This window comes from Tursiops truncatus, chromosome 7, assembly GCF_011762595.2.
Source record: "Tursiops truncatus isolate mTurTru1 chromosome 7, mTurTru1.mat.Y, whole genome shotgun sequence".
Taxonomy (NCBI): domain Eukaryota; kingdom Metazoa; phylum Chordata; class Mammalia; order Artiodactyla; family Delphinidae; genus Tursiops; species Tursiops truncatus.
This window is the reverse complement of record NC_047040.1, coordinates 11,735,840-11,880,018: the sequence shown is the minus strand read 5'-3', so window position 1 is coordinate 11,880,018 and position 144,179 is coordinate 11,735,840. Positions and strand designations below refer to the sequence as shown.

Here is a 144,179-nt window from a genome sequence, read left to right as displayed (position 1 = left end):
TTGCTCTGTAACAAAGTACCACTAACTGAGAAGCTTAAAACAATATCCATTTATTACCTCAGCAGTTCTGCAGGTCAGAAGTCCAGACACAGTGTGGCTGAATTCCCTTTTTGGGCTCTCATAGGCTGAAGTCAAGATTTTGGCTGGGGCTGCAGTGAGGCTTTGGTCCTCTTCCAAGCTGGCTTGAGGGCAGAATTCAGCTTCCTGCAACCATAAGACTGAGGTCCCACCTTCTGACTGGCTGGTGCCCAGAGTCACTCTCAGCTCCTGGAGACCCGCACAGCTCCCTGCCATGTGGCCAGTCCTTGCCAGATTTCAGCTTCAAGGTCAGCAAGAGAATCTCTTTCTCATAGAATCCCTCACCCCAGGAAGGGCTCAGCTCTCTTTTAAGAGCTTGGCTGATTAGATCAGACAAACCTAGGATAATCCTCTCTTTTGATGAATTCAAAGTCAACTGATTAGTAACCTGATCCTGGCAGCAATATCCCATCATATTCATAATCTCACCCATACTCAAGGGGAGGGGATTATACAGGACGTGTATACCAGGGTGTGATGGTAAATTTTATGTGTCAACTTGACAGTGCCAAGGGGTACCCAGATAGCTGGTGAAACATTATCTGTGGTGTATCTGTGAGAGTGTTTCCAGAAGAGATTAGCACCCGAATGGTAGACTGAGTGAAGATCACCCTCATGGGTGCGAGCAGGCATTATCCAACCTGTAGAGGGCCTGAATAGAACGAAAAGGCTGAGGAAGGGTGAGTTTGCTCTCTCTTGAGCTGGAACATGGGCGCTCCTTGTTTTCCAGCCTTCAGGTTTGGACTAGAAGTGCACCACCGGATTTCCTGGGCCTCCAACTCGCAAACAGCAGATTGTATGACTTCTCAGTTTCCTAATCACGTGAACCAATGTCTCATAATAAATCTCTTTGTGTGTGTGTGTGTGTGTGTGTGTGTGTGTGTGTGTATACAGAGGTACTTGTACACTTTGTACAAAGGCACAAAATACAAAGGTACTTTTGCCATAAGCATTTTTGCCACAAGCGTTTTCATCACAAACATTTTCACCACATAACTAACTGGCTGTAAGACAATTATGTCATAAAAGATAAAATAACAACAACAAAAAAAGAGGGACATTAAAAAGGACATAATGAAACATGAAAAATAAATAACAAAGTTAAGAAGACTTTACATTTTCACTGCAAAACTAATTGGCCATAAGGCAATTTTGCCAAAAAAAATAAAACCACGAAGAATTCTAAAAGGGATATGCAAAAGGACATAAACATGAAGCATGAGAAATGAATAACATTTTATTGCAAAATATAAAATACATGAATACATTTAAATGCATGTAGATTCATGGCAGTAGTACACAAATAACTAATTTTATCTCGTGGTTGTACCTAAACATTTGTCTTCCAGGTCTTTCATTCATAGTATTTTATACTTTTTTTTTTTTTTTGCTTGTTGATTTGTCTCCTCATTTAGCATCACACTTCTCTTTTTTGCCAAAATTTCTTCCTTCATCAAGAGAGGTATCAGTTTCTAGATACTAGGCTGCATATCTGTACACGAAGCTTTGTATTGTCTTGTAAAAGCCTCTGCACTGTTTTTTGTTCTTGGCACACTGTCCCATGTTCATTGATAGACGTTCCAAAGTTCTATGGGAAATGTGCGCCTTCAACTCTGGGCCTTCAAATCACCAAAGGATTTGTAAATTGATAAGTTATCATTTTCTAATGGTATATAATCTGACTTTACAGTCTCTTATTTCACATTTCCAGTAAGTTTTATCACTGTATTTTCTATCAAGTCCATATACATCATTGCTATCATCCACTATTTTAAGACTGTCATGTCCACTCATCACTGTATAGACCGTTATGAGGGCTAAGATGTATGTGATATAAAAATGGGAGTATCGTGTCAATGGAGAAAGGAAACCAAACTGTCAACCAGTTATTTTATCTTGCATGGCAATATTGTTTTACAACCAATTAATTACGCAATGTAGATGCCTGTGGCAAAGATGCTTATGGCAAAAATACTGGACACAATATATATTATATATATATGTATATATATCTCACATATATATTATTTATATATATATATATATATATATATATATATGTGTGTGTGTGTGTGTGTGTGTGTGTCCTATCGATTCTATTTCTCCAGAGAACACTGACTAATACATAGAGGGTGGGAATCTTAAGGGCCATCTTAGAATTCTGACTACTATAGATAGTTATTTTTAAATCCTGGAATTTGATGAAATCACAATGTTGAGTGTAGAGAGAAAAAAAAATTAGTTCCTCCTATTTATACCCTTAGAGCTGCCTGTCTCTCTCCTTTTTCTGTCCCTGTTCTCCAGGCTTCCCTCTAGTTCTGAGAGCTGCCTGAACCCTTGCTGCTTACAGTAACCGGAGAAGATTTCTGTTACTTGCAACTGAAGAACGCCAACTGATTCACCCTTGGATGAGTCTTATTCATACCAAGGCTTGAGAACCACTGACTCAGACTAACAGAGCCGACAGAGTAAGACTGAGATGCAAATAAATGATAATGGATCTTTTGTACCCAAATTTTGAAATAAAACGTATCTACATTTCACGGGGAATCTCCTCTAAATGATTTCTTGATAATTTGCTCAATGCAAAGAGCTGAGCCTCTGGTATAGAACGTGGAAACATGGCAGAACCGCCTTCTGAAGTTGGCTTTACAAGACTAGCTTCTTTTACTTGTGAACCAGTGACAACTAATGTCCCCATTGTTCTTGCTTGGGCGTGGTGGATGGAGAAGCCAGAGGAAAATGTAACCAAGACAGAATGTGACAAATGTAGAAAGACTGGTATAACCAGTGGCCCCCATCTCATCCCCTACCTTCTCAAAACCTTGCTTTCCAAAAAGCAGCCAAGTAGAGTAACAAAAGCACAGGCTTTCGCAGAAGACAAAGCTGGGTTTAAACTCTAACACTTGCATTCACCAGCTGTGCAAATTTGAGCTCATTACCTGACTTTTCTGCATCTCCTTTTCTTCATCTATCAAATGTAGTAACACTGCCTTTCTCCCAGGTTATTGAAAGGATTAAATGAGATTAGGGATATAAAAGCATTTCTATTGTGTGCTAAATAACGGTGACTATTTGCTGCCGCTGTCTGCCTGTTATTCTCTCTGAAATAGGAACCGGAAAGATGACCTCCTTTGACTCTCACCATTGCCAAACACATACAGATCAGAAACCTTACGAGAGAAAAGCTGTAAGCAGCGTGAAGCTGCAGCACGGCTTGCTCATACTCCCTGACCTATTCATGACTCGCTAATATTATCCGGCCCTCATCCCTCATCTCAACTCCGCTTTGGATTGGATAGAAAGTGGAAAAACAAAGAAAAGAAAAAAAAGTCCTGGACAACTGAGCTATGCTATGTAAATGCATACCAAGGCAGTGAGATAAGAATCGTGAAGTCCAGAGAAAGTAAAAGCAAATTAAAGCATTAAAAATCTTTCATTAAGTGAATGCAAATTCAGAATGATTGCACAACTCATATGCCTTTTCTCCAGTTACCAAGTTCCCCTCCATCAATTCAGAGAAACACTAGCTAGGATGAGCATGCCATGGTATCTGTTCCCTTGGACAGTTTTTACTACACAAATACACTGGCATGACAGCTTAAAAAATGTTATGTGGATAAACCTTGCAGATGTTTTCCCACATTTACCTATACTATAACTAACCCTTTCATCTGATATATCTAAAAGCTTTCCTTCTATTAACTTCTTCATATTAACATTTAAGACTTGTAACAAATCCAATTTTTAATTATTCTCAATAAATCTCACAGTCCTATTAATGAAGCTAATCAGAGGACTCCACCATTACGTGGCTTATTTTCATGTTCCTTGACTCCAAGGATTATCGTCATCCTCAAAGTAAAGATAAGGATGAGTCAAATGTTCCCTTTCAGAGCTCCTCTTATTCATCTGTGCTTTAAATAAATTGGCTGCCACCCAACTATAAAAGATGAAGTCGAAGTATATATGAAATTCATCCTATCATTTTCTTGGGTGTAGACACCCCAGCACCCAAATCTCCCACATCAGCAGATTCAAAGACAGCACGAGCCACACAGCAGGACTGGAAGTCTAGGACGATATGACTGAAAGTTCTCTTGACCTAATAATCCCTGGTTAGCATGTTCTGACCCTCTTCCAAGTTTCACCTTAGCTAAATCATGATATATTTATAAGACAGAATGAAACAATAGCATGCCTCACTAAAGCAGGAAGGGAGGGATTTCGGCCATCAGAAATGCAAATGAGCACTGGGGAAAATGATTAAAACAAAATTTGACCCATTAATTCCTAACCTTTACTTCTCATTTTAATTTGTAAGCGCTTACTGGGAGAAGGAAAAGTAAACAACTATAGGAAATGATCAACACCATTTCGTAAGTTCTCTATATTCTGTACATGAGATTAACAAATAAACATAATAGACGTTTGGGGGCCAGATCAACTGGTTTGTGAGTCAGTAAGGTTCTGGATTCTATCTGCCATTTTGTCAGCTGCTAACTCCATCAGCCCATCCCACAAATTACTGAGTTAATGCATTCAGCGGTACCCAAGAGCCCCTGTGGGACGGCTAATTGTGCTTAGCAGGCAATACCTAATTTAACTCAGAAATGAGAGAAAAACTTTAGAGGTTAGAAAATTATTGCATATATATCCTCTTTGATTCCCAGTGTTTGTACAGCTATTTATTTCTGCCTCTCTCCTGCCTTTTCACGCCTTTTCATTTTTTTTCTTCTTTTTTTTCTTCCATATTTATGGTAAGACATCAGTCACCTCATGGGTATTATTAAAAACCCAAGAGCTTACTCACTCTCAGCTCATATGAAGGATAATTTTTCTATTGTTTCATCACATTTCCTGGGGCTTACTTAAGATGTAATGATCCACTACGTTCACCACTGTGTAGAATTCATTCAGTTGCTTTGCCTTTGGATCAAATGCAGAAATTGACTCCAGTTGTCCACAGAGGGTGTTCCTAATTCAAAACCAACAGGAAGCCCGGTGAAGTCACGGAGAAGAGGGAGTGGTTAAGGAAGGGGATTAGATACCATGAAATATGGCCCTTTTCATGGTAAGAGAACTCTAGCAACCACAAACCGATAAGGAAAGCCTTGGGGCTGCCTTTCCAAAGGGATGCCAACAAGGAAAGCTGATTCTGAGTTCAGAGGAAGGAGCTGCCTGCCAGGGAACAGAGAGGCCACGTGGAACAGCAGAGGAGCAGTGCGAGGTGGCTGAAGCATTGAAGCCCCTGAGTCGGGACTCTAGCGTTTAGTCCTGGATTCTCTACACCAGCCGGGCAGTCCTGTACCATTCAGTTCATCTCCCTGAGTCTTGGTTGCCTCATCTGTACAATGTAGATTATACAAATTTACTCCAGGGAGTTGTTCTCAGGCTCAAATGGAGTTACGTAGTGGCAGCCCTTTGTAAAGTGGAATGTGGTTCGTAAATATTAATGTTAGCTCTTATTATTGTTTGCTGGACTTGTGGCCCAACCTTATGCTCTTTACCTGGAAACACTGGGCAGGTCTTTCCTTCAGTGTAGCGTGATTTAGAGGGTTTCAAGGAAAATTACAGAAAAGGAGCCGTTATCCCTGAGTAATAGGAAAAAGTAATCATATCTTCAGACTACTTGGAGAGAGTGTACCCTCCAGCACATTGCAAAGCATGAAACGTTTCTTTTCTGGTGTTCCATGCTCCTTCTCTGTGTTCCATCCTATTCAGTCCTCCTCTGGGAAATATTTTCCTTTTACGTCTTTCCCTGCTGTATTTATTCTCCTGGACTCAAAACCTGAGCCCAGAAAAGAACACTAACAAACTCATTGTATTGGTTACATTAGCTTTTTGAAAACTAAAGGTTTTAACGCAGAACATATGACTTACTTATCTGGAAGTCTTGATAAGGTTTGGATGATCGGGGGACTGGATAGTGTCATGAAACACTCAGGTTCTTTCTATCTCTCTCTGTTCTGCTAAACACCATGTCAGCTCCATCCTAAGGTTGTTTGCCCTATGGTTATAGGATGATTACATGAATCAATTAGGGCTCTGTGCTTCTATGTTCATGTCCACAGAGGGACAAGTGAATGGGGACAGGGAGGGAGGAAGAGAAAGATTCTTTCCCCAGGCATTGAACCAAAGCCTTGTTTCTCTCTGTTCGGAAGGAACTCTGTCATTTACCCCTGAGCTGTAAAACACAGAATGCTGTGCTTGAGTTCCTAAACCAATTGCCCATCTAGCTTGGCTTCATTCTTCAACCTGTGTCTCTCCAAGGTGACCTCCGGTGGCTGCCAGCTGCATCCTCTCCTTTTAGCCACTCCAGCAGAAAATGGTTAACTCCAGCTGAGACATTTTAGGGGAGGCAGTCAGTGATTGGCTTAAACTGGTCCACGTACCAATCTCCGAACCAATCACTGTAGCTGTGCCAAAGGGATAGTCTGAGGCATGTGCCTCGCTCCCATGGTGAGGAGACGACAGGCCACTGTGACCACCAGCCCCACCAGGTTCATGTGGAACGTGCAGGGTTAGCACTAACAGGAAAACAGAGGGCTGTTATCAGAAGGGCACTGGAGCAGCCTGCGGGACAGCTAGAGGACACAGTCACCACAGCCTTACACACTCTCTGGGTCTTAATCTTTACTTGTTTCTTCCTGAAAGGTAATTTAAATATGTTCAGTCTCCTACCTGGAATATAAAATCATGGTAATTCCCATCCACCCAAATCAGACTGATATGCAAAAATCACCTAATTACATTAAGAGTCCAGCAGAGTGAATATCACAAAATGTTTAATAATAAACATCATAAAGCAGACCAAGAATGTGGTCTGCTGTGATGAAAGTGTTTACTAACCTCAAGTGAAGTTCACCCTAATTAGATGGTAATCACACTGGTCCAGTTCACAGTGTTCATACATAAGAAACAGGCGCAGCCAGCATTTGATCTGAGCTCCGATATTACTGGCTGCATTCTCCTTTTATTTATTTATTTATTTTTAAATTAATTTATTATTATTTTTTTTTTGGCTGCGTTGGGTCTTCGTTGCTGTGCGCTGGCTTTTTCTAGTTGCGGCAAGCAAGGGCTACTCTTGGTTGCGGTGTGTGGGTTTCTCATTGCGGTGGCTTCTCTTGTTGCGGAGCACGGGCTCTAGGGCGCAGCCTCAGTAGTTGTGGCACATGGGCTTCAGTAGTTGTGGCACGCAGGCTCAGTAGTTGTGGTGCACCAGCTTAGTTGCTTCGCGGCATGTGGGATCTTCCCGGACCAGGGCTCGAACCCGTGTCCCCTGAATTGACAGGCAGATTCTTAACCACTGTGCCACCAGGGAAGCCCTGCATTCTCCTTTTAGACACACGTGTCCTCAAAGGAGGAAACTTTTTACCTAATATTTTTGTATGTGTTTTGCTCCTTTATGATTAGCTTTGAAGGACAAAAAATTCACCAAATCATATCATACAAGCTGGGATGTGTTCCAGCGTGCCTAAGTGTCTTTTAACTAATTCTCCAGTAAAATTCTGCTTTCAGCACTCAAACAAGTGAGCAGAGCTGGTGAGGCAGAACAATATTGATGTTATTGACAGGTTTTATTGCTATCTGTTATCCAGCTGTGTGTTTCACTGATAGTTTATCACAGGGCAATTAAAGACGTTGCTCCTTAGACGCATAGCTAGATTGTTTGTTTCAAAGTCATTTTGCTAACTAGAAAATACTATTGATATGCACAACTCTTTGTAAAAATTCTCATCCAAAGACGAACTTCACACTAGCATCTCAGAGGAACTTCCCCAATCAGAAATATGTTTAGACACAAAAATGTACAGAATACTTCATCTGTAGTATCTTCACCTGGTCACATATAGCAGTTACATTACTCTCATTAAAAAAAGGAACTGCTCACTGAAATAGAGACACAGACATAAAGAACAGATGTATGGATACTGGGGGGGGAGGGGGGGTGGGATGAATTGGGAGATTGGGATTGACATATATACACTACTATGTATGAAACAGATAACTAACGAGAACCTATTGTATAGCACAGGGAACTCTACTCAATGCTCTGTGGTGACCTAAATGGGAAGTAAATTAAAAGAACGGGGGATATATGTATACATATGGCTGATTCACTTTGCTGTACAACAGAAACTAACACAACATTGTAAAGCAACTATACTCCAGTAAGAGTTCATTTAAAAAATAAAAAAGAACTGCTCAGTATGCAACAGTGACTCACGAATAAAAAATAGACTTCACAAAATGGTTGCAAAAATAAGCAAAATGCAAACAATTTTTTTAAAACCCACTTACCTTAAAAGTGAAAAATTAGGCCCCAGAACCATAAAATTCAAAACATTTTGATTAATAAGACTATTTGTTGTACTTACAAAAAAATAAGCACCGGCTCTTTTTTTTGGCAAATGAATATTACAATATAACTCTCCCTGAAAAACACTGGCCCTGAGCCCAAAGGAAAGCAAGAAGCAAATGACAACCTATTTGTTGGGCTGCAATGAGCTGCCTTTTCTGTAATTGCCTCTGCCCCGGGGATGTCTGACCTTGCTTATCTGAGCATGAGCTCGCCGCTGAGTTTAGTCTGGCCTCTCAGTATCTGCCATGCTGGCTGGTAAATTAAGCAGGCTTCTCCACGCAGGTGGCCTGGCTTGTATATGCACCGCCTTTGTAGCCCCGGTGACAAACGCTTGGTGTTATCGTGGGTGTTACACACCAAAATCCACAGAGGCATGGGAAAAGTCCATTGGTTTTCAGTCACAAGGGAAAAGAGGCACATTTACCCCAGGCTCTTTTCTCTCGGTTTATTTCTGTGGCCCTTCTACTTTATACTAGACTATCTAGGGGTCGAGGTGGAGGGGTGGTGATTACAATTCTTTATTTGGAGAAGGAAAGGATTTGACAGCGAAGCAAATATATCTAGTTCTCATTCCATATGTATTTGTGCTTTCATGTGATCTTACAAAAAGAGACAGAGATTAGCAAACAACCTCACTAAAAGCCGTGCCTCGTGAATGGAAAGAAAGATCTAGATTTGAAGGGTAGCTTAGGAACAGTGTCTCTTTGAGAGTAGAGACTGTGTCTTTCTTCTCATTCTATCTCCAGTGCCTAGAACATGCCTGGCACCTAAGTATTTGCCTAGGGGTGATCAAACAGTTTTTCTCAGAACCATTTGATTCATAACAGGAGCTCAATTAGTGTATGTCTCCATCAAGCCTCTTACTCCTACCTTTGCAATCTTTGGAAGAAGGAAGTTCTGATCTGCATAATCCCTGGTGAACACAGCCTGTGTGCAGCCTTGATGCGACCCAGGAATCATCATAGTGTAGAACCTGCCTTGTGAGGCTTTGAGAAGGAAGCGCCACGTGGGCTGGGCCGCACGCCTCAGCAGCGAATGGTATTTCAGGAGGGGAAACACGCAGACGTGAAAAAAAATCACAGGGGACGACTCCAGAGGTTCTGAAAAGCCAAAAAAATCATTCTTTTGTGGTCTGCTCCCCCCGGTTAGCTCAGATGTCGGATTGGTTGTGTGAGATGATTTACACGTGCCGGGAAATAACACTATAACCCAATTCCCAGGTTCAGTCTGTTTCTCCCTGCTGGGCACAGGGACTTCACCCCCACCACGTGCCCCCTAGGAGCCTGTCCTCAGCCGAACCTGCTGATAATCCTTTGAGGAACCTCAGCTTAGTCAGTCCTCACACTATGCTTCTCCTGAGAAAACTAGACACTAAATCTTAGGTGTCTGAGATCTGAGATAATTAGACTTAGAGGGACATAGCATAGAGGTTCAAAACCTGTCACATATGCCTTGATGTTTCAAAGTGAACAATCAGAGGTCTTGAAGCCTTTTTGTTTTTTAAGTGATTGCTTAGGAAAATTGAAGTTCAAACCGTAAGTCGAGGGCCTTACACAGTCTTAAGTCATCAGATACTCAGTAAATAAAAGACTCTTGGGCTTCCCTGGTGGCGGAGTGGTTGAGAGTCCGCCTTGCCGATGCAGGGGACACGGGTTCGTGCCCCGGTCCGGGAGGATCCCACATGCCGCTGAGCGGCCGGGCCCGTGAGCCATGACCGCTGAGCCTGCGCGTCCAGAGTCTGTGCTCCGCAACAGGAGAGGCCACAGCAGTGAGAGGTCCGCGTACCGCAAAAAAAAAAAAAAGGCTAAAAAAAAAAAAGACTCTTAAAAACCTTTCCCTTAATAACTACATGGGCACCAGACAGGGAAAATGGATGCCAGCCGGGCACCACAGCCAGATCCTGGAAACCCCTGTGGCTGGAGAGCTCCAGGGAATCTTAGGGGGTCCTCTGGGGACTGGGAGGCAGTATTTAACAACCAGTATGGAAATATCAGGTTAAATCATGAGAAATTACTGGTATTTAACCATTTGGAAACTGCAAAACTGGCGATTTCGTAGAGTGCAGCCTAATGCCTCACTATTTTAATAACTGGCACAGCCGTTGTCAGTGCATATGCAGGGATTCTGTCTCCCCCCAAACAGGCAAAGTGTGACACTTTGGTTGTGTTTACCCAGCACAAGTAGATATGCTCTGGGCAACTAGATATTTTAAATCCCAAGTAGAAGTTGCTAAGGCTGGGGGTTCCATCAACAGCATATCTTTCCCCACACCCCATTCAGAACCATGAAAACTAGCATTTATTGAGCTTACACCCCCTTCCCGATGTCATCCTAAGACCTTAATGTGAATAAACTCCTTTAATTCTCACATAACCCTAGAGGCTGGGTTCTATTGTCATCCTCATTTTACAAATGCAGAAACTGAGATGGAGAAATCAATCACTTTTCCAAAGTCCCAGGTGGAGAGCAGACGAGGCCGCCCATGCCCCCAGCCCATCTGCCTCCAGAGTCTACGCACCTCAGTCTCATACTCAAGCTGCCTTGAGGTGACAGAGGACCACAGAGACATTTGGAGACCAAAATGCCAGCCTTATGGCTGATCAAAGCTAGACTGGAGCATGTGGTTTATTTGGTACCACTGCGAAGGCCTGTGAACACCAACCCCTGAAAGAGATAAATCTGCCCCCTCGGTGGCTGGCACAGATCAAAACTGCAGGTCTCCCTTACAGCTCTACAGGACAGAGAGGAAGATACGAATTGTGCAGACAGGCTGGAAGGAAAAGCAAGAGGCCCAGGAAAGGCTAAGCAGAGCAGGCTGAGTTCCTCTTCCAAAGCCACCAGGCAGAGAAACCCACCTCCTCCTGGGCAGAGCTGTGGCCAGGGGCTGTGAACCCGGGGACCCTGGAGAGAATTCCGGGGGACTATGAAATTGGAAAGGGGAAAAACGACTTCTTTATTGTCATCGACCTCTCTCTGACCTACTAACCTCTAGCTGAAATTTAGCATTTCCTTCTGTTACGAAAGGAAGCAATAAGCCAGACTCATATGAGCAGCACATGTGACCCTGGCAAATGCTTTCATAGCTCGTTACTACTGTGGAGAGATCTGGAATCTCACTCGTGGTCACCGGTACTTGAGACTCACGCAAGTTCAGACCTGCTGCTCGATCTTGTTACTTAGTGCATTAAGAAACTCATATACATTTTTACCACAACTTTTTTTTTTTTTTTGGTATTTTGAAAATGGCCTTTAGCTATAATTAATTTCTTCTATACTCCTAAATACCGTATTGTATATGTTTAAAAACATTATTTTTAAAGGGGTCTCATAGGCTTTGTCAGACTTCCAAAGAGACCCCCCCCCAATATAAGAATCTCTGCTCTGATTGAAGTCCCTCCATGTAGAAATTTAAGGCAATAGAAATGGAGCTGCCACCCTAAGAGATGTTAATAAGCCATAAATAAGTAAATAATCTTGTTTCTCTAGGTCTGATGTCTCCTTCTTCCTTTCCATGAATCCGGTCACATCTCTCCACCAGAACCTTCAAAAATCAAGCCTGTATAACAGAAGTCTCTGAGACTAGACGGATAGGTTGGAGACTTTTTTTCTTTCTAGCCTTTCTCTAATCACAAACTGCTTAAACTGTGCAAAAGTGTTACATGCATCTTTTTATTTTCAGTTTATGTATTTATGCCCTGCTTTGCTCCAAAAATATTTTTAGGGATTATTAGAATGCACGTCTTTTAGGACCATCAAGGCAATCTTACCAATTATAGTGATTGACAATTCTGTAACTCCCAGCAGCCTTGCCCTAGACCTTCCGTTCAAGTGCTGCTTTCAGTACAGGTACAAGTGCAAGTTCTTCCCAGAGCAACAGTTAAGAAATGGCAGGCACCAACAATGAGGGGATGCTTCACCTCCACTGGACAAAAAATAGATTTAGAAATTCTTGTTCCAGATACCACTTTTATTTGAACTGCATATTTACATAAGTAAAGCTCATTCCCCCCAAGCTCAGAATTTGTGTCTCACCCCACAGATGGCCTACCTCATTGTAGAAGTCTTGGTGGGATCAGACTCAGCTTTACCCTGAGTGTCCATGACCAAGCAGAGTTCCCACTTTGTTCCTATCACCATAATTTCTCATGTCCAACTAGCACACTGAAATTAAGAGAGAGAGAAAATAATTGATGATTTAATGCTGACCTTGTCTTAAAGTCTTTATCTGTATTTGATTGGGCTTCTACTAGCCTCTTTTTGGAAATTTCATTTTCCTATTTTTGATGTAATTAATGGACCAAATATTTGCTCCCAAGATTCAAGTCTTTGCCGCTTTTTCAATCATATCATGACATCCAATTCTAAATCATCCAAATCATATCATGATATCCAATAACATCTAAATCATTTACATAGCATTTTGAAAGACTTTAGAATTTGATTATCTCTCTCCCAACGCTTTGAGAAGAAAAGAATATGTAAATGGGTTTCCTTCCCTATCTCTGCCAAATATAAACAGTGAGTACGTGACCAGAAGCAAGCTAGCTGTTGTACTAGCCTATCGTGGGACACGCCCAGACTGCACCAAGCCTAGCCCAGGCACACTCTGGAAGGATCGCTCTTTGTCTGGTCAGCCTCCTGGGAGGATTTGAATCTCCTAAGAACTTAGTTGATTCCACCTGGTACAGATATGTCTGTAAAAAGTCTGAACAGACTCTTCAGCTCAAGACTTTATAAAGAGTCCATTGAAAGTGATGAAACCCACACTATGAAATAAGAAGCTAGAGATGACTAATTAATATAAGCATGTGTGCACACACACCAGCAGGACCACAGCGACTGCCACCACACCCAGAAAACAAACAGAAAACGACAGATACTGTTCTGTAAAGTTCTGGTGTTCACTTCTAAGCCTTTCTCACTAAGGAACTAGTGAAAACTCGTACCCAGGTAGGGCTAAGGGGCCCGTCCCTGGTCTATGCCGTCTGCATCCTTTCCTGCTGTCGTAGTCCCAATTCTGTCACCTGAAGACCGATTTCCAGGGGTTCTAGGAGTGTTTCTCTGTAGCAAGGCATTTCATATGGCTGCAAATGATTCTCAGTCTGCCACTGCTTTAAGTGGCAATTTTAAGTGTTCAGTCTTTATCAAGCAGAGCCCTACTGCAATTGCTCTCATTCTCTGTCCTCTTGAAATGCAGCACCTGTCTCACAGTGCATGGTGGTTGGGCTTGTTTGCAGACACACTGTAGCTCTGTCTTCTGCACCTTGAATGATCTCACCCCTGAGGCTCTGTCCAGCCTCCTCCAAGGGACTGAAACATTTGGGAGGGTTTTTAAAGCAACTGATTTTAACTTATAGATTGGATCCAAACTGAAAGAGATTTCCAGACATACAGAATTCTTGATCATCCCCAGTCGACCCATTATACAGGCTCCCAGGAGCCCAGGCTCAAGGCTTTAGAGTTTACCCCCTTTGTTCCCACAGATTCTCCGGCAACACCAGGGGTTCTCATCCACAGGGTCAGGACACCATGTACTTTAGGTATTAGGTGTACTGGAAATAATTTATTCCTGACATTGGAAAATAATTGCTTAATAAGAGCCAATTCCAAGTTATTCCCTAACAATGACAATTCTACTCACCCTTTCTTTTGTGGGAGAGAGAGCTGTACATGTCAGCACTGGGAATAAAATATAGACTAAGGCCTATTTTATCTATGCCCCAGGCTCTTAATTCTTGTGATGATAAAAACTTATTGTCGATAATTCCTCACTCCACCCTCCTCCCGTTCTGGTGTTCCAGTAAAATCTGAGTACATCCAGGGAGTCTGTAGCACATGGAAATGTCATCTTATCATAGAAGTAGAGTAAGAAAGAGGGGGAGGAAAAAGTTTAAAATGCCTGAGCTACTGTTGATCAATTTTACAATCAACCTGCAAAATATAAACCTAGAAATATCCATTCTAAGTACGACCATAAGGAGGCTTCCGGGAAGATGGCGGAAGAGTAAGACGCGGAGATCACCTTCCTCCCCACAGAAATACCACACCAGAAATACATCTACACGTGGAACAACTCCTACAGAACACCTACTGAACGCTGACAGAAGACCTCAGACCTCCCAAAAGGCAACAAACTCCCCACGTACCTGGGTAGGGCAAAAGGAAAAAGAATAAACAGAGACAAAAGGATAGGGATGGGACCTGCACCAGTGGGAGGCAGCTGTGAAGGAGGAAAGGTGTCCACACACTTGGAGCCCCTTCGCAGGCGGAGACTGCGGGTGGCGGAGGGGGAAGCTTCGCAGCCACGGAGGAGAGCACAGCAACAGGGGTGCGGAGGGCAAAGCGGCGAGATTCCCGCACAGAGGATCAGGACCGACCGGCACTCACCAGCCCGAGAGGCTTGTCTGCTCACCCGCGGGGGCGGGCGGGGCTGGGAGCTGAGGCTTGGGCTTCGGGCGGAGCGCAGGGAGAGGACTGGGGTTGGCGGCGTGAACACAGCCTGCAGGGGGTTAGTGCGCCACGGCTAGCCTAGCCGGGAGGGACTCCGGGAAAAGGGCTGGACCTGCCGAAGAGGCAATAGACCATTGTTTCCTGGTGCGCGAGGAGAAGGGATTAAGAGCGCTGCTTAAAGGAGCTCCAGAGACGGGTGCGAGCCGCGGCTGAAAGCGTGGACCCCAGAGACGGGCATAAGACGCTACGGCTGCTGCTGCCGCCACCAAGAAGCCTGTGTGCGAGCACAGGTCACTCTCCACACCCCACTTCCGGGGAGGCTGTGCGTCCCGCCACTGGCAGGGTCCCGAGATCCAGGGACAACTTCCGGGGGAGAACGCACGGCGCGCCTCAGGCTGGTGCAACGTCACGCCGGCCTCTGCCGCCGCAGGCCCGCCCCGCACTCCATGCCCCTCCCTCCCCCCAGCCTGAGTGAGCCGGAGCCCCGAATCAGCGGCTCCTTTAACCTCGTCCTGTCTGAGCGAAGAACAGACGCCCTCCGGCGACCTGCACGCAGAGGGGGGCCAAATCCAAAGCTGAGCCCCCGGGAGCTGTGCGAACTAAGAAAAGAAAGGGAAATCTCTCCCAGCAGCCTCAGGAGCAGCGGATTAAAGCTCCACAATCAACTTGATGTACCTGCATCTGTGGAATACATGAATAGACAACGAATCATCCCAAATTAAGGAGGTGGACTTTGAGAGCAAGATTTATGATTTTTTTCCCCTTTTCTTCTTTTTGGGAGTGTGTATGTGTGTGCTTCTGTATGAGATTTTGTCTGTGTAGTTTTGCTTCCACCATTTGTCCTAGGGTTCTATCCGTCCGTTTTGTTGCTGTTAATTTTTTTCTCCTAATAATTATTTTTTTATTTTAATAACTTTATTATATTTTATCTTACTTTATTTTACTTTACCTTCTTTCTTTCTTTTTTTTCTTCCTTCCCTCCTTCCTTCCTTCCTTCCTCCCTCCCTCCCTCCCTCCTTTCTTCCTTTCTTTCTTTCTACTTCTACTAATTCTTTCTTTCTACTTTTTCTCCCTTTTATTCTGGGCCGTGTGGACGAAAGGCTCTTGGTGCTGCAGCTAGGAGTCAGTGCTGTGCCTCTGAGGTGGGAGAGCCAACTTCAGGACACTGGTCAACAAGAGACCTCCCAGCTCCACATAATATCAAATGGCGAAAATCTCCCAGAGATCTCCATCTCAACACCAGCACCCAGCTTCACTCAACGACCAGCAAGCTACAGTGCTGGACATCCTATGCCAAACAACTAGCAAGACAGGAACACAACCCCACCCTTTAGCAGACAGGCTGCCTAAAATCATAATAAGTCCACAGACACCCCCAAAACACACCACCAGAGGTGGACCTGCCCACCAGAAATATAAGATCCAGCCTCATCCACCAGAACACAGGCACTAGTCCCCTCCACCAGGAAGCCTACACAACCCACTGAACCAACCTTAGCCACTGGGGACAGACAGCAAAAACAAGCGGAACTACGAACCTGCAGCCTGCAAAAAGGAAACCCCAAACATAGTAAGATAAGCAAAATGAGAAGACAGAAAAACACATAGCACATGAAGGAGCAAGATAAAAACCCACCAGACCTAACAAACGAAAAGGAAATAATTAAAATAATTCAGAATAATAACAGTAAAGATGATCCAAAATCTTGGAAATAGAATAGACAAAATGCAAGAAACATTTAACAAGGACCTAGAAGAACTAAAGATGAAACAAACAATGACGAACAACACAATAAATGAAATTAAAAATACTCTAGATGGGATCAATAGCAGAATAACTGAGGCAGAAGAATGGATAAGTGACCTGGAAGATAAAATAGTGGAAATAACTACTGCAGAGCAGAATAAAGAAAAAAGAATGAAAAGAACTTAGGACAGTCTCAGAGACCTCTGGGACAACATTAAATACACCAACATTCAAATTATAGGGGTTCCAGAAGAAGAGAAAAAGAAAGGGACTGAGAAAAGATTTGAAGAGATTATAGTTGAAAACTTCCCTAATATGGGAAAGGAAATAGTTAATCTAGTCCAGGAAGCACAGAGAGTCCCATACAGGATAAATCCAAGGAGAACTATGCCAAGACACATATTAATCAAACTGTCAAAAATTAAATACAAAGAAAACATATTAGAAGCAGCAAGGGAAAATAACACACAAGGGAATCCCCATAAGGTTAACAGCTGATCTTTCAGCAGAAACTCTGCAAGCCAGAAGGGACTGGCAGGACATATTTAAAGTGATGAAGGAGAAAAACCTGCAACCAAGATTACTCTACCCAGCAAGGATCTCATTCAGATTTGATGGAGAAATTAAAACCTTTACAGACAAGCAAAAGCTGAGAGAGTTCAGCACCACCAAACCAGCTTTTACAACAACTGCTAAAGGAACTTCTCTAGGCAAGAAACACAAGAGAAGGAAAAGACCTACAATAACGAACCCAAAACAATTAAGAAACTGGGAATAGGAACATACATATCGATAATTACCTTAAATGTAAATGGACTAAATGCTCCCACCAAAAGACACAGATTGGCTGAATGGATACAAAAACAAGACCCATATATATGCCGTCTACAAGAGACCCACTTCAGACCTAGAGACACATACAGACTGAAAGTAAGGGGATGGAAAAAGATATTCCATGCAAATGGAAACCAAAAGAAAGCTGGAGGAGCAATTCTCATATCAGACAAAATAGATTTTAAAATAAAGACTATTAGAAGAGACAAAGAAAGACACTACATAATGATCAAGGGATCGATCCAAGAAGAAGATATAACAATTGTAAATATTTATGCACCCAACATAGGGGCACCTCAATACATAAGGCAAATACTAACAGCCATAAAAGGGGAAATCGACAGTAACACATTCATAGTAGGGGACATTAACACCCCACTTTCACCAATGGACAGATCATCCAGAATGAAAATAAATAAGGAAACACAAGCTTTAAATGATATATTAAACAAGATGGACTTAATTGATATTTATAGGACATTTCATCCAAAAGCAACAGAATACACATTTTTCTCAAGTGCTCATGGAACATTCTCCAGGATAGATCATATCTTGGGTCACAAATCAAGCCTTGGTAAATTTAAGAAAATTAAAATTGTATCAAGTATCTTTTCCGACCACAAAGCTATGAGACTAGATATCAATTACAGGAAAAGATCTGTAAAAAATACAAACACATGGAGGCTAAACAATACACTACTTAATAAAGAAGTGATCACTGACGATATCAAAGAGGAAATCAAAAAATACCTAGAAACAAATGACAATGGAGATATGATGACCCAAAATCTATGGGATGCAGCAAAAGCAGTTCTAAGAGGGGAGTTTATAGCAATACAATCCTACCTTAAGAAACAGGAAACATCTCGAATAAACAACCTAACCTTGCACCTAAAGCAATCAGAGAAAGAAGAACAAAAAAACCCCAAAGTTAGCAGAAGGAAAGAAATCATAAAAATCAGATCAGAAATAAATGAAATAGAAATGAAGGAAACGATAGCAAAGATCAATAAAACTAAAAGCTGGTTCTTTGAGAAGATAAACAAAATTGATAAACCATTAGCCAGACTCATCAAGAAAAAAAGAGAGAAGACTCAAATCAATAGAATTAGAAATGAAAAAGGAGAAGTAACAATGGACACTGCAGAAATACAAAAGATCATGAGAGATTATTACAAGCAACTCCATGCCAATAAAATGTACTACCTGGAAGAAATGGAAAGATTCTTAGAAATGCACAACCTGCCAAGACTGAATTGGGAAGAAATAGAAAATATGAACAGACCAATCACAAGCACTGAAATTGAAACTGTGATTAAAAATCTTCCAACAAAGAAAAGCCCAGGACCAGATGGCTTCACAGGCAAATTCTATCAAACATTTAGAGAAGAGCTAACACCTATCCTTCTCAAACTCTTCCAAAATATAGCAGAGAGAGGAACATTTCCAAACTCATTCTATGAGGCCACCATCACCCTGATACCAAAACCAGACAAGGATGTCACAAAGAAAGAAAACTACAGGCCAATATCACTGATGAACGTAGATGCAAAAATCCTCAACAAAATACTAGCAAACAGAATCCAACAGCACATTAAACAGATCATACACCATGATCAAGTGGGGTTTATTCTGGGAATGCAAGTATTCTTCAATATACACAAATCAATCAACGTGATACACCATATTAACAAATTGAAGGAGAAAAACCATATGATCATCTCAATAGATGCAGAGAAAGCTTTTGACAAAATTCAACACCAATTTATGATAAAAACCCTGCAGAAAGTAGGCATAGAGGGAACTTTCCTCAACATAATAAAGGCCATATATGACAAACCCACAGTCAACATCATCCTCAATGGTGAAAAATTGAAAGCATTTCCACTAAGATCAGGAACAAGACAAGGTTGCCCACTCTCACCACTCTTATTCAACATAGTTTTGGAAGTTTTAGCCACAGCAATCAGAGAAAAAAAGGAAATAAAAGGAATCCAAATCAGAAAAGAAGTAAAACTGTCACTGTTTGCAGATGACATGATACTATACATAGAGAATCATAAGGTGCTACCAGAAAACTACTAGAGCTAATCAATGAATTTGGTAAAGTAGCAGGATACAAAATTAATGCACAGAAATCTCTGGCATTCCTATACACTAATGATGAAAAATCTGAAAGAGAAATCAAGAAAACACTCCCATTTACCATTGCAACAAAAAGAATAAAATATCTAGGAATAAACCTAATTAAGGAGACATAAGACCTGTATGCAGAAAATTATAAGACACTGATGAAATAAATTAAAGATGATACAAATAGATGGAGAGATATACCATGTTCTTGGATTGGAAGAATCAACATTGTGAAAATGACTCTACTACCCAAAGCAATCTACAGATTCAATGCAATCCCTATCAAACTACCACTGGCATTTTTCACAGAACTAGAACAAAAAATTTCACAATTTGTATGGAAACACAAAAGACCCCGAATAGCCAAAGCAATCTTGAGAACGAAAAACAGAGCTGGAGGAATCAGGCTCCCTGACTTCAGACTATACTACAAAGCTTCAGTAATCAAGACAGTATGGTACTGGCACAAAAACAGAAAGATAGATCAATGGAACAGGATAGAAAGCCCAGAGATAAACCCATGCACATACGGTCACCTTATTTTTGATAAAAGAGGCAGGAATGTACAGTGGAGAAAGGACAGCCTCTTCAATAAGTGGCTCTGGGAAAACTGGACAGGTACATGTAAAAGTATGAGATTAGATCACTCCCTAACAGCATACACAAAAATAAGCTCAAAATGGATTAAAGACCTACATGTAAGGCCAGAAACTATCAAACTCTTAGAGAAGAACATAGGCAGAACACTCTATGACAAAATCATAGCAAGGTCCTTTTTGACCCACCTCCTAGAGAAATGGAAATAAAAGCAAAAATAAACAAATGGGACCTAATGAAATTTCAAAGCTTTTGCACAGCAAAGGAAACCATAAACAAGACCAACAGACAACCCTCAGAATGGGAGAAAATATTTGCAAATGAAGCAACCGACAAAGGATTAATCTCCAAAATTTATAAGCAGCTCATGCAGCTCAATAACAAAAAAACAAACAACCCAATCAAAAATGGGCAGAAGACCTAAATAGACATTTCTCCAAAGAAGATATACAGACTGCCAACAAACACATGAAAGAATGCTCAACATCATTAATCATTAGAGAAATGCAAATCAAAACTACAATGAGATATCATCTCACACCAGTCAGAATGGCCATCGTCAAAAAAATCTAGAAACAATAAATGCTGGAGAGGGTGTGGAGAAAAGGGAACACTCTTGCACTGTTGGTGGGAATGTAAATTGATACAGCCACTGTGGAGAACAGTATGGAGGTTCCTTATAAAACTACAAGTAGAACTACCATATGACCCAGCAATCCCACTACTGGGCATATACCCTGAGAAAACCATAATTCAAAAAGAGTCGTACCAAAATGTTCATTGCAGCTCTATTTACAATAGCCTGGAGATGGAAACAACCTAAGTATCCATCATCAGATGAATGCATAAAGAAGATGTGGCACATATATGCAATGGAATATTACTCAGCCATAAAGAGAAACGAAATTGAGCTATTTGTAATGAGGTGGATAGACCTAGAGTCTGTCATACAGAGTGAAGTAAGTCAGAAAGAGAAAGACAGATACCGTATGCTAACACATATATATGGAATTTACGAAAAAAAATGTCATGAAGAACCTAGGGGTAAGACAGGAATAAAGACACAGACCTACTAGAGAATGGACTTGAGGATATGGGGAGGGGGAAGGGTAAGCTGTGACAAAGCGAGAGAGAGGCATGGACATATATATACACTACCAAACGTAAGGTAGATAGCTAGTGGGAAGCAGCTGCATAGCACAGGGAGATCAGCTCGGTGCTTTGTGACCGCCTGGAGGGGTGGGATAGGGAGGGTGGGAGGGAGGGAGATGCAAGAGGGAAGAGAAATGGGAACATATGTATATGTATAACTGATTCACTTTGTTATAAAGCAGAAACAAACACACCATTGTAAAGCAATTATACTCCAATAAAGATGTAAAAAAAAAAAAGTATGACCATAAGAAATTGCCAATATTTGACCATTTCTGACCCACAAAAGCAGCAATTTCGTATGGTTCAATTTAATATTACTCACACTGCATTAAAACAACCTGGGGAAGAGACCAACAAAAATCATCCAATCCTACCCAATAGGTCTGCATCAGGGGAAGGAGGCTGCCCACAATGTTTTTATATTGTTTTGTTTTATTCCATTTTTAACCTAGAGGACTTCAACAATACAAAGTGCTATAAATGTTTCCTTGTCTTTACCATTGTTTGGGTATATACATCTGAGAATAGCAATGGAATTTCTTCCTCAGCTCTGGACACTTCATCACTGTAAAAAAAAAAAAAAAAATGCACCAACAGAATTTAAGAATGGTTGGACTGGGCTTCCCTGGTGGTGCAGTGGTTGAGAATCAGCCTGCCGATGCAGGGGACACAGGTTTGAGCCCTGATCTGGGAAGATCCCACATGCCGCGGAGCAACTAGGCCCGTGATCTACAACTACTGAGCCTGCGCGTCTGGAGCCTGTGCTCCGCAACAAGAGAGGCCACAATAGTGAGAGGCCCGCGCACTGTGATGAAGAGTGGCCCCGCTTGCCACAACTAGAGAAAGCCCTCGCACAGAAATGAAGACCCAACACAGCCAAAAATAAATAAATAAACAAACCAATGAACAGACACAAAATAAATTAAAAAATCAACTTGCTGCTTAAGTGTTGTATTTAAAAAAATAAAAAAAAAAAAAGAATGGTTGGACTAAGTCCTCTCAAAATGGAAAGCTATTATTTTAAAGTTTCTGAGGAAGCAACTAACAGAGAGGAATAAATGATCCCTTCACTTGAACTTTTCTGAGTTTCTCCATCAGTACAGGGTACTATTATAGCTGCCACTATAATTTTGACCCCAAAATACAAAGAAAAATGAGATAGTGTGCATGAAGGGTTTGGAAGAATGATTCTATTCTTTTCCTATTTTTGTCATGTTTTCATTTCTCAGGTTAATCTGATGGTTGTTGTTACAAGGAGGGTATTCATCAAATACATTATAAATAAGCATTACCATGCTCAAAATCCTTCAATGTGGGAAGTTTTATTTCCTTACTATATTTACCTGTGTATATGGAACGAGGTCATCCTCCATTGCCAAATTCCTAACAATTGCTATTTCCAAACAAAGGTGTGACTAAGTAGTTTAAACACTGGCAGCCTCTCTCTTCCTCTTGTTAATACTAAACTTCCACAGACACAGAATTGCTCAGCTCCTCAGGTCTTGCCTTTTAGTTAAAAATTAAAATCTACACATTGTGGAAATACCTTAAACATTTTATCAAGTGAAGACCAATGAGGATCAGAACATGTATTAGGAGATATCTTTACCTGTTGATGTTTCCAAAGGATTTCAGTCCTCTAGGAGGAAGGAAAAAAAATATGGAGTGGAAAAAAATGTTTAATTCCTTGATTACTAAACAGTAACCATGCAGTTTATCTTTTCAACAGAACAGTGTTGTTTGTATGAGTTTGCTTGGCTGCTATAACAAAATACTTCAGACTGGGTGGCTTAAACAGCAGACATTTATTTCTGGAGACACAGTTCTGGAGGCTGGAAAGTCCAAGATCAAGGTGCCACCTGATTCAGTTCTTGATGCGGGATCTCTTCCTGGCTTGCAGATAGCTTCCCTCTTATGTCCTCCCATGATGGAGAAAGAGAAAGGGAGAGAGAAAAAGAGGGAGAGAGAGAGGGCTCTTGGTGTGTCTTCCTCTTCTTATAAGGGCACTAATGCCATCATGAGGCCCCTACCCTCATGACCTCATCTGAATCTAATTACCTCCAAAAGACCCCACCTCCAAATGCCCCACTTGGAAGGTTAAGGCTTCAATGTATGAACTTGGTGGGTTTGGGGTGGGGAGGACAATTCAGTCCACAGCACTAGTTAACAGCAACCAAAAAGTCTTAAAAGCAATCTTAAAAATCTTAAAATTCATCTTAGAAAGCAGCTTTCTAGATATCTGAATTTAACTAATAAAATACCAAGATGGCCATTCTAAAATGAATGTCTTCAATATTCCAGACAAATCTCACATCTTTAGTAAACTATGGCTACACACCAAGAAGTTTATATTACCTTTTCCTTTCAGTATTTATATTTCCTTACTTTATACTTACCCTTGGTCTTTTTTTTTTTTTTTAACAATTTGGCTTAGTGTGCTAAAAATAGCCTGTGTGCACTGCTTTTCCTCTTAGCTTCATTGTTACAAACTGATTTCTAATTGTCTTTGAGACTGGGAAAAATCTCTTGTGAATGCAGTAAGCGTATCTGATTGAAACTCACCAGCAGATTAACACAACCTCGGATTTGGGGGGCACAGTTCTTCCTACCCCTTCAGCCCTGACACTCTACCCCTCCTATATCGTACACCCTTTGGGGATTTATTTCTGCCCGTGTAGAATCTGGGTATTAAATGCTCTGAGTTGCTATAGTTAGAGAGACTCTATTTTTAGTTACAAACTGTTTCCCTGAGATACGTACAGCTGCTCATTAACACTGGGAGCCTTTTTCACAAAGCTTGTGTTCTGACCTTCCGTTTCAATGCCCAATAGGCTTATGAGGGAAAATACAAACACCGGTTATATTTAGTTTTCTCCTCAGCCATGTCAAACCCTAAACTGAGAGGAAGTCATAAATACACTACAAGGAAAGGGCTCTCGTTTCCTTTAAGTAGCATTTTAGTGCCCCGCAGTATTGTGGTATAAAGGGTAGAGAGGAGCCTGTATGAAAATAAGAGATTAAGTAAATTAAAATTTAACCTTTTAGGGCTTCCCTGGTGGCGCAGTTGTTGAGAGTACGCCTGCCGATGCAGGGGACACGGGTTCGTACCCCGGTCCGGGAAGATCCCACATGCTGCGGAGCGGCTGGGCCCATGAGCCATGGCCTCTGAGCCTGCGCGTCCGGAGCCTGTGCTCCGCAGCGGGAGGGGCCACAGCAGTGAGAGGCCCGCGTACCGAAAAAAAAAAAGTCCAAAATACCAAATTACTTCTTCAGAATGTCCCCAGAAGTCTCCACTACTTCTCAGTTTAATCTGCTTTTCTTTGAGCAGTCAACAGTTCAGAACAAAACAAAGCAAAAAGTTGGTTCTTATTTGATTTTTCAAACTTCAAACATATTTTTGGAGAGTAGTGTCAAATAATTAACATTGCTGAGTTTTGATCCAGGCTTCCATCAACAACAAATATTCCACGGAAGTATTTTCTAGTATTTTTTACTGCAAATATACCATCATCAGTTCCATGATGGGTAAAATAGACTACTAGAGTTTAGTCTTGGAAACAAGTAAATTATAAAAGTGCTTCCATAGACAACGTGTTCCAAATTCCAAATAAGTGAGTTACAGCTACGTATGGAATGACTTGGTAGCAAGTTGAAACCTGTGTCGTTAAGCATTTTCCCACACCTAGCACATCATCCTTTCTCTGTTTTATTGCTTTGTTTTGTTTTGTTTTGTTTTTCTAAGATGTGGCTTGGAAAGGAGTCAGACAGCTCTCCAACACAGATAAAAGTGCAGGAACCCAGCATCCGAAAATGAATGACAGCAGGAGAGAGGTCTACCTGCTGAGACATTACCACGTTTCATTTCAGCAAATGTTTGACCAAGAAATAATCATCAGTCCTCTTCTAGGAACACCTGTAACCTCAGGTTTATTTTTTTTCCTTTACATTTCTTCTCATTCTGGTTTTTAATGAGGGACTTATCATATGGCAGGAATGTGTTTTGTTTTTATGATCAGCATCACGGCTTCATGGGAAAACTAAATGGAATCTCCCAAACGTTAAACACACACAGCAGACACTGTCCCCATCAGTTTTAGATAGCACATGAAGCAGGGGCTCACACACATCCCTACTGTGGTCCCTCTAGAACTGTGCTGTGCAATATAAAATCCGTTAGACATGTGACTGCTTAAAGTAAAGTGAATTGACAATAAGTAAAATGAAACTTCAGTTCCTTGGTCTTGGTAATCACATGTGGTTTGTGGCTGCCATATTGGACAGTGCAGATATAGAGCATTTCCTTCACTGGAGAAAGTTTTTTTGCACAATGCTGCAGCAGAATACAGATTTTTCATGGAAGAACATGGAGATCTACACTACACCCAGATGATGAACTTTTGGAGAGGACTTTTGCTTCTCTGGACCAGTGTCCAAATAAAGACTTCTCTGTTTTACCACACGACCATTTGCTGCTTCCCAGTGGGCAGCACGAGAGAGTCACCACTCTGCTGTTCTGACGTAGTGGCCTGTTGCCTCAGAAATAGCTAACGTTGCAGATTCAGACCTCTGATCCTCTTACACAAGTCAGCAGGCCATGGGCTGCCAAGGAGTCAACCTTTGTTCTAAACCACTTTGTTAGCAAGCAAACTGAGCAAGGACAACAACCTAGTTATCATGTTCTCCCCAAATGCAACAGAGATTGTGAGTACATAGCCAAGGTCATGATACAGTTCTGGAAATAAAGCTTCCTTAGTTTCCTGGGTGGCACTGACTACACACATAAAAATGACTCTTGACATTTTCAAGAACCCCATCCCATGCACCACCTGCTCAGGAAGGGAAGGCAGATAACCGAAAACTATTTCAGCCTTAGGATGGAGCAAGCCTTCTGCATCTCAGTTCAGGCACGGAAAATATTCTCCTGACCTACGCGACCCCCTGCCCCGACCCCTTTATTACTTGGACACTAATTTCCACCTTCTAAAATGCACCTATTAAATTTGGTAGCCCAAGCGTTTTAATAATGTGAGTTGAGTTGGCTTTGACTTAACTGCCATGAGCTTATTTAATGAAAAAAACCTGCTAAGAAGATCAAAGTGCCTTCTTTTAATTCCTTTCTATCCTTTGAGGAAACCAATGTTTATCTCTGTAAAGTTCAAGTCTGCATAACTAAAAGTAAGCCAAATCTGACATCCAGATATTGAAACCTGCAGAGGCCATCTCTCCGCCTCCTCTCTCAGTCTTGGATTCCCGTTCCCCTGCTTAGACTACAGTTTGGAAGTGGCTGAATGAATTCACAAGTACTACTGTTTGCACTTTCACACACAGTTTAAAGGCAGAAGTATCAGGTTTCACAGCGCTGTGAGGAAGTTGGCAACCACTTCAAAGCAATGGTGGAGCATCTATTACTTTATTAAGCAAGGGCAATAATGATCTACAAAGTGCCAACTTGCTCACGTTTTCCTTCTCTCTGCATCTCATTGCAAATACCACAGTCTCTCTCTTCCTGCTTAAACACCAGTTAGTACATTTCCTTTAAAATTACACATCTGACAGCAGTGACAAACAAAGTTCTAAAACCACATAGCTAAATGACTTATACAGCTATGAGAGCTACAGAGGGGTAGAAAAATTCTGCTGTAAAATAATTTGCCTCTAGTCACTTTGCAGCTGTGGGCACTTTATTCTCCCCCACTCCCTTCATTTTTGAGCTCTGTATATTTCTACAGATATTGTGAGACCCAAAAATAATTACAAACAATTAGTCCCTACAGTAACTCAACAGATACTTAGCTGTGTGTTTCCAATTAGTCCAATGCTTGGTAATCAAAATGGAACAGTGTAAGTGCAAATATTCTGTACTGTATCCAAAGAATACACAATCGAGTCTTGGAGGTAAGTCTAACCCCTATTAAGCAACAATGACAAATTACTGTACACGTTAATTAAATGTGAATTTGGGAAAATAAATTATCTTTTCTGGTCCCTTTCTACTTTAATGGCATGGGAATTCTAGGCCAGTGTAACCAGAATGCTCCATTATGTCTTACAGGCTGTAAGTCTTGTGGATGTTAAGACCTGAGGTGACAATTGAACTGCCATTCCTGAAACTTGACCTTGTCACTTTTAACAAGGCTGGTTCTTACCAAGTGATCCCTCACACTTAGGATCTGTTTGTCAGCAGCTAGTGAAACTCTAGCCAGCTGATATATACACTCACCTCTCTCCTCTCTGATGGTCCCCACTGGGGTAGATGAATGGAGGTGAATGACTTTCAAAGACATGGTAACCAAATCTGCCTTTTTAATGTTATCTATTAGCACTTGGTCCTGTCACAGTCTTCTGTAAGCTCTTATAAATGAATCAATTATATGGATTCCAGACAGGAAATCTGACTATTGGTCTTCCCATTTATATGTAAAATAGAAATGGTTTGGGGATTACTACTCCCACCAGAAAAAATCCAACCTTGCAGAACGGCAATGACATCTACCCAGAGAAGCCGAGAATATCATGACTATAGCTAGCCCGTCGTCTGAGTATTTCAGAACTCAGGCCTGAGGCCAAAGACTGAGAAGAATAGCTGGGTATGGCCGAGCATAAAGGAATAGAAGTAGAATGGGTTACTTTGCATCCCCAGATCTCTTGTGCACGTGATGTAGCTACTGCCTGACTTCTCTCCTTTATTAAACACAATGTCAAAGTTAATTACCTCTTTGACCACAACAATAATGTTCATCTAACAATAAAATACGAGCTAACTTTTTGCTCTTTTCCCTGTGTTGTTCTTGAGTCAAACTGTCACCATCACAGCTAATTGGTTCAATTCCAAAAAATATAGAAGCAGAGAACAAGTTTCCATATGCAAAGGGCCAGAGGAAAGAATTCAGAAATTAGAAAGAAATCCATATTCACAACTGTGAAGAGTGACTTGTTAAGGTGTAACACTGCTTTTTCAGGAAGTTGTTTGTCCAAATGGACAATGGCTTTCGAAACAATCAGCTTAGAAGGTGATTTACGCCAAAGACACGATTCTCTTCTACATACTTCTGAACCCTGACTTTGGAGCTACCTTCAGCTCCAATGTATGAGTCACCTCTGAAAATCCAGCCCATTACTTTGAAATCACACTTCAGTTGAGGCTCAAATGATATTACCTGATTTGATCATTCACTTTGTGAACCCAGTGTCTCAATTCATTCAGGCTGTTTATTATAACAAAATACCAGAGACTGGGTGGTTTATAAACAACAAACATTTATTTCTTACAGTTCTGGAGGCTGGGAAGTCTAAGGCACCAGCAGACTGCGTATGTAGCAGGAATCTACTTCCTAATTCTTAGTCCGCCATGTTCTCACGGTCTTCACGTGGTAGAAGGAGTGACGGAGCTCTGAAGTCTCTTTTATAAGGACACTAATCCCATTATTAACCCCATGAAAGCCCTCATGACCTAATCACCTCCCAAAGGCCCCACCTCCTAATACTGTCACCTTGGGCATTAGGATTTCACATATAAATGCAGGGGGAGGGAGAGGACAAACATTCAGTCTATAGCACCCAGCTTGACCATGAACTACTGTTGGCTTGTCTCAAAATATTATATATGTTTTCCAATAATGGAAAGGATGCCCCCGGTGAGAAAGTTCAAAAGCACACGTCACAGTCTCTGAAGCTCATTTCCAAAGGGGCATTCCACAATGGTTGGAGGAAAAGTATTGTTATTGGAATAAGTTTACTGTTTCCCAAGATAACTTATAAGTTATCGTGTAAACGTCTAAAGGCTGTTTCATGTTATAGTTACCTCCCAGCGTCATGGCTTTGAAGAGTCTTCCCCATAACTGATGTGCCCTGCAGAGTACATTTCTCTACCACCATCACCCCTGCCCCATAAGTTTCATTTCTTTCTTCTTAAAACCCATACCCAAGGTCAAGTCCTATGTTTTCCAGGAAACTTTTCCTGACCAACCAGCTTACCCTCAGTCAACTCAGCCAAGATTGCTTAGACATCCCTTTAGTTATTTTTCTCTTTTTCTGCTTGAGATACCTCATTTTCCTATGTGTGGTTATCTTTTCGTACATGGTTTCGTATCTACCTCACCAATTAAATTATAAGCTATCTGAAGGCAAAGATCTCTCCTGAGCGTCACTGTATTTGCCGTATCCCCCAATACTATGCCTAGTATGTCATAGGCACTCAATAAATATTAATTAGGTAATTGCAAGATGACTCTTTTTCCATCCCACCTCTATCTAATATTTTATCCTTAAATTTTTTTGACTATGTAAAGCATAAAAGTAAAATGCATAGGCCATTAGATATATCCTTAACTTTGTGCAAATGATAAAACTCCTCACCCTTGCTTTTCATCAACACGTAGGTACTAAGCACCTCCTATATGAAAGCCACAATCCTAAGTGTTGAGACTACAACTGTGTAAGAATAGAGCTCACATTTCCAGTGAGGGAAGAGGGAGATAGCTGATTAATAATAATAGTAACAAATAAAAGCTAATATATATTATATCAGATGGCGACAGTTGCTGGAGAAAAAGAAATAAAGCATGGAAAAAGAGTAGGGAATACTGGGGGTATGCCGGCAGAAGGTACGATCTAAAATACGATGATCAGGGCTTCCCTGGTGGCGCAGTGGATGAGAGTCCGCCTGCCGATGCAGGGGACACGGGTTTCGTGCCCCGGTCCGGGAAGATCCCACATGCCGCGGAGCGGCTGGGCCCGTGAGCCATGGCCACTGAGCCTGCGTGTCCGGAGCCTGTGCTCCGCAACGGGACAGGCCACAACAGTGAGAGGCCTGTGTACCGCAAAAAATAAATAAATAAATAAATAAAATAAAATAAAATATGATGATCAGGGAGGACTTCAGCAGGAAGGTGATATTTGAGGAAAGATCCGAAGAATATGGGATACCAAACTTTGTAACATGTAGAGAGCACTTGGGATATTCAAAGAAACAAGGATCCGTATAGGTAGCTGTAGAAGTCTTGGCATTTCAGTGGATGATCTGAGCCTGATATTCCCTGTCTGGAGCCCCCAGATAATTTCATAGCCTTCTGTGCTTACTTACACCTAAATATTAATCGCAATGTGCCATTAATCTTTCACTAAATGTCTCCCTCAAGAGACTATGAGTGATTTGAAGACAAGGATTATCTCATTTATCAATACAAACCTCATAGCATTTAACACAATTCCTCGCCAACTGTGAGAAATCAATAAATGTTTGTTGAATACTGAATAAATCTTCATTCAGCTAAGCAATTCATCTCATCTAAATGCAAAGCATAGCCTATCCTAATTTGAGTTAAATGGTGTTTTTGTGGATATATTTGTTTTTACTGTAAACACTTGACAAACTTCTTTTGAAATGAAGAATTAAGTCTCTTACAAAAAGTCAAATAAAGCTGACCCCATCACCTCTTTTGGCACTTCTGTCTGGACTGTGGAGAACTTGCCAAATATGGATTTAAAAGAGGTTAGCACATTTGCTACTGTTCAATAAAGGAGGAACAGCCAGTACAAGAAGAGACGGTGCAGGTTCCCAAAGTAAAATTTTAAACTAGCACACACAGTACTAATTTGGCCCTAGAGTTATTAACATGAGGAAAGAGTAAAGTTCAAGTCTTCCAAACACTCAAGGGTAAATGAGATGACTATACAGTTTCCTTGGCGTCATCATGGTTGTATAGAGATGTAACATTCTTGCCTGCTTTTAAGTTGGGGGAGGGAACATGAGGAATGCCAGTTTCTTCTTCACCATGATCTACACCTCATGGAAGAGAAGTTTTCTTTCCCTTTTAACTCATTTTCTGTTCCCCCTCTTATTGAGTGTTAGAGCCCTCAAGGCAGAGAAATCCAGCACTCTGTCATCTAGCCATCTGTCGGAAAGGGCTCTTTACCTGAGAAAGGCTGTCTATTGAGTAGCCCTGAAGGCTGATATCACTCTCCTGTGGATGAGCTCCCTAGCAACAAAGCATCATGAGGAAGTTTACTCCAATCAAATAAAATCTATTATAATTCTAGTTGATACAACAGGCCAAATAAAGTCATTTGGTATCACTCAATACACAAATGTGAGCATTCCACTGCATCTCTCAAAGCACTTAGAGAGAACACAGATGACTCAGGGGTCCTGCCATATGCTCCTTGGCCCTGAGCTGGTGTGGCAGTTGCATTGAAATCTGCTGCTGGCTTCTGGCCAGCCAAGAGCCTATTTACTGCTACTGTTCTAGTCTGAATTTTTGGCCAGCTCCAGCTGTTGCTCTTAATGGTAACTCTCTGCCATCCCCAGAGGTAACAGTGTGCCTATAAAAAGCTGCTATAGCCACTCTCAGAGCTCAGGTTCTGTCTCCCTTCCACTTCTAACCCTCTTGACTCATCTGATTTCTCTCTCATTAATCAGACTCTCTTTCTCTGCATGCATCCTTCAGATTGACATACTACCTGGATGGTTTTATCTGATTTTTTTTTTTTTTTTTTTTAGTTTCTGCCCCAGTTGCTGCCTCTGGGGCTATTCTTTCAGTGACTGAGCATTAGCCTCCAAGGCCATTGCTAACCCTTTTCAGTACCACACCACAATTATCCCAAGCTACTGCTCACCTAGGAGAGGATGTGGATGGGCTACCGTACATGACCACACATCGAAAAGTTAATATAAAACAAATGCAATAAAAGGAATGTATTCAATACCTGTGAAACAACATAAATCTGACAGTCTATGATCTTAAGGCACACTTTTACCCTAGAAATAGTGTAAAGGGAATCAACATGGTGCTCCTAGATGCTCTGGGCTCTGCACATCAGCAAGAAAAAGATGTGGTGTCTAGATGAGTGGGCAAAAGGTGAATGGAGACTTGATTTTGCCAATTTTTATTATAAAGTTTTTTTTTTTTTTTTTTTTGCGATACGCAAGCATGTGGGATCTTCCTGGACCGGGGCACGAACCCGTGTCCCCTGCATCGGCAGGCAGACTCTCAATCACTGCGCCACCTGGGAAGCCCAGATTTTTTTTTTTTTTCTGAAAAAGCTAATCATGAACTACCTCAGGAAGCTTCCTAAGTCTTCTGTGTGTCTGTGAACAAAAAAGATCTGCCTTTAGGGCGCAGTGAGTATTATGGAGTAGCCTAGAGGTCCCCTCTAAACTAGTAAGAAGAGATCCCTGAAGCTTAGATTTCAAAGAAGGCTGGAACTGGGTTGAAATTATCGTTCTTTATCTTACAGGTGAAAAACCAAGGCCTTGGGAAGTTAAATAGTGAACCTAATACCCTCTGCTGGAGCTTTTCACTGAGTCTGTTCAGAACTCTGTCCCTAATGCTTTGAGCTTCTACATGGTTTAAGTCTCATCTCTCTCTAAACTCTACCTAATGATGTTGAATATCCCTTCCATAAGAGAAGAAACACCGTGAGTTAAGAAATAAGTACATTACATATAGTTTTCCCCAATTTACTCAAAGAAATGAACTCTGAGGTCTCCCTCTGACTCAACATTCCCAGATGGTGCTGTACGTACATTGGCCTCGGTCTCCCCCAATCAACTGTAAGCCCCATAGAGGCAGAGATGGTCCTGATAAGTAATGGTTTTCCTAGGATTTAGAACATGATTCATTATTAGCACTCAATATGCAGTTATTGAATAGATAACACATCCTCCTAGCGTTACCTGTAAGGTGGTCAACACTTAGACATATTGACTTAACTGTGCCCTGTCACCTCTAATTAGTAAGCTACCTGGGTTAAATTATTTCAAGAAGGTCATGGTTTGGTTATCCTATTAGCTGATTATCTATGTTCTTTCCATAGAGATTATTATCACCTATAATCTCTACTAGTCTTCTTGAAGTTGGGCACCATAACCGAAAAACAATTTACATCAAGGGCTGTAAAATTGTGCTGTTAGACTTGATAGTTATACTTTAAGAAATCAAATTTTAGGAAATAACTCCCAAGGTAAGTGATGTATAAATGTACCCCAAAGTGTTCAAAGCAGTATAATTTATAAAAGAAAAAAGTTGTCCCTGACTAAAGAGTGAAGTAAATTAGAGTACATTCATAATAAATAGAACCATTCAATGACTATCTACTAAGTGCCTACCATGTCCAGGCACTATCCTTGATGCCTGATTGACATTGATTAGCAAAACAGACAAAGATCTCTGCCATAATGGAGTTTGAATCATTAAAAAATTATGTTCTTAAGAGCTTTTAATTGCATAGAGACATGCTTAACATGATACTAAGTAAAAAAAATAAGATACAAAATTATATATTCAATGAGATCTTTATATATTCCCTATATCCACAGGTAACTATTTTAAAAGTCAAAATCTTAGTAGAAGTTGTCTCTGAGTGTTGAAATTGTAAGTTACTATTATTTTTCTTTATGCTTTTCTATATTTTGATATTTTAAAAATTATTTTCAATAAGCTGCTTTTATAGTCAGATAAACAATGGATCAGCTAGAACAGTGAGTAACACAGCCATCTGAGCCGCAGGAATCTGGAACTCTTGTTCTAAAAACTCCTACTCTGTGTTCCTTATAAGTAATATCACTTTTTTAAAGTATAAGTTTCCCAGTCTACAAAGCCCTTTTCATCATTCCTTTATCTGGCAGCTGAGAAGAGCAAGCAATAACCAGCCATGTTCAGTGTTAAATGTGTTTGGGGCTGATAAGTTAACTAGTTGATGGGTCAATGTAAGCTGCATTTTGAGATATTACATATTCTAATACCCATGGAATTATTTATATAATGCTACTTGTATACAAAGTAGATCGAGCATCTGTGAGCATGATACACACACACACACACACACACACACACACACACACACACCCTAAAGGGTTACAAAACTATGATAGACAGGTGCTGAAGATTTTCTAAAACACTCCTAATGTCATTGAATGTTCTTATTATCGATACAGTTAACATTTAAACTAAACATTGTTTCATTTTCACCCTTTTGTGAGACTTTGACCAAATAGATATTTAAACACTAGGAAAAAAAAATAGTTGGGCTTCCCTGGTGGCGTAGTGGTTAGGAATCTGCCTGTCAATGCAGGCAACACGGGTTCGAGCCCTGGTCTGGGAAGATCCCACATGCCGCGGAGCAACTAAGCCCGTGAACCACAACTACTGAGCTTGCGCATCTGGAGCCTGTGCTCTGGAACGGGAGAGGCCGCGATAGTGAGAGGCCCGCGCACCGCGATGAAGAGTGGCCCCCCACTCACCGCAACTGGAGAAAGTCCTGTGCAAAGAAATGAAGACCCAACACAGCAAAAATAAATAAATAAAAAATACTTTATCAAACCACGTGTTGTAATTTTTGTTTTAGAATCTAAGGTTACCTAAACAAAGGAGCAACATATAAATTTTCATGGAGTAACATAAATTAGGAGTCTTACATTTATCATCCCAAATAGATTGTCAAATGTGTGCACACACAGCCAATTGCTCTACTGTCATTTTCCTGTATATCTGCTCAGCTTAAACACACACACACACACACACACACACACACACAAATGAAGTTGAGAAACTAAGTTAAGCAGGAGAAAGGTGACTTGAAGGCATAAGAAGTTAGGTGAGGGGCTTCCCTGGTGGCGCAGTGGTTGGGAGTCCGCCTGCCGATGCAGGGGACGCGGGTTCGTGCCCCGGTCCGGGAGGATCCCCCATGCCGCGGAGCGGCTGGGCCCGTGAGCCATGGCCGCTGAGCCTGCGGGTCCGGAGCCTGTGCTCTGCAACGGGAGAGGCCACAACAGTGAGAGGCCCGCGTACCACAAAAAAAAAAAAAAAAAAAAGAAGTTAGGTGAAAGTGAGTAATAGGGACAACAATATACAGGATCAGAAATTGTAGCATCTCAGCCCTGGTGAGTGGGTAAGGAAGTAGGTACGGGACACAGGGAGAGTGGGTGTTGGATCTTTCTGAAGTATATGGAACTGGTCAGTTAACACCTTTGAAAGAAAAAAAAAAAAGCCTCAAATACTTGGTTAATGCCCCAAGCAGAATAAGTTCAAGATTATCTGTCTAACCAAAAGATCCGCTTCCAGGGTAAAGCTCGTGATGACATCGTGATGACATGAAAGAATGGCAGGTTCGACTTATTGCAGTCGGTCCAAGTATGATAGTTGTTGTTCAATGGGTAGGAATAATGTACGCTGCCCTCTAAACAAGGTGGATGGCAGAAAGGGGTCACTATGGGAGGATAGGAAAGTAACACAAAACACGGTTCCAATTTTGTTTCAAATTGGTAGCTAAAAGAAAAGCAATCCCTTTCACCCTGGAAGTCCAAAGAGTTTCCCAACTATGACATGTGAACAAGGCAGGCTTAGAGAAACATTGTAAGGGTCAGAGAGTCTGTAAAGCAGCGCCGCCGAGGGCTTGATTCCGAGGACACAGGTGGCACGAGGGGAAGCAGCAGTCCCTGGGGAGTATATATAGATTCCGGTCCCTAAATAGCTTGACCTTGTACCACGCAAGGAGCACAGTGAGAAGAGGAAGGACGGGGACAGGGACTCAGATTATTTTTTCCTGTTATGTTCATCTTTCCTATTTGTTTTATTGGGCTTATTTCTTAATATAATGGCAATACAGATTAATATATGTTTATTGTGGAAAATACATAGAGGCAGACTAATACAAAAATAGAAGTAAATACCACCTGTAATCTCATCCCTCAGAGAAACTCGTCTTGAACATTCTGACATAAATCCATCCAGCTGTCATTTTGTTTTCAATGTATATAAAGTTGTCTGTTTTTTTAAAATTGGGAATCATTGTGAATATACTGCTTTGTAACCTGCCTCTTAAATTTTAAATAATATCTCAATCATTTGGCAATATCATTAAATATTCTTCTAAAACGTGGTTTTTAATGGCTGCATGCAATGCTGTCATGTGGATACCCTCTCATTTAGCCGATTTGACCACACTTTCAACTGATTCTGACCCACACACAGCATGTGATGCACCTCATCATACACAGGGCTGTAACAAATCTCGTTTTTGTTTTTCTTCTAGATATCTTTCTTGAGGTGAAATGGGGTGAATGGCTATGCATTTTTTCAGGTATTTGATGTCGAATTGTCCTCTAGAAAAAGCCTGTTGCTCTATATTTCATCAGCAGCATATGAGTGTGCCCGTTCCCCCTGCATCCTCAGTCATGTTAAATATCACAATATTATAGTGAAGAGGATCTGTTGAGTTTATATTTAAATGTAAGTGCTATATTGTAGTTTCAACTGCAATTTTTAAAATTATCGGTGAGGTTTCCTTGTACTTATTCACGTCTTGTGTTTTAACATAAAAGTAAAACGAAAATGCAATTGTCTCTTGCACACATTCTTTTACACAAAAGCAGATGGAGACACTTACCTCCACTCATTCCCAGCGCCTGCGGTACTATTTTCCTCACTGTCGTTTTTCCCACCTAAGTGTCAGTAAAATGGTTAATAAAAAGAAGAGAGGGGAGAATAGCAAAAGAGGGTGTCAAAAAGTTTGGAAGAAGGAAGTGGCTTATGTTTCGACTTCAGTGTCCCTGTCATCAAGGAGCCAGTGAATATTTGCCAGAGAATATCGGAAACCCTCAGAAGTTGGTATTAAGAAGAGTTCAGTCTTCACATCCCCTCTTCTAAGCCCAGGCCTGAGAGCTGCTTCTCCTAGGGAAGAAGGTAGGTGGTTACCTAGAGGTGGACATAGAACCAGTCCTTGTGTCCGAGCAAGTGCCCAGGCAAAGATGCTTAACTGGGTTCTGTCCAGCTTAGCATTGTCAATCCCAAAGTGTCTCAGTCTGAACAAAAAATATGTGGTCACTGTATTGGACTGAATTGTGTCACCCAAAAGATATCCACTTGCCATCTCAGAATGTGACCTTATTTGGAATGATCTTTGCAGATGTAGTGAAGGTAAGGATCTCAAAGTGAGACCATCCCGAGTGAGGGTGGCCTTTAATACAATGAGGAGAGCCCTGTATGAGACAGAAAGGGGAAGACAGAGACACAGGGGAGAAAGTCATGGGACAACTGAGGCAGGAAATGGAGATCACGCTGCCACAAGCCTAGGAACGTCAAGGACTTCCAAGAGCCACCAGAAGTGAGGAGAGAGGAGTGGATGGCTTCTCCCTCAGCACCTCCAAAAGGACCCCACCCTGCCAACATCTTGATTCAGGACTTCTGGCCTCCAGAACTGTGAGAAAGTAAATTTCTGTTGTTTTAAGCCACCTGGTTTGTGGTACTTTGCGACAAACAGCCCTAGGCAAGTAATATTGTCACCCTGATTTGGAGAGGCCATCGGGGGGGTCGAGATAGAAATGCAACCTCCTGTCTATGGGAAGGTAAAGTGAAAAGTGCATGTTGAAAGGTCGGGCACTTCCATGAGCCTCCATTTTTTTTTTTTTTTTTTAATTGGAGTATAATCCCTTTACAATGTTTTGTTAGTTTCTGCTGTACAAAGAAGTGAATCAGCTATGTGTGTACATATATCCCCTCCCTCTTGAACCTCCCTCCGGCCCCCCCATCCCACCCATCTAGGTCACCACAGAGCACCGAGCTGAGCTCCCTGTGCTCTACAGCAGGTTCCCACTGCCTCTCTGCTTTACATATGGTAGCGTAGATACGTCAATCCCAACCTGCCATCATCCCACCCCCCTTCCCCCACTCAGCTCCAGAGCTCAGTTTCCAGGTTTATGCACCAAGCTGTTCCCAGCACAGGCAGGAGACGGGAAGAGATTTCTCTGGAGAAGCCACTCCGCTGGCTAGTGCCCCACTGGAACCCTCTTCTGTGAGGCCCGCAAGTCAACCAGCTCTGCCCGTGCAGAAACAGCTTCCAGTCATATTTCCGTGCCACCCTCTTAACTATAAATGGAAACCAAATCATCATAAATGGAAGAAAATTCAGAGAATTAAGAGCCTGGCATGCAGAGATTTGCAAGTTAGTGGAGCGCCACATTCTCTAGGAAACTGGCCCTCCTTCCCACAGCCCCAGATGCCTCTATCTTGCCCTGGATTCCTGCAGTATGACCACCTAGTCCTGTGGCATTTACGAGGGCTTTTATATCTATTTTCCTCTTTCAGACGCTGAGTTCCATATTTTATACATCCTCGTCTTCCCCACAGCACTGACTCCAGTCAAGGGTCTCCATAAATATGACTAAAGATGGGACTCACGTTGCCATGCATTCCCCCCCACACACACACATATTCAGCCTAACCTTGCTGCATCAACCAGCAAACCCATGTTCTAAGAGTCCCAATGGCTGGACACATCATTCACAAGTGCACCCATGGATTGAGTGCTTCCAGATGCCAGGCACTCTGCTAAGAGTTTGACTCAAGGTTATATCATTCAATCTTTGCAGAACCCTGGAAGCTAAGAACTGCCATTGTCCCCCATGTTACAGGCAAAGAAACCAAGGCTCCCAAAAGTTTCTCAATTCATCCAGGATCACACAGACTAGATTTGGGCTTAGGCAATTTAACTTCATATCCTGGGCCCTTCAATCTTTTTTTTTTTTAGAATTTTTTTGATGTGGACCATTTTTAACAGGTTTATTGAATTTGTTACAATATTGCTTCCATTTTATGTTTTGTTTTTTTTGGTCACAAGGCATGTGGGATCTTAGCTCCCCAACCAGGGATCGAACCCACACCCCCTGCATTGGAAGGCAGGTTCTTAACCACTGGACTGCCGGGGAAGTCCCTGGGCCCTTCAGTCTTAAGCCAGGTTCTTCCATTATATGGGTCATTCGATCTGGCCATAAGACTCATTCGCCCCTTCTCCATTGATAGCCTCCCTAGCACCAGACGTCACAGGCACTCACAAGTTAAATCTAAAGGCTATGCCAAGAAGACAGAGAGGGAATTCATTGGCCAGTGTCATAGATGGGGCTCCCAACTGTGGAGTGGGAAGCAGTCAAGCCCACAGGATCCTTCCAGGCCCCACTGAGGTCCTGAGGGATCCCAGCCAATAGGGCTTCCAGTCGGTGCTCCTGTGCAGTGATGAGACTTGCTTTTGGAAGGCTGAAGAGCACAGGAGGAGAAAGGAATAATCCTTCTTCTCTGCACAAACTCAGGCAAACATGGCCTCCTCCAGAGAGTAGTGCAGATTTAATACAAATCTTGGCAAGAGCCGCTACGGGTAAAAATCTACTCTGGTTCCCACACCCCAATTTGGGTAGAGATTAAGCCTTTTGGGAAGTAGATAAACTTCTTTTGGCCTCTAGGATCCCACAGCATATTGAAACAGTGGTTGTACCCAGCAGCCCTCTAGGATTACTTATGCTTAAAATTATGCTTAAAAAAATGGGAGTTCACGTACACCCATGAGGAAGCTCAGTGACCTTGCAGTCTGTGGTCAGCTGAATAACGGCCCCACCAAAGATACCGAGGAAGTAATCCTTGGAACCTGTGGATGTTACCTTATACGGCAAAAGAGACTTTGCAGGCGTGATTAAATTAAGGCTCTCGCAATGAGGAGATTACCCTGAATTATCCAGGTGAGCTCTGAATGAGATCGCTCAGTCAAAAATCCAATGGAACACAGCCCTGCTGACATCTTGAGTTTGGTCCAGTGAAACTCAGTCCAGGCTTCTTTCCTCCAGAACCATAACAGAGTAAATGCGTGTTGTGTTAGGCCACCGAATTTGTGGTCATTTGTTAAAGCAGCCACCGGAAACTAGTACACAGACTCACGCCTACGAGTGAATAATCAGTGTATTTTGCATTCATCTAGTCTCCCCATTTTCCTTGTTACTAAAGAAGTAGCAAACATAATCATCAGATGCTTTGTGAACAAAGAATGGCAACAGCTGGTCTAGCAAATGCCGCTGCTAACTGCTAGCAGACTGGCTTCTCGTTTCTTCTGATTTGGAGGAAGGGTAAGTACGGGGCAGGCTTCAATAGGATCTATGTGTCCCAAAGTCCATTAAGATCATCTGCTGTTTCTCAACAAGTACCAAGGTAAAACACTGCAAATTCCCAGCTATCAGCATGATGCCGCAGCCCCAGACAACTGCCTCCCTGAAACCCCATCCCACATAGGTGTAGAGAGGCTGAGATCACAGTGTGATCATGGTGCCTGCAGATCAAGGGCAAGGTATAAAGTTCTTCTCTCTTGTCCTCAATAGGAAGGAACAACGCTAGGGGACAAAATGGACTTAGCCACTGTAACTCAATTCCTATTGTTTGGGCCAAGTTGACATTTTGAATAAGAGCTTTGAGGAAATTGTTCAAGACATTTGATAGACAGTTTTGGCCACATTCCAGGCACTTCCAGTCTTCTGCAGCATTGGGTGGTAGACAGTAGACTGCTCTTAGAATTAGACAAACTCACCTTGGACACTTCGCATCTGGGCCTCAGTGTCCTCATTTGTAAAATGCAAGGATTGGGTTAGATCGGGGTTTGCACGCCAGAATCCCTTTATTTTTTATTTTATTTATTTATTTATTTATTTTTTGCGGTACGCGGGCCTCTCAGTGTTGTGGCCTCTCCCATTGCGGAGCACAGGCTCCGGACTCGCAGGCTCAGCGGCCATGGCTCATGGGCCCAGCTGCTCCGCAGCATGTGGGATCTTCCCGGACCGGGGCACAAACCCGTGTCCCTGCATCGGCAGGCAGACTCTCAACCACTGCGCCACCAGGGAAGCCCCAGAATCTCTTATCTACTGATTTCATTGGTCTGCGTTGTCAAAATAGTTTAAATATCATTGCTCAGTATGTAACTGAGAGATAGTCTTTTTTAGAATCTATATGCAATAAAAATTATTTTTCCTTTTACAGATAAAACTATGTAGAATGAGCAGCATTCTTTTTAAATTCTCAGTAGAGATGACTATTTTTTGAAGGGAGTACTTCGAGAGAGCAATCAAAATAATGCCAGCTAGAACTATAACTATCTTATTTGTGATAGTGAAGTCCTATGCTAACTAACCAAGTATTTAACTGAATATCACATTTCAAAGCCCCTAATTCAACCTTAGATATAAACATGTGTCTGAATTGCTAGATGCTTTGCCGAACTTTAATGCATGATATAAACTTGTAGAAGCTATCACAACGTACACTTTAAGCGCCTTCTGAAATAAAACTATGAAGTCTCTAACATCAAGACACTCGGTAGAAAGTGCTGATCATTACTTGTGAAAGAAATTAACATATGCGGTACTATAGATGCCATAGGTGAGAAAGTGCTTATCGGTGAATATTTTCCACAGTCACGAACTTAAGAAAATGCATTTGCAGTTCAGCAGGCTGTTAGCTCTGTGTTATTTACTGTGCAAGGGCTTCCTCTTTTTCTTTCACTTTTGTACAGGAAAGTGTTTATCTTGCTGGTAGGCAGAGCTGGAAGGTTAGAAAGACCCTCCGCACAGATGAGCATTTGCTGGAAGATGTGGAGATTAAAGGGATTCTGTAGGTCTGCCCAAGGTGGCAGTTCCTGCCTGCTCCCTTCACACGGTTGCTCTTTCTTCTGTATTACATCACTGCCCTGCCTTGACTGCTCTAAATTAACTGCTAGGAATCAAATTTTCGATGACCATTGTAGAGAGATATTCATCTTCTCTCCTAGCACAGCAGCATGGCTATGGGCTTTGAAAAAGGATCCCAGCTCTACCAGCAACCAGTGGTGTGTCCTCAACCTCCATGAGTCTTGGCTGGGACTGAAACCAAGTAGGACCCTATGGGGATCTCCTGGGTATAAATCCTTTTCATGTCCCCTGTTTCTTTCTTTCTTTTTTTTAAAATAAATTTATTTATTTATTTATTTATTTATTTATTGGCTGCATTGGGTCTTCGTTGCCGTTGTCGTTCCTCGTTGCGAGGGTTTTCTCTAGGTGCAGCGAGAGGGAGCTACTCTTCATTGTGGTTCGCGTGCTTCTCATTGCAGTGGCTTCTCTTGTTGTGGAGCATGGGCTCTAGGCACACGGGCTTCAGTAGTTGTGGCTCTCAGGCTCTAGAGTGCAGGATCAGTAGATGTGGTGCATAGGCTTAGTTGCTCCAGGGCATGTGGGACCTTCCTGGATCACGGCTTGAAACTGTGTCCCCTGCATTGGCAGGCGGATTATTAACCGTTGTGCCACCAGGGAAGTCCCATTTCTGGTTTGTGGGAAACCCCTATGCCCAGTCAGGCTGTGATGTGGGTCTCTGAGTGAGGTTAGATTTGGCTCAAAGGGGAAGGTACCCCACTCCCCATCCCCTGGAGGGTTAGGGATTCCAGCATAGCTCTCGCCATAAAACGCCTCCAACAAATCATCTCCTAATTCCCATGTTCTTGACCCTTTTATATTCCTTCATCTAGGTGAGAGTCACTTGGATAAGAGAGATAACTGGTTCTAGAAGATATCTTTTGAAACGTGCATACGGATGGATGATAGGTAAATTTGGTATCTGACATTTATTGCATCTTTTTAAAAAATTAAGATTAATTCATAAACCATAAAATTCACTCATTTAAAGACTATAATTCAGTGGATTTTAGCATATTCATGAGGTTGTGCAAACATCACCACTATCTAATTCCAGAACATTACCATCACCCACCAAGAGAAACCCCATACCCAGTAGCAGTTACGCCCCATTCTCCACTTCCCACAGCCCTGGCAACTACTAATCTACTTTCTGTCTCCATAAATTTGCCTATTCTGGATATTTCATATACACAGAATTAAACAATATGTGGCTTCTTTCACTTAGCATAATGTTTTTAAGCTTCATCCATATTGTAGCACACATCACTATTTCATGGCTTCTTATGGCTAAAAAACAGCATTGCTTAGATATACCACATTTTGTCTATCCATTCATCAACTGATGGACATTTAGGTTGTTTTCATTTGTTGGCTATTATGACCGATATGTACAAGTTTTTGTGTGGACATGTCTTCGGTTCTCTTGGGTTTATACTTAAGAGTGGAATTGCTGGGTGACATGGTAACCCCATGTTTACCCTTTTGAGAAACTGCCAGCCTATTTTTCAAATTGCTACACCGTTTTGCAATCCTAAATGTACGAGGGCCTGATTTCTCTTCATTCTTGTCAATATTTGTGGTTGTCCATCTGTTTTATTATAGCCGCACTAGAGGCTGTGAAATGGTTATCTCATTGTGATTTTGATTTGCATATCTCCCATGACTAATGATGTTGACCATCTTTTCATATGCTTATTGACCATTTGTATATCTTCTTGGGTGAAATGTCTATTCAAATCCTTTACCTATTTTTTAATTGGGTAATTTGTCTTTTTATTGTTGACTTGTAAGAGTTCTTTACTCTCAATATCAGACTCTTATCAGATATATGATTTGCAAATATTTTCTCCCATACGGTGGGCTGTCTTTTCACTTCCTTTTTTTTTTTTTTTTTTGCGGTATGTGGGCCTCTCACTGTTGTGGCCTCTCCCGTTGCGGAGCACAGGCTTCAGACGCGCAGGCTCCATACGTGCAGGTTCAGCGGCCATGGCTCACAGGCCTAGCCAGCATGTGGGATCTTCCCGGACTGGGGTACGAACCCATGTCCTCTGCATTGGCAGGCGGACTCTCAACGACTGCACCACCAGGGAAGCCCTTCACTTTCTTATTAGTGTTCTTTGAGGCATAAAGGATTTTAATTTTGACGTGGTCCAATTTATCTATTTTTTTCTGTTGTTGACTTGTGCTTTAGGTGTCATAGCTAAGAAATCTTTGCCTAATCCAAGGAAGATTTACACCTTTGTTTTCTCTTAAGAGTTTTGTTATTTTATCTGTTACATTAATTTGGTCCATTTTGTATTAATTTTTTATATGGTGTGAGCATTTGTTGTATCTTGACATTAAATTAAAACCTCCAACTCAGCATCCTGTTACATAAGTAAATCAATTATATTTTTATAAATAGAGGTGGCTAAAAACATCTAAGCCATTAAAGAAAAGTATTTTAAGCACTTTAAAATATTTATGTGTTATAAAAATTAAAGTAGTTATTGGTGTATACATTATAAATCATCCTTATGTATTAAAAGAGATCCCCTAAGGTCCTTATTAGGCAACAGATTATTGACTTTATTTGACTTGCTATTTTTACTTAAAAGCAATGCAAGCAGCATTTCTTTAAAAGTCATAATGCATACCTTTTAATGCATTTGAGTTATTCTAACACTCGATAACTAACTTCTTTAAGGAAAAAATCATTACAAATTAACATATTACTCTTATGGCTATAACCTATCAATACCTTAGGCACACGTTAACAAAATATTATCACTCAAAATTGTTCTTGCCAAAGTGTAGGTGCCTGACAAAGAGAAATAACCTTGTAACATTCTGATTTCTTCTTAAATGAGGTCTTGGATAAGATGAAATGTTAACAAATAGAACTGTTGGTAGACTGCCACTGGAACTCACAGCATTCAGAAATTTATGAAAACATAAGTAGAATACATATCTAATTCAGTGGATGTGAGAGGAGAAATGGGGAAGGAAACTAGAGACAGAGACATATTTTTTTAAGAAAAACCTTATGACAGAGGCACCCGAAAAACAATAAAGGACGTAATTTTGGTGTTAGACTTCCTATGCCTGCAACTCAGTTCCACTACTGACCAGTTGTGTGAACTTTAGTGAGTTAACCTTTGTAAAGCCTCAGTTTCTTCCTCTGTAAAATGGGTTTCATGACAGTATCTGTCTCGTAGGATTGCTATGAAGATTGAATTAGTGAATGCAGGTAAGGCACTTAACTCAGTTCCTTGTTTATAGAGAGAACCCAATAAATGTTAGTTTTATTATTTATTATTGTTTTTAAAAATTTTGTACAGCTCCCCAAATTTCTGAAAATTCTTGGCTTCCAGAATTAAATTCCTTTTCCTTGGAGTTGCCATATGGTACATAACTTCAGAATAGGACCCCAAGCAAAACATTTCTGTATACAGGTGAGTTTAGTTGTCCTTTAGTCTTTGGCCATGAATTTGAGGGAACTAATTCCCCACTGGGTGAAAACAAGCTTGGAAGGAACATGAAGTAATTATTACACAATAAACATGAGGAAAGGCCACCTAAGTAAGAAAAGGGGAGACAAAATAGCCTAAAATGAATCCTATAAATGATAACTAAAGTTGCCAGAGAATCAATAGGAAAACGCAAGGTGCCTTAGTTCTAGCTTAACTCTGACAGTGGGTAAAACAGACCACTAAACCTCTCTGGGCTTCACTTTTCTCACTCGGCAAATGAGGTTTTGGATTTTATCTGATGATTGTTAAAGTTCACTCCAGATTAAACAATCCAGTGGTTACACTTCCAAAATAATTGTGACCATTCATTTATTTTCAGTTTAATCCAAGACTATGTCAGAAAGCATCATTGGAGGGATTCACTCTTATAGTGAGAGCACATATAATCATAGTAACACAAATTTTTCATTTCTTTTTCAAGTTATCTATCTAATATTTTGAATAGGTAATAGATTCATTTAACTCAGACAACAAAAAGTGCATAAAGGTATACTATAAAAAGCCTTCCTTACCCATTTGGTTCCAATCCTTCCCCTCCAACACACACGCATGTGCACACACACCAGTAACAATGATTTCACTTTCTTATTATCCTTCTGGATATTGTTTATAAATTTATATATGTAAGGCAACACAAACATATGTTTTTTTCTCCTCTTCTACATACCAATAATACATAACACTCTTTTTGACAGGCACCGAACATTTCATCGTGTATATGCATCATAATTTACGTAACTAGTCCCACTGATGACTATACAGTTTTCCAGTCCTTTCTATTTTGTTAAGGAACCTTTTTTCAATCAAAAAAAAAAATGAGTATTAAATGTTATCAAATGCCTTTTCCACATATATGGGGACAAATGACCTTCATAGTTTCAGCTACTGATTTGCTAAATTATTTTCAACTTCCTATCTGAAAATCGTCCTTTTGTCCCTAAAGTAAACCCTTCATTGGGATGAGTTATTTTTTAATGTGCTGTTGGAGTCTGTCTGCCAATATTTTATTCAGGCTTTTTGTCTTGATAGCTGTGTCATACTATTCATGGCTTTCTTTTTGTGCTATTTTTGTTGCGTTATGAGGACAATACTATCCTGGCTTCATAAAACTCATTTTGAAGCATTCCCCTTTTCTGCTCTGAAACAGCCATTGGACTTATCTGTTCTTGAAAGATTTGGTAGAACCTCTCTGAGAAACCATCTGGGCCCGGGGCTTTCCAAGGTTTCGCTTTCACAACCTTCTCTATTTCGTTTGCATTATGTGTCTAGTTTATATTTCAGTTTTGTTTTGCTTTTTCAGCCTCAGGAACATAAAGTTAGATTTATCAGACTCTTCAGTTCATGGCACCTTATCATCACTGGTTTCACAAGGCCCCTCTTATTTATTCTTTCCAAGTATCTCTTCCTTTTCATCCCCACATTCCCTCCCCTTCCGTTCCCCCTCATAGGAGACCATTCTAACATGTTTTATGTATTTCTTTTTTTTTTACTATAATACTGTTTATCAAAGTATTAGATTTTATACATTTACACTTTTTTATCACTTCATATATATTATTATATTATACACTCAGAATTGTCAATCTTTTATCTTAGGACACACATTTTTCTTTTACCATTTTTTTTTTAGTACTCTTATTTTTATCTATTTATTTAACTTTTTTTTTTACATTAGGTCCTTGTTGGTTATCTATTTTAAATACAGCAGTGTGTACATGTCAATCCCAAACTCCCAATCTATTCCTCGCCCCTAACCCTTCCCCCCTTCCCCCCCACAACCATAAGTTCATTGTCTAAGTCTGTGAGTCTGTTTCTCTTTTGTAAATAGATTCTTTTTTTTATAGATTCCACATATAAGCGATATCATATGATATTTGTCTTTCTCTGTCTGACTTACTTCACTTAGTATGACAATCTCTTATGTATTTCTTTATAAAAAAATATATCCTTGCAAACTGTGCATTGTTTTTCTGTGTGCATGGATTCTTTGATTTACATAAAAGCTATTGTGCTACAGTCATCCCACCGGATCCACAGGGTATTGGTTTCAGGACCCCCATGGATACCAAGATCCGATGACACTCAAGTCCTTTGCATAAAGTGGCACAGTGCAGTCAGCCTTGCACATCCATGGATTCAGAACCCATGGATACAGAGGACTGACTTCTGTTTCATTCCATTTGTTACCTTTTTTCTCAAGCACTGTGTTTAAGACCCATCCATGTCACTGTGCAAACATGGAACCCACCGCTTCTAACTGGTGCAGTAAACTCCAAGGTGCGCACCCACTTAATCGTACATCACTACTCTTCCAGTGATGGACACCCAGGACCCCTGCGCCACAAGAGGCTCAGCAATTAATATCCTTGTACCTAGCCCCTTAGGAACCTATGTGAGAATTCATCTGGTGGACTTCCTAATCATAGGGTAAATGTCTACGTAATCTAACCAAAATGGCTGAACAACATACACTCTACGTGTATAAGGATTTCTATGCCATGAGCCCCACTGATTAGTTTTCTAACTGTTGTCAGTCCAATAGGTGTATACCATACACCATTGTTATTTTAACTTTGATTTTTCTTTCTCTTCAAATACTGGTTAGCTTTTGAGGTGTCCTTATCAGCACCCTGCCTGTTCATATCCTTTGCTCGCTTTCTAATTGGACTTGCTGTATCTTTCTTTTTGGTTTTCAAAAGTTTCTTGATTAATCTAGATATTAGTCTTTGGCTTAGCCATCGCAAATACCTTCTCTCATTCTGTCATTGATTTAGTCATGACAAACATCATGTTTAGTCAAACATCATCACTTTGGTCCTGATGATGTTTGTTAAACAGAAATCCTTAATTCTGATGTAATTAAATATCTCAGATTTTTCGTTTATGCTCTCACTTTTGTTATATAATTTTAACAATCTTTCTCTGTTCTAGGTAACAAAAATATTCTTCTGTATTTTTTTTCTATTAAATTTTTCTTTGAAATTTAATTATCTAATGAAATCCATTTAATATTCACCTTTATTTGAGATGCTTGGGATGGATCTACATGTATGTTTCTCCAAGATTTTTCTAAAAACACCTTCACTGGATGTGTAGTGGTGAGGGTTAACTTTATGTTTCAATTTGGCTGACCATGCTGCTCAGATATGTGGTCAGACATTATTCTGGATATTTTTGTGAGGGTGTTTTGGCACGAGATTAACATTTAAATTGGTGGATTTGAGAAAGCAGACTACCCTCCACCTTGTGGGTGGGCCTCATCCAATCAGGTGAAGGCTCAAGTGGAACTAAAGATGGACCTCTGCTGAGCGAGAGGGAATTCTGCAGTAAATAGTCCTCAGGCTTAAACTGCAGCACAGGAAGCTCTTCTGTGATCTCCAGTTTACCAGCTCGCCCTGCAGAGTTTGGATATGCCAGCCTCTGTAATCATGTGTTATGACTGTTAAATTAACGTTTGTGAACTAGAGCCCCAGGGTGCTGGACGGTGAACCACAATTCAACAAAAGACCAGGAGACATTGAAATAGAGATGTTTATTACTCATAGGTCCTGGAGGAAGTACACAGCAGACCTCACAGGGCCACATAGAGAGGTCAAGGCAGGGTAAAATACTCTGTAATTTTGGTTTTGTATTCCTCTTTGACTCAAGTGTTACCTAAGAAACTTTTTAAAAAAAATTTCCAGGTGAGTAGTCCTTTTATTGTTTGGGTTTTTTCTTCGAATTTTTTTTTTCCATTACAATCAGGACATGATTTTTGTACAGATGTTACTTTTCAGACTTCCCTTAGCTTTCTCTGTGTCCTAATATATAGTTATTTTTCGGTGAACATTCCATGGCCACTTGGGGGAAAATGTATGCTTTGCATTCATGGGACAGTGTATAATATATATCAATTGACTTTCTCTTGTTAATTTTGTTATTTATATCTTCTACTGCCTTTATTACTTTATATTCACTTGATGTACCATGGACTAAAAGAATGCAGAAAAGTCTCTTCCTATAAAGTATATCTGCCTGTTTTTCTTTGTGCATGTTGATACTCTCTTCTTAGGCTTATGTAGACTCCAAACTGTTAGATCCTTATTCCTAATTGCCCTCTTTGTCATGTTAAACTGTGATATGGTTGTAGTTATAAAGGCAACCAGTAGATCACAATTATTATAGTTGCTTCCTCCCCATTATTCAATTTTATGTTTATACTTTTACTTTAAATATACTATTACTTCTACCATTTGCTTTATCAGCTATAAATTATAAATTTTGTATCTTCACCTGAAAGATCAGGAAATCAGTGATGTACATGACCTCCATTTCATTATACTATCACTATCACCTTGACATCATCAGGGTTGATAACTTTCACATTCAGTTCCATAACAACATATTGGTATCAATCTAAATGGAATCTAATATGATGCCGGTCCTTTCACTGTGCTTTCGATTCTGATTCCCAGCCCGCCCCCACAGGTCTTAGCCCTCAGAAGAGAGGAGGCCTTTGTCCCTGTCCTGGGAGGCTCCACTGCCAGGAGGACTGAAAGGAATGCAGCCAATTGGGAAACTAGGAACTCTGGGTTTGGAGTCCTAAGCAGGAATCTTGGTCCAAAACACAGAGTCGAAGAGCCTGGGAGACTTCAGCATCCAGCAGCAGAGAGAAGGCAAAGCGGTACCAAGCAAGGAGGACTTGTGTGAACACAGCTGATGTGCCTTCCTGAGGACTCAAGGAAAATCTGGGCAGAGACTTTGCAGGCGACATAAATCCTACTAGAATAGACGGAGACACTGGATCACGAAGATTTGGATTTAAGTGGTAAAGTGGTCACATGTAACCCCCCGAGGCTAGATAGGCCTGGGAACATTTAGCCCACATCTGACATTGAAATGTGACTCAGTAGGAAAATACATTTTGCTTGGTAGATAAATAGCAAGGTCTGCTTAAACAGAAATGGGGGATCATAGAGGTTTATATGAAGCTCTTACTCTAATAGATACAGATGTGTACATTTGCCTTGAAAGAAGAATCGAAGGTAGAACTGGATAAAAGAAGGAAATATGCCCTCCTACAGCTACTTACAAGCTTTCTCAGAATAGAATAGCTCATATTGTCATTCTCACCTTTTTACTCTCTGCTGTAATACACACAGAGACACACACACACACACACACACACAGTAGCCTTCTGGTATTTTCCTTCAGCACACTCCAGGATTTCACATTCCACCTCCAACTGTCCAAATCCTCCTCCCTCCCTCCCTTGAGTCTTCAGGGGCCGAGGTCCCGAAACGCAAAACCACCTTGTTACAATCCTTTCTTGTTGCCCTCACCCAGAGGCCACGTCTTCCTTCTCTGAATTCCCGTGATAGTTTATCTGTACCTCTCATGGAGCTTATCTCTTTCTGGCTTGTATCATAGTTGTTTACGTGTATGAGACATCATGGTCAAGAGGAAAGGACCACTGCTGGCTTGAGAGTCAGACCTGTCTGAGGATGGATACCAGGTCCTTTGCTCACAAAGTGGGTGGCCTTGGGAAAATACCAACGCTCGGGAGCCTCCTTTTTTTTTGGCAAAATATAAAAGTAATACTCTCTCTCTCATAATTGTTTTGAAGATTGGAGATAGTATACATAAAACACAGTGCTTGGTAAAACACCAAAAAGGTCAATGATTATTTCATTATTTATGATGTTACTTTTGTATTTCTTATGTCCCCTACTAGAGTATCTATTTATCCATTCATTCAACAGATATTTATTGAAAACAGACTAGCATGTCAGGCACTGGGGGCCACATGGAGAAAAAGAGAGTTTGGGAGTGGGTAAAGGCAGAAAGTAAACAAACAAACAAATAAACACAGAGATAGTTTCAGATGAAGATTAGTTCTGTGAAAAAACTAAAAAAATATATGCAAGAGAGCGATAGAGGTTTTGGGAGACAAAGGGTTCTCTGGGAAGGGAGCGTTTGGGCTAAAACCAGGATAAGAGGGAAGCACCTATGAGAAGTGCTAAAGCCAGAGCATTTCAGGAGGAGGGGACGGATCGGTGTGGAGGCTCTGGGTGAGAATGAGCTGACAGCAGGGTGACCCAAGGAAGACATGGTAGGGGGTGCATGTGAAGAGATGGCAGGGGCCGGTCCCCTAGGGTCATTGCTGGCTCTGATGAAGGGCAAGGAGTTTTTATTTTTCTTCATTATATCCATTTTTATTTTTGCACTATTGATACACTTTGTGAAGTTTTAAAAAAAATTTGGGGGGTATAGTTGATTTATTATAATGTTGTGCCCATTTCAGGTGTACAGCAAAGTGAATCTGTTATACATCTATATTTGTTCACTCTTTTTTAGCCTCTTTTCCCATATTACAAAGTACATGAAAAGATGCTCAACATCACTAATTGTCAGAGCAACGCAAATCAAAACTACAATGAGGTATCACCTCACACCCATCAGAACGGCCATCATCAAAAAATCTACAAACAATAAATGCTGGAGGGCTTCCCTGGTGGCGCAGTGGTTGAGAGTCCGCCTGCCGATGCAGCGGACACGGGTTCGTGCCCCGGTCCGGGAAGATCCCACATGCCGCGGAGCGGCTGGGCCCGTGAGCCATGGCCGCTGAGCCTGCGCGTCCGGAGCCTGTGCTCCGCAAGGGGAGAGGCCGCAAGAGTGAGAGGCCCGCGTACCGGAAAAAAAAAAGTGCTGGAGAGGGTGTGGAGAAACCCTCCTATGCTGTTGATGGGAAAAAGCATGGATTTTATTCTCATTGTGGTTGGGCGCCTCCTTGAAGGCATGGACCACTGGCTTGTACTCAGTGTTATATCTGCCAGTGTGTTTGCCTCCTGGAGAGACGTTACCCCACCGTCATCCCGCAGACTGTTGTGGCAGAGATAAAGGGAGGGAAGGTTGATGGAAGGGGAGAAAGAGGAGAGAGCTGGAAGGAGGGAAGGAGATCAGAGTACAGACTTCCATACAGACGACTCTGATGGTTCTCCCCTTTGTCGGGGGCTCAAGGAGAGACCGAGGCTGGCCTTGGTGGGTGGAGAAATCTTCATCCTCCTGTGAACATTTGGTGTCACACTGGTCCCCTTCCTCGGGTCGTCCCAGATGATGGTGGGGGCTGGGGAGGTGGGAGGTCGGTGAGAAGCACAGCTCATCGCTGCCTCTGGCTCCCAATGCTGGCAGTTCTGTCTCTCAGGTGACAGATAACAACTGTCAGATGGTCTCCCTGTGAAGCAATAAGCTTCCCCGAAACAAAGTGGCCGGCCAAGCTCCAGAAAACTGCAGTCTGGACAAAACACACAAGCCAGGAAAAAATTAGAAGTTCATGAGGAACTGAACAAAGGACCTCGGGGAAATGCAAGGGGTTAAACGTCAGCACACAATGTTCCCGACGCCCTTGAACGTACAAGGAGAAAACTCATCTCACATCCCTGGTCAAGGGAAAAGAAACCATGGGAGAAACAAGTCAGTGTTTTGGTAGAAGAACTAAAAATAATGCCATGAGAGGTTGGCCCAGCCCAGCAGTGAAGGGGAAGAGAGATGATAGGCAGTAGGTGAAGGCTAGAAACGAGACAGGGGGAGGGAGCCAGGGCCCGGCCCTTTCGTCTTCCAGAGGGTGCTCCTTTCACAGCCTCAGTGACAGGTCCCCCTGGACACCCTCCTCTGTAAGAACACTGTGGTGAGGAGAATCTAGACGATAAATGAAGCAGAAACAACAGTCTTATCTTAAGTATTTTTCTTCATTAATTTTGGTCTTAAATATAAAAAGAAGTGAGCTCAACCCCAGGGGCCAAGTGGTGCAGGGGTATTTGCTACGAGACAAGCATCTCCAAAAGGCTTACGGATCAGAACAAAATAGCAGTGTTTGAATGAACAAGAAGTGTGAGAGTGGGAGGCTCAGGGACCATATTTGAACCCAACTTAAAGGTGAGCACACCTGGATGGGATGACCGCTTCTAACCTCAGCTCAGATCTTAAAGAAAGTAATGTAATAGTTGGAATGAAAGGCAGAGCTAGCTAATACGTTCATCATTCATAATGTCCAGTTTCCTCATTGGTGCCAGTTTTGTGCTCAGAACGCTGCGTGAGTTCATTTCCGACAAGGGACGCCATGATTGCAATATTCCATCTATGGTTTCATCATAAACCTCCTTGCACCACAGGACTTTTTCACCAGAAAGGTAGGCTGCAGACTTCAAGCAAGGAAGACTCCTTGTGTCTAAGGCCTTTTAAACTTCACAGTTATAAAAAGGTAGACCCCACTGTTCTGGCATGAAGGAAGAGATTTTGTCCAAAAGTTGTAAAAATGTTTAGAATTAAAATTATTCTACAAGGTTTACAATGTATGGGGTACCAGTTATGGGTGAAGCACTATTTCAAGTGCTCTGCATATGGTGAGAATGCCTTGAATGCTCTCCAAACCTCTGCAAAGTAAATGTCATCATCCCTACGTTACAGGTGGTAAAACTATGCCTCCTAGAAGTTGACAATTTTCCCACGGTCTCCCAGTTAGTCAATGGGATTTCCAGGTTGGCCTAGGACTGTCTGGTTCCAACACTACAGCCCTTTTCTAGAACAAAAACTCATCACTCCACAACCACATAGAAAAAATTAAATGGCAGATTTCAACTGCATGGTCGTCTTTGGTGAAAATCTTTGATAATCGATTATGTTTTCATTGGAGGCTCAACATCTTAATGGAACACACTCAGTGGGCATAGTCTTCTTACCTGAAATACTATAGTGTAGTTCCCTAGAGAAGATATTTTGAGTTTATAATTTCCAAAGAGAAACACTCTTTTTAAATTTTTGGTTGAGGGTTTCTTTGTGTCATGAAGATCAACTCCACTGCTGGGGCAGAGAAGAGTAAAAATAGATTTCCCATTAGAAACAAAAAGTAGGAGTTGTTTGTCAGCCCGAAGGAAATTCTTTCATTCTTTTCCTGCTTTCGTTCTTTTTCTGCCAACAACTAAGCAACGCTCATCAGAGGGTGGGTCAGAGCCAACTTCATGTACAGGTAGAGTAGGTGGTTACCTATAAGAGATGCCTTCAGAGAGGTGAGGACGGGGGTCTTAATCCCAGGCCAGTCTTGAGAGCGACAGCCAACCAGGAACCCCATCTCCCAAAAACAAAGGAGAAAAAGTTTAGCTTTGATGAATGCATCCAGAATTAAAATTTTTCAGAAAATCTAGAAATAAGCTTTCTTCATTGCAAACATGCAAGTTTCGTGTCATTGTCAAAGTAAAGTTTTATTTTAAATACATAAAGGGACAAGGGACAAGTTCACCATTTTCCTTTGCAAGACTCAGTGCCTATAAAGCACTAAATCTGCTCTAAGTAAACTAAACATCTCCTACTAAACTTCTCTCCATATGGATACCTAAAACCCCACTATTAGCAATTAGTGTTGTCTCCACTCCAGAGAGACCCTGGGTCCCAAGAAAACATTTGGCAAAGGGGGTATACCCAACCTCAACCCACGTTTAGAGCTGAGGGGAGAAAGAAGCCGGGACAAACTTTACTGACCTACTATTTTGCCCTAGGCCAGTCCCTAATTCTATAAAATTTGCTAGGGCGTCATAAACATTATGAAATTCTGTGATTCTAAGAAACCATCTCTCTGTTTTGAATCTTTAAAGAATTCACTGGAAGTCACAGTCCCCCCTCCCCAGGAATAAAAAATACACACAGCTATACACGGGAAAAACAGTACATTCAATTTTAGAGTGTTGACAAATTTCTGAACCCCAGGGTAAGATCAGATAATTCTCCTATTTTATAAACAAAGAAGGAGCGAGCCAGAGAGAAGTGCTTTGCTCAAAGTCACTCAGTTAGTGGCAAAGCAAAGATGAGAGCTGAATTATTCCACAGTCACTAGAAGAAACATCCCCATCAGATTCCCATCTGTCAAACATTTCAGCAAACACAAATAGTAAGGTTACTCTATTCAGGAAGAAGTTTGTTTAGCTCAGCCAAACTTATTTTCTTTTTCAACAGATGAAGTAAACCAGATTCAGAGCTCTACTTTTTTTTTTTTTACATATGGGGCATGGGACCCTGATAACTGGAATAGTTGGTGTGTGGTAGTGATGAAAGGGGGATGTAAAATTAAAGGAACAATTTGAATTTAAACCAGAAACATCCCGCTGATGTAAAAAAACAAGTTAGCTATTTTAGATGCATCATTAACTTTTCCTCCTTGAATTTTATGATGGGATGGGGAAGGAGGGGGGCTGTGGTGTGTGTGTGTGTATATGAGTGGTATGATACGGGGTGTGTGTGTGTGTGTGTGTGTGTGTGTGTATTTGGCTGCCATCTTCTGTGAAAAGCAAATGGGAAGCTCTATTTAGTCGAGCTTCAAGAGGTTAATGAGAGACAGCTAAGGAGCACTTGCATCCCAACTTAACCAGAAGCCCCCAAAAGCAAAGCGTAGAGAAGAAAGTTAGACTGGGGAGGTGGGAGTGGGAGAGGGTACGGGTTGTGTCCAGCAATGGAACTGCGCCTTGAGAACTTTCCCCGTAGCTGCATAATTAAACATCTAATAATAGCAAAGGGAATATGTGGAAGCCAAAAACTTATTTTTAAATAGATTTATCATTCATCTATTAGCACCTGAAGGCTGAATAAAGGGAAGTCAGCAATTTAAAATAAACAAAACAAACAAAATAAATACAAAACAAAAAAGAGAATTTTCCACGTGGCATTTCTGACAACCCAGTGTCACAAAAGTATATCAGGATTTCAATGAACATGGATTTTTTATTTTTCCAGTTTCCATGTCTTTGAACCGTTAAACTCTGGAAGTAAAGGTTTGAAGTTCGAGAGAACTGAGTTGGAACCTTAACACTACACTTACCCACTGAGTGACTTAGACAGGTTCCCTTCTAGACCTTAGATTATTTTACTCTCTAAAATGGGGTTAGATGTAATAGCTACAAACCTTTGGGACGAAGGCACATGAGCTGATCCGTGACCAGCGACAGGCGTGTGGCGAAATGCTTGATAAACGTGAGCCGTGCGTGTTACTCGGGTTTTCGCTCTACCTGATCCAGGAGGCGTTCTCAATTCACGGGCAGGAGACTGGGGACCCAAGATTCTTGACTTTACGTGAGAATGAGTTGTACCATTGATAGGTAAAGATTCCGGCCAGCAGTAACCCTTTGAGACTGTCTGATGCTTTCTGGTCTCTTTGAAAGCTGGGTATGGGAGCCTTTCCACCTGGCCGCTCTGATTCCCTCATTCCAGCTTTCTGGTCCTTACAGCTGTCCCATTTCAACACTGTCCCTGTCTCCTACTCGCCACCGTGCTGACTCTCCAGGTCGACCTCAGCAACCCTCCAGGACAGGACTTCCCAATCTGCGCACACACTTCTCACACTGCATGCTGGGCCATGAGAGCACCTCAAACCTCGCCAGGAGAGGGGGCATTAAAGCCCTTTTAGAATCTGTTTTAATCAATCTGGTATAGATACAGTTTTAAAATAAAGTCACATTAAATGCGGGTGGAACAGAAATCCAGTTTTCTTACCCATAAAACAAGGGGTCCAGACACACAGATCTGAGATCACTTCCAGAACCTATACAGGAGTGCCAAGAACTGGGTCCTTGTGCCACATCATAGCATATAATAGTTCTCAAGTAATACCACGGGTGTGGTGAATGAATAAGTAGTGGGATTTTATAATTTAAAAATACCAAGGAATTGTGTTCCTATCCAATGACAATTTATAACAATGCTTTTTTTTTTAATCTAATAATCCTCAAATATGTTATCTTCGTCTCATAGGTTATCAGGTATTATCTTCCTGACCTGAATTCATGCTCTTGGCACTGTTTTCGTTCTTAGCACTGCAGCTGATGACGAGTTGGAGAAAGAGACTGGAAGAGGATGCCTGTTTACTGTCTCTCCTATTGGTCGAGGTCCTGCCTGCTGTTCTGAAGACTGACCACAGTCTACTTTGAACTTCTTTTGGAGTCTCTTAGGGAAACCCAACTTCTTTGAAAACAATAACTTTTAACTAATGATTTCTCCTTTTTTTTTGGCTGTTAATCTAGAAAAACTGAGGCAACAAAAGGAAAAAGTATCATCCGAGGTTTATTCTGCTTCAGCTCTGCGTGCCTAACGGTAAAAGTAGTTTAGTGTTAAAGAAGTCCTTTTAGCACTTCAAGGATCAGCTCCATAGGGATTCAGAGACAGTAATAAACTCCGTCCAACAGCGCTGTAATTGTGGCAAGAGCACTCCAGAAAGCCCCTTGAGCAGATGCAGGAGAATTTCAGAAGCCCAGGGCAAGGGTCTTTGCCTCATCCTAATTCTCTCTCTTAAAAAACATCTATTGGGCTTCCCTGGTGGCGCAGTGGTTGAGAGTCCGCCTGCCGATGCAGGGGACACGGGTTCGTGCCCCAGTCCGGGAAGATCCCACATGCCGCGGAGCGGCTGGGCCCATGAGCCATGGCTGCTGAGCCTGCGCGTCCGGAGCCTGTGCTCCGCAATGGGAGAGGCCACAACGGTGAGAGGCCCGCATACTACACACACTCAAAAAAAACCAGAAAAAACCAAACATCTATTATACGGCTGGGCAAACATTTTTATAAAGGATCAGATAGGAAGTGTAGTACTTTGGGGGCCATTTGTTTTTGTCACAATTACTCAGCACTGCTGTTGTAGTGCCATAGGCAATATATAAATGAATGAGCAGAGCTATGTTCCAATAAAACTTTATTTACAAAAACAGGCAGCCGGACTGGATTTGGCTCACAGGCCATAGCTGGCTGACCCCCGACTGACTGATCACGGAGTGTTGAGCTGTATGGTAATACCAGCACGTGGGGATTCACTAAGATTCTCACCCAGCCTCTCCCCACCCTTTTTTTCTTTGGCTGCACCGTGCGGCATGTGGGATCTTAGTTCCCCCACCAGGGATCGAAACTGTGCCCCCTGCATTGGGAGTGCTGGTTCCTAACCACTGGACTGCCAGGGAAGTCCCAGACCCCCCTTTTTTAAAACAATATTTTGTTTTCTTTTTCATTATGAAAATGAGACATGATCATTATAAAAACTTACAGAAAAATAGAAAAGATAAAATAAAAATGATGCAAGAGGGAGGAGATATGGGGATGTATGTATATGTATAGCTGATTCACTTTGTTATACAGCAGAAACTAACACACCACTGTAAAGCAGTTATACTCCAATAAGGATGTTAAAAAAAAAGCATCCATCAAACATACCACTTTTTAATATTTTGAGATATTTTGTTTTGTTTGGGATTTTGTTTGGTAGAATCAAGATAATGCTGTATTTACAGTAAGTGCAAATTTACCTAATTCTCGCATTTATGCTAATTCCTATGTAAGTTTAGACTAATTTTACTAATTTCTACTTTATAGATTAGTTTTTCAGGAGCCATGAGCAACTCTAGTGATATCACTTCTCTCACATTTACAGTTAGAGGTTGTGGTGCTTGAGATTTGGAGCAACTTACACAGAGAAGGGAGTGGAAAGGATACTGCCTACTGACTGCCAGTAACACGTTCCAGTAAGGTCAGTGTGTAGAACAGCCCCGCAGAGAAGGAGTGTGTGTGTGTGTGTGTGTGTGTGTGTGTGTGTGCACGCGCACGCACACGCGGGCGCGTGTGTGTTTTGGGGAAACAACTTGTTACTAATATCGTTTCCTGAGGCCCCTGTTAAAATCTCTATGTCATAATAAGCCTGTCAGGAAATTCTGTAGAGGTAGTGTACAGTCCAAGGTTTGAGAAGCACTGTGGGTTCACGGGGTTCAGGACATGCCACCCCCAAATACAGCCCTTTGGCATACTGAATATTTTAAGCTGAAGGAGTTTGAGAAGACAGCAGCAACAGGAAGGTCACTCTGACCTTCTCTCGCTGTCCGCCCCTGAGACAGGTCATAAAACCCTCATGTGAGAGGTGCCCTCCCTACACTCAGGAAAGGAGCATCCTTATCTCCAAAGACAAAGCGACGCCGAGAAGAATGCAAACAGACAGGACTTGCTAATTTTCCCCCAGTTCAGTATGCTAACCTCACACTCCTTAACCTATCATATTCCTCCACGAGGGTCCGCGCTCCATCAAACCCAGCACAAAAATACTCGGCTAGCTGTTCCTTCAGGTCCTTAGGAAGGCTCCGTGTCATGTAAAAACGCATATGTATAAATTTATATGCTTTTCTCTTGTTAATTTGTCTTTGTCAGTTTAATGTTCAGACCCAGCCAGGGACCTTAAGAGAGTCAAGGAAAAACTTTCCCTCCCCTGCAGGGTATATGAGAGAGGGGATTCCTATATTGAGGAAGCTTTGACCATTCTCTCACTTCAGGTCAGGACTCTCTCTAGCTCAGATGACCCCACTTTTTCTCCTATTGTCCATCTTGGTCATTTATCTAATCATCAGTTTCCACACCAGGGAAGGTAAGGAGTTCTGATTTAATGAGTTTACAGGAGGCAATATATAGAAGCTGATGCCTAAAAATACAGGTGCTTGGATATCTTTGTGGCTTTCACATCTCACCTACTGTCCTGCTATGTTCCTAAAATAAAGTTCTCTCTATTGTGTTGCTGAAGAGGGGTGAACTTCTTGAGGGAACAAATGGGGAATCACAAAAAGACTTTGGACAGGAATGAACTAAGCTAGACACAAAGATAAAGAACGGAAATAAGTGTAATAAGGGTCTGTTACTGGGTAGGGTAAAAATGATAAGTTGGAGAGAGGTTTCCTCTCTGGCTCATGTGAGATCATATTTACTCAGCAAGTTAGTAATACAGGGAAGCTGTAGTGATAGTGTTTTTAATGTAGAGAATTTAATTTTTTAAAGAATTTGGAAACCAGAGACTTGCAGTGGCATTGATGGGAATACAAGCTTAGCCATCAAGCAGTCCACGGGTGAGAGGCTGCTGCATCCCATAGTATCCCTTGACCATAGTCATGCCCCTTCTCTCTTCTGCTTGCCTGTCTGGGGAATACAGAAATGATAGATGATAGTATCTACCTCTGGGTTGCTGAAAGGATAAAATGAGATAACCGCTGTACATCCTGGTGACTCATCTAGAATAAATGCAGAATAAATGCTGCTCTTGTTTATTATAGAATCAGTGAGGTAATTACAAATTCTCCTTGCCTGTTCGTTCTTGCAGGCATTTTATTGACATTTTACTTGCCATAGTTTGTTTCTGTATATGTGTAAAGATAATAAGACAATTATGCTATAAATTGCACCATTAATTCACTCCAACTAGACTTCCCTCAAATTTATACTAATTAGTGATGTTTACTTGTAATTTCAATAGACGTTAGAGTGATGTTTGCTTTGCAATACCACTGGCAGGGAAAAAATCAGTTTTGTTTTTTTAAAGAATAAATGGAGAAAGCTAATATAAAGTGAAGATGAAATAATGACTTCAAGCATTTATTCAATCATGTTGCATGCTACTTCTTAACAATAAAAATTTCATTTACTATGCGTGCCAGGTAGAAGGAAGACGGGCCTGGTGCACCAAATAAGGATAAGGAAAGACAGAAAACTCCGTCTTGTCACTCTCGTGGAGCGCCATGCTCGTTAAAAGTAAATAAATTAAAAAAATTAATCTCGAATCTGTTTCCAAAATGTTCAGTAATTTGAGTCTACCCTAACAAACATAGGCCACGTCAATCATCTATTTAAACTGTTTAAGCAAGAAAGCTCAATTTGGGAGGAATGGGGGAGTTGCCTGTTTGTTTATTGGCAACGGGGTTTATTATTTTCAAAAATCATTGGTGTTCTATCCATTCCAGCGGTGAAACGATCCAAAAGGCTCCCCTTGCACAGAAATCTGAATTTTCCAAACGTGCCAACCACAAGAGTCACCTGTTTAGACATACTTTCCCAGACAGCTCGAGGAAATCAGCATGTCGAGTAAGTGGCTCTAGTCATCAGACAAGTTTGGGCAACACTTCCCTGCAGCGGTTCTCAGCCCTGACCTGTACTGGAGTCTCCTGGAGAAGATAAAAAGCAGCGGCAGCAACAACAGATGCCCAGCCCCCTTCCCAGACAAAGTAAATCAGCCTCTCTGGAGTTGGCCTGGCCACGGATGAAAAATTTTCAAAAGCTACCCAGACGATGCTAACCATCTCAGACCCCGTCCAGAGGTCCCCTCCAAGGCAACCTGCATCACAAGAGCTTCGTCGAAGGTTGACAAGGCTCTTCTAGTGCCTCTCAACAGAACACATACCTTTCCACCCCAGGGAGGATAGATGTTTGCTCCCCTCTCTCTCTTCCCGTCACACCACCACCACCAAAAGCAACTCACAATCTTGTCAGAGGTCTTTTTCTTTATATTCTTGGCCATTGGAAGCCAAGTGAAGAGGGACAGGATGAGGTAAACCTATCCATTCCAAAATCATTCATTAAAGTATGTTAAATAGTGTCACACTGCTCTTACCCAATCAAATGCCCCGGAAAACTTGAATTGGCAGTTTCTGTTTCATGTCCCATAATCAAAAACATGAAGGATCACTAGCGTTCGCGTCCGTGAATTCATTTAGACAGTTTTCTTTAATTAACGATGAAGACACTACAGTTCTAAGTACCAGACAGAATCGGGGAGGGGGGGGGGGGACTGAAAATAAGCATAACACTATAAAGAAAACTTGGGAAAAGTGAATCTAAATAAAAATATATACCTGGCCTGGTATCCATTACATATATACATAATACATATGTTATACACATATATACAATAAATGATTTGGTAGCGATACAGACCATGCATTGGTCCTTCTGAACACAGATGAAGTAGCACCGTAAGCAGCACCACCATCTTAAGATGATAAACCAAACTGCACATACATGAAACGAAAAAATATATATGTATTTAATTTGGCCCACCCTGTAGCCAAGACGTGTAAGGAAAGAACCTTGTAAGAAAAATGGTTCCGGGAACTACATTCTTAAGCCAATAGCGAAGTTCTAAAAAGAAAAAAAAAAAAAAGCACTAAAGATGTCTATACAAATACAGACAAGTTTTCCTGTGTACTGAATCTGTCCTATCGTGTGGCATATTGGTTAACACTGGAGAAATTAACAACAAAAACAAAGGGAGAGATTTAAACGCCAGGTGAATAGCCAAAGTCTATAATACCAGATCCCTTGGTGTATACATCACAGATGCCAGCATCAATGAACTAGGAAAGGAAGACCACTCTCCAGCTATGCCCTATGTTTTTCTAATCGTATTAGCTAATTCTAAGCTCTTGATTACTGATAAATTTCATTAAGAGTAGGTTAAACACCTCCAACATCATTCCACCACTTCCCAGTACCTAATCTAATGCTCTGGTTACAAGTAGGGAAGGAATCCAGTATGCCATCTGACCCACACCTTCTCTATCCATCCTTAGGAGACTGATTTACAGAGCTATAGAAGGACCCCCATGATCTTCTCTGACTTGGCTTTGGAAATGACCAGCGGCACCAAGTGTTTAACCCCTTGATGTCTACTGACCACAAGGCTCTCTTTGCCCTCCATGACTAAGCTCACAGAGTGGAGGTCGTTGTCTTACATCTGGCAAGGTCATATTTCCTCACATCCCTAGAAGTGTATGCTTCTTCCTTTCCAATTTCTCAGCAGTCTATATAAATGCAGCATTCATACTGCAACTAACATACATGAGGTCCTAGGAACACTTACTCCCCTGTCAAGTCCTTGCAAAGGAGCAGGTTTCTATCTGGTCTCTATCCATTCTCCTTCCCATGCCTTCCAGAGGGTCCTGTCTCTCCCCAGTCAAGGTCTTAATTACTGCAGTGTTTCTGGTTTCCATGCCTCCTTGTGTGACGGACTGACCTACAGAGCCCTGACAAAGCAGTTGGAACGTTGCACATGAATCTCATTTTTCGTGGTTCTGTTATCAGTGGATGATGAGCTCCCCTCCCCCATTTTGAAACCATCTGCAGTGAGTAAAAATGAAAGTTTTCAACTACACGGCGTATGGCATTCAGGATGCAAGATTGAACAAAACAGGGCCTCAGTATTGTCAAATACTGTTTCTTATAGTTTAGTAAAGCTGTTTAATACTTTAAATGTCTCAGATTTAAAAGACAGCTAGGAGGCAAGCGTCAGCGCAAGAAAAGTTAAAAATCTCTACTTCTGGCTAGATGATTTTTTAGAAAATCCATTTTTGCAGTCAACGTAGATTAGTCAAGAGAGTCCCTGACCTTTGAAAGTTAGCGAGAAACAGCCACAGATGTAACATCGGCCCTGAATTGTCATTATTGACTCAGGTGGTTGATCATTAATGGATTCTCTTCACTTTTAGCTGGTTCTAGGACTTTTATTTTCTTTTGCTCAGAATAAAGATATCATCAAAGTCATGGAACATATTTGTTCTTTCCACAAAGGAGAATTTTAAAACTCTGCCTAAGTCTCTAAGAAAGAACACTGTAAAAGGTTGGTCTCATGAAGAAAAGCCACTAACTTACAGGTTAACCAGAGGCCACCAGAAGTCCCATTCATGTAAGCCTTTGGCTGGCCTACAAATACTTTGAAATGGATAAAAGCCAAGTCTCCTGAATAGGAGCTGAACACAAGGACTTAGCAGCTAAAGGTCAACCCCTCATGTAGACAGAGCAAGAGTTTTTGCCTCAAATACCAGCAACTTCCAGTTTTTTAAATGGGCGAAGTTTGATACCACCGGAAAACCCAGCTCAGGGACCACTAGAAGCAGCTTAAATAAGAACGCCTACCTTGATACTGTTTGACTCAACAAAACGTCAGTGAAACAGAAACCAAGAGATGGCTTTTTCCAGTCCGGTTCATTTCTTGTTCTCACCCAGAAAATGTGTTAACCCCACAGGCAGAGGTATCTTGGTAATACATATGCAAAGTTTAGGTTCCTTGAGAAATAATAACTACCTTTACAGGAAAATGGGTGGGACTGACTTTGTTCATTGATTTCTCCTTAATTACTTACGTCTTCAACGGAAGAGAGTGGACAGCTTGTCTCCTTCCTACACAAGCAAGAGTATGAGTCAAAATACTTGAAAAATGAAAGTTAGACTAAGAAAGTCTTTTTTATAAAGAGTAAAAAAAAACAACAAAAAACTTTCATATCAAATTTTTAAAATCGGTAGTGTTCTCTCCTAACAGGAAGTGATGTCATTCGGTAAGTTCCTTGAAAACAATGGATTCTTATGACTACAGACCTATTTATCTTAGAAATTGATGAGCATGCAAACGATTAGAATCTGCAACAATGAACATTGTACAAGAGTCTGTGAGGTACATGCCATCCGTCTGAGTTAACAGTAACACAGGCCTCAGCAGGGTGAGGGGTTCCATTGATCTCCACTCCCTTTTGAGTAGAGCAGGGGGTACCTGACCCATTGATGAGCAGCCACTGCAATGGCCCCCAACCCTGGCCCCTTCCTGGCAGCCCCTCTCCCCCCCAGGGGGATCAACCCTTCAGTGAAAGAAAATGTTGCTCCTCTCAATAGCAGGGCCGGGACCTCCTGAGGGAGAGTTTACATGGACTCCGGGGGAGTCTGATACTAGCCTTAATTCACCGAACCTTTAGGAAGTTTCCTGGTCAAAGATTCAAAACTCTGTAGGCAATTTCTTGAAGTACGTCCATTGCCATTTCTTTTTCACAGGGAAAAATTCCAAGATGTGTGTACTTTCCAAACAAGAAAAGGATTAACATTTTCACTGCTGGCTAGATGTTTCCATAGCAGGTCATTATGCTTTGATGTGCTCTCTGTGCCCTGGGTTTATTAACTAATCACGCATAGGCCAGTAGCCACCAGGGCAAATGGACCAAATTACATTCAGTTAAACAATGTAACACTGGACATTCTCAGAAAACATGAGATAAGAGTCTTAAGGAAAGTGACATGTAGCCCTGGTCATGATAAAAAAAACACGTTCTGGAATTTTAATTTCTGGTTAGAAATGAAAGAAAAGTATTCACTTGTCTTACATCTTTCTAGAGACAGTGCAGGAAATGAAAGATCCTAACGTGTGCAACAGAAAAAAAAAAATGGTGGCAATGGAACAGGAAGCTTACAGAAGTGGGGGAGGGGAGAAGAAAAGATCAACAGTCTCTAGTTTATTATGAATAGAAAGAAATTTCCAGAATTTACAAACACCCACATTGTTCATTCCAAAGAGAGCTTTTGATTCGAAGGGATCACCCATGTCGCCTCCTCTTTACAGTATATACAATGGAAGACACTGAATGCCTTTTCTTGTAATTTTGCTTCCATTCAATTGCCAATTTTAAGCTGACACTTGAAAATACCCAGTAGAATATACCCTTCTTCAGTTTAATTAACATGGCCTATTGCCTTACAGAAAAAAAAAAATACGAAATTAAGATCAGCTCTTGAAAGGATCTCAGCTCAACATCAGGGCTATATTACAAGAGATAGTATCAGCAAATAGAACTATACAATTGAGAACCATCTATGGCACTATGATTCTTATTATATTACTTTTCTGAATTACAATCTTAAAACAAGGATCGTACCCTATTCTACTCTTGTTAGCCTTGTTTTAAGCATTTGCTCCACTCTTTACAACAGAACATTGTATACCTCAGTTCCACATCCCAAAAAAAGATGTGCTGTAAGAAAAGTTACATTTTAATTAAAAAAATTACACTTATAAATCAAAAACCTATGTTAAATATTTAATACTCTCTCCACCCAAAGCAAACAGTTCCGTATGAAATAATTTACAATGATGCTCTGTCGTACACGGTTTCAGCAGCAGATGAAATGTGTCTTGTAAATGCAATGAGCGTAAACCCATTCTCTTGTGGCACGGTGGGGGGCACATCAGCTCATGTGGCCAGCTAAGTCCTTAAGGTCGAAGATGAAGTTTATGCAGACTCATTGTTCTGGTGTCACAGTGCTTTTTTCTTGGCACGATATAGAACGTGCAGTTCAGTCAACAAACTCCTGAGGATTGTGTAAAGTAAACAAACTGAAATGGGTGCATCGTACCATCTACTGAGGAGGAAGATGTGAGGTCCTGGTTGTGAATCATGAAATATTTAGAGTCTGGGTACCCATGAGTTAAAGGAGGATTTGCTGAGGTCATTTAGGTCTTCATTCTGAAAAGGAAAACGAAAGAATTCGTCACCATGGGCATCTCAAAACGCACGTTTGATAGCTTTTTAGGGTTCTTCTTTTAAAAGGGGCAGCACCTTTTAAAAGGGGCAGCTTCAGATAAACTGAAGCTCCAGGCATAAGCAGTACTGAGGACTTCAGTACAATCAACAAACTGTACTTAACTTTCTTTCAAAATGCAAGAGTCTAAAGCAATCACAAACTCAAAATAGTCAATATTAAGTCAGTAAACCAATCGATGTGATTTGGAGGTTTCAGAAGTTTAGCAATACGAAACACTTTGATGTTCTTATGATCAAAACAAAAATGCCCACTGCAGCATTTGTGTAAAACAACTACAAAATATGCTAAGCAGGTTACAGTCAGGCCAGGCTTAATCTTCTTTTGGTTAAAAGTCAACTACAGACTTTAGAATTTGAAGTTGCAGGGTTTAACATTACAAAATCTGAAATCGGTTTTTAACCTGACATCGGTTTTTAACCTGACATCGGTTGACAGGAGAATTTTAGATGCAAAAGGAGATCCAAGCAAAAGAGACCTAGTTAACCATTAACTAAAGAAAGGGGTTCCGATTTAGGTCTAACAGAAATAAGTTATTCTGGCAGAAATACAACATTTCTTCTATGCAATTTAAAAAGTCAAACCTCAAGGGGTGCTTCCCATTCCCCTCCAGAGAGGAGACACCTTTTCAACCTCAAAAGCCTCTTTTGTTCTCAAGTCTTAACATTAGATAATCCTTCTGAGGTCCCCATTTTTCATGCATCCAAAAGGTATCTATAAACATCAATATTCATAGAATGTCCTGAGCAGTAGATGGCACAGAGTAGCTAATCAACATACCTGTTGAATGAGTAAATGGTTGCATTAAGTACTGTGGAGGATACAAAGGTGAATTCTGCTATAGGCTCTGCTTTCTAGAAATTCTAGCAAGGAAGGTAAGCTTCACTTACAGACAGACGGAATGCAAAGTAGAAACAGGGTGAATACCATGATAGAGGCACATAAGCAAAAAGCTCTGGAGGTATGGAGGTGGGAAGGACACTTCTAGCTAGGAGAGGAATGGAAGCACCTCGTTGACACACTCGGCTTGGTTTGGCAGAAATGGAATAGTTTGGGGATGTGGAAACAGGGATGGTGTTTCAGTGTTGCATCTCCAGAGCCCAGCACAAGGGCTGGTACCTAGCAGGAACTCACTAAATATGAGCATAACGAATGAAAGGGACAAGGCACACTTCCCACTGGGGGCGCAGGACAAAACGAGACCCCGTGGGATGAGAGCCCAGCCCTGGACAGGCCAAGGGAGGAATGTGATTTTGTCGGAGGAACCTTGAAGGACAGGCCGAGACGTCTTTAAATAAGTGAAGGGACCACAAGGACATGCTTTGTGATATGATCAACACGCAAGCAGTAACGATCCAGGTCAGCCACAAGGACAGCGATAGTCTAGAAAATCCACACGAGGTAAATGTTGACCAACGTCACTTTTTCTTTTCTCTGCCTCTCCTCTTTGGAGGAGAGTATGGCTGGGACCAGCCAGCATTCACCATGTACAGAATGGCTTTCAGGGAGGTTGAAATTTGCCAGATGAGGACTCAGTTTTACCAGGAGATTTCTGTTCATTTCACAGTCTTAACTCCGCCCCTAAATGACAGAGAAAGTCTATTTTTCTACTTACAAATAAAGCCTTGACATGGAGACACCAAGGTAAAAAAAACAAACAAAAAAAAGCACTCCAGGCTTATCTCTTTAATTGCCAGAGAAACAGGATTTACTGTGAAAGCTACAAGGGAAAGAAAACCTGGCCTTTCAAAACTGTACTTTCAAGTTTCTCCTGAATTCATACTGCAATCTACCAAAATGTTCCTACCGGGATATCTACATACAGCTTAACACAGCTTCATACATCCTGGCCTGAAATTAAGTAGGAAGGCCATAGTTTATTACAAAGGCTTGAGACAAACAAACCAACCACCAATTTATGTAAAATGGGGGAAAAGTTAAGGGTGCACAATGTGCTTTTCATCTTACATCTGGCTCTCATCCAGAACAGCTGAATGAACAGCTTAGCACAGGAACAAACTATATCCAGTTGTGTCATCACATGTGCCAACCTGCATGGATGCAGAAAGGCAGAAATGGGGGGCCCTTCGAGGAGAGAAAAAAAAAAAATGGCTTCGCCAGATGCTGAAATCTATTGCTTTGGGCCACTCAGAAGCCATCCTTGTAATTTTCCACAAGTAGTATGTTCAAAGAGCAGGAAATAAAAGGATATAACAATTCCTTCATATATCTTCCACTCCAAAATCTCGGCATACTACTTTTCAAAGCCTTTATCGTAAATCCTGATCAACGTATGTCTCAGCCACTAACGCTACCTACCGGCACCATCAACTTAGGAGTCTAGCAAAAAGTTAAAGTGGGAAAGTGGTAGGCAAGGCTGACATAGAGGAAATGGGAACAGAAGCTACAAACAGACGATAGAGGCCTGGAAAAATTTAAAGAGAGAGTCTGAAGTTCACAACTGTTTATCTTTGTGCAAGGGTGTGTGTATGTGTATGTGTGTGTCTGTACATAAAGTTTAGCTACTGAGTAAACGACAAAGATTTTTAACAGACATCCTCAGTGAGGACTCTTCCTTCCTGCAGCCACCTTGGTGTCTGCATACTTATTCCAATCATGTAGCCATTGTTCGAAGCATTTTTGGAATGCCTTCCTCAAGTCCCATTTCTTTCTTGCAACTGCCTTCTCAGCCTTGGGCGTATTCTTCTGAATGGTCTCTATAGCAGCCAGTTTGGCCATCCGAGGGCACATTTGATCTTTGGAGACAGCCAAAAAGCTTTGAGAGCCAAATACGGTGAGTAAAAGAGCTGATTAAGCTGGATAATGGTTCGCAGCGAGGTATTATCGAAAGCCAAAGAACTCCAAACACTGAAGTTCCAAAACCATAGCTGTTTACCATTGCTGTAATGAGTTTGGTCGGAAAGGAACTCTCCTAACACTACACACAGACCTTAGCAGATGCCTCCTGGGACTTCAGTTCATCTGTCTATATGCCCGCCTCCACACACTTGAAATGAAGAAGGGCTGCGCTTGAATGAAACAACTTACTTGAAGAAGGGCAACCGTGTATATTTGTTTGCATGCAATATAATCGCTATTCATACATCTTTGTAACTTGGGAATATGTAAAAAAAAAAAAAAGCAATACTAGCCTCCCACAGTCATTAAATGCAATAAACATCTGTTGAGTGACAAATTAAAAAAATATACAACGATAAAGGCTGTAACGCACGTGCTGAAAAAGAAGACATGGGTAATGTGTGTTGAATGCACGTTATATCTACAACTCCAATCGACTCACAACCAACCATATGAGGCAAATATTGCTACGATGTTTTACAAAAACTCATCTGTAGCTCTCATAAACTGGAAACGGAAAAAGCAAAACATATCCTTGGAGAAGAGCTGTGCAAATATCAAATGGTGATGTTCCTGTTATACATTCTCTCTAGTTACATCACTGGGGAATAACTTCTGAACCCAGAAATACGATGCACCTGTCACAAGATTTAGTAGCAGGAAATTACATTTTGACAAAATTTCATCACCACATCAGCATCTACGGTCCGCATGTGTCTTCTCACAGGATAAAACCCACCTAATCCTGTTGCCAGTAATGAAAAATGTAATTTTTAAAGCATTATCAAATAAGTCAACACTTGGGCAATGCTGCTTGAGACCTATGGATTATTGCACTATTGTATCCAGCAGGAATTTACATCTTCTGGACTCGACCCACTTAAACTATGCCGGCTAGAGCTGAAAAACAAAGCTTCCGCTTCCCTTCACACTATCTCAGCCTACTGATTTGTCTCCACTGAGTAAGCTGCTGAAAACAGCATAAGGTTATGATATAAGTACAAGAGAAGGATCCACACCCTTTCAGCAATGCATTTTTAGCCAAACCCATTGGCTAAAAGTTTTTATCTTGTATTTAAATGCCTTGAAACTTCCTGTCAATTTGTTGAGCTAAGCCCAACATAGTTAAAATACCTGGTTAGAACGTTACTAGCGGTTTCTGCTTTTACTAAGGAGATGGGAGTATAATATTGTAAGTTGTTGGCTGTTGTAGGAAAATGTAGCCAGAAAGAAACTCTTCCTTATCCAACTATGCTTGAAAAAAAAAGTAACTATAGTAATGACTTTTCTTCAATGGAGATCATTGTTTGAGATCTTATATTGTAGATTCAACTAGAAAAATTCATATAAATAAATTCCTCCACTTGAAGAAATGTGTCAAAACTGCACATTTCTCTTTCTCTTAACATAAACAGCTGTGACTTAAAAATAAAAATCTTGAGCGTAATATAGAAAATTTATGAGACAGTAAATGTAAAGGAGTAAACATATAATTCATTATGAACATTATAATTCCTGTCACCCAAGGAACACCACTATTCAGCTATGGTTCTGATTTCATTATTTACTTAAAGGATTTGAACTTTTAATATTCCATATTTAATGTCAAAAATATGTTAAGTTGCGAGGAAATAATGTTTTAATCACATTTAGATCTTTCCCATTCTGAAAAATCTGTGATGAGAACATAGAATGTTAACCAACGTTTTAAACCTTCTTGGTATTCTACCCTTTCCCATCCTCCCAATTCACTGTGTATGGGGAGAAGTATGACAATTTGAAAGCAGAAAGAAACCCCTCTGGCTTCCTGGGTTTGGTTTCCAAAAGCCTAAGTCCTTAAGGGAGCGGCACAGGCAAAGTATTCAGAAGAGCCAGGAGGGTGGGGGGAGACTACTCTCGGAGGAGAAAAAGGTTACCTTTGGCTGGGATCAGAGGGAGAAAAAAGGTGGAAGGGATGTGAGAGCAGAGAGGTGGGTAGGGAGCTCTGCACCTTGCAGGATGCTGAACACAGCACCTGTGACATCTTCCCATATCCTGTCTTCCCAGGTCTGTTGATTTCTCAGTTCGCACAGTTATATTCAACTGTGTACCCCTAACCATGAACACAGTTCATTTCCTCAGCTACCTCATTGATGCTACTGTAGTTAATTCACGGTACCGCTAACTTAGAGCTGATCAAGTCTTCCAGAATGCTTACCTATAACACCGTATAACATACTGCGAAAGTACCCTGTTTTTAAGCGTACCTGAAATCTGAAAAACAGGCCCAGTATTTTTTTTTAAATCATCAGTATCAAATACATTTATAGTCCTGGTAGTGTGTAGGTGTTCCTTATTTTACCATTCACCATGCAATCTCCGATAGATAAACGAAAGCATGGATGCATCTGACGGAATGTGAAACCCCTTACGAAAGGAATTTCCTGACTTAGAGCTTGGGTTCTACCATGTGGGTTTGATGGCAGCATCTAGGGAGGAAGCAGCATTACCAGCCCAGCTCTGTTAGCTACGGTAATCACCCAAAGAAAAGAAAGTTAAATCCAGAGAGCTTGAAATTTGGGCCAAGGGGAACATTTCTCTGCTCTTCACAAGGTACGGCTGGGAGGTATGGGGGCAAGCTGAGACTTTGGGAAAGGACAGATCTAAGTAGTGAAAAAGGCTTCTGTTTTAAAGCCTTCAGACCATAATCACCAAAAAGAAAAAAATCAAGTTAGGATTGAACTAAAGAAGTCAAGTTAGAGATAAGACCCAAGATGTTTGCTACTTTATGTTGAAAGGAGAAAGCCGTTTTTAGCTAAAGGAAGGAAACCAACATCTTAGGCCAGAATTGAGCTGGAAAAGACTTGGTTTCATGGTCTTAAATGGCAAAGGGTAACCGATCGGCCAAGCCAGAGCTTTTTAATGGAGCTGCTTAAATAGCAGTTTTGCCTGGTGCGAGTCACATGGGGGAGGGCTGGTGAAAATAACAAGGTTGCTGGCCAGCCCTTGCAGAGCGCAGAGTTGCCAAGGAAGGCTATTCGGGGAGAGTTGCCAACATGTGAGAGGCCATCTCGCTCCAGTTCCCCTTTTGTCCCAGGGAAAGACCTTCTGGCAGGGCTGGTGACTTCAGGAGACCACCAGTGAAGACAGGCACACATATTACGCAAAGGAAAGAAGACAGGGAGGGCGACCGTCACGCCTGTGGGCTCCCGATGTGGTCCAGCGGGGGGGGCGGGCTGTCAGCGCCGTGGATTTCTCCTTCCCCAACAGCAAAGGGCAGAGGGAGGAGGGTCTGGAAACTTTTCCAGAGTTAGGGATTTATGGAGAAGATAGATTTAAACAGCAACAACATATGGTTCTCAACAATGAAAAGTATTCCGTCAACGATCTATTAAGGAAATCTGAATAAACATTTAGAAATCTTTTAAGCCAAAGAATATACACTTCAGTTATTGCCCATTCTTTTCAGTAAAGACAGAGCATGCTGATAAGGCAAAAGGTAATTAAAAGATAAAGCAAGTGGGGGTCAATACCATAACGGTCTCCCCCCAAAATGTAAATCCAAATGTCTCAGATCTCTCTTCTGCCCAAATTCTAACAAGTCCCCACATACATGATCGTCAAGGTAGAGGAACTCAGAAAAGCAATCCCCCTAACATTTCACGTCAGACCACATGTGCTGGGAGACGGGAAGCTTTCATTTTAACAGAGCTCAACCAAAATAAACCTGTTGCTTGAAGGCATGAAAATAACAGGACACCATCTTCCCTACCTGAGGAGACAAGTCATAAAAGTCACTCCTTCTCCTGCCTTCGTGGGAGCTAATTCTGCAGTTATTCCTGCCTCCCAGGAAGTACCATCCCAGCTCTGAGGTTTATATTGTAATTTCACATTGGTTTTTTTCTTTTTTTTGCGATGTTCAGAAATACAGGACATAGGTTTTGTCTGTCTGGCTCTGATATCAAACTACTAGACTTAAATGAAAATCACGGCTTCGTTTACAACATGGTGTTTGCAATACCGTTTCCGCAATTAGGCAAAAGGAGAAGCAAGCAGACCTAGTCCCCTTGCCTTTACTTTTTCTGTTAAATACTTCATAGAGGTCGCATTCTTTGCCCACTCCCCGGAGTCATCTCATAAATTGAAGGAAGCAAGTGCCTGACTTTACCTTCTAGTAATTGTCCGGCTGCTCAATTGACTCTCATCTACCATCATCAGCTTTTCTGTAACAGCCCAGGAACCAGAGCACAGAACAAGTGTTCTCACAGACAGCCCTACCGTCTGCAGAGGGCAGAGGCAAGGATCATTAACGCCACTGACATCACTTTTGGCAGCTGGAGAAAAGGGAAAACCCGTGTTTAATTTATTTCCTAGTTACTGCAAGTTTTAGTCGGAGTCCCCGATAATACAGGTTGTGGTTGACTTTATGGAAGAGGCTGGTAATGCAAGAAAAATGTACTGAACTGAACAAGCATCTTTCAAAGGAACCAAGAGGTACCTCAGCCATGTGGCCCTGATCTCCTTCCTGTAGGTGTTTTGGTCATTAAACTGGCCTAACACAGGACAGGGCCATTCCCAGCTGTTCATAAGAAGGTCAAGCTCAGAAGGAAACTTTCCCTACTACACACCTCTAATTAACATCTCCTTAAACGCATCAGCATAAATCACAAACAAAAAGGTTTTAGCCTTTGTCTGTCTTCTTGCTTTGAGTATACCAAGGGGGAATGTTGGGCAGAATTTCATCTGGGTTTCTGTGAAGTTAAGCGAGCTGTTCCCCCCCTTTTTTTTCTTAAGCAGTCTAAATCATGAAAGAATGCTCTCTGAAACCAACTGAAACAGATCATAAATATATAAGTATATGTCAGCGTATTTCAAATGTATTCAACCCACAATTCTCATTCATTTTACCTTAAGAATTCTTGTTAAAGACATGCAAGGCATAAAGATCTCTGGGCTACGAGAGCAATAATTAAACAAAAGTCAATGTGAGGGAGGATGAAAAACTGGACCATCCACCTTAGACTACAGAAGGCCAGAGGTTCTAAAATAATTGGCTTACTTTAAAGATGAGCATCGTGTTGCTTACAATAAAGTAACAGAATAAATGTGTTTCCCTTGGGTTGCCACTACCTGAGTGATACGTGAGTAACCTGTAAGCAATTTTGAATTCTAAAATGTAATTTAGGAAACCCCGTCCAGGCAGGTTATTTTGAGAATGAAGATAGAGCCATTACATAGCTGCTAATGCTTTTTAAAGACTGATCAATTTTAACTCAGGGCTTATTTCCAAGTTTTTAAAAAAGACTGACAATGTACATTATCTCTACTCTCGTTACCCTTCTCTCTGTCATTTTGGGAAAGTTACCAACCCTCCTAAATCGCAATCTTTTCACCTGTAACATGGGGCTAACGGTGCCCATTCCAGAGGGTTATCACTGAGGTACAATGAGATAATACATGAAAAGGTCTCGTCATTGTGTTTCACACATAATAAGCCCTCAGTCATTAAATCTTACTGGAACCACTGTCATGAACAACTAGAAATCCTTGGATCTCATGTCCTCTCCGGATACCTGAATGCACACCAGCCCAAAACGCCCTGGCGGGAAGAGGAAGCAATAAAGAATCCACAGACCAGACGGCAGCCAAGGACCAAAGGCAGAGCCAAGGTTAGGATGTATCTTGGGAAGAGAGACAAAGTTATTTCAGAAAGGAGGTGGGTACGGGGGCAAGGCCAGAACAAAACGTAAAAGTAGTAGCAGTAAAGCTAAAAATATGACCCTGTGACACGATTTTAGACAAAGACCTGCTTACTTACAAAGGGCACAGCTCCAGTTAAATACCGGGACGGAGAGCGTTAGCAGATCTTTGAGCAGGTCTTCAGTGAATGCCATCCACAGAAATGTCACGGAAAGGCCACTTCTTCTGTTGCTTTCTCGGAAGAAATTAGAAGCTTGAAGTACCCCCACCCTTTCTAAAGTCGGCTAATGAAAGACTTATAATGCTACAGGAAAGAATTTACAAAGAATTCTCATGAATAGGCTTAAATGGATGTTCAATGAGGTTCTTATGCACGATTTCCAGGTGCCAAAGCATGTTTCTAATTGTCGGGGAAGGAATTGGGCGGCTTTTGTTTCCGAATTCTTTTCCCCAATCTCTCATCTGAAGGAACCGAACAGGAGAGGGGCACAGCCAGCCGATGCTGCCTGAGTAATTTGACGAAAAACTGAAATTGCTACCAGATGCACACATCTAATCGTTGGCAGCTGGAAAAGGAGGGGAAGAAATCGGAAAGATAATCTGAAATAATTGATCATGTACACATCGCTCGCATCTCAAAGGTCTTTGAAGCAGACAATGGTGCAGATTTCTAACTAACTGCAAACACTTCTTTTTTGTCTCAGATAAGAAGGCAAATTCTTCCAGTTGACGAAGAGGGGCAGACGTTTCGCCCACTGACCCCAAGCTCCTGGTCCTTTGCTTTCACCTTTCAAGTCTCGCTTCCACTGTGCCCTGTTCCTCCCTCTTTTCTCCATTATCTGACATCTCGGCCTTGTCCTTTTTGACTTGGAAAATGGCATTTGCTAAAAAGTTTCCTACCAGCATGCTGAATTAAGCGCATCGTGTTAGCGCAGTACTGAGCTAGCTGGCTGGATGAACCAGAAGCAGTCTGAGGACAGCTGGGCCAAAATCCTAATGAAGAGGTGGTGACAACTCTTAACTAAGGAACCCTTATGAAGAATACTGATCAGTGACTGAGGGGATCACAGTCCCAAGCGAGGTAAATGGGGTCTGTGAAGGCGACCCCCAGGCCCACTGGAGTGTCAGGCAGGAGTCATCGGGACTGAAGTGTGCTCGTGGGGCTAAACCCACGTCTCATAAAAGAGACCCTCTGGCCTCCAAGCATTCCACAAAGTCTCTAGAGCAATAGTTCTCAATTTGAGGGGGTAGGAATAATTTCTCCTTTCGATGGACACTTATCAGTGCCTGGTAACACTTTCGGTTGTCACATCTGGGGTTGGGGTAAGGTGAGAGAGATGCTATTGGCATTCAGTAGGTAGAGGCCAGGGATACTACCAAACGTCCTACAGTGCACAGGGTGGCCGCCTACAACAAAGAATTACCTGGCCCAGAAGGTCAGTAGTGCTGAGGCTGAGAAACCATGTTCCAGAGCTATTGCCTGTAGCTGAGAAAACGGAGGAAGCCATGCACACACTCGTCAGCTGTTTCTGGAGTTCACATCCATCACTTCCCGAGTGCTCTTCTAGGGAAGAGTTGGAGGGAAGAAGTGTTCCTGTTCCGAGGCTTGCTTTATTGCTGACCGTCACACCATGACCTCAGAGTCCCAGTGGGTGCCTCCCAATTTACCACTGATGGAAAGTTACCTCTACTGCATCCCCCTCCCTCGCGATCTTTTTACTAGAAGCTAGCTGGTTAATCTGATTAACCAGTCCTGCCCCATGTTTTCATATGTCCCTGCTCCAAAGGAAAACAGGAACCTTCCGGATGCAATGCAAAACACTGACTGAAGCGGGGAGAATACCAGGATTACTGAGGCCAGAGCAACAGAATTGGGGGAAGACCAGCAGGGTGTGATGCTGCTCCCCTATTCTGACCACAGAAAAGAGATCAACCCCACAAGGAAATACATCTGATCACTCCCAGGTCTGTATCTCTGCCCAGCTTAGCCAGGACCTTCTGTATGGTCCTGGACCAGGCATTTGACCTAATTTTGCCTCCACAGTGTAATAAAGTGAAGAAAATACCTTGTCCTCACAATCATTTGCAAAACTCAATGAGATAACAAGAGAAGGACACTGTGAACCAGAAGACACCTTCCTTATGTTACTTGTTACTATTAGTCCCCCTCATTGCCCTTCAAATGTCTGGGACTTAAAACAAACAAACAAAAAAATTAAGGATTAGGTCCCCTCGGTTCCAGAGTTAGTTGACTTTTTAAAATACATCCACTGACTTTGTTCTCTAAGAGGCTACTCGTAAGTCACCCACATGTTTTGTTTTGTTTTGTTTTTTCACTTGATGAAATAAATACCCACCTTGGAAGATGATTTATTACCAAAAAAAATAGTCAAAGTACAAGACTGAGATAGAAACAGCAACTGGAATTTCTAAATATAAGACGTGTTCCCAGGAAGACACTTTTAGGTCTGTTTTCCCTAAACTTAAACTTGAAGAAAAATAGCAGGGTCGGGGTGGGGGGTTGTGGTGCAGGGCACTGCACTTGTACCATCATCGATGAGAGGATACAGTGTTCGAAAGCCTAAAATCTAGACAATGAACAGAGAGAACAAGTTGATTTCCAGGTAGTTAGATATGAAGTTTTTCTGAATGAATCCTAAGGTAATGGTGATAAGAACAGATCCTCTTTCAATATAGGCCACAGAAGCTGCTGTGGTCCTAAGGTACACAAAGAAAACAACAGCTTCTCTTCTTTCTAGACTGTAGCCTGAGCCGCTGACAAAATGCCTTCAAAATAAAACCGAATCACACAATTTCAATATTACTATCCACCAGAGACAGGCTACAATTAACACTTAATTAACAGCTCTATGATGAGCTTTGCTTAATTCTGCTCAGAAACTGCCTTACATTTTTTCTGTAAAACCATGTCACCAATGGACAATGGCCTACCTGTTTGCTTGGTCTCTCCATGCTTTTTTTCCTTAACAGGTTAAGGAAGAATGTGACTAGGTCAAGGTCCAGGCCAAGACAGAGTCTTCAGAGATGCTCCTTTCTTCCTGTCTTCCCATTCTCAGCTCTCCTCACTCCCAACCATCACAGTTCCTAACAGGGCCTCTAAACACAGCCACTGACTTACCACACACCATTTCTCCTTGGAGCCTCCCTAGAGAACTTCCAGTAGAAATAAAGGCTCTCCCAGAGTCTTTCAACAGAGGTGCAAGCCTTGAGAGCAACCAGACCCTTGCTAATTTCCCATCCTAATGCACAGCTAGAGAAAGTCAATAGGAAGGTGACTTGAGAACCACTGGACATGAGTAAATAAGCTGGGACCCTTCCCCATGGTGGCCTTCTGCCCCTGCCTTTGACCATTTAGTGGTTTAGTAGCACTTCTTCCAGGGATAGAGCCAAGAAACGGAAGGAAAACTCAACAAAAATTCAACTAATATGATATCACTTATGTGTGGAATCTAAAATATGATACAAATGAACTTATTTACAAAACAGAAACAGACTCACAGACATAGAAAACAAATTTATGGTTACCAAAGGGAAAAGGGGGGATAAATTAGGAGTTTGGGATTAGCAGATACACACTACTATATATAAAATAAACAAGGTCCTACTGTATAGCACAGGGAACTATATTCAATGTCCTGTAATAAACCATAATGGAAAAGAATATATATATATATACATATATATGTATGTATTTGAATGACCTTGCTGTACACCAGAAACTAACACAATATTGTAAATCAACTATACTTCAATTAAAAAAAAAAAATCAACTTAGCAAGTTTTTCCCACCTGAGAGTTCTATCAAAGTGGTAAGGAGGTTCGGACAGTGACTAATCAAAATACATATCTGGATGACAATTATCCCAATTTTTGTTTTAGATGCCCCATTCCTATTTCTATAGGCAACTTCTACTCCATGACCAAGTCACTGTATAAAGGGTTCATGGATTAATAGGAACAGAACAATCAAAGCAGTCCCAGGCCTAGTATTATCAGGACTTTCTTGATCGTGTGGTTAGATAAGAGTTAAAATCATAATTAAATGAGTTGCCCAAGCTCATGAAACTGGTTAGTGGCAGCATTGGAGTGAGACTTGGAGTTTCCCCACCCCCAAAGTAGCACTCTTTCTAACCATGAGTCATTAAAATCTCAAGAGCCCAACTCTTTAGAAAAACAAAACGATCCCAATAGAAGAAGAAGACAGGGTGGTATTCAGTATAAGTGCAAAGCAAGATTCCTGGCAGCCAAGTCACTCAACTACAGTGAGGGGTTTCTTTAGGTGATGCATGTCAAGACACAGCAGAAAAGGACCTCCCCCAAAGTCTCTGAAGACTACACATTTCTTGTAAATGAAGATTACACATCAATTTAGTTCAAAATATTTTAACATCTAGTTCAAAATATTTAAATATTTTAACATCATCAGTTCAAAATATTCACGGGAATTGAGATAGACAAACACTTGCTAAAAATATTTCCACTCTTGTATTATTGATACCATGTCTGACTTTGGCCTCCACTGTTAAGGCGCACTAGAGAAAAGCATAGAGAAAATAATAACCAAATTACGAAGAGATAAAATAAAGTGGTGCTTGTCGCACTTTAATGTGCTTAGGGTCTCCTGAAGATTTGGTTAAAATGCAGATCTTGATTCTGTAGGTTTGGGGTGGGACCCAAGATTCTGCATTTCTAACCAGCTCCCAGGTAACGCCAGGGCTGCTGATCTGAGACCACACTTTGAGTAGCAAAGGAGTGAAGAACCTAAAAGAGAAAACATACCATTTAATTGATAGAAAAGAATAATAAGAGGGCTTAGCTGGGGAGTTATAAGGAGGACTACCCTGTAAGCCATCTGTTCTCCATCTCCATAGGGTAAATGGGCTCAAACTGCAAAAACAGCTTTGAATTGAAACACGAAGGAAAATTTCCAGGTGGAAAAGGTTCTAGAAGAGTTAACTGGAGAAGAATAAGAAAGCTCCGCCTCCAGGGCCCTGGAACAACACATAGGATCTGGATGATTGCAGAGAGGACACTGGGGAAGATAACAAGAGTTACTGTAGATGTCCTTAAGAGACTCCACACTGATGGGTTCGTACCCTGTCTAGTGTTCAGGCCATCGGAGACTGAGACTGTTGGATTGGGAGAAGGGGGATGGAAACTGTGACCCAATACATTCCTATCTCTTTCAAAAATGAATGCTGATTACTTTGATGTCTGGCAGTTTTGGTCAAGAGGAACTGAGGAGGGCCATGTGTGTTAGCTCACAGATGACAGAACCAAAATAAACGGGCATTCCCCCAACTCAATGAAATGTATGCATCCTGCCCTCTGCCGTCTTTTACCAAATAAACCACAAGGCATAAATCAGAGGTTAATTCCCAACATTGCATCTTTATTATTTGAGGGGACCCGCAGGTGGTAAAAGCCACCAAATTGCCTACTCAGATTTTATCTCAAATAAATGAGCAGACTCAACATCACAATTCAATGACTGTAACAATCTACGGCACCTTTAACTCTGAAATATCAAAAGTACTGATATCAAAATATGCTTCCCAGGAGTACTAATTCATCCTCTAAAGTCTTTCTTAAGGACAAGGATGATTCCACATGCAGATATCTCACCCCAGGACCATCAATGTGCGCAGAGGAAGATCTGGAAGAAGCACATTGGGTAGTAACAGGGGAAGCAGCAAAGCCATCATGACTTAAAGGTATCAAAATTTGGAAAAGACTGAAAAATAAGCACAAAAAAGATAGTCTGTGGGTGCTAATAATTTCCACTCAGGTCAACAGGCGGTAGCAAACTGGTCCCAATCTCTAAAGGAAGGCAAACAGCCCCAAGTCCAGAGCGTGCCCATCAGTCTGATTTATCAGGAAGTCAGTTTACAAGATTCCATTTCCCCATCAATAAAGTTTCACAGGAGTACAAAGGCCTTCATTATTAGATGGTAATTTCATTCACTGGGCAGGACCCTGTGCTCTCTGACCAGGAGGTACAAGTTTTTGGGTCTGGAACACAAGCCCAGGCAAGACAAGCAAACATTTCTAATGGCTTTAGGAAACAGCAGGAACATGATGAGGTGGCCAGAGATACTCCCAAGAGCTAATTCCGAAATCACTGGCTGGGCAGTGCAATTCACACGCCGTGTCATTCACATGACTTGTTACCCTACCCAGTTGGGACAGAGTGGGAACACATTTCACCAAGATCTCTGGGATACAACAGGAAGTGAAACTGCCTGCAGGACACTCGCTGTTGGACCCACGTGGGCTCCACACAGTGGTAAGACCTTAGCTCCCCCAGTGCCACTTACTGGGACTCAGGCACTTGATCAACCTCAATGAGCTTCAGTTCCTGGTAAAAGGGCATTAAAAGTGCCTAACTCATTGGCCTGTATCAAGGATTAAAAGAGATGGTGACAGTAAAACACATGGCACAGATCCTAACAATTGAGCCAATGCAGAACAATTCATTCATTCTACCCAGCAGCTAGAAGCCACCAGAAACCATAATGGGAGGGGGACAGAAGAGGAATGAAAGGGGAAGGAACGTACTTGACACTGAAGCTCTCTGCTCTCAGTCATGCCGCAGACACGTTTGCAGAGGGTAGTACCTCAAAAAATGTTGGCAAGGACCACCTAGAGGGCTGGGATAGGGAGGGTGGGAGGGAGGGAGACGCAAGAGGGAAGAGATATGGGGACATATGTATATGTATAACTGATTCACTTTGTTATAAAGCAGAAACTAACACACCATTGTAAAGCAATTATACTCCAATAAAGATGTTAAAAAAAAATGTTGTCAAGGAAACACCAGCAATTACACTCATCGTATGATACCACTGGTCTCAAATAAGGAATATTGCCCGAGTTACAACTGTTTTAACGCTAGGCATGAAGGCGCTTCCTATTTTGCTGTGAACTTACAATTTTAAAAGTTGATCCATTATTAAAATGGATTGTCCTTAGCAAGTATAAAGCACCCCGAACTCTTATAACCTGAATGTTTATACTTCACTAGCTGAAAGGAAAAACTATATCTAGGCATGGTAGAATCATACCATACTCCACGTATGCCATGAAGTTTAATTTTCTGAGACTGTGAAAAGTTCCATTTCATTAATATCCTTTCCCCAATAGCCTTTGAGGTTTCTTCTCTGCAACTCTCTACTTGATTTATCAGTGTTTGGTACATAACTGGCTCTCAATAACTGTACTGTCTAAAAAAGTATCTACAGGAAAATCATACGTACGCACAAACATATTCTAAGGTCCGTAAGACTTAATTAAGGGTAATTTCAGCCACAGAAAAACTGGGCTCTTAAGTTTTTGTGAGGTTTCCCTCACATTTGGCAGTGAGTAAAGCAGGGGTTTGTTAACCCTTTAAAAGTGTTATCCCCTTTTGCTAAAAACAAAACAAACAAAAACAAAAAACAAAAAAAAAACTCAACCAATTTTTTTAATGCTACAAGTATGACTAAGGAAATACAGAAATTTTACTATTGATTATAACTGTTTTCAAACAATACAAGCAATACAAACTCTTGTATCCTCCTCCCTCCCTAAATATTTCAGTAAACCATTCCTGGGGTGACGGTGTGGTATATAAACTTACCAAACCCCCTAACACATCACAGTCACTTAGCGTCTCCATCAACAACATAGCCAACCTTTGTTCCATGTCAGGCACTGTATTAGGGGTTTTAATTATGCATTATTTCCTTTAGTCCTCATGACTATCCTGAGATTGTATTACTACCCCTGTTTAAAAACGAAGAAATTGAGGTTCAAAAAGGACGAGCAAATTCCTCCAGATTTCAAAGCTAGTAAGTGGGGCAGTTGGGATTCAAAGCCACGCTCTTGACCACAAACGTATAGACAATGCTATAAAAAGCATGGGTGGAAGTGTTGTCAAACCTCTCATCTGAGTAGAGTCCACTGGAATACACAAAGTTGTTTTTATGAAAGGAAATGGGGGGTAAGCTTCGTGTTTACAAAGGGTAATGAGAAATTACACAGTAAATGCCATTCTGATAAATCTAAACGAAATCAGCTAAAACAACATTTCACATAATAGGCACCTGGATATCAGAAATGCATTCACTTCGGGAAAATAGTTTGCAAAAGAGATTGCCATCATAAAAGCACCTTTTTATCCTTTAATTCGCGCCCTCCTGTAAAAACACTAAATATGAAATCTCTCATTCCTTGAAGACTCTAGACAGTGGTAGACACAAGCAACCGGGTATGACTAATAGATTCTGATAAACAACACAAACAGGGCCCCAAGGTAAAGAGCAAGGCCTGACATTTATGGTCCCCATAAAATAGAAACGCTTTTTACTCTAGGACTGTAGCTCTACTGGCCCAATGCTTGTAGCTCAAGATCTAGTAGACGCAGGGCTATTTTTATCTGACAACTTTTCCTTCAGTTCTTCCATCCTTTATTTAGAAAGTCAAAATAAAAACCAGAAAAAGTATACTTCCAGAGCCATAAGCCATACACTAGAATAGGTAAAGAGAGGTCCTTTGACATTAGGGGCCACGAGAGAACAGAAAGAAGATTAAAAAGTAAATCATAAACAGCTGCATCTCCCCTCCCCATTGCTTACATTCTTAGACATCCACTTTTAAAAAATATTCCCTGTGAGATCAAAACAGCCTGTACTCTGAGAAGGGGCAAACAATGACGTTAGCGTTAAGATATTACACAGTTTACATATAAACAGACCTGAGTTTGTGCACATGATTCTGGTTGGAGAGAACAGATCTGAAGGGCTCAAACGGAGAGCTATCATTGTGTTAATTATCTGTCTACAGAAAACTCTAAAATATATATGTGACCTTTAAAATTGCTATTTAGCTTGAGTGTATGTTCCCCATTGTACGGTATAGGGTACTACTACTGGTTTCACTAATCAAAATAACCCAAAAAGCTTTTTCAAGTTGAACTTGGATGGCGCAAGGCCTGGATGACACTGGATGCAGTAATTGGGGGCACTCGGTCCCTTCATCCTCTACACTTCCCTCCCTCCTGCTCCCAACATTTTTTTTCCCCTCTCCCCTAACACCTTCTCCCTATCACTCAGTGCCACCCATACACACTTGTCAGCATTGCTACTGATACTCATCGCCGTTGATACTATTGCCCCATACCAATAACCATTGTTTAAATTCTTGCCTTTGAGCATTACAACACTAATGCATCAATAAAGGAACCTTAAGAGCATGGATCTCCCCCCCCATCATCACGTATGTACCCAGGAGAGAAAAAGGAGGAGTCGAATCTCTAAAATTCTAGTTCATTACACTTCAAGACATCAGCAGTGGGCAAAACGGCTTTACAACACGACGTCCATTCACAGACCTCATGGCATTTACTTTCAGTTGTCCGTATCAAGAAAGAGACTTCACGTTCTGGTTTTAACTTAACATAAGCCCCCTTCCATCAGAAGCAGCCAATTAACATCAATGGTAAGAGAGCCAATAAACTCAGGGAGATAAAAGATTTGGCCGCCCTGAACTATCATTAAGAAATCATTTATCCTACACCCACGTGTCTGAGGTGCAAGCCAAGGTGAACCACCAGCTTCATCCTTCTGAGAAAGTGCTGATGTTAAAGTCTAGCATCGATGACCTCGCTGAAATCAAAACATATGCTCCATGGAAGGTGGAGAAACAGCCCTGGATATCCCTGTCATTCACCACTGGCATCCCTGTGGTGAATCACTGTTGCCCAAAAGTTTCCAAGGACTGTTTGTAAACATTAACCCTACAAGAGGTCAATGTCTTGACATCCAAAAAGGTGGCACTGAGTGTTTCACACCCACAGGTTTAATGATGAAACAATATATTCTACCTTTAGAATATTAACAGGAAAGGTAGTTTTGAAATCAGATGACTCACTGATCAATTATATCCTTATCGAGGCATTACAATAGCAATGTGAATTCAGAGAACTCAGATAGAATTATAGGGAAGCACTGAATTGTCTCCTTTAAGATATGATGGTTCCGAGAAGGCTTTTTATTCATCTTTGCTGCCCAGGTTCATTATTAAAAGGGTTGGTTTACGTGTGTAAGTTTGCTAAGGAGGGAAGCGAAAACACCTGCAGAACCATGCAATGCCCTGGAATGAAATTCTTCTAATAAAAGATTTATCATTAAAAAAAAAAAAGATATAATGGTTCCTTCTCCTTAATAGCCTTCAGAGAAGGCAGCCCCAAGTAGCCAAAGAGAGGTCTAGATGCTTGTGTGCTTGCTTTCAATGATGAAAGGCAGGTGTAAGAAGTACAAATTTGATTATTTATAAAGTGCTGCAATTAATGGGTCATGACAATGACTCCAAGTCATATGACATTTGGGGGACCTGTAATATACAGAGTAAGAAGCAGTAGTACAGGATGGCTGGAGCCACTTCTGCAGACCCAGTCCTGGGCATGCACTAAGCCCACAGTTCCAAGATGTGTTCTACAGAACAGGAGCTCCAGGAGAAAGAAGGTTCTGTGGCCAATGACATTTAGACAATATCTCCCTCTCGACATTAGAGCCTTAACATTTTGTTTAACCATGTGTTTCCTAAACTTCTGATCAGAAAATATGTAGATTTTAATTCATACTAACGACTCTTAACATCCTGTGAAACACACTTTGGAAAAGACTGTGTTAAAAATTTTCCCCCCAAAAAGCATTTTCCCCTGAACTCTGCTATTCAAAAAGTATTCTGATAAAATATTAGACAAAATAATATATAGCATAAACAAAAGAAACTTATTTTTGGATGGAAAAGTTGATCAAAATTCACTGAACACAAAAAATATACTTTGCAAATACTGTATTTGTTTTTTATTCCTAAAGTTCTAATATGATTTGCGGTCAATAATGCATCCATCCTTTATAATTTGGCATATCATATGCCGAAAGTATTATTTGCTGCTTTGATTTTGAAAGAAAATAAATATATAGAGAGAGACAAAATGAATTGAAGAGCGTAGAGAGCAAACTTCCTTCCCTAATTATTCATAGACTTGATCTGACTTCAGAAAACCATCCTTCAGTTTTCATGGCTCATGTATGAAAGGTGCTTTATATTTACCTTCATGGCATTGCTGGATGAATGTCATATAAATGAAATGGTTTATTACTGCACAAATAATTTTAAATAACACTTGAAGAAATACAGACAAAAGTAAAAATATTTTATATTGCTAGAAAAACCAATTCTACCATTAGTCTACCACTATGACCAAACACGCATGATGAGTACTTTCATAAAAAACATCATAAATGAAAAACACCATACTTTTTTTCAAAACAGTAAACAGAATATTGTATTATTTTAGCCTAAATATTTTCTCAGTATACAGTTGTATATATTGGAAAAATGTGCAGTTTGAATGTCTGCCCAATTTAGACTTGGGCAGAAATTATATCTTATGGGGTTAAATTTTGGTTAATATAGCAATAATTACAATGAATCAGACTATTACTTTGATCCCTTTCTTGGCTTCCAAAGAGCTGTGATGATATGCATATTTTCTAAGATATTTTATGTGTACAAATTATATACTCCCAGAAATATGGAAATGAAACAGAAAGAGCACAGTGTTTTTGTTTTTGTTTTATATTTTATTTATTTATTTATTTTTCATCTTTATTGGAGTATAATTGCTTTACAATGTTGTGTCAGTTTCTGCTGTATAACAAAGTGAATCAGCTATATGTATACATTTATCCCCATATCCCCTCCCTCTTGTGTCTCCCTCCCACCCTCCCTATCCCTCCCCTCTAGGTCCTCACAGAGCATGGAGCAGATCTCCCTGTGGAGCACAGTGTTTGTTTTACAGGAGTAAAGCAAAGAGGAGATGGTGGCAGGGGAGGGAAAGTTAAATTACCATATGCAAATGATAACAACCCCACAATTAGCCAGATAGGACATAGTCCAATCTAAGATGCCTAGAATGTCCAAGGAAGTGGAATTTTTGAAACTCTTCAGATAGACACGGGGATTATCTTGAAGACGTTTTTGTACATTCCTTTAGCAAAAATGCTCAGTGCATATTACAAATTATTGTATCCAATAATTGTGGAGTAAGAGAGGCTGTGCAATTATATATTTGCTTCTGTTTGTGCCCAGAAGATGACTCATAGAGGCCCAATGGGGGATCATGAGAAAAATGAGTCCTAATATCCAAAACTGCCTGTTTCATCAGGGGGAAAAAAATATTACACGACGCTCAAGGCACAAATAAAAGTCACAACTAGCAAGTAATATTCATTAGGCATCCATGCGGTTTTGAAAGCCAAATTCAAATGCTTATTCATAAACGTGAGATGAATAATTGCTGTATTTTTACAACGCAATGTTGGTAAATGGAAAAGTTCTTTCCACAAAGCAAAACACCTTGTCCAGAGCAAACTTTTACGGAGGTCTGGAACAAATGAACTTCTAAACATGGTACCTGCATTTAATAAAGGGGAAAATAAGTACTGGGTTCTTGAGTCTGAAGTTACAAAGGTTTTGACATCGCCAGCAAACCATGGCAGCTGGCAAACATCCTGAACCATTAACCACCAAACAGCAGCTGAAGCAAAGTCACATTCCAAAACTCAGCAGCATTTCCTATAATGTAACAAAACGTTGATGTGCAGGGAAATTTATTTCCTTCACTAAGTCTGAATGAAGATCATGTGAGCAGAGAAGAGCTCATTATGATCAAAGCAGATAGAAATTTTCAAATGTACTTAAAAAGTGAATGAAAAACAACACAGCAACTCATTATTTTCAAAGTTCATGCAAAGGCAAATAAAAATCATTTTCTTAATATAATTTAAAACATGCCACTTTCTTTATGCTAGCGAAAACTCGAGAGAATCAAATGTCACAATAAAATGTAAATATGCCACAAATCACGAAAACACATTGAAATGTTTTGTCTCCTAGAACTGTTAGAACATATACACAAGGCTTAGATGAGAGAAAAGTCACTTGCAGGATAAGCCCACCCTCCAAACAAAAAGTCTTTTAATTTATGTGCATAAATTAAATTCGGGGTTGGTTTTGTTTGGGTGGGTTTTTTTTTTTTTTGCATTGTTTGTTTTGTTGTGTTTTGCCCTAAGACAAGATTAAAAGTTAACTTTAAAACCAAGATTTGATAAGTGGCTTTACTAAAAGGTTATCTGAAATATTAATTCAACAAAAGGTAGCATTAAGAATCTCCTCTCTATCCCTTGGAGCAAGTTGAAATACCCTGTTAGTTTATAAAATGTCAATAGAAGAGGATCTCATGAACAGTAAATCTAATGGTGTCCGGTCCACACTTCGCTACTAAGATAAGCAGTCTTCCTTTTTCTTTGCCCTCTTAATCTGCTGCGGCTCCATTAGTAAGCCCCTAAAAATGTAACCTGGCATTTACACTCTTGTCCATCTGGAATGTCCCTACGTCAGAGGAAAACCCTCACCCCCCTGTGGAAGATGAACAAGTACACAGCTGGCAGAGATCTGGGCACGTAGGAAGGAACCCACTTAAGTGCGTACATCCACATGGCTCAATGGTTAATCCCTCCTGCACCCTCTTCTTCCCACTTTCGGATGAAGCTAGCGAGGAAATGAGTGTTTTTATCACTGAATTCTGTACTATTATCAGACACCAAACAATTCCTTGTTGAAAAGGTATCGCAAGAACAAAGCTTGAAAACTCGCCATCAAAGCTGTCTGAAGTCCAAGGTGCTGTCTTTTACCGTCACTAGAAGCCTTGGAAGCAAATGCGCACAAGGCTGAGGCCAGTCTTGTGAAAGTAGCGTTGTGAAATCTAACCCTGCACCTCTGCCCCCGTCCCAGCGGCAGACTCACATATGTGCATTGCAGTGGAGATTCGGGAATTGCTGAGGTTTTCCATGCCGCTTCCATGAAAACCAACACTTCTAGGTTTCACTGCTGGCTCGTGATGTGAAGCTAAACTTAGAAATAAAGCTGGGCTCTATATCAAGCTACATCACCTCACTAGCTGTGGGCAGGAATGTGAACATACAGACAATTCCAATCCTAAACTATTGGTTTTAATGAGCAAAGGGCAATCAAACCCAACTCTCCGGATAATTTAACTACAACAACAGCGTAATTGCTTTGGAATGCTGCTGGTATTAAATTTGGCTTTTGCTGAAACTGAGGTTTTGACACTGTAACCACGGGGGGTGCTATTTACACCATCATCTGTAGGAAACGGTCCTGAGTTGTGCTCAGGTGGTTGTGAGTTTTATTAAGTCTACCAAGAGCTATACCAGAAAGAGTTGGAAATTATCCATTTCATCTCTGATACTTCTTATGTCATAGACTTGCTCCATGCTGGTCAACTGTCATTCACAGTGACAAAGTTTTGCTTCTTATCGAAATTTACACTGAATAAAGAATGGTTGAGGTTTCAAAGAGCTTCCTTCTTTCCACAAAGAATCCTAAATTGCAGATGATACAGGTTCTAAAATTTGAACAGAACTAAGATTTTATAGGTACTTCAATAAATCTGAAATTCTCCAAAGCCAAGGAATCTGCCCAAGGAAGAGGTGTTTGACCTAGTGGAGCTCCAACCTGTCAGCCTCAAAACTTAAATGACTGTTTCGTTAATGTCATTTGGAAATCACGACACAGCCATAAGCATGGTCACGAATAACAGAGGTTGCCAAGTGACACTGCTTTCCTTTGTAAACTAAAGAAATATTAAAGTTTCTCGTTATTTTTAGCAAAAACCCCTAGTTACTGGCTTGTACACGCACTTCATTCTGATTATCCAAAAAGCATGTAAGGCAGGGCAAAAATGACTAATCTATACAAAGGGCTGATGGGTAGCCCTACATCAATACAATCCTTGCTTACTATAGAAGCACTCTCAACACAAATCAGAAGGCTCCCTAAGGCTCACTTTCTTCCAGCAACTGGCAATCATTATTTTCCAGAACAACACAGATTTGACTTTGGTTTGATTCATTAATTTAGTGAAGGTTTTAAAACCCTTGCTCTTTGCGAATATAAAAGTGCACTCTCACCATCTCAATGTGGCATCCTGACTCAGAATCAATGAATTCTTCGGGAAGCCATTACGTATGTCATATTGCACTAACAATTAAAGACACATAACTCATGCCTGCTGTGATATAACCATCCAAAATGCCATGAGATCACAGAAACGTAAAAAAGAGATAAGGAGCAAAAAAATCACAATATAAGTTTTACCTACCATATCTACCTACAATTTCTGTTGCAAGAACTCAACTCTGCTGTTATAGTCGGAAAGCAGCCGCAGATAATACATAAGGAAAGGGGTATAGCTGTGCCCCCCCACCAAAACTACAGAAACAGGTGATGGCCAGATTTTGGCCAATAAGGCTAATTTGTTGACTCCTGATCTAGTGGAAAGTCAGCAAAACCACATATTCCACTGTAAATCAGGAATAAGAATACAGGGACCCTGGTGGTCCAGTGGTTAAGACCCCATTCTTCCACTGCAGCAGCTATGGATTTGGTCCCTGGTCAGGGAAGATCCTACATGTCATGGGGTGTAACCAAAAAATTTTTAAAAAATTCTTTTTAAAGAATTTGTAATAAGAATACAAAGGGACTGCACATAGAAACCAAATCAGGGGTGGGGTGATGGGGGAGGGATGGAGTGGGAGTTTGGGATTAGTACATGTAAACTATTATATACAGAATGGATAAACAACAAGGTCCTGCTGTATAGCACGGGAACTATATTCAATATCCTGTGATAAATCATAATGGAAAAGAATATAAAAGGAATGTATACATATATGTATATATATACTGAATCACTTTGCTATACAGTAGAAATTAACACACCATTGTCAATCAACTATTCTTCAATAAAATAAATGAAAAAAGAAAAACAAATCAGCTCAGAGTAACAACCTTATAAACAGAAAACACCTTTCTAATGCAAGGAATCAGGTAAGGAAAATAGCTAAAAAGAGGCCTGCCCAAGTATAAATAGGTATTTGTTATTCTTACAAAACACTGTAATACTATTTTGATCACCCAGAAGAGGACAAGACTACTTTCACAACATTCTGTGTCTTAATCTTCCTTTAAATGCTTTTGTAGTAAAGAAGACACAGAAATTTTCTGAATGGAAAGATAAAAGGAGAAAAGAGACAATACTTTGAATGGCAAGGGAAGAAGAAAATTAGCATAAGGAATAAAGGACCTGCAGAGACTGCATGGCTGAGGGGCTTACACTGGAGGGTCTTGTTAGCTTTAAATTCACCATTCCCTAAACATTCCCCACATCATCCTATTTTCGGCTTCTTTTTATTCAAATTACTACATTTTTGGGGTTTTTCTTTTTATACCATATTGTGGTTTCTTCAGTCCTCAAATTATGCAAGGTTCTGTATTAAGACTCTCTGGGAAGGCTACTATGCATATTTATGACAAAAATATTACAAACAAGATCCACAAAAAGTGCCATGGATGCCACATCTCAGATCCTGGTGGGTTCCCCCCTTTGAATGCCAACAGGACAATGAAATGAGCCATTCAGAGAGCATGGCTTTCAAAAGATGCCATCTGCTTTCCAAAGGCAATACAGCAGTAGAAATAGTTCTCTCCGTCTCTAGCACCAGCAATCCAAAACATTAGATCATAGTGCATTGGATTTCCAATGGTCACGGTATCAACATTTTTGTGGTCTTTCTTGGTTTCTATAAGTTTTATCTCATCTGGAATTATTCATTCTTCTCACAATAAGTCCAAATCAACTTTAAATGCCATCAAAAAAAAAGACCCTACAGAAATCCCGCATTCACAAAAAACTTTGACTTCTGAATTGAATTTCTCTTTAGCAATACCCAAGCTACTCTTTTCTTCATTAGCAATACCAACAATGAACCTCAGGGTATTAACATATCCTACTTATATCCTACTTAATATGATAATCTTTGGGCCAGTCCCTTAGTAGTCAGGGCTTCAGAACTCATTTGTATCAATGTTGTACAGTAAATGAACTCCAAATACTAATACTAAAATGAAAATCCCTAGACATAACTCTGTAGAGGGAGCATGGGTAACCTTTAACAGCACACAATCCAGTATCATTTCTACTCCATTTGAAAATGAGTTTTATGATTTCTCCCTATACCAGATTTTCTAAATAACATTTTGCTTTTGCTTTTACTGCACTAATAAAAGTGTGTGCTCCTTTGGCAATAACAAGGGATCACTAAAGGAATGTGACAAAATAATCAGATTTTAAAATACGGAGTTTTAAAATTGCTATGGAAAGTACTCCATAAACCTGACACATGAAGACCAGGAAAAAAGAGAGAGAATGAATGAGGATAATGTTATGAATCCAGAAAGATGTTGAGGCAGATCACAGTGGTGGCATCACAGCATCATCTCTGTACAAGAATGATCTACAGTCTAACTTTGGTGTTGGAGTTGTCAAGGTCTTATGCTCATCTATATGTGAGCAGATCAGAACCGGGTCAACTGCCTAACTGGTTTTCTTACAAGATTACATCCCACACGCCACTAATGAAGTGCTCCCTAAAAATCTAAAAAAATACAACAAACTAGTGAATGTAACAAAAACGAAGCAGACTCACAGATCTAGAGAACAAACTAGTGGTTACCAGTGGGGAGGGGGGAGGGACAATACAGGGGTAGGGGAGTAAGAGGTACAAACTGTTAGGTAGAAAATAAGCTACAAGGATATATTATACCACATGGAGAATATAGCCAATATTTTATAATAACTATAAATGGAGTATAACCTTTAAAAGTTATGAGTCACGGGACTTCCCTGGTGGTCCAGTGGTTAAGAATCTGCCTTCCAATGCAGAGGACGGGGGTTCGATCCCTGGTCTGGGAACTAAGATCCCACATGCCACGGGGCAACTAAGCCCACGCACCACAACTACAGAGAAGCCCGAGCACCGCAACGAAACATCCCATATGCCGCAACTAAGACCTTGACACAGCCAAAAATAAAAAATAAGTAAATATTAAAAAAAAAATTTTTAATATAAAAGTTATGAGTCACTATATTGTACATCTGTAACATATAATATTATATAGCAACTATACTTCAACAAAAATAATTAATTAAAAAAAAATAAAGACCTAACAGTGCACAATCACACTGATATGGTGGTTACAGAAATGCTATCAGTATAGTACGCAGAACTCTATTGCCCAAACTTTGTTTCTTGGTAATTCTCTTCAAAGCCAAGAAAATCTGCTTCTATTTCCATTTCCTTCCTCTTGGATTATATCCCTATCTATCCCAATCTCGCACTAGCACTTCATCAATTCGTATTTCTTTCTTAGAAAAAAAAATCTGCTCAAACTCACCTCCTTCAGGAAACACAGTGGAGCTGACATGGGAATTAGACACTAGATAATCCCCTTAAGTAGCAAGCCCTTTATGAATAGCTATTTGTTGTCAGACAAACTTCTCTGGTGGGTCCTCTTGATGCAGCTGTCTTCAGAACTGGTCCATATCCAGTTCTAAGGGCCAGGAAGAATTTTTATGGGGGTCCTGTGAGGAATCGATATCTTACTTGTGTTTACTACAAAGTTGGTCAGCCTCACTCTGTTCCAGTGAGTTCTTGAAAACAACCCATGAGCACTAATGGTCTTTCTTGGGTTCACAGGAGTGAAATATCCCTGGAGCTTTGCCACCTGCCTGCTTAACAACTGGCATCACAGCTCTGGAACAATGAGAAACTCCAATTTCTACTGAGCAAAATTTGGGGAGCAAAAGAAAAGGGCTTCCCACGACTGTCTTCTGCCACATGCCTAAAAGAAATATGCAGGATGCCTTTAGCAGCTGAACATAACTGGTAGCAGAAAAAGGTCATTTTAAAAAGTAAAGTCTAGGCACTTCCCTGGCAGTCCAGTGGTTAGGACTGCGCGCTTCCACTGCAGGGGGTGCAGGTTCAATCCCAGTCGGGGAACTAAGATCCACATGCCACGCGGAGCAGGCAAAAAAAAAAAAAAAGAAAAATACAAAAAAAAGAGTAAAGTCTATTTAACACCGGCACCTGATTTTCATAGTGAAAAAAAAAGGGGGGGGGGGTTGAATGGAATTTTATACTGGAAAACTAAAATGTTGGACATATTGAAACTAAAATATATGGGGAAAAGCTCTTTCACCTTATTATTTTTTTTTTTCTTTCACCTTATTTTAACAAAAAAGTCTCAGTTGCATCTACTGGCAAAGTCTCAGAATGAACAGAGTGTGACTGAGTGTTCATTTTTTGGATTATTTTTCCATCATGTTTCATCTTTGGCTTCTTGTTTGGTTTTTACAGATCACATGAAGGACCATTTCTATAGAAATATTCAAAGGCTTTACCAATTTCCCCAAGGGCCTCTCTTAATCCTATTTTTACCATGTGCATTAGAAGCACTAAGAGAGTCATTATCTTTGATTTGTTTCTTCAACAGGTGACTCCTCTAATTCTGCTAGACCTTTACTTGTCATTGACTATTTGTGAATCCCAGACCTTCTTTGACATCACTTTCATTGACTTCGTGAAATCCTGCATCTTTTGCAAAATGCACATTTTCAATGTCGAATTAAACTGATGGAGGCACGGTCCTTGGTATTAAGAATAGTATGATAATAAGCAAGGAGAGAGTTTTAAAGTGGCTCATTCATTAGTGAGTATTTTTACAGCTTCTACTTCCCAACTAAACCCTTCTAATTGCAGGAACTCAGATCATGAAGATCACTCTCCCCCACCAGCCACCCAGCCACCACCCTATTGAGGCTTTCATTAACCCACTAGTATGGCCCCATGAAACCACTAGAGCTGGCTGTCCGAAACAATGGTCACAGAATTAACACCTAAAGCACATGGCATATCCAAACATCATAAAAGTTAACTCGGCCAACATCTTCCAGGAAGTAGGTAAAATCCAGTTTAAAAAAAGCAATAAAAGCCCAAGCTAACTCACTCTACCTGACTGATGCCATATGTTTCCATGATGGGTTTTAAATGTCACAGAAAGAATGCTCTGAAATGTAGGTGTTGGAGCAGACTAGCATCTAGCATACAGAAGAGTAAAGGATTAAAATGAACTAATACTGTACTTCCTAAAACATACAGACTTCCACTCAGTCAACTGACAGCCAAGTGATATCAGCAAGTTTAAATTTGGATCTCATAACCTAAAAACCAGTTAAGATACAAAGAGCGCTGAAATAAGTACAAGTAGTAATAGGGCCAATAATGTGAACAGGTCATGTCAGGTGACATGGATTCCAAAACAAAAATGACCGAATCAAGGTGTATAAAAACAGGGTTAAATTACTTACAGTTAGTAAGCTTAAATCAATGCTCCTACCCCAGCAGGAAGGGCCTTTGCCATTCTTTACGAAGAACTGGGATCTGGCTTTAAAGAAACCAGCTTAGGTGTGTCTTGCAAGGAATGTGTCAACGATCACCAGGTAGGCGGCCAAGCACCCAGACAGGCCTGGAACTAGGACCAAACTGTAGTCATAACACTCAAAGGGCCCAGTTTGGCCAATGGGCATCCCAGGGGCCTGAGCAGTAGGCTGCTGTGGCAAGACTAAAGAGGAAATCTCCTGAATGCACCCCTGGGTGATGCTGGGAACACTTCTAGGAAAATCTAGGTCACAGGTGGCTTTAGTTCATTTCTAAGAGGTCCCAGCTGATTGGCTCAATCAAAAGAAGAACTCCAAACAGCAGAGCTCCATGTCTCTCCAATAGGAAACTTGGTAGGCATGTTGGGTGGTCCTGGCATATATGCTAACCTTCTTCATGGGCTTCCCATCACACTTAGAATGAATCCAAATGACTCATCACAGTCTATCAAACCCTCCAGGATCTGGCCCTAGCCTCCTATTCCAGTCGCCTCCCCAGCCCCTCTCTCTGCTGCTACGGATGTGTGGGAACATGCTGGAATTGTTCCCAGTGTAGGACTCCATCTGCTGCTGCCTTTCCTGAGAACAGTCTTCACCAGCACACACGTGCCATAACTTTCTCCTTCACCTCATTCAGGTGTTTGCTCAAACACTGCCTACTTTTCTGACTACCCCTGTCAAAATCAGCCCACTCTACCTTTCATCTCTATCACTTTACACTACTTGATATTCTCTGTAATGCTTACTCCCTGAAATTATATTACTTTTGTTTGCTTGCTTATCATTTGTCTCTTCCACTGCAATAACATATACTCCATGAGGACAAAAACCTATTACTCTGCCTGAGTCACTAGAGAATCTCCATTTTCCAAAAACATGTCTGGGCACAGAGTAGGGACTCAACAAGTAATTGGACATATACTTGTTGCATTGATATAAATACATTTTATGAAATAATAATGAAAATAAGCAAATAATCAACCAGAGGGCAGACAGCAGAAGCAAGAAGAACTAAAATTTTGCAGCCTGTGGAATGAAAACCACATTCACAGAAAGACAGACAAAATGAAAAGGCAGAGGACTATGGACCAGATGAAGGAACAAGATAAAACCCCAGAAAAACAACTCAATGAAGTGGAGATAGGCAAGCTTCCAGAAAAAGAATTCAGAATAATGATAGTGAAGATGATCCAGGACCTCGGAAAAAGGATGGAGGCAAAGATCGAGAAGATGCAAGAAACGTTTAACAAAGACCCAGAAGAATTAAAGAACTAACACCTAGAAGAATTAAAGAACAAACAAACAGAGATGAACAATACAATAACTGAAATGAAAAATGCACTAGAAGGAATCAATAGCAGAGTAACTGAGGCAGAAGAACAGATAAGTGACCTGGAAGACAGAATGGTGGAATTCACTGCAGCAGAACAGAATAAAGAAAAATGAATGAAAAGAAATGAAGACAGCCTAAAAGACCTCTGGGACAACATTAAACGCAACAACATTCGCATTATAGGGGTCCCAGAAGGAGGAGAGAGAGAGAAAGGACCCAAGAAAATATGTGAAGAGATCATAGATGAAAACTTCCCTAACACGGGAAAGGAAATAGCCACCCAAGTCCAGGAAGCACAGAGAGTCCCAGGCAGGATAAACCCAAAGAGAAACACACCAAGACAAATAGTAATGAAACTGACAAAAATTAAAGACAAAGAAGAATTATTGAAACCAACAAGGAAAAAAAGACAAATAACATACAAGGGAACTCCCATAAGGTTAACAGCTGATTTCTCAGCAGAAACTCTACAAGCCACAGGGAGTGGCACAATATATTTAAATTGATGAAAGGAAAGAACCTACAACCAAGATTACTCTACCTAGCAAGGATCTCATTCACATTCAATGGAATAATCAAAAGCTTTACAGACAAGCAAAAGCTAAGAGAATTCAGCACCACCAAACCAGCTCTACAAGAAATACTAAAGGAACTTCTCTAGGTGAGAAACACAAGAGAAGAAAAGGACCTACAGAAACAAACCCATAACAATTAAGAAAATGGTAATAGGAACATACATATTGATAAGTATCTTAAATGTGAATGGATTAAATGTTCCAACCAAAAGACACAGGCTCGCTGAATGGATACAAAAACAAGACCCATCTATATGCTGTCTACAAGAGACCCACTTCAGACCTAGGGACACATACAGACTGAAAGTGAGGGGATGGAAAAGGATAATCCATGCAAATGGAAATCAAAAGAAAGCTGAAATAGCAATACTCATAAAGATAAAATCGACTTTAAAATAAAGAATGTTATAAGAGACAAGGAAGGACACTACATAATGATCAAGGGATCAATCCAAGAGAAGATATAACAATTATAAACATACATGCATCCAGCATAGGAGCATAATACATAAGGCAAATACATAAGGCAAATGCTAACAGCTATAAAAGAGGAAATCGACAGTAACACAATAATAGTGGGGGACTTTAACAACTCGCTTACACCAATGGACAGATCATCCAGACAGAAAATTAATAAGGAAACACAAGCTTTAAATGACACAGTAGACCAGATAGTTTTAATTGATATTTATAGGACATTCCATCTGAAAACAGCAGATTACACTTTCTTCTCAAGTGCACACAGAACATTCTCCAGGATAGATCACATCTTGGGTCACACATTAAGCCTTGGTACATTTAAGAAAACTGAAATCATATCAAGTATCTTTTCCGACCACAAAGCTATGAGATTAGAAATAAATTACAGGGAAAAAAACATAAAAAACACAAACACATGGAGGTTAAACAATACGTTACTAAATAACCAAGAGATCACTGAAGAAATCAAAGAGGAAATCAAAAAATACCTAGAGACAAATGACAACAAAAAACCTGATGATCCAAAACCTACGGGATGCAGCAAAAGCAGTTCTAAGAGGGAAGTTTATAGCAATAAAATCCTATGTCAAGGAACAAGAAAAATCTCACATAAAAACTCTAACCTTACATCTAAAGGAACCAGAGAAAGAAGAACAAACAAAACCTGAAGTTAGTAGAAGGAAAGAAATGAAAAAGATCAGAGCAGAAATAAATGAAATAATAATATAATGTTTATCGTATTAATAAACATAATATAAATAAATTAAATAAATATAAGACTGGACACTATAAAACTCTTGGAGGAAAACACAGGAAGAACACTCTTTGACATAAATCACAGCAAGATCTTTTTTGACCCTTCCCCTAGAGTAATGGAAATAAAAATTTCCATTATATTAATAAAAATAAAAAATTCCAATAAAAATTGTTTATTTTTGTAAACAAATGGGACCTAATGAAACTTCAAAGCTTTTGCACAGCAAAGGAAACTACAAACAGGACGAAAAGACAACCCTCAGAACGGGAGAAAATATTTGCAAACGAATCAAGGGACAAAGGATTAATCTCCAAAATATATAAACAGCTCATGCAGTTCAATATTAAAAAAACAAACAACCCAATCGAAAAACTGGGCAGAAGACCTAAATAGACATCTCTCCAAAGAAGACATACAGATGGCCAAGAGGCACTTGAAAAGCTTCTCTACATCACTAATTATTAGAGAAATGCAAATCAAAACTACAATGAGGCATCACCTCACACCGGTTAGAATGGGCATCATCAGAAAATCTACAAACAACAAATGCTGAAGGGGGTGTGGAGAAAAGGGAACCCTCTTGCACTGTTGGTGGGAATGTAAATTGATACAGCCACTATGGAGAACAGTATGGAGGTTCCTTAAAAAACTAAAAATAGAATTACCATATGTCCCAGCAATCCCACTACTGGGCATACACCCAGAGAAAACCGTAATTCAAAAAGACACATGGACCCCAATGTTCATTGTAGCACTATTTACAATAGCCAGGTCATGGAAGCAACCTAAATGCCCATCAACAGACAAATGGATAAAGAAGATGTGGTACTTATATACAATGGAGTATTAGCCACAAAATGGAACAAAATTGGGTCATTTGTAGAGACGTGGATGGACCTAGAGACTGTCATACAGTGTGAAGTAAGTCAGAAAGAGAAAAACAAATATTCTATACTAACGCATATATGTGGGATCTAGAAAAATGGTACAGATGAGCCCATTTGCAAGGCAGAAATAGACACAGATGCAGAGAACAGACGTATGGACACCAAGGGGGCAAAGCCAGGGGAAGTGGTGGTGGTGGTGGGATGAATTGGGAGATTGGGATTGACATATATACACTAATATGTATAAAATAGATAACTAATAAGAACCTGCTGTATAAATAAATAAATTAAATTAAATTTTAAAAAAGACTGAAGGAAAAAAAGCAAATAATCATTGATAAGATGAAAACAAAGCGAACCACAGCCAAAGGGCTAATCAAAGGCAGAAGTGTTTGTGTACTACATAATATGCCAAGAGTTGACTGGCAAAACTGTCTTGAGCACTCTTCTGTATTTGCTGGCCTTAAAATCCATCGGAAACTAGACCGTGGCTATGACCAATTTGTTTTTTTATTTATTTTTAAATTTTTTTTTATTCAAGTATTGTTGATTTACAATCTTGTACCAATCTCTGCTGTGCAGCAAAGTGACTCAGTTACACACATATAGACAATTCTTTTTTTTACATTCTTTTCCATTATGGTTTATCACAGGATATTGAATACAGTTCCCTGTGCTATACAGTAGGGCCTTGTTATTTGGCTATTACCATTTTGGATGCCCTCAGAAGTTCACTAAGATCTTGGTTCTTCTTGAAAGTCATCAGAGCTGACGGAGGCAGGATAGCTGGTACCTTCTGTGACCCATTCTCCAACAGCGCTGTAATAGTTCTTTGCATAAAAGGACCACTCATATTCTACGTATTTTATGAAACTCTATTCTATATATTTCAATACTGTTTATGCAACTGAAGAGACGATCAGAACCTAGAAACTGGTACTAGAGTTCTCCTAGTCCAAGGCTGCCAAATCGCTCTATGACCGCAAGAATGCTCTTAAAGCATTGAAGATGTGCCGAAGATTGCAGTAAACTGTACAGAGTCAGAAAAGAGTTATGAACAATGAAACGGAAGACAACTAAGGACACCAGCCCTTGCCCAGCCAAGGATGGACACTGGCAATGCAGAACATGGACATTAACATCAGGCCAGTTCAGGGCTTCCCTGGTGGTGCAGTGGTTGAGAGTCCTCCTGCCAATGCAGCGGACAGGGGTTCGTGCCCCGGTCCGGGAAGATCCCACATGCCGCGGAGCGGCTGGGCCTGTGAGCCATGGCCGCTGAGCCTGCGCGTCCAGAGCCTGTGCTCCGCAACGGGAGTGGCCACAGCAGTGAGAGGCCCGCGTACCGAAGAAGGAAAAAAAAAAAAAATCAGGCCAGGCCAGGTTCGTATGATCAGTGATTAACAAGGAAAAGGAAGCTCAATCAAGACTGCCCAGGCTGGGCTTCCCTGGTGGCGCAGTGGTTGAGAGTCCGCTTGCTGATGCAGGGGACCCGGGTTCGTGCCCCGGTTCGGGAAGATCCCACATGCTGCGGAGCGGCTGGGCCCGTGAGCCATGGCCGCTGAGCCTGCGCGTCCAGAGCCTGTGCTCCGCAATGGGAGAGGCCACAGCAGTGAGAGGCCCGAGTACCGCAAAAAAAAAAAAAAAAAAAAAAGAAAAGAAGAATGTCCAGGCTGTCTTCAGGAAGTTCAAACATTAGACCAAAGTACTGCAGGCCTCCAGCACCCCATGGAACCACAGAGCCACTTCTGGGCCTGGCCATCCAGCTAACCAGTCAATGCACGGAAGACCTAGACACGCAGGATGTGTCATTTCAGGCTTCCTAAGAGTTTCACAGGAGGCTAGAGACCTTCCATTTGAAAAGCAACAACTTATCAACCCATCATCATAACATCAAAGTACTTTAATAAAGTGATCCTTTTATTGGAAAAGGGGGAGATAATAGGGAGGGATTCCTAGTTGTTCTCTCTAAAAAACTTTGCATCTATGACTCTGGGCAAACAGGTGCATACAACAAGTCATAAGCCAATGCAATAGTCTTCCAACTTTTCTGAATGAACTCCGGGTTCCACTGATAACAAGCATACATTTATCTTAGTTAAGACATATCGTCCACTGATTGCCTTCCTATTGCGTAAGATACACCCTTTCAAGTTGTGTAAAATAGAGCATCACAGTTTTCACTGCTCTTCTATATGAGAAGCATAGGCACTAGGAAACATACTCCTCTCCCAGAAAGGAAACAGGAGGTTGAAAAAAGAGCACTAATAAAATCCCAGTAGTCATAAATGCATTTTTAAAACTTTATGGTAACGGTTGACTAAATCATAGATACAGGCAGTTAATTACCAGTGTTCATAAATTATTTTCAAGCAGGGCTAATAATCAAACACTCTACATATAAAAGAGGAAACTTCATTTAACGAGCAATCTTTTAAATCCTTTAATTATTCTCATAAATTACAATTTTTTCCCAACATATCTTTGAAACTTTGAATGCTTCCTGCCCCATAGAATTTTTCAAAACAACCCTCAAAAATAATAAATTAAAACTAAATCTGAGTGTGGTCCACTTAGCTTCTTTGATAAATTCATGATCATATACTTTGCCCACCAACTCCTCTACTCTGCTTGGTTTTTTCCTAAGAGTACTTATCACCATTTGAAATAACTTTATCTGTTTATTGTCTGTTTGTCCCACTAGAATATAAACTCCATGAGGACAGAAACTAAATCTTATTCCCCAGCCATATTCCCAGAACCCAAAACAGTGCCTGGCATTAAAAATATGTGAGGAACAAATGAACGAACAATTAAATCTGTAACACACCCCCACACGGAGCCCACATATAAAGGTGAATATGTAACATATGCGTAATATATTTTAATATGTATGTAAATTAAAATAGACAAAGCATTATACACACGCACATCAGTATGGAGTATAGCACGGGGAAAAGCATCAAGCTGGAGATGATACATTGGAGTTCTTGGTGATGCTACCACAAAACAGCTGTGTCATCCTGAGCAAGTTACTCAACTTCTCTGGGCCCGAGTTTATCTATAAAATGAACATTTTCAGCTTTATCATCTTTAAGGACACTTAACAGCCCTAATATTTTTCTTAATAAATTCTAGAGACTCATACAACAGTTTATATAATCCACTCTACATAGAAAACAAAATAGCAAAATAACTAAAATTCTAACTCCTGACCTCTGGTTAGTTATCAATCATTAACTAACTATGGCCAATGACTAGCTCCCAAAGTGTCATACAATTTTACATCTCCTCCAACTTACCCCTTTGTTCTCATTTTTTCTCTATTTCCTTTCTCCTTGACCAATGGAGCCACAGGCTCTGAATTTTGGACTACAAATGCGCCTAATGAGCCCCTGAAATTATCGTTCTGGATAGCTAACTAATGCTTTGCACTTGAGCATTGGAAAGGGCACCCTGCAGGAAACTCCTCTACAGCTATGTGTACCCTATCGCCATTATCCTTCCACAAAACCCGTGACCTTGACAAACGCAAGTCGGGACCAAGAATGAGCTCACACCTGAATACTCACTCTCCCCTGTGGCAGGGGTTGGGGGGAAGTGGGTACTTTCAAAGTCACAACACAGCCAACACCACCAAAGCCATTTTATCCCATCAAGAGTAAAGTAGCACTCTTTCAGCTATTGGAGCTTTCACTCTCCAAGCTTCCTTTCTTTAGCACTGGTAAATTGTACCATTGAGATTCTAGGACCAACTTTAAGAGCTCATCTAGTTCCTTCACTAAGTGGGTGAGTCATTCTTTCCTTTCCCTATCACTTCAAGATGGTCACCCTTCTGCCCAGCACAGCAAGGAACACCAGGTCTCTCTGGCAAAGGGTGCTGAGACTCCAGAGTAGAGATATTTATCAACAAGAATTTTATGGAAGAAAACATTCATCACCACCCAGTAATACTTTTATTTTCCATATTTAGTACATAATTAAATCCACAGGAACTATAAAATGCATGTACATACTTCCTTTTAAAATTTAATAAATACATTTCAGTCTTTAATCCTGATTTATACTTTCAGCTTATAAAATAATTTAGCCCACGTGTAGAACTTTATTTTTTCTATGCCCAGCTAATAAATGCAACCCAGTTTCCTAGAATTTCACTGTACAATACACTCAAGCTTCATGAAACAAATATCTGAACTGGAGAGTCAGAGTCAATGCATCTTTTCAGGCACTCAATTACAATATACCCGGTCCAGCCAAGATGTCTAAGAAGCTCACTGAATTTGAAAAGTATTTTTAATAAGGAAAGAACATATACCAAAAGCACCCTTGTGTTCTAAGGGCAAAAGGGGAGTGGTGGGATTGAAACTCAAACCACTGCAAACCTTAGGCTCGAAAGGCAATTCATAGTTTACACCTGCACTTTTACTTGATCCAAACAAAACTGTAAGACAGATTGGGGAAATTATCACTGCATCCAATTTTATGGACCAGAAAATTAGGTCAAAGAATGCTGGATCCCAGGAAGTGGCCGAATCAGGAATACAATTTACATCTCCTCTTTTCCTGCCCATGCTGGTTCTGTCATATCATTCAACCTTTCCTGTATGATAGGCAACCTAGCCTTGCATTACAATATATACAGAAGCAATCCTATAGGCATAAACACAGTAGATGAGCCAATGGGATGAGTGAACCATAGTACACGGCTCTTAACAGAGTAAATACCATCGAGTGGTAGGAAATAAAAGAGTCTTATCAAGACAGGAAAAATGATGCTGGTAAATTCTCTCTGGACCCCTGAACCCCCCCCCCCGGCCCCCCCCCCCTCTTTTTAATCCTCTTATAGAAGCTGATTACAGGAAAAGAAATCAGGAAAGCAGAACTGAAACCAAAAGCTTATCAGACTGATAAGGATACTTATACAGGATGCAGTAAATTACCATTGCTTCCTGTTTTAAGTATTCTTATCTGTAGGACACTAAATTTTTTTCACCACAGAACCTCACATTTAGGACACGTCCCAAAATAGAATCTTCTGATCTTCAGCTGTCAGCTGAAGTTGTTTCATAAATAGCCCAGCATATGTACTCTGGAGGCTTGCTAACACTCTAAATGCAAATATAGTCCAGTCACACCAATTCCTCTTAGGCTTTGGTGGCAATCGAGAACGTGCAAAATCCAGCAGCCCCAGGAATTCTATGGAGGATCCCATGAATGTCCCTAGTCAATGACCTACAGCACTCTATTTGGATATTTCTGGAAATTTTGAAACAAAAGCCATTAGCAGATATAGATGCCTATTTTTAATATATAGTTCACAAAAGAACATAAGATTTATTTCAGGTCAGTTAATTTTTAAACAGTCTTAAAAATAGCTCTTGTTCAGAGAGTCATTTTGGTGAAAAGGATGTGTTTCAAGAAACCCCTAGGTCTTTTAAACAACTCTTCCAAGGGCTTTCATAGTCAACAGGTACAGACAACAAAACTGATTATACGGGAATGTGTTTGAAAAATTACTCATGTAACCCAAGGATAAAATACATGGAGACATGCACACAGGTATAAAAGACACCTAGCTATAATCTTTACGATCTAGTATGTCAGGAATTCTATTGCCAGAATCACACAACAAGCTGAGACCATTTCAGAGAAAGAGAGAAAAAACATCAACGTCTGTGTTTTTAAAGAAAAAAAAAAGACTGTGGAATGGGACTATGGCACAGAACATAAACGATAAACGGCCTGGGATTTTATGGTATTTGAACCAAACATCTGTGCCTTTATGACCCTCTTATCACTCCCTCCTCTAGTTACCTGCCCCAGAGCACATCCACCCCAGCTGGGTAAGAAGGGGTTTTACCCTGGTCAATGGAAGTCACCCTAGGAGAGTAGCCTTAAGGTTGACTTCACCTTGAATTATAGTAAATGCTCAAAAATTTTTGTTAAGTGTTGAGAGATTCTATAAATAGGCTCTTCGTGCCCCTTTTAGCCAATTGCTAAGTAGCTGCCTTTTTTCACACCAGGGTGATAAGCACAGATTCTCACAGAGTGGCCCCTTTATGAGCCAGGAACAATTCTGCAGTCCAGGAAGGAAAGCCCTGTCCCCAGACTACAAGTCCAGACAGCGATGAACCTTGTGGCTGCCTTGTGTGAACCACCCAGAACCCAGATCAGACGGGAATGCCTGGCCAGTTCCAGATTCCTACTGGATGTCCAGAATCGATGATGACCAAGCTCACATGAAGTGGATTAACTTGATCCCCTGAGACCTGGGAAACAATCACTGTAAGAGAAAAATGGATTTTGTAAATATCTATAGTGAGGCAATATTATAAAATATTTTTTAAAAGACTACTAGTAGAAGGATTCATGTGACTGTTTAAAAAAATCCAACCAGCTAGGTCCTTGAAGCAAGAGAGCTTAAGAAGGTGATCACAGTGGCTCCAACGTGATACAAAAATCTAAAACGTTCTGCTGCCACTGAACAAATAAACACTGACACAAGCAGATTAAAATGGGGGAGAACTGAAGAAATCAGAAAGCAAATCTCCAACTGTACCCTGGGTTGGTCTGAAACACTCTACTCCAGAATGCTGGCCAATTCTGGGCAGGAAAAAGATACAGAATATTTTACAGGTTTTGGAAAGAACCACAAAACTGACTGAAGGTTTGAGAAGTCAGAATGCCAACTAAAACTTAATAATGGTGAATATGAAGGGAAAACTGAGAGATGACTTCACAAAGGTCTTCAAACACATGTAGGAAAACATCTCATAAAAGGTCAATGGTCTGGATAAACAAACTGTGGTACATCCATACAATGGAATATTATTCCCCAATAAAAAGAAATGAAACTGTCAAGCCATAAAAAAGGACATGGATGAATCCTTTTTTTTTTTTTGCGGTGCGCGGGCCTCTCACTGTTGTGGCCTCTCCCTCTGCAGAGCACAGGCTCCGCACGCGCAGGCTCAGCGGCCATGGCTCACGGGCCCAGCCGCTCCGCGACATGTGGGATCTTCCCGGACCGGGACACGAACCCGCGCCCCCTGCATCGGCAGGCGGACTCCCAACCACCGCGCCACCAGGGAAGCCCGACGTGGATGAATCTTAAGAGCATACTGCTACGCATAAGAAGCCAGTCTGGTAAATGTACGCACTGTGTGATTCCAATTATATAACATTCTGGAGAAGTCAAAACTACAGAGATGCTAAACAGATCAGTGGTTTATCCCCAGAGGCTGAGGAGAGGGGAGGAGGTTTAAACAGGGAAGCGCAGGTAATTTTTAGGATAGTGAAACTGTTCTGCATGATACTGTAATGGTAAACACAAGACATTAAGCATTTGTCAAAACTTAGAACTTGATAGCAAAAAGAGTAAGCCTTAAGTGTATGCAAATTTTTTTTTTTTTAATTTGAGAGATCAGTGATTACGGGTGGAATGTAGAATGTGACCGAAGCACCTAGATGTATTACAGATGCATGAAGCAACCTCACTGAAGCATGTGGAGATTATCAGGTGCTGACCTAGGTAACTGGAAACAGGCACATCTACAAAACTAAAGGCAAAAGAAACTGCACTCTAGTTGATAAAGTCATTTCCTATAGGCCATGGGTTGACAATTCTGACACTTCTATGTACATATATGTAGTGGAACTGAACAAATAAGTAAATGGATGAAGGATGGTGACAGCCAGGTTTCTCACTTTTGGGGTGGGAGGTGCAGATAAGCAAGGGAAGGAGGCTAGAATAATCCATACAGAAATTTATTAGAGTTTATACATTAGTATGAACTCATGCTTAGCTTAGTATAGTTACAGATGGTTACATGCAGAAATTTTTATACATATGTGTATATATATATGGGTTAGTATACACACACACATTTCCTTACTCTGACAGCTGAGAGGGCAAAAAAGAAATAACATCCCAGTAGGAACAAACACATCTAGTGCCAAGATCTTGGTTTCTAATACAATTCTCCAATAAAAGGAATAAGGGCTCCTTGGAGAAACCGATGATTCTAGGACTGGGGCAGGAAACAAATAAGATGATCATGGAGTATCTTATAATAACAGAAAGTAAGGAAATGCTTAAAAAAAATACTACTGAGTTAATAATGAGCAATAAAACAAGTTTAGTTAATTATAAAAATATTCATGTATTCTGCTCTCTAAATGGTTTTCAAACAACTTTAAGTTTCTTGGCCACTTTAGAGAACCCCAAATTGTAAACTGTATTTGATATAATTATTGATTTTTTATAGAAAAGTTGGATGATGCAAAATTTCTTTCAGAGGCAACTGGCTCTACAATTAAATTTAAGCAATTAAATATTGGTATATATTATATTTATTTATTTATTTAATATATTGATATATATAAATATTTATTTATTTATTTAATATATTATATTTGAAACCCAGAAAGTCATATTCAGTTTCATGAGCATTATCCAATCACTTATGAAATATTTTATGTTTATGGCCTATTTTCTTCTACGAATTTCTGTTTAAATTCATTTCCAGTCTTATTTCCTCTTTTAGCAAACTGATTAATAACAGTACCAATGTTGTTATGATTTCTTGTTTTATCTTCTGCACGTTTAAATGTATTCATTGTTTTATCTTTAATTTGTTTTTAGAACCTTACAAAAGTTTTTTTTTACTACATAAATTTAAATCTCCTGATAAAAATATAACTCATATTCAATTTACAAAAAAATAAAAGGACAAGGGTCATCACTTGTCACCACTACTAAAGTCAGAATGAGGGAAATAGGGCTTCCCTGGTGGTGCAGTGGTCGAGAGTCCGCCTGCCGAGGCAGGGGACACGGGTTCGTGCCCCGGTACGGGAAGATCCCACATGCCGCGGAGTGGCTGGGCCCGTGAGCCATGGCCGCTGAGCCTGCGCGTCCGGAGCCCGTACTCTGCAACGGGAGAGGCCACTACAGTGAGAGGCCCGCGTAACGCAAAAAAAAAAAAAAAAAAAGAATGAGGGAAATAATCTCAGATTTCGTCACCATAAAAGCTGGTAACCACTAGAAAAGTTACCTCAAAATGGTGGAATTTACTCTCGTGATGTATGGATGTAACAGGAACATACCTGAAGATCCTTATTAGTAAATTACACAGTAACAGCAAAATAGAAATATTTTTTAAAGAGTAGTTTCAAGATATTGGTCTTTCCTCACATTTTGTATAAGGAATAAATGTAGAGAAAAGCAAACATATTAAATAATTGTCCAACAGAATTTTCAACCAAAACTTCAGAAAAGAATTGGTATGACAAATTACCAGCTTTGCATAATAGTCTTCAAAAGAAACCTCTTAGTACGCAGTGAAAACTATCAATACTACCATCCAAAACTACGACATAGCTGTGGTTCATGACACCAGCACACACATGTGGCCCAACACACAGTGGTGGCCACAGCTGTGGCCAGTCTTTTCCAGGGCCTCCTGGAGACATCACACACCCCGCACACCCTTCCCATGGTGTCATCTGTTCTAGATCTTGCCTTTCACCTAAGACAATCTTCTCTCAAGCAGACACACACGAATTTCAAGTCTTACTTCCCTCTTTCAAATCCTGCCCTTTGACATCAGGAAAATCTGACTTTGCTTCATTTGTGAGTCACAAGGCAACCTTAATCATGACTGAAAAACCCCAAGGAGTACAAATGACGTACTTAGATCCAGGCCAAAGGACGTGATGAGTTTTAAAGTACATGAACAAATCAATGTCAACCCCTCAAGTCCAGAAAAAGGGCCAGTATCCCTATTCCTTCTCTCAGTGGATGTTATTTGTCCCCCGAGAAGGCTGATCCTCTCTAGCCTCTCCCTCAACCAGTCCTCATGAAAAAAAGCTCTATGAGGGTCTGAATTTTCATGTGTTTTCTTTACAGTTGTAACTCAAAAACTTAGGGATATGCCTGACACTCAGTAGTATCTCACTAACTCCTTGTTGCATTCATTAACCACAACTACAAACATTTTGAGTCCTTGGCGATTCCCCAAAACTATCTTCAAGACCAGTTATGATTTCTTCAAACTTCCAGGTTCAGTAATTACAACAGTTTAATTATGGAATGAATGGAAACATGTAAGACAAGAAGTACCACCAAGTGTCAGACAGTGGTAACGTAGCTAAGAAAAACTCTCTGTCCTCCTGAATAGAATAGGATTCTGCTCTCCAGATAAATGAGGTGTTGGCACCTTTCCCACACTGTGGTTTAAAAACATATGGTCCCACATTCATTCATTCAGTATCTACAACAAATAGTGTCAACCAAATGCCAGACACATTGCACTAAGCATGTAAACCCAGTCAACCACCTTGGCAGAGAGAAAAATAGCCTAGCTCAATACCCGACACATACCCACTGGAAACACTTGCAAATTTTAGAAAGTAGCCTGAATGCCAATGTGACTGTGCAGGACCAAGAAAACTGAAGTCCTATTTAAAATAAAATAGAACACATTTATGTTACAGATCCTGGGGACTTGTGGAGTTTTATAATGAAAGGATGACAAATGTTTTGCTATATGTAAAATTGCTTGGATGTTAATTGTTAGCGTAATACTTAAAATTTCAAGCAATGTTTAAAAAGAATTGCTATAATAGCTGAATAGCTAGTTTAGAACATACATTCTACTCATCAAACTAGCCCACGCTTAATCAAGAGCGGAAACAGGGGAAAAGTCTCACATCTTGGCAATTAGGGTCAATTGCTGAGACCAAGGTAACTTTTTAGCAGAGTAGTAAGAAGTACCACACTTGCAAAATGGAGTCGTTAAAATTTAATTCCTTTTCCCAGACCTTACCTATATTTTAGTAGAAGGGCTAATTAGCAACAATATACTGGAGTGGAAGAAAAAGAATGAGCATAGGGACAAATCAGAAGGCTACTCTATGAATCAAATACTTAACAACTGGCTTCTTTTTAAAAATAGAGGTAACTATGATACAATAATTATTTTTCAAATACTTTTCTCATTGCTTTTGATATCTTAAACCTCGGTGAAAATGCTATGCTCTGACCTAGATCAGTAGGCTACAATTAACATCAGAAGAACTCTATTAGCAGAATAAAAGTTGATGAACTACTGTTGGAAGCAAAGAAATAAATCTTGTCAAAACAAAGCAAAGTTTCTGTCAATCTTTAAAAGAATGGTTTGGGGGAACAGAGGAAGTTTCCAAGGATTTCAGACACAGCAATGAGGCAGCTGTAATTAATTTTCCCCAAGTTTTCATATCCGGTCATATCAGATTGCAAAGACTCCTGTAATTTTGTTTGACTATTTTAAAAAATATATTGTTAAATCTGAATATGATTTTTTAAATATTAGGCAAATGAAATGGCTTGAGGTACTCAAAATATATCCAACAGTATTGTTTTTGTTTGGAATTTTTCTAAAGCCGTCTTCTCCTTGGTTCAACAACTCTCTCCAGAACTGTTTGTTGATATACAAATTTTTAACTCGGCAAGCATTTTGTGTGCACCTCCACAGATGCTGGAGTCATGAAACAATTAGTGACACTACTCTCAAACAGTTTACAATTTTTAGTAGGAAGGAGTAGCATTAATCCAGTAATTAGAGCCAGGACAGGGGTTTCCATCATCTCTCAGGAAGGGGTAAGCTTTCTACAAGAAAGGAAAGAGACTGGGTGCTAGGTACACTGGAACCCAGCAAATCGAATACTCTAAATGTTTTCTTTGATCATTTAAATGTATTGATTTTATATTGCAAATGCAATTTTACAGATGGTGAAATCCATTCTGAACTCATCAGAGCTAAGAACTCTTTATTTATGTCCCTAAATACCTCCTGCCACTATTTTTTAAAATAATATTCCCCAAGCCAAAAAAAAGCCTGAAGTTTCCTTATCTCATGAGTAACCATAAATCATCTCAGTTGGGGTGGTGAGGAAGCCATAGAATGGGGTTCTATTCTTAGAGAAGAGACATTCATTTAAAATCCACCGAAAAGTAGCTTGTGAATTAGATCGAATTGGGTGGCATGGGGTTTTTTTTGTTTTTGTTTTTGTTTTTGTTTTCACACACACACACACACACACACACACACACACACACACACACACTGTATTTTATTTTTACAAGAGATAAATAAACTGACACCAAGCATTGTAAATGGGTGACCACAACAAAAGCAACAATGATTGCAATTACCAAACACAAAACACACTCATACCAGGTCATGATATTAACATTCGGTCCAGTATGTGGCATGGGTTTTTGTTGAGGACTTCATCCTGCAAAGATGCTTTCCAAGAGCCCTGGTGGCTGGGAAGCAGGCTCTGAAGGGACAAAAACATTCCTCCTGCGAGTTTCAAGCTGGAGGCTAAAAGCACCAACCATTCATTTTTCCGTCTTGAGACACATTCCTCACCTGGTTCAAAGGCCCGAGAAACAGCAAGCCCGCACACTTTCTAAAGGTCGTCCCTTGCAGGGACTTGCGAGGGACCAAGGCTCAGGCTGCAAGATACCTTTAAAGACCTAGTTTTAGGAATAGAACCCTTTTTACTGGACTATAGTTTCCATATCCTAACCCTCTGCCGCACCTCCCCACTCCCCCCGCCACGCACACGCGCGCACGCAGACACCCACCCACCCACACACACACACACACACACACACACACACACACACACGCTGTAAAGTTTAGGCAAAAGGGAAAGTTTTAACTATAATCCCAATGTCCAGGGCACCCTACTAGTGGAGGTAAAATATTTTCAGAAATTAAGTCATTACCCATTCTTTAAAAAGAAAATGTAATATTTATATTCCTTAATCTAACCAGAGGAATGGGATCAACTTTGAAAGAATATTATTGTTTAGCTGTGGTTTAAAGCATGCACTGGAATTGGGAAAGGGGGCAAAAACAGCAGTAAAGGGAGGAGTTGAGTGGGGTAGGTAGGAGTTGCCAAGACTGGGCTATAAATACCCTCACTCAGCCAGCCCCTCAAAACACTTTAGGGATCTCCCTCCCCTCCCTCTACCATGACATACTTTATACAGTGGCCCCATTTTGTTTTGTTTTGTAACCTCAGGAACATTTAAGACATTGGGGATTCTGGTAAAAGAAAAAGGTAAATACGGCCTGGTAGAAGATCTGGGGCAAAGAGTTAAAAGCCCTGCTTTGGTTTTGAGTGGGATGTTGCCAACCCTTTGGGTTTGCTTTCCAATAATTAGCAACCCTGCATTACCCAGATCTGGGCTTGTGCTCAGGTGGGAAAACCTCTTTCAACCCATTTGAAAGTCTTTGACTCCATTTCAGTCATTGCTCCCCATCTCTCCTCACTCAAGTTTAAGTTCTCATCCGGTCCAGCTTCCTGTGTCCATGGGAAAAGGGCAGTCTTGGTGAAGAGGCAGAGGGGTCGTTCAAGATGCCTCATGTCCTCGGGGCTCTGGGTGCCTTTCCAGGACAACATTTCAATTCCAGTCCTGTGTGAGCCGCCTGAGGACTGTTAGAAAGTATAATTCTCTACTCTAGGAAAATAGTATGAATATTTTCACCAACCACCAATGGCATTAAAAATATAGACAACAGCCTCCGCTACTAGAAGCTCCAAGCAGTCACTTTTTATGTTTTTCTCAGAGGTGAACTTCTAGCTCTCAGTCATCCAGCAAGAGGCATTAATTCATTTGAACTCTCAAAACTATGAGACCCTAGTGTCCAGAAAGTCTTCACAAAGATCCTTAACCTTTATACTTAATCCTACTACACTATATTAAGAACTAGTTATTCATTCAGTCTTGGGGTGGGGGGCTAAGGGGGTTGGGTGACGAATACTTGAGTAATACCATGAAAATTTGAAAATTTAGACACCTTCTCCTTCTCCATCAATTAGCACAAACACCTCAATGTTAGAAAAGGTGACCATTTCTTAACTAATGCTTTTCCTCCTTTGTGGGTTAGGTACTTCTTTTAACCTGAGTATTCAAAAGAGGCATGGAAAATAAAGAGTACTTTTCTTTTTCCCTTTAACAAAAACAAAGCAGTGAGTCTACTGTAAGAGGTATATTGTCTGCTGTGATCCTTTCGTGTAGAAATGTGGGGTCTGCGTGTGTTCTTCCATGGAAGACTGAGCTGTTGGGCATTTACCCAACTTTCTATTACTAAGCTTGAAATTTTATGAGCAGCTCATCTCTGGAAAGATAAACAAAAAACGAGCATTGGTGGTGGCTTCTGAGAAGAGAAGCTGGGGAACTGGAGTGGGAGGAAGGCTTCATTTTCACTCTATACCTTTAAAAAAAAGTTTAAACCACTTGAAACTTACAGCACATGCATGCATTGCCTATACCAAAATATTAACGAAAAGAATAGTGTGAATAGATACAGCAAACTATCATAAAACTTGGTGGTCTTTAAAAAAATGCTTTTTAATGTTTCTGGAAGAAACTACTATAAGCTTAAAAACAAGTATGACTGCACACCATCAAAACAAATAGAGAGAGAGAGAGAGAGAGAAAGCTTAAAAAAGAGAAGTGGCAATATCTCAAAGAAGATTATACTTCCCGCCAGAAGCAAGCACAGGAACCAGAGGTCAGAGGCTTAGAGGTTTTCACTACTAAAAATAAAAACCACCTACCCAAAGGGGGAGAAAAAGTCCTTGAATAATAGAGCTTCTAAGACCAAAAGAAAAGATTTTACAATTTCTTTTGCAGCCCTCATCTTCACCCCATGTTTCCTAACACTGACCAACCCGTGACAAGTACTCACAAAACTCCTGCACGTTTAACACCTGGACCCCTCTCCTGGCTGCTTCACTTAGACCAAAGATATCTTTTTCTTGCTTCTTGTAAATATTATGTTTGCTAGCAGAATGGCCGAAAATGCACCATTCTCCCAAAGGAGAGTTTCAACAGCCTTATAAACTATTTAAGTATGCTTGTGCTATGGTGAGGCAGGAAGCCGTGGTTAGATAGCTGCAAAACTTTAAGACAGATGGGCACTTTAGCCCTGTAAGTATAGGAAAAATGCAGATTTTCACGGACTGCACCTTCTGAATCTCAATTTTTCCCCCCAAGTAAGCTGTGCCATAACAAACTTGGTAACTACTTGGATGAATCCTCCTCGCTCCCATTTTTGTCCTCGTTTCCATGTCTTCATCCCCATCCTCTTAACAAAATACGTGTTATTTGGAATACCACAGGTGCTCAATGGTGTTTATTGAGGCAAAGTGGGGGAGGGGAATCATAGTTTAGGGCCTGTCTGGCCAAAGGCAGATCAGTTATTTTGGGGTTGGGAGGTGGGTGGCCTCCATTATTGTAATAATGGAGCTGGAAAGTTCTTCTGATTATTCCCACAATCCCTAAAATTCAAGGCTAAGTATGATTATGTTTCATATCCCATAGAGCCCTTTTAATAATCTTTAAAAGAACAGGGAGATCATCATTGGAGAATATTGAATAGTAGTTAAATACATAGTAATTACTGAATATTTCAGAGACCTTCAACTGCTCTATTTTTAGCAAATGTCTTTTTTTTTTTTAATTTTGCCTGTCTCATTTAGATCATAACCTTCCTAAAAGAATCACGACTTTCTGTGTAAAATATAACTTGTTTGCCACACTAGATATATATGAAGAAAAACAACACCAAAAGAATGCCTCTTTGATCATTTCAACAAACATAACACAACTATCAATTTCTCAAGATTAACTGATACCGTTCAGTACCATGACCTAAATATGTCAGGGAGGATCAGAGAACTCACATCAAAGTATTTTTTGGTCAACAGAAAAAAAGGGGGGGAGGGAAGTTTATCAACATCTTTTTTCTTTACTACAACTTGGGTTATACTGGCATCTTCTTCAGCCCGACCAATTAGCAACCAGTGTATATGGGTTTGGCTCCAACAGGGCCAGGGGTGATGGTGGACAGTGTGACACAGACTGGAAAACAGCAACAACAAACACAGGGAATGGCAAAGGAAGACAATGAAGGCAACACAGCTTAATAAAATATTCAAGGTAGGGTAACAAAACCACAAAAATCTCCTCCCTGCTTGAAGATAAATACAGTTAAAATGATAGTCTGACCCACATATTTAATTCCACTGCTATCATTCATGAAAATGCAGAAAGGGGGTTGAAAAAGAAAAGCAGCCTTTTCAACATAAACACATCATTTGTAAAAGCTCTGTTATTCAAAGATCACTGACTCATTGAAGAAGCACAAATAACATTTATCCAACCAAATCTGTTTTAACAAATAGATGATAGTAGAGCCTGCAGCAAGATTATTAAAATGGAAAACTTTCCTCTTCCCGTAGATGACAGTACCTTATATTTATCTGATCTATCTTCCGCCTAGTCCCATAAATTAAGAATGGGACGGCTTCCCTGGTGGCGCAGTGGTTGAGAGTCCGCCTGCCGAGGCAGGGGACACGGGTTCGTGCCCCGGTCCGGGAAGATCCCACATGCCGCGGAGCGGCTGGGCCCGTGAGCCACGGCCGCTGAGCCTGCGTGTCCGGAGCCTGTGCTCCGCAACGGGAGAGGCCACAACAGTGGTCACAGAGGCCACAACAGAGAGGCCCGCGTACCGCAAAAAAAAAAAAAAAAAAAAAAAAAAGAATGGGAGAAAATACTACCATTTCTATACTGGCAGATAAGAATAGAACCAAAAAGATTATATTTACTAGTCTATCATTTTAAAAAGCTTTACAACAACTCTTTTTGAAACATTTCACAATAGTTTGAAATGAGTATACAATTATACCATACCAACATCAAAATTTAATTCTGTTAAGTTAAAATTCAATGTGATTACAACTTCTGAGCCTGTTTCTATAACATTTTTAAAAGAACTTTTTTTTTTTGTAAAAGAACTTTTAAAGTTTGCCATATAGCTATGGACTCACAAGGTAATGAAATAATAAGTCAATTACATAATTATAAATGTGGTAGAGTATCTATTATTTTAAACACAAGAAAAGTATTAGGGGACTTCCCTGGTGGCGCAGTGGTTAAGAATCCACCTGCCAATGCAGGGGAAACAGGTTCGATCCCTAGTCCGGGAAGATCCCACACGCCGCAGAGCGGCTAAGCCCGTGCACCACAACTACTGAGCCTGAGCTCTAGAGCCCACAAGCCACAACTACTGAAGTCCGCGTGCCTAGAGCCCGTGCTCCACAACAAGAGAAGCCACTGCAATGAGAAGCCCACGCACCGCAACGAAGAGTAGCCCCCGCTCGCCACAACTAGAGAAAGCCCATGCACAGCAAGGAAGACCCAACGCAGCCAAAAAAAAAAAAAGTATTAGTATGAAAAAAAGTTACAGAATCTTTAGTGTGAAACTGACTTCAAACTAATCCACAAGAAGCTATTTTCCTTGAATACAATTTCCAGTAACTCCCTAACATGAGGAAATAATTGAGGAAATGGATTTCTTTAAAACAAAGCAAAACAAAACCTTAAAATTGTGAAATGTTCCATTATACTAAAACAACCAACCCACCAAAATAAAAGGAACCATTCATATACTATACAGCTAAGAAATATATATGATTATAGCAGGAGGATTGGAAAAGCATTAGGTCAATGAAGTTTTGATTGAAAAAGTCAATAAACTATTCTAATGATTTATGAAATACACATGGAGGTGCCCAAAGGGTAGGAACCTCTGAATACATTGGCAACTGGACAGTCAGGATTACACTGGGTCAGCAAAGCACTGTAGAGCTCAAATGACCAATCAAAAATCCTGAAGCACAAAGTCGGACAACAATGATTTCTGCCAGCAAGAACTTTTTCACACATCTAACAGAGAAAAATAAAACTAAACAAAAAACCGTGCACAAATTCCTATAGTTCCCAATTGCCCTCTCAGATTTCCTCTCCATTCACTCAAGTGGATACCTCACTGAAGGATTCTGATGGAACAAATGAGAAACATTGTCCATAAACAGACCACCAGCGCAAGAAGGGGTGATTTCCGACATAATAAACAGAATAAAGTCATAGACATGGATTGGTTAAAGCCTGACCTATACTGTCAGGTGGGGAGGGATGCTTCCAACAGCTGACCTTAGGGAGGAGGGAGAGGAACCGAATCCAGTCTAGAGAAGGTTCCAAAAATTTAGACTGGTGTAGTCAGGAAGGTTTGTCTTAAGGTCTGTTAAAACCTGAAAATGCCCCCTCCAAACAAGAAAGGTTAAAAATCAGTCCTGAATCAAACCATAAAGAGTGATCCAGGAGTTAGAACAGGACAGAACAGTATATTCTAATGCACTTCATTACAACCCCATCAATAGCTTCTTCAGAAAGAATCCTCATTACAACTGACCCATTAAAGAATATCAGTCATTTTCTCCAAAATATCCCTACGTTTAGAGCTGCAAAGGAAGTTAGAATAATTTAGAACAAAATTCTCCAGTTACTGGTGAGGAAATATGTACAGAGAAATTAAGTGACTTTCTCAAGGTCGCTCAGCTTAGTGAAGGGCACAGGCTGTGCTACAACCCAAGATCTCTGGCTCCCAGAAGCTGTTTTTTCCATTGTATCATTCAAGATAGCATTAAACTACTTTCCGGGAATTCTGATAAACAAAGAAAAAAAAAAAAAAAGGAGGAGGGAGGGAAGTATGCCCTTTTGGATTCCAAGTCTCTTACTCTTAAGACGATCTTGGAGATACTGTGTTTATCTGGGGGGCAATCAGATAAATGACTCCAACATATGAAATTTTTTATGGATTTATGTTTAACACAAAAAGCTAACCAAACAATGGCAGAAATTAAGAGGATTGTTAGATGCTCAAAGTTTTCTGGAACAGCAGAGAAGCTCACTCCCACCTGCTCAGAAGCAGTATTGGGGCACAGAATTACTCAGGGGCATAGAATTACTTCCTTACATTTTCACCTGCGATGTTTCAAAATGCTGCCTTTGGGGCTTATGATTCAGTGATTGCAACAGGGATTGCTGGCTGGTGAGAAATGCTTATTTGAGAGGGATGGGGAGAAGAAAATACTTCCATGGTATTTCTCTTTGTTATTTCCCCTCTTTACTGTACAAACGACAAATCTGAACAAATTTCCGATCTCATCTGGTACTACATTTCACACAATTTTGGTTATGTGAGGGAGCACAACACAAATCTAGCAAGCTTTCAAAATCAGTGCGCCCAGCCTGCCCTGATGAGCTGTCACTAGGGCTGTCACTGGTCAAAAGACAAATCTGTTTTTGAGAAGCAAGCAGCATTACCTCCAAGCTCAGTGAGGAACCCTACCCAAGCCCTTGTAACGAATTTCTAGATTCTCACGATTTGCAAGCAAGCTACATCAGACGTTTTCATTTCTCAGTGAGCTCCCATGGGCCGAGGATGGTCAGTTTTTGTTGATCTTATCTAGCTTGGTGCTTTGCAAACTGCAAGCACTCAATAAAGGGTTGACCCTAACGTAATTTCAAGCCAAATGTGTTTTCCAAATGATCCCCACACGGTGCCAGCCACAGCATTTGTATTTCCTACTCCGTTTTTTTCTCTCCTCCCTCCCAATAGTAAGAGAAGTAAATGTAAAAATCTTGAGCCAACCCAATCAATCCTACAACCACGTGCTGTAGAGCTCCCTCCTGCTTGCAGATTTCAAGACAGGAAGGTGAAGGAACAGGAACGTGGCGTAGTAGTAAACCGTAGTAAAGAGAGGAGGGAAACAAAATGGGGCACGTCACATGGTCACGGCCTGGATTTTTCTCAATTAAATATAAGAGGAAGCGTGTGTTTCCGGCCTCTGTCAGTGGGCTGGTTGGACTTTCTCATTCTTAGGATTCTGGTCTAGATGGACAAGAATAAGGCCGAGTGCATAACATCCTCTGGGAGGGGGTGGAGGGGGCGTGTACTTGCCTCAGTTCTGTGGGCTCCAGAGGGAGGGGGTGGAAGGAGAGGGGTGGGCTACGGAGGCCCGGCCCGCCACCACCCCCGGACTCCGGACCAAGGCCCCCAATCAACCCTCGCCCGAGGCCCCTCCCCACCCCTGCTGCGGCTCGGCCTACGCTCGAGCTGATTGGCTCCGGCGGGGCCAATCAGAGCCCGGCTGCCCCGCCCGCTCAGGGCCAGACTCTACTGCTCTGCAGGGGCAGCGGCTCGCTCGCCACCGCCGTCAGCCACCACCACCTCACACCACGCGCCGGGGAAGGGACCCGGCCGCCCCCGCGCCCCCAGGCGACCGGAGGAGGGCGGGGCTGGAGTCTTCTTAGGGTGGCCTCAGCCTCGCTGCAGATCTCCCGACCCCAGGCCAAAGGGGCTTGCAGGAGGCAGGGGGAGCCAAGCCCCAAATAAATAGGGAGGAATGCAGGAAGCAGAGGTGACCGAGGAAACGGGAAAGTGCCAGAGCCCAGAGGGTGTGCGCCAGACAAAAAGGCCACACAGCGAGGGGACAGGAGGGAGGGAGAGGGAAGGAGAGATGGGAGGTAGCCGTGGAGGTAGGCATCCTGGAAATCACAACTAGGAAATGCAGTGAAAGGAAGAAAAATGGCCCATTTTGTTTTTCAAGGGCACGTAACAAAATGACCAAAAAAAAAAAAAAGGAACCTTAAAGCAATGGCTGGAGTCTGTGTCTTTGCCAAAGCCTGCTCTATCTGCCCCGCTGCAGTTACAAAACTAACACACAAATTGCGGTGAATGCTGGTTGAAGGTAGATGGGCTGCTATGCCCTTTCTGCCCTCCCTTTTGGGCTCTCAATGTACTCTCTGCGGAGAGTAGGCCACAAGTACTGCGAAATTATGAAATGGAGCCAAAAAGAAAAAAAACCACAATGGCAGGAACATGAAATAAGAGGTGGGAAACAAGGAGCATAGGAGAGGGGGATAAAACAATCCAGCAGGTCAGAACCCAGAGGAGACACGGATGGCCAAGAGAGAGAAAAGAAACAGAAAAGGTGGTCAGACAGAAGGTGAATCAAGGGCAACCAGCAGTCCTGGGCACCTGCACTAAATACCTCAGAAATGTTCCAGTGAAAAATATTCAACAAGAAGAGCTGTTTAAAATGAGAGGTTAGGAGAAAGAGCACACATCTCTGAGCCCCTCATTCCTTTCCTATTTCAGGTTTTACTTGAGAAACAGGAAAGATAGGCAAAGATAGCAATTGCTGAGGAAGTTAGGAAAACAAGGTTTTCACAAACTAACACACTCATTCCCAGGCAAAGTGGTTTGCCACAGACAGGTTTGATTTCTTTTTGTTTCAGATGATAGTTGCCTATCTCATCACATCTTTAAACTCAACAGGGCAAAGGCAGACAAGCAAAATTCAGGATGTAAATGTGCCAAGTAGCATTTGGTACCTCACTTAAAACACACACACACACACACTCATCTCTCTCCATTTACATCTTACAAATACATATTTTAGAATTTTTATTGCATGGTGCTATCAAAGCATGGTCTATTGCTACTCCAGGATTATTAAGGATATGCTTATATGGTTGTTCCAGAATATTATATTTTCCCTCAGAAAGCTAAGAATAGAAGATTGTTTTGTTTTGGTTGGTTCGTTTTTAGTGTATCCTCCATATGAGGAGGATTTTCTTTTAAAGCCCTTTTGAAAAACAAAAACTTTATTTGGTCATCAATTTCCTTCAGAACAAAATATTATTTATTCTACTCTCTTAAAAAAAAAAACCTGTTCAAATTAAGAAAACAGGTGAGGAAAACTTATTGTTTGTTAGCCTCATCTTTCATCTCCTTTAAAAGCAAAATCTTAGTTCTGCTGGGTTTTTTTCCCTTCAAATTCTCATTCCTTTATAAATGAAACACTTTGCAACACAAACAGTTAAAGTGGTAGAGATTCACATTTCCAAAAACATCATTTGAAATAACCAAAATTTTTACTGTTGAGGTAAACAATTAAATCTCTCTTCTAGAGAACGAATCATGAAAATAAATCTTGAATACTAATCAAATAAATACTTTGTGTAATATATCATATCACCTAAAATCTTAGTTTGAATGTCTGTATACCTGTACCTTGTTCTACAAAACAGAAAATGATATGAGTCAAATATTAGAAACTGTTAGAATCAAGGAGACTGTGACCACATAATAAAAAAATACCTATCACTAGGAACCCAATACACACATGAATTTCTTATGAATGGACACACATTAAGAAGAAAAAATGCTTTTAAAAGCTCATTCGGTGAAGCATATATAAAAAGACTATCACAAGATAATCAGTTTGTCAGAATAAAGTGTTTGCAAATGCTGGAAATTTCTACATTGCCAACTCATCTCATTATTTGCAAACTATACTCCTCTCCTCCTCCCACAATCATGACCACCAGAAAACAGTCTCAACAGAACCAAGGGCAGGCTAATTTCCTATTACAAATGTTTCTCGTTTTCAATACAGCCTTAGCCACAGACCACCTGAAGCCAACTTTCAACATTTACTGAGGCATCTACTCTTGAACTTAAAAGGCAAACAATAAATATCCTACAAACGAAGAGTACAAGGGTTAGCCCTTACATTCAGTGCAGATGAAAACCAGACTCTTCCATTTCCCTGACTTAATATTCCTTCTTTTCAATGTAAAAATGTTAAGTAATTTTACAGAAGATGTACAGTAGCCCCAATATGACCTGTGTGGTGTCTCTGTGCGGGCCTTTGCAAGGAAAGACAATTGTAAGGCACACAAGCTGAGATGAATTTTCGTAACTCTTAACTCAGTAATGGGTCCCAGACGCACGCAGACTTCACTGTATAAAAGCAGCCGTGCCTGTGAGGTTGTGGGTCGGTGTGAGTAATATTTCATAAATCTTCATGCAGGAAGGAACAAAAAAAAATGTCGCCAATAATTATGTTCTAAAGAGAGTCACAGACGGGTATTTCTTTAAATATGTAAGCCTAAGCAAGCTCTTACTTCTGAATCTTTTTAGGGCAACAGGAATACAAATTGATGCTTCCCACTGCTATTTATGTTGCCTTGTTATTGTGAAATCACACAACCAAAGTACACAGAGCAACTTGATAAAATCACCCTTAAGAGCTCTGAGAAATTACCTTTACATGAAGGGCTTAGACCCTGTATTAATAAATATTTTTATAGAACTGTCCCTTCCAGAGACTGACCTAATTGTATAGTCAAAAGAAAAGTTCGATAAAGAGATCAAGGTTCTTATCCATGAACTTCACAAACCTCAGAACTGGTATGGTAGGATATATGTCTTGGAAATACCAAAGTACTTCACTTGGGAACCTCAAAGGAAGAAGCCCTCCTGTGGCTGCTTCTACAGATTTATCGGGCCATCAGCCAGGTGTCATCTCCTGTGCCCTGACCCCTCCCTCCTAGGAGTGCACTCCCTAGAGAAACCGTGGGGAGGAGAGTGAAGAAGGCGCGGGGGCAGGGGAACAGAATTCGAGCGCAAGGTTAAAAGCAATTTTGTCTTCTGACTTTTGTCACCATGAAACGCACCTGCTGTGATGTCCAGTTGAGCTACTGGAGGTCCTCTGGCGGCTTCTGGAAACTGATGCTGGCATAGGCGCTTAAATCCTCGCTGGAGCGGCTGGTGGAGCCGCTCTCGCTGCGTCCCAGAGGCTGATGAGGGGGCGGGGGAGGAGAAGGCTGCGGCTGAGCGGGGCGCTCTTGAGGGCTCTGGTTGAAGTCCTTGACCAAATCCAGGTCTATGTAGTTAAGCCCATTCTCCAAACCCCCGGCGGCCCCGCACACTTGGGCCAGCTCCTTGGGGGCTCCCCCGAGCTCCCCAGGCCGCAGCCACACGTTCTCAAAGGAAGCAGAGCTGTGGCGTTTCACGTCCTCCGTGCTGCTGCTGCCACCACCGCCGCCCCCGGCTGCAGCCCCCCCTCCGAAGGGCACCGTGTTGCCTGCCCGGGTGGCACTGGGCGTCGAGGAGAAGGTCTCGGAGCTGTGCCGCCTCCTGCACCCTTGCGGGTCGGCACGGATCACTTTGGCACTCTGGTTGCGGTTGGGACTGAGGTTCACCCGCGTGAAGGCACTCGAGCCCCCGGGTCCCTGCGGGCCTCCCAGCAGGGAAGAGCGGGCCGCCAGCTCCTCTGCTCCTTGAGGCGCGGCGGGGGAAGCAGAGGCCTTCGAGGATGAGGAGGGCGTGGCCGCGGCGGCCCCAGGCAGGCTGGCCTCCTCCACGAGGCCGCCGCCGCCGGTCCGCATGTCCGCATAGCTGATGGGGGCGACTGGCGAGGTGTCCACGTAGCTCTGCCGGGGACAGCCCATCTGCATGGTCATGTAGTCACCCCGGCTGCTGGGCACTGCCCGGGTGGGCCTGCACACGCTAGCAGCTCCAGGGTGTGCCGGGCCCATGCTGCCCGGCTGGACCCCAGCGCTCTCCCGCCAGGCGGCCCTCCGGCCCGGTCCCAGGTCCATGTTCATGTACTCTTCCGCGCCCGTCTCCTCCTCTCTGGGAGCCGGCTGGAGCTGGGATGGACACCGGACAGAAGGCGAGCTGTGGGAAGCCCCCGGGCCTGATAAGTAGCCCGGCTGATCGCTCCCAAATTCAATATTCACATATTCCCCTGGGCTCTTGGGCTCCGGAGGGGGCAGCAGGGGCGGCGGCGGCTGCGGCTGGGGCTGCGGCTGCGGCTGCTCTCGGGCCCGGGGTAAGGTGCTGGCCTTGGGATCCCCCAGGGACAGCCTCGTGGGCCGGGCCAGGCGGCTGTTGGTCTGGGCAGCTGTGTCCACCTTTCGAGGCAGATGGGGCTGCAGGACCTGGTGGTGGAGATGCGGGAGGCCGGGCTCGGGCCTAGCCGCGCAGTATCCCCCGCCCAGGCTGTCGCTGCTGGTGGACGAGGAGGAATCTTCCGCCGCCCCAGCATAGAGAAGTCGACCCGAGCTGGAGGAAAGGCGGAGGTGCTGGTGCCGGGCGCCCTCCTCCAGCTCCCCGGGGCGCTGGGTGTGCTTAAAGGACCTTGGCAATGAGTAGTAGGAGAGGACTGTCTTGTGCTGGGGGTCCTCAGGGCCATAGTAGCAGTCGGAAAGGCTGCTGGTGTTGGAGTCCCCCACTGGCGACATGTTCATGTAGTCACCCGTACAAGACAACAGCTTGCCGCTACTGCTCTCCACAGGGAGTTTGGGGTGTGGCAGGGCGTGAGAGTGGTGGCCCCCTACCCCATTCGTCCAGAGCTTGCCATAGCTGCTCCCAGAAGGGGCGGCACCGCTGCTGCCGCCGCTGCTGGGCCCGCCTCCAATGTCAGGAGAGCAGCTGCCGCTTGGGGACATCATCATGTAGCCATTGGGGTCCACTCTCTGGGGATGGCGTCTGATGGGGTTGATGATCTGCTGAGGGGCAGACACGCTCTTGGGGCTCATGGGCATGTAGTCCCCACTGCCCTTTCGGCTCCCGGGCACTGGGGCCACCCCTGGGGACATGGGCATGTAGCCATCATCGGTGTGGAGGTTGGAGGTGTCTGGGCGGTGGTGGCCCACACGCCGCTCCAAGGGGTGCATTTCCAGACCCTCCTCTGGGTAGGAGTGGGTGGGCACGAAGGCGGAGTGCCGGTAGCTGGGCACTCGGCCTCCACTGCCACCTCCTGGTGGGTAGGCAGGCATCATCTCGGTATATTCCTCAATGGAGGCCACAGAGGACTGGGATGGGGTCTTCTGGTGGGAAATGGTAGGTGACGTGCCAGCAGAGTGAGTCCGCTTCCGGAACCGATTGTCCAGATCTGCAGCACTGGCTGCTTCATCCCCTGTCAGGGCTGGGCTCGTGCCCAAGCCGGCTGCCGGGATGTAGCGGGGACCGTTGCCACTCCGAGGCAAAATGTAGTGACCATTGGGGGCCGTGAGGGTGGAGGCCCCCTTGCCTCCCATGCAGATGTAGTTGCTCAGCTCCTCCTCACCGCGGGCCGGCGGGGTGTGGCCCAGGGAATCCGGGGTGACACTGCGGAAGGAACTTCGGAAGTCGCAGGGACTGGAGCCATACTCATCAGAGGAGATGAAACCGCCATCACTGGGGGAACCGGACACGGAAGCACTAGACCGCCGTGGGAAGAGACAGTCCGAGGTGGAGCCGTGGCCACTGGTGCTACTGGACGATAGGCTGACCGGGCTGGTGGCGGAAGGCGAGCAGCGAGAAGAAGGCATGGGGATGGAGCGGCTGTGGTTGAGAGGCGGGTGCAGCCGGGAACTGCCGCGATGCCGGTGGGCATGGGTCCTGTTGGTGCTGGGACTCACAGGACTGCCGTCCACAGAGGCAGGGCGAGACATGGTGCCTTCGCCATCACTAGAGGCGCGGACCCGGAAGGAGCCCTGCTTCCCGCCCACCAAGCTGGCCGGGGAGGTGGCAGTGATGCTCTCTGTGCGCGAGCGGCGGGTCAGCCCCACCTGGCTGGGTGGAGGGTTGTTGAGGTGATGCCTGCGCAGGGGGACACTGATGGGGTTGGAGCAGTTGGAGGAGGACTGGCTCTTGCTTCGAGGGCGGAACTCATCGCTCATGGCCCGCATAGCTTCCAGGATCGTCTCGTGCATGTTCTGGGCCACCACAGAGTCATCCACCTGCATCCAGAACTCCCCGGGTCCCGTCACTGCGGAACGGCCCACTTCGATGAAGAAGAAGTTCTCTGAGTGGCCACAGCGCCTGATGTTCATCAGCTGTAGCACCACCGCGGCAGCCTCCGAGTTCAGCTTCACGAAGCTGATGGTCTTGCTGGTCAGGCAGAGGCGGTAGATACCAATCAGGTTCTTTGTCTGACCCAGGCCCTTGGGTTTCAGGATCACCTGCCAGACTTCCTTGAAGGCGGGTCCTGGGGGCACGTCCCCGTAGCTCAAGTCCTCCCCAGCCTCGCCAAGGCCGGAGCTGCCACTGCAGCTGCCCCCGCCGCCTCCCGCCCCGGGAGCCGCGGCCCCGTCGTGGTGGCCCTTGGCACGGTTGTGCAGCTGCAGGAGGGCCTGGTACCAGCTGTCCTGCTCGGCCTCGCTGTCCGCCGCGATGGCAAAGTGCTCGTCCCGGGTATAGAGGGCCACCAGGTGCTTGTTCTTGGAGTCGGCCCGCTTGTTGATGTTGAAGCAGCTCTCGAGGGGGATCGAGCGTTTGGGGGCGCTCGACTTGTGCCGCCACTTCTTCTCGTTCTCGTAGTACTCGAGGCGCGCCGGGCCCCCAGCCTCGCTGGCCGCCCGCAGCACGAAGAATCGCTTGTGCATGCTCTTGGGCTTGCGCAGGTAGCCCACCTTGCGCACGTCGGAGAAGCCGTCGGTCTCGGGAGGGCTCGCCATGCTGCCGCCGCCGCCGCCGCCGCCACCGCGCGGAGGGAGGCGCCGAAAAACAACCGGGCGGGGGGCGGAGGCTCCTCGCCGCGGCCCCGCACATGCAAACAGGGCTGGAGGCGGCAGAAACCCTGACTCCGAAATCCACGCCGCCCTCCGCGCCGGGGAGGGGCAGTAGAGGAGGACGCAGCAGCTGCGCCAAGGCGATAGCCCCGACCGGAGTTTACTGGCGTTTCATGCCCTGCGGGGAGGTTGCGCGTCCGGCGCGAGTGCAGCCCGGATACCCCGAGAGCCAAGTCTCCTCTCAGCCGCCGCGGCCGGGAAGAAGCATCTCTCGCCGCCGGGGCCAGAGTCCGGCTCAGGCAGGCGGCGGTCGGGGGTCCTGGCGTTGCCCCTCCAGACGCGCGCGCCTTCCCTCTTGAGTTCCCCTCTGGAAGTAACGATTCCCGAGGCAAATTAAATATCCTTGGGCAGGGGGAGGCGAGCTGCCAAGTCCCAACGTTGCACGGGGTTCTCCCTCCTCCTCCTCCTTCGCCTCTTCCTCCGCCTCCTCCCACCCCCCCCAACCGTCCCCGCCGCCACCAGCCGCCCAAATACCAGCTCAATCGCAGAGACCGCGGCGCTGCGGCCGTTGCTGCTGCTGCTGCCGCCGCCCGCGGACGCGTCCTCTGCAGCCCCCGTTCGGGCCCATCTCGGCAGGCGGAGAAAGTGGCTTTTCCACGCGAAACGCTACTAGGCAGCCTGGGGAGCTGGGGACGCGCCAGAGGGACAGGCTCATCCCTGCCCCTCGCTCCAGTCGGCAGGGGAGGAGAGGGGGGAGGACTAGGGCGGGAGACGAAACGGGGGGAGGTTGGGGAAGGAGTCGGGGAAGACGTCTCTTCCCCGGGAGGCGCTGCCGCTGCAGTTACTTCTCCCCTCCTCCCTCCTCCTCGGAGAGTTGCCGAGAGCCCCAACCAAAACAAGCGGCGGCGTCTGGCTCTGCGCGCCGGCCCCCTCCGACCGCGCCGCCGTCTCACTCGGAGGAGAAAAACACGTGACGGAGCCTCTGCGCTCCGCAGCCTGGCCGCCGCCGCCGCCGCCGCCGGGAGGCTCCCGCCCGGGTCTCTACATTCCCGGCCGAGCCCGCCCCGCGCCCGCCCCTCTCCGCCCCGCGGCCGTGCCGCAGCAGCGCCCGCGCCCGGCCTCTGCGCAGCGCTCGGGCAGCGCCCCTACGCGGCCGCCCGCCCTGGCGCAGAGCCTTCCTCCTCGCGCGCCACCCAGGGCGCCCCCGGCCCGCAGGAATCCCCGCCGCGAGCGCGGGCGGGGGTGTTTGGGTGGCTACCAGAAAGCACGAGGGGAGTCTGGGAAAACGCGGGGGGGGGGGGGCGAACTCAGGAAGACGCAGGAGCGAGGGTGGGGGGCGACGGGGGGGCACTGCGGCTTCAGAGCCCAGCGTAGGAGGGCCCGGGGAGGAGGGGGCGCGAGAGCTGGGCTGGATCTTACCTAACAGGTAAGATCAACCCCTCCGGAAGGAGGTTTCTAGTCAAGGCTTTTTCTCCCTGGAAATATAAAGGCTGGATTTCAGTTTCAGGGTGATAGGCCATGGTGAGATCTGTATTTCGTGTGAGGTTTTCTAAAGGACTTCTGGGCCAGCCTTCCACCTTGGAATCCCCGCATTTGCTGCAATGAAGTACCACGAAAAAGCAGAGGGACGCCCAAGGGCAGTGATTGGGGGGGTTATGGTCACTCCAAAACAAGAAGAGGGATCCCTGGGAAACGTCGTATGTCTGGCGCGGTGGGGTTAGCTGCTGAGGAAGTGAGGGAGAAAATGTCAATATCACTGCTTCTCCCCCCCCCCACCCCGCCCCATCCTAGAGAGAGGGCGGGGATTCACACCTTGGGATGAAGGCTTGGGGAGAAAATGAGACTCCCGGCCCTTATCATATTCTGAAATCTATTTGTGACTTTAAAAAGATGTTAGGGACCTACAGAGGGTTCATAAGGCCAGAACTCTACTGTGTAAATATTGGCTGAAGTGTTTGTTTCACACACAGCTTCTGAACCACCCCATACAATTTTTACCCTTGACCACAAGGATAATCGGGAGAAAACAGGATGGTGCCAGCTCAACTGTACAGGAAAAGGCTCCACTTCATGAGTAGAACAGGTCAGCAACTTGGGTCTACTTGCAGAGGCGCTTACACTGTTAGCTTGCTGTCTCAGTGTCACCACAAGCAAATGCTCCCCAAAGTTTTTGTTTGTTTGTTAAACTGACCTGTAAACAAGCAGTTTGTCCCCTGCTGGTCCAGGTGGCATTAAGTACCCTTAATAAAATGACACTTGTCACTCTTTTTAACGCTATCTTATTTTCCCACCCCATTGCTGGCCCGTTTTGGGGTCGCCAGCTCTCAAGCACTGCAAGACGCTCGCCGGGAAACGCAGCAGTGGAGGCGCCGGGCATGCTCAGTGACGGGACCCGCTGGGAAGCAGAGGAGCGCGCCTGGGCCTAATACCGGGCTGAAGGGCTAATACCGGGCTGAAGGGCGGGGGGAGTTTCTTGGGGAAGCCTGCTGATTGGTGGGGCTGCCTGTCTTTCAAGCCTTGCATTGCAGGAGGGAGGTGGGGAGAGAGGGTGAGGGTACCAAGGTAGGTTGCAAAGCGTAGTTAAAAAAGAAGAACAACCAAAGACGCCATTCAGCAGCGTGTGATACGTGAATTGGGGGAGCCGGTATCTGCAAGGCGGCTACTCCCCACCGAAGCCTGGGAGCTTCTCATTTCTTCCCTCACCTTCTTATTCCGTGCCATCGTGCAGCCTCATCTCAACCTGGTTAATCTATAATTTGTGTACTCGCTATTGAATTGAAAGCCCGCCCTTCTCCACTTCTGACAGCTTGGTGATGTGGGCACACGTGCCCACTACAGCAAAGCTATAAATAGCAGATATAATCTGGTAACAAGGCGGCAATAACAGTGACCGGGATTCTGGGGGAATAGCGTGCTTCACGGGGAGCAGAGGAGGGAGATGTGAAGCAGGGAAGTCTGAAGTTAGTAGTAAAGTAATTGTGGGGTTTTACCCTTGGAGGAAAAAAAAAAGGTAGAAGTGTTGTTTACTAGTAACAATGTAATCTAAGGCCAAGGGGCTTTTTAGAGGTTGGATGTTTAGCGCGGGGCGGGGGTGGAGAATATTTCAAATTTTGTAGGAAAAACAATCCCAATCCATTTACTTTTGAAATGATCCCCCTCCAAAAATAAGCTAAATAAAAGAAATACACCTAGATGGAAAACAAAATACTCTTTTCTAGAAGAAAGAGTCGTCTGGAAGATCAGCTTAATTTGCAACTATTCTAGAATAATCTTCACAGAAAGGTTAGAATTGTGATCATATAAAACTGTTATTATAAAAGCTTTAAAAAAAATCTCAGCGGGAAAGGATTTCTGCATTAAAAACACTTCAGTGGCTAATATATTCATTGGAAATCATGAAATAAGCCATATTGCTGTGACATTTTGTTCCAAACCGATGGATTTCACGTGGTAGATAATCACTGATCATTGGATGTTCTTGTCCTTTCTTCCTACTTGCTGATGTTTTACTACCAACGTTAAAGGTGGTGAATATTTAATTATAATTATACTACAGTAATTTCATATTTTCTCTACTATTTTATTAATGGGTTGAGATAACTCTGGAAATCTGGTTCATATACAGAATAGAAAGAGACGCTTTTGTGGAAACTAACTGAAGTAACTTGGAGCAGGTACACGTATTACCTTGCCACCGTATGCTAAATTAGTCTTGAGGTGTACTGTAATGAAATATGCTGTATGAAAAATTCACTCCCAACTGAAAATTCACAGAAACCAAAAAAGCAATCTTACCAAATATATTGCTCAACGCTGCCATCTATAGGACAGTTAGAGATGATTTACGTAACAGGCTAAAGTGCGTTTTAAAACTACAAGAGCTGAAATAATAATACATCAAAACACTGGGACAGCTATGTTGATGTTGACAAATGCAGTGATGATTCCAGGAGTTAAAACTTTACATGCCATGGGTGCACTATGGGGCAATATGTCTACAATTAGCTTTAAAATGGAAATATCCGTCTGTGTGTGACACTCTCAGGGACATCATACAAACTTTATAAATTATTACATAATTTCCCTAAAGTGATCTCTAGCTATAAATTTATTTTAGTTATGAATTAATCTGTTATAAATTAAACATTTTATATATGCTCAACATAGAGAAGTATAAGTTACTGGCATAAATAACAGAAATGAGAATTGAGTTGGCTGAAGGGACAACCAACCATTTGAAAATTAGAAAGTATTTTTTATCAAAGTACATGTTTTACTTAAGTTAAATAGGTCAAAACTGGAGGAGCTGTTTAAATATTTTCAACTCTAGAATTAATTTTGACAATTTAGAATGATGCTTGAAGGAAAATCAAAACTTGTAGATTTTCTCACTTTAGTGGTTTTTTAAAATTTTAAGAGAGCTCTCAAGAGTAAGCAATATTTGAATGGCTACTCTGCAAGGCAGTATGAAAAGTATAAAAAGAAGCAGCTTCTTACACCTTTTGTAGGGTAATAAGAGAGAAAATAAAGATAATTGATAACTAAAGTCATGTGTGTGTTAAATGTCAAATAAGTGGTATTTACTTAGAGTAGGTGGATGGTAGGTGAAATAACCAAAGAAATCTTCCGGAGGAAAGGAGCCTTAAGCTTGAACTTGAAGAGTGGATATAACTCGTAAGCAACTGGCAATTTTTTCCCAGCCAGGCATTTTGGAGCACCTCCTTGGGTTAGACATTAGGCTAGCCACTGAAGATATAAATATCTCAGACATTATCCTGCCCACAGGAAGCTTACAGTGAAGATGAGAGATGAATACAATTACAAGGTACTGGGATCTCAGAGCACTGTGATCTCAGATACCATAAAAACCAACTGCATTCTGATTTAAAAGTCATCAATCACAGACACAATTTGGGACCCTCCAGATGTCTCTCTACTTAATAACCGTATTTTCTCTTGTAATTAAACTCTTTCATCCTTTTGGATTGAAAATGTGAAGTAGTGAAATTAAAATAGTGAGCTGAAAAGTCACATTTAGCTGGAGGGTCTGCTAGATCAATGCATCTCAAACCTAAGGATCTTGTTAAAATGCAGGTTCTGATTTAGAAGGTCTAGGGCAGGCTGAGGCCTGCGTTTTTATCACGCTCCAGGGGACGCTGATTCTGCTGGGTGGGTGGGTGTGGGCACCACCCTTTCAGTAGCACAGTTGTAGGTGACTGATGATTACTTTAAAGGCACAGTAATACGGTGCTGTGAAAGGCAAGGGGCATACTTACATTTTAGGATTGTACACATACCAAGAACTACAGCAATAAAAACTCTACTTAACTGAGACATTATGGCATTGAGGTTTCTCGCTTTTCAATCACAAGTATTAAATTTTTTGACAAGTGTGAAGAGTTATTCTCTCTCAAACATTTGTGTTAGTGTTTTCCAAAGTGTGATGAAAAATGCAGAGTTCTGGCTATATCCAAATCCTACTGAACCAGGATCTCTCAGAGAACGCTGGACCCCCCCACCAAATGCATTCTAAGAAGTATTACAAGAGAATGTTATTTACGCTAAAATTTAAGAATCACTGGTTTAGGCACACAGGAAAATTAATTAAATACCGTGGGAACAAGATTTCAGAAAGACACTAATACTTTCAAAAGACAATTTCAAAACAGTTGTTGGTTTTGGTTAAATAAAGCATGAAATAAACAGATGGATGAGGTTGAAGGACAGGGAGAAGGTGAAAACTCTATGCCACTATTTAATTTTTCCATTCCAGAAATTTTACTGATTGGTGACTTTTTTAGATTAGTCCCTAATAACTGACACTTATCTAAGAGACTTGCTTTTACTTTTTAAAAATTTTCTTGATTTCTTTATTATATTTTCATTTTCTTTTGCATTCTTTGATGAGGATGGGGGTTTGTCAGTCAAGTTAACTGAGACATTACTGCATTGAGGTTTCTCTCGTTTCAATCACAAGTGTCAAATTTTTCTGACAGGTGTGAAGAGTTATTCCCTCTCAAATATTTGTGTTAGTGTTTTCAGTGGTGATCTGCCTGCTCCCCTAGGTGACCTTCCTTATTATGCATGTGGACATTTGCATAGATGACAATACTTCCCACAAATTTGCTTACTGTCTTTCAGTTTGGCCAAGGTTAATTGTGGTTTCTTTGATAGTAACACAATTGACAAAACAAAAATATTTTCTTTCTCCCTAACAGCTTCTTCAATTTCTCTACTCCCTAATTCCCCTCCTATCTCATTTCAGCTGACTCTAAAAGGGAGCACTCTTCAGGACCACCAACGGGTGGTTCAGGACCACGGAGAGCGTGAGAAAGGGGCACTTCCGAAATATTCTAGTCATGCAGGTGGGAGAAAAGATGACCCTGGAATTGTTGCTGCACAACCTGCACTTAAAGAATAGCAGTGGAATTCTGATTCTCTGATATTTGGGAGGAATTATTTTTCAGAACATTAAAATATTCCATCAGTGTTTTCCAAACTTCTTTATCGAATTCTATCTAATGACAGATGAGAAGACACCAAAAGTAGGCAGAGCTAGAAGCTGCCAGTGCAAAACATCTTTTGAAGTTTCAAGTTTATGATGTGCTACCTTTTATGTAAATTTTCACATTTTTTCAGTTATGAGACCCACCCGTCTACCATAGAAGAGAATGGAAATCATTCAGAGATAAATGAAGTTGGAAACGGATAATTAGAGGAGTGTGTGAGGGCTCCAGTCCTAGGTTTCTAGAACTGCCCATGGAACTTGCAGCTCATCTTTCAGTTCTGTGAACTACCTAGAATCCTTTCAGTAGTTTTCCTCCCCTCTACTTTTAATTTTACTTAAGCTAGTTTCATTTGAGTTTTGTTACTTGCAACTGAGTGTGTCCTACTAATGCAGATAGGTAGGATTTAGATAGACAAATGCGAAGAAAGGTAATCCTAAGCTAGCAGCAAAACAAGATCACAGACAAGGAGGCAGGAGTGTAACTTGGGGTTTTCTGGGACAGTGAAAAAATTGGCTTAAGAAAATTGGAGTGGTTTATAAGGAATAGATTTAAATAACTTCTCTGTACTACAACTGAGTAGGAATATAAATTCTTTCAGCCTCCTCAGAAGGCAGTTGAACAAGAGCTATAAAAATTTCAAATGCATATGCCATTTGACCCAGTAATTCCACATTTTATGGAAATCATCATACAAGATTCATTGAAATTTATTTTGTAATAGAAAATGACTGAAAGCAACATACATGTCCATCAATAGAGAACTTATTAAATAAGTTATTCCATATTTACTTGTTGAAATCCTGCATGGTCATTAAAAATAATTTAGGAAACTTATTTGTGTCACTGTGGAACAATCCTTACAGGAAAAAAAAAGGCAAAGTCCAAAACTGTATTAAAAGTGCTATCATTTATGTTTTTTTTAAAAAGCACAAGTATATTTTTAAATACATAGAAAAAAATCTAGAAGGGCAAATAAGAAATCTTAGCAATGGTTTTCTCTGCGAAAGGGATTCTTTTTTCCCATATTCTGTTATAGTGCTTGTTTGTTTTTTCAACTACATTCCTGTATTACTACTTGAATTAAACTACTATAATTATATATAACAAGTACAGAACAATGAAACCTTTAATGATGTGTAATAGTTATCACTTGCTTAGGAACTTCTATGTAGCCATTGTTTTAAACCCTTTTATATATTGGGTTGGCCAAAAAGTTCGTTCGGTTTTAAGTAAAAATAAAAGACATTTTTCATTTTCACGAAGAACTTTACTGAACAATGTATTCACTAACCAAACGAACTTTCTGGCTAACCCAGTATTTTCTCGTTCAGTCCTCACAGCAACCCTGAGAAAGATGTTATCCTCAAATTGCAATTGAGGCTGCTGCAAATAAGGCTCAAAGAGTCAATGTCATAATTCCCAACTCTGACTCCAAAGCTTCTGTCTTTAACCATTCCACCCTTTTGACTCCAAGAGTTGCTCCTGACTTCGCTGTGATACCACCGAGGACAGATTTCTGTGGATAAAAACTAAATTTCCTTGCAGACAGTCAATGACATCCAATAAGGATTCTCTTCATAATGGCTAACAAACCAAAACAAACTTGTCCTTCTGTACCAGGTGCTTACATTTGGCACAGCAGCTTCCTTAAACTGACAGTTAAGGTACACATCACCTTGTCAATTTCATCAGCAAGCAATGAATAATAATAGTTTCTCCAGCAGTGAGAGCCATTAAATTGTTTAATCAGGATAACGACAAAGTTGGCCTTTTATGTTGGATAAATCAGTCTTGGAGTTTTCGAGGATGGATTTAGAAGAGAGAAGGTTGGAGGCAGAGAGGTAATAGACATGGAAATTCACTGGGCATCTACCCAGAATTCACCTTCCATCTTTTCCCCAGAGCACCCTGACACCCTGTGGATTAATTCATAGAAGGTGACTAATTTAGGCCTTAGAACTGAATCGTCTTGGTTCAATGGGCTCTGCTGCTTACCATCATGGTAAATGTTGATGACTTATCTAACCCACCTCATGTCTCAAGTATTAATAACATGAGAATAATGATAGTATCTCACTGGATCATTGTGAGATTTTAAACAGATCGTTCTTGTGTTATCAGTGCTCAATAAATATTGTCATCATCATTATTGTTGTTGTCTTTAACCACGTGTCTTGAATGGGATTAGTCCCACCACTCCTCATCTCTCCCACCTTCAATCCCTCACCCCATGCAGAATAGGGCCTACGATGTAGTGGTGAGGTCACAGAAATCTTATTGTTAAAGAAGTTGCAAGAGTTTGCCAGGTTGACTCTCGCCTTAATTTACTTTATTTTTTCTTAAGTATCACCAGTTATATGTGTTAAGTATATCACCAGACAAATATGTGTTAAATAAAGATGGCTGAAAGAAGCACTCCAGGTATGAGACTCTCTGAACAATGGTGGGAAAGTCTTGAAGAAAAGCAGGCATCCTGTGTGGACTGGAAGAAAAGGAACACACAGCCTGTCTATAAATGAGATCATGTATGTAAGGGATTAAGCACCTGGTAACCATCATGGTTCCATTATAAGAAGTGGAGACTACAAATTCTTTGAGGAGTCCTCTTCATTTGAGAACCATTCATAGCAGGCACTCAACGCTCCACTGTAGAATTGAATATTATTACATTAACCTTGAGGGCCCACACAGATGACTTTGAATGCAGATCAAAGAGCTTGGAATTATTTGGCAAATAATGAGGAGCACTTGGTATAATAAACAGGAGAAGTAACATGAGCAGATCTGAAAAACAGAATAAAATGGAAATCTTGGGCAGGGCAGGCTAGTTAGAAGCCCGTTTCAAAAGACCAAATGAGATACTGAGGGTCTGGGTTACGTTTGTGGTGGTGGAAATGAGGAGGAAGGAACAGGTGTAAGAGAAAATTCAGAGGTGGGGACGATGGGCTTTGAAAACACATTGACTGGGACAATCGTAAGAGAGAAGTCAAACATGACTGGGATTTTAATCCTGAGCAATTGGGAGGATGGTGGGACATCTGACCACCTTTTTTTTATTTTCAAGAAATGAAAGAGTATATTATGCACAGAAATAGTAGTCAGAAGTCAGCATGTTTGTGCCAGTTCCCAGTCCCCCTACGTCCACCAGGGTGACACAGTTGGCCGATACGAATTTGCACAGAGAGTGGAGAGGAGTTCAGGGCCACAGGCCTCACAAGCAGCAAACAAGCCACCCTCCATCCTTGCCATCCCCCAGGACGTGGGCAGTTACCGGCAGTCACACCGTGTGCACCTTGACCTATTTGGTTGCCAATATGACTAGCTACAGAAACTGCTCTGCCTCAGAAGACAGATCCACCTACAGGCTGGCCACTCAGCAAGAATTTTAAAGACTGCTTTGGACCCACTGAGGTCCTTGCCCCTCCCAACACCATTTTTTTGAAGTGCACGCATATGATCAATTTTAGTTTTATTTTTTTGAATTGTATTTTATTTTTTATACAGCAGGTTCTTAGTTATTTTATACATATTAGTGTATGTATGTCAATCCCAATCTCCCAATTCATCACACCACCCGCCCTCACCCCCAGCTATCCCCCTTGGTGTCCATACGTTTTTTCTCTACATCTGTGTCTCTATTTTTGCCTTGCAAATAGGCTCATCTGTACCATTTTTCTAGATTCCACATATATGCATTAATATAGGATATTTGTTATTCTCTTTCTGTCTTACTTCACTCTGTATGACAGTCTCTAGGTCCATCCACATCTCTACAAATGACCCAATTTCATTCCTTTTTATGGCTGGGTAATACTCCATTGTAGATATGTACCACATCTTCTTTATCCATTCGTCTGTCGATAGGCATTTAGGTTGCTTCCATGACCTGACTATTGTAAACAGTGCTGCAATGAACACTGGGGTGCATGTGTCTTTTTGAATTATGGTTTTCTCTGGGTATATGCCCAGTAGTGGGATTGCTGGGTCATATGGTAGTTCTATTTATAGTTTTTTAGGGAACCTCCATACTGTTCTCCATAGTGGCTGTATCAATTTGCATTCCCACCAACAGTGCAAGAGGGTTTCGTTTTCTCCACACCCTCTACAGCATTTGTTGTTTGTACATTTTCTGATGATGCCCATTCTAACTGGTGTGAAGTGATACTTCCTTGTAGTTTTGATTTGTATTTCTCTAATAATTAGTGATGTAGAGCAGCTTTTCATGTGCCTCTTGGCCATCTGTATGTCTTCTTTGGAGAAATGTCTCTTTAGGTCTTCTGCCCATTTTTTTGATTGGATTGTTTGTTTTTTAAATATTGAGCTTAATGAGCTGTTTATATATTTTGGAGATTAATCCTTTGTCCATTGATTCATTTGCAAATATTTTCTCCCATTCTGAGGGCAGACTTTTTGTCTTGTTTATGGTTTCCTTTGCTGTGCAAAAGATTTTAAGTTTCATTAGGTCCCAGTTGTTTAGTTTTGTTTTTATTTCCATTACTCTAGGAGGTAGGCTAAAAAAGATCTTGCTGTGATTTATGTCAAAGAGTGTTCTTCCTGTGTTTTCCTCCAAGAGTTTTATAGTGTCCTGTCTTACATTTAGGTCTTTAATCCATTTTCAGCTTATTTTTGTGTATAGTGTTAGGGAGTGTTTTAATTTCATTCTTTTACATGTAGCTGTCCAGTTTTCCCAGCATCACTTATTGAAGAGACTGTGTTTTCTCCATTGTATATTCTTGCCTCTTCTGTCATAGACTAGTTGACCATAGGTGCGTGGTTTATCTCTGGGCTTTCTATCCTGTTCCACTGATCTATATTTCTGTTTTTCTGCCAGTACCACATTGTCTTGAATACTGTAGCTTTGTAGTATAGTCTGAAGTCAGGGAGTCTGATTCCTCCAGCTCTATTTTCTTCCCTCAGTACTGCTTTGGCTATTCGGGGTCTTTTGTGTCTCCATAGAAATTTGAAGATTTTTTGTTCTAGCTCTGTAAAAAATGCCACTGGTAATTTGATAGGGATTGCATTCCATCTGTAGGTTGCTTTGGGTAGTATAGTCATTTTCACAATATGGATTCTTCTAATCCAAGAACATGGTATGTCTCTCCATCTGTTTGTGTCATCTTTGATTTCTTTCATTAGTGTCTTATTATAGTTTTCTGAGTACAGGACTTTTACCTCCTTAGGTAGGTTTATTCCTAGGTATTTTATTCTTTTTGTTGCAATGGTGAATGGGATTGTTTCCTTAATTTCTCTTTCTGATCTTTTGTTGTTAGTGTATAGGAATGCAAGAGATTTCTGTGCATTACTTTTGTATCCTGCAACTTTACCAAATTCATTGATTAGCTCTAGTAGTTTTCTGGTGGCATTTTTAGGATTTTCTGTTTATAGTATTATGTCAGCTGCAAACAGTGACAGTTTTATTTCTTCTTTTCCAGTTTGTATTCCTTTTATTTCTTTTCCTTCTCTGATTGCTGTGGCTAGGACTTCCAAAACAATGTTGAATAATAGTGGTGAGAGTGGACATCCTTGTCTTATTCCTGATCTTAGAGGAAATGCTTTCAGTTCTTCACCATTGAGAATGATGTTTGCCGTGGGTTTGTCATACATGGCCTTTATTATGTTGAGGTAGGTTCCTTCTATGCCACTTTCTGGAGAGTTTTTATCATAAATGGGTGTTGAATTTTGTCAAAAGCTTTTTCTGCGTCTACTAAGATGATCATATGGTTTTTATTCTTCAGTTTGTTAATATGGTGTATCACATTGATTGATTTGTGTATACTGAAGAATCCTTGTATCCCTGGCATAAATCCCACTTGACCATGGTGTATGATCCTTTTAATGTGTTGTTGGATTCCATTTGCTAGTATTTTGTTGAGGATTTTTGCATCTATATTCATTAGTAATATTGGTCTGTAATTTTCTTTTTTTGTAGTATCTTTGTCTGGTTTTGGTATCAGGGTGATGGTGGCCTCGTAGAAGGAGTTTGGGGTGTTTCTTCCTCTGCAATTTTTTTGGAAGAGTTTGAGAAGCATGGGTGTTAGCTTTTCTATAAATGCTTGGTAGAATTCACCTGTGAAGCCATCTGGTCCTGGAATTTTGTTTGTTGGAAGATTTTTAATCACAGTTTCAATTTCATTACTTGTGATTGGTCTGTTCATGTTTTCTATTTCTTCCTGGTTCAGGCTTGGAAGGTTATACCTTTCTAAGAATTTGTCCATTTCTTCCAGGTTGTCCATTTTATTGGCATAGAGTTGCTTGTAGTAGTCTCTTATGATGAGAAAAGAAAAGAAAAGAAAAACTGTATTTCTGCAGTGTCTGTTGTAACTTCTTCTTTTTCATTTCTAATTTTATTGATTTGAGTCCTCTCCCTCTTTTTTGTGATGAGTCTGGCTAAAGGTTTATCAATTTTGTTTATCTTCTCGAAGAACCAGCTTTTAGTTTTATTGATCTTTGCTATTGTTTTGTTTCTATTTCATGTATCTATGGTCTGATTTTTATGATTTCTCTCCTTCTACTAACTTTGGGTTTTGTTTGTTCTTCTTTCTCTGGTTCCTTTAGGTGTAAGGTTAGAATTTTTATTTGAGATATTTCTTGTTCCTTGAGGTAGGATTTTATTGCTATAAACTTCCCTCTTAGAACTGCTTTTGCTGCATCCCATAGGTTTTGGATCGTTGGGTTTTTGGTTGTCATTTGTCTCTAGGTATTTTTTGATTTCCTCTTTGATTTCTTCAGTGATCTCTTGGTTATTTAGTAACATATGGTTTAGCCTCCATGTGTTTGTGGTTTTTACGTTTTTTCCCCGGTAATTTATTTCTAATTTCATAGAGTTGTGGTCAGAAATTATACATGATTTCAAATTTCTTAAATTTACCGAGGCTTGATTTGTGACCCAAGATGTGATCTATCCTGGAGACTGTTCCGTGTGCATTTGAGAAGAAAGTGTAATCTGCTGTTTTCAGATGGAATGTCCTATAAATATCAATTAAATCTATCTGGTCTATTGTGTCATTTAAAGCTTGTGTTTCCTTATTAATTTTCTGTCTGGATGATCTGTCCATTGGTGTAAGCGAGATGTTAAAGTCCCCCACTATTATTGTGTTACTGTCGATTTTCTCTTTTATAGCTGTTAGCATTTGCCTTATGTATTGAAGTGCTCCTATGTTGGATGCATATATGTTTATAATTGTTATATCTTCTTCTTGGATTGATCCCTTGATCATTATGTAGTGTCCTTCTTATCTCTTGTAACGTTCTTTATTTTAAAGTCAATTTTATGTGATATGAGTATTGCTACTCCAGCTTTCTTTTGATTTCCATTTGCATGGAATATCTTTTTCCATCCCCTCACTTTCAGTCTGTATGTGTCCCTAGGTCTGAAGTGGGTCTCCTGTAGACAGCATATAGGTGGGTCTTGTTTTTGTGTCCATTCAACAAGCCTGTGTCTTTTGGCTGGGGCATTTAATCCACTCATGTTTAAGGTAATTATTGATATGTATGTTCCTATTACCATTTTCTTAATTGTTATGGGTTTGTTTCTGTAGGTCCTTTTCTTCTCTTGTGTTTCTCACTTAGAAAAGTTCCTTTAGCATTTGTTGTAGAGCTGGTTTGGTGGTGCTGAATTCTCTTAGCTTTTGCTTGTCTGCAAAGCTTTTGATTTCTCCGTTAAATATGAATGAGATCCTTGCTAGGTAGAAAAACTTGGTTGTAGGTTCTTCCCTTTCATCGCATTAAATATATAATGCCTCTCCCTTTTGGCATGTAGAATTTCTTCTGAGAAATCAGTGGTTAACCTTATGGGAGTTCCCTTGTATGTTATTTGTCATTTTTCCCTTGTTACTTCTAATAATTTTTCTTTGTCTTTAATTTTTGTCAATTTGATTACTATGTGTCTCAGCGTGTTTCTCCTTGGGTTTATCCTGCCTGGGACTCTCTCAGCTTCCTGGACTTGGGTGGCTATTTCCTTTCCCATGTTAGGCAAGTTTTGGACTATAATCTCTTCAAATATTTTCTTGGGTCCTTCCTCTCTGTCTTCGCCTTCTGGGACCCTTATAATGTGAACATTGTTGCACTTAATGTTGTCCCAGAGGTCTTTCAGGCTGTCTTCATTTCTTTACGTTCTTTTTTCTTTATTGTGTTCCATGGCAGTGAATTCCACCATTCTGTCTTCCAGGTCACTTATCCGTTCTTCTGCCTCAGTTACTCTGCTTTTGATTCCTTCTAGTGCATTTTTCATTTCAGTTATTGTATTGTTCATCTCTGCTTGTTTGTTTTTTAATTCTTCTAGGTGTTTGTTCTTTAATTCTTCTAGGTCTTTGTTAAACACTTCTTGCATCTTCTCAATCTTTGCCTCCATTCTTTTTCTGAGGTCCTGGATCATCTTCGCTATCATTACTCTGAATTCTTTTTCTGGAAGGTCGCCTACCTCCACATCATTTAGTTGTTTTTCTGGGGTTTTATTTTTTCCTTCATCTGGTACATAATCCTCTGCCTTTTCATTTTTTCTGTCTTTCTGTGAATGTGGTTTTCCTTCCACAGGTTGCAGGATTGTAGTTCTTCTTGCTTCCTGGTCAATTTTAGGTATAACTAGCTTGAAGTTTTTTCTTTTCTTTGCCCAAATGTAACCTTTTTTTTTTTTTGCGGTATGTGGGCATCTCACTGTTGTGGCCTCCCCCACCACGGAGCACAGGCTCCAGATGTGCAGGCTCAGCGGCCACGGCTCACTGGCCCAGCCGCTCCACGGTGTGTGGGATCTTCCCGGACCGGGGCATGAACCCATGTCCCCTGCATCGGCAGGCGGACTCTCAACCACTGCGCCACCAGGGAAGCCTCCAAACGTAACCTTTTTAAGTTTTCTTCTCTTAATCCTTATTCATTAACTCTGTTGGTAACTGACATTGACTGTCATGAAATTTCCCATCAGTAATTATATAAGCTAAGTTCTGCAATAAGAATAGTTGAAATTATTTTTCTAAGTTCTAAAATAATATTTCATCATAAACAATTCCCTAGAGTCTGCCTTTTGGAATCCCTCTTCTCATCTAGTTTGGAGATTTGTTTCTAAAATAGGGATCATGAATTATTTGTAGTGAGGTGGATGGACCTAGAAACTGTCATACAGAGTGAAGTCAGAAAGAGAAAAACAAATACCGTATGCTAACATGTATATATGGAATCTGAAAAATATGTTTCTGAAGAACCTAGGGGCAGGACAGGTATAAAGACACAGATGTAGAGAATGGACTTGAGGACATGGGGAGGGGGAAGGGTAAGCTGGGACGAAGTGAGAGAGTGGCATGGCATATATACACTACCAAATGTAAAATAGATAGCTAGTGGGAAGCAGCCGCATAGCACAGGGAGATCAGCTTGGTGCTTTGTGGCCACCTAGAGGGGTGGGATAGGGAGAGTGCGAGGGAGACGCAAGAGGGAGGAGACATGGGGATATATGTGTATGTATAGCTGATTCACTTTGTTATAAAGCAGAAACTAACACACCATTGTAAAGCAATCATATTCCAATAAAGATGCTAAAAAATATAAAAATTAAACCACGCCCACAGTTGCTTGAGGAAAAAATAAATAAATAAAATAAAATAGGGATCAGCACATCAGATAATACAGTTACTATACATTTCACCCAAGCTTTAAAAATGCATTGAATAGGATAGAGAAGATGTGATACATATATACAATGGAATATTACTCAGTCATAAAAAGGAACACAGTTGGATCATTTGTAGAGACGTGGATGGACCTAGAGACTGTCATACAGAGTGAAGTAAGTCAGAAAGAGAAAAACAAATATTGTATATTAACGCATATATGTGGGATCTAGAAAAATGACAGATGATCTTATTTGCAAAGCAGAAATAGAGACACAAACATAGAGAACAAACATGTGGATACCAAGGGGGGAAGCGGGGGGTGGTGTGGGATGAATTGGGAGATTGGGATTGACATATATACACTATTGATACTATGTATAAAATAGATAACTAATGAGAATCTACTGTATAGCTCAGGGAACTCTAGTCAGTGCTCTGTGGTGACCTAAATGGGAAGGAAATCCAAAAAAGAGGGGATATATGTACACATATAGCTGATTCACTTTGCTGTACAGTAGAAATTAACACAACAGTATAAAGCAACTATACTCCAATAAAAATTAATTTAAAAAAATGCATTGAATATTTTACTGCTTAAATCCTCTAGGTAATATAGAAATCTTGGGGAATTTTTATATTGTATTAATTGAAGCATATCAAAGTCGATTGATTCAAAAGACCATGAATTCTACCTACATAACAGGAGGCAAAAGTAAAAATTAGTAATTGCAATTTCTATTCCACTTCATTAATTCTAGTTTAAGCTACTTTTGGTGTGTTCTATGGAGGAAAAGGGTTATTTGAAGAGTTGTCACTATATTTGTCTCTAGCAAAACTAAAGTTTGTTCGTTTGTTTTTTTTTTTATTCCAGTTGCTCACCAATTGGAAGACTGAGTTTTCCAGGAATTCTTCAAAGTATAATTTTCAGGACTCTGGCTACCAAAGGCTAATTCTTATCTTTCTCTAAGTTATAATGCATTCATGGGTTCTTCAGACATTAAAATAAAGGTCAACCCTTTAGGGTGAAGGGAGTAGAAAATAAAAGAGGCCATTTATAGCTTTAAGTTCTTTCTTTGTAAAAAGAACTGCTCTGTGTGCCTGGTTTGTGAGGTGATGCTGACGGCCCATCTCTCCGTGGGCAGGTGGGGCCACCTTTGTCACCGTGTCTGGCTTCAGCTAGGACGTGGATTCAATAACATTATGCTGACTCGCAGGCTACAAAGCCTCTGACGCAGGGTCATCACATCTAAAGCTTGATTTTATGTCAGTAGCTGACCTTCTTTTCACCTTCTTCCCCATGGACTTCTTAACTTA

At 41.6% G+C, this 144,179-nt stretch overlaps 1 protein-coding gene across 4 annotated transcripts; it reads right to left on the bottom strand.

Moving 5' to 3' along the window:
• Positions 1-48,770: 48,770 nt before the first annotated feature.
• IRS1 (insulin receptor substrate 1) lies at positions 48,771-127,217 on the bottom strand. 4 transcript variants are annotated; one of them, XM_033859645.2, is made up of 2 exons: positions 122,930-127,217; positions 48,771-52,614 (listed from the first exon to the last, which is right to left on the bottom strand). In XM_033859645.2, the coding sequence occupies exon 1, from the start codon at positions 126,698-126,700 to the stop codon at positions 122,951-122,953; it is 3,750 nt and encodes a 1,249-aa protein (XP_033715536.1). In that variant the 5' UTR covers positions 126,701-127,217; the 3' UTR covers positions 48,771-52,614; positions 122,930-122,950. The 4 variants fall into 4 exon arrangements, with proteins under 4 accessions (XP_033715536.1, XP_019779142.2, XP_033715535.1 ...); XM_019923583.3 differs by lacking the exon at positions 48,771-52,614 and adding an exon at positions 65,217-66,427 and having other exon boundaries at positions 122,930-127,216; XM_033859644.2 differs by lacking the exon at positions 48,771-52,614 and adding an exon at positions 100,003-102,559.
• Between the last annotated feature and the right edge of the window lie 16,962 nt (positions 127,218-144,179).

What these genes read in the sequence shown, in the direction of transcription:
- IRS1 (XM_033859645.2), bottom strand. Translation starts at nt 126,700, where the DNA reads ATGGCGAGCCCTCCCGAGACCGACGGCTTCTCCGACGTGCGCAAGGTG.